The 142,476-nt window shown below is 47.4% G+C and overlaps 1 protein-coding gene and 1 pseudogene across 1 annotated transcript; both read left to right on the forward strand.

The window, feature by feature from the left end:
• Positions 1 to 27,126: 27,126 nt before the first annotated feature.
• On the forward strand, positions 27,127 to 84,267 carry LOC132321022 (hydrocephalus-inducing protein homolog). Its single transcript, XM_059834629.1, has 27 exons — positions 27,127 to 27,246; positions 28,407 to 28,532; positions 30,435 to 30,554; positions 33,511 to 33,645; positions 40,557 to 40,756; positions 43,394 to 43,518; positions 46,986 to 47,187; positions 48,985 to 49,168; positions 50,584 to 50,683; positions 51,865 to 51,983; positions 54,016 to 54,239; positions 58,139 to 58,206; positions 60,203 to 60,438; positions 61,281 to 61,381; positions 62,648 to 62,783; positions 63,262 to 63,426; positions 64,929 to 65,081; positions 70,354 to 70,592; positions 74,004 to 74,259; positions 76,237 to 76,380; positions 77,796 to 77,939; positions 78,792 to 79,105; positions 79,390 to 79,582; positions 81,530 to 81,658; positions 82,194 to 82,403; positions 83,276 to 83,413; positions 84,202 to 84,267. The coding sequence occupies exons 1-27, from the start codon at positions 27,127 to 27,129 to the stop codon at positions 84,265 to 84,267; spliced, it is 4,347 nt and encodes a 1,448-aa protein (XP_059690612.1).
• Positions 84,268 to 114,231: 29,964 nt separating this feature from the next.
• LOC132321023 (ATPase family AAA domain-containing protein 2-like) lies at positions 114,232 to 135,484 on the forward strand (annotated as a pseudogene).
• Positions 135,485 to 142,476: the final 6,992 nt, after the last annotated feature.

A 142,476-nucleotide genomic window follows, 5' to 3' on the forward strand; every position in this document is an offset into this window, starting at 1 on the left:
TCCACACTGTTAGTGCTGGAGGAACAGACAGGCACCTCTTGCTCCCGCTTGCATTTAAAAGAGCGTGTAGGTTGTTACAAACTTCTCCCTCAGGCTGCTTTGTGCTAAGGCTCTTTGCTGGAACAGCCATTCTGTGAACAGATCTCTAGTTTGCATTTGACATGCCAATTTAAATTGTCCATCGGTTCTATATCTAATGACAAAATACAGATTTTCTTTGGTCTCTAGACCCCGACATCATCATTTTCAAAATCATAACTCTGTTTTATCTGGAAAGGACAGATCAGGACTGCATGCTTCATTCTGATACGAGCAGTGGACCAGTTAATTGCCCTCTTCAGAAAGATCCAAACAAGCAATCAGGGATCTTCCCTACAGGCAGGGAGATGAGGCAAGTTCTTTGGACAGGTTTCAAATACCCAAATTCCAACAGGAGCAGACAATACTAAGAGATTTCCTTATCAGCAGAATTAATCTGCATCGTTCAAGTCCCTTCTTGGAGCAGCAAGGGCTTCTGCCATTCCAAAGTGCAAAGGCCCTGATTGCTAACCCACAAGGTAGGAAAAGGCTCTGCTCCTCCCTCCCAACAACACCGGATGAAGAAGTGCTCTCCAAAGTTGCGCTTTAGTCCCTGCAGAAAATCCCTCTCCCCGGTTTAGCAACTCAGGTTCCTAAGGTGCAAGGAAAACACATCTCTGCCCCATGAAGTTGTCCGCTAACTGGTTTGGTTTAGTCAGTAACTGATAAAGCAAGAAAGAAACAGAAAAAGTATTTTTAAAACTTCAGCTTCTCCCTTAACATCTCTTTGCAATTATGATTCTGTGTCTGTAGAAATAAATGAAATTCTTAAGGAGCCAAGCATTATAATTTGAACTATACGATGCTACCAATTGTATTTTCTTTATAATCCAGACAATGCAACAGGGGAGCAAAGCCGGGATAACTTGGAATCAGTTCAAAAATCTTTTGGAGTTTACGGTGATGAGTTTACAGTGAAACACTGACTTTATTACCATGTTTAACAAACACTTGTATAACCAGGGCTCCGAAATGATGTTGTTATGCAGTCATGTCAAGGTCTAAATAACATAGCTGAAACAACTGCCTAAGTCCTACGTGAGATGTGGTAAGCTATTCTCCTCTGTCTCCAACAGGCACTAGAACCTGCAGACTACCTGTCCAGCCGATCACGTACAAACTCATACACCCAGAGCCAGCTGACCCACTACTAAAGGACAAGGCACTGGGAAGGAGATTCTAGTACAACGACAGAGCAGTACAAGGAAACCTACGCCAGAAATCCCACTCACGTGTAGTCTGTAGCCTTCAGAAGAGGAATTACATTCCCAGCTACACACCCTTCCCAAAACCAACTCAGAGCAAAGCCAATGTCCCTCCCACCTATGCACTAAGCCAACTTTTTCACCTCAACACCTGCCTTAGAAAAACAAAGAGAACACAGAAGTCTGCAGTAAGGAAGCAAAGGAGTGTCTTTTTTATCCAGGAATGTGAAGAAACTGCCCAAGTGCACAAGTGTGGAAAGCAACAGTCTCCATAGAAGAGAGGAAGCTGCTGCAATTGCGTGCGTGAGGCAGCACAGACACCTTTTCCCTCACTGCTTGAGTTCTCACACCCCTTGCACTGACAGGTCCGTAGGATGAAAACATTGGCAACACACCTTCACAGAATACATCAACTGCCAGACTCGGCGTGGCTCAAGTGTCAATACAAGCACAAGGGAGAGAAACATTTGAATATACACTGTAATTCTACAATTAAAAAAACAACTCTATAAATAAAGGGAATTATATACTTGGCAATGAGGTATAAAGCATAGGGGAAACCCACAAGACCAAGGGCTGTTGCTTAGCACATACATCACACCTGGCAGAGCCCACAAATAAGGGGTCTTGCTGCATATAGTGCAATGGCACCAAAAGATCCAGGACCAATATGCTACTTGTCAGAAAAATTCACTACCAACTTCAGTAGCGCTAAGGAGGTATGCTACACATCTTGGATTTCTCCTCCTCCACAGACATTTGCAGGGAATAATGTGCAGAGCATAGCCCATGCTTGTAACTCACAAACTCACGATGTGGCTCTGTCTCCTCCCTCAACGGTGGACCAAATTTTACTTGACCAACTACAGAGGAGAAATGAAAACAAGAATCTAAGTTGGACTGTAATTATGTTACCAAAAATCGTAACCAAGAAAACTCTCCAAACCAAATGATAGTTTAGAAAGCCGACATTGGTTTATTGCAGCGCTGGGTGCATGGGGGATCCTTCCTCCTAGCATGCACACCCAGTTGAAATCATGACAGGTATTTAAACAGTTAACAAAGTTAGTTAAGCCTACTGGTCCCACCCTTTAGCTAACTATTGGTTAGGATCTTTCTTACTTCATCTTAAAGATACAGTTCTCTTTTAATTCACTACGCATGCCCAGAGAGTAGGGGGCTTATTTGGGTTGGGGGCTTTTCTAGCTAGGAGGTGTGGTTTTTAACATTATAATGAGGTAGGTTAGCCTTAGGGCACCCATTTGGGGCATTTCACTGACTTGGCTGTTTGGCCAAGTCTCAAGTTTGCATATCGGCCATTATCAGGAGACCCAGAGGCTATATCAGGTGCTAGGTCTACTTTTGTCTCCAGGTAGACAACATTAACATAACCCAATAGAGCTAATCGCCACACCCAGCCTGTTTCCGGGAAAACTAATGCATATTTCAGTTTGTGCAATGCAGTATCATCTTAACTCATCTGCACAAAGTTTGCACAACTAAAGCTCCAAGTACTGCTCTGATTTAATTCAAGCAAAAGAATGACGACAGTTTGGGGGATGGAGTCTGCTTTTAATGGCCAGCGATCAACCACCTCCTTTACTGATTTCTAAAGGACTGTTTCAGTTCAAAAGCAAAAACCACAACAAGAGACTAATTTAAGGCAGAAAAATCTTCCTCTGCCATTCTGCTACCTAGCACAATCTGGCATCACTCCGAATATCCCTGCTGCAGTGGCATATGAAGCGATACCAACCAGCTCTCAGAAGAGCTCAGGTTGCGTCCTGTTCAGTTAAGGTGAAGCAATAGTGACATTTGCTGAAGTGCTGACAAAAGGGGCATTCAAATGTTTTACACTAATGTTTCTTTTGCATAGTCATCTAGAAACTATATCCGTAAGTGAAACAGCATAAGTTTTTCTTTTCCTGAATATCACTAAAACTGTTTCTATATACGTCAGCTATGCAGAATACGAGTTGAAATAAGTGAATATCAATGGTTATTTTAAGAATAGTTAATGTTGTCATATGCTTACAGTTTATTTCAGAGCATGTCTTTTCTTCTCTCCCATTTCTACTTCTCAAATGAATCCTATAAGGCACTACAAGAGGCTAGAAGTGAACAATAAAATACTTCAATACCAAAATATATTCACTTTAAAGCCAGTATTGTGTACCTAGTTTTTAGCAGGTTTCTTTAGCATAATAGCAACAAAGACAGACAGAAATCAAGCGGAAGCTAAAAATAAAGACTGCATGTACATTTTTGTACATGAAAGTTAGAATTATTTGGAGACATTTTATCTGTAGAGTGTCTTTAACTTCAAGACAAGGGTTTTTAAAACACTGGATTTGAGCAAGTAAAGACAATGCTGGCCAGCATTTATCTTTGCTCAGATAACATTTCCTTTTTGGCCTCTCAGTTTAACGGTATTGATAGTTGGAAAGTCTTCACTAACATACAGTTAAGTATGAAGACAGGATGCAGTAACAGAATATCTGTTTTCTCTTGTTTATGCAACACTTCAGTCCTGCACCGCTTATCATCTTACATAAGCGTGCTGTTTCTTCCCAGCTGTTAAAGCAGAAAGTCAGAAACTTTGTCTTTGACAAAACCGTAGGTGAAATCAAGTTTCAGAGTATTCCAAGAGAGAAAATAGAATCTGCAAGAAACACATACCAAACCGCTTGACAAAAACAACTACAGGATCGTTCTCTCCTTCTCATAAGAAAGCAAATGAGGAACAAAAGAAAAAGTTCTACAGAGGTAGAACATGATTTTTACGAATGCTTGTTTTGCAGATGAATGGAAACATAATTCCACAAAGAAACAGAAAGCAGAATGCACGACAGAACTCGGGACTGGAGAAGCAGTCCACACATACTGCTGCAAAATTGTTGAAGGACAACCGCAAACAAAATTTTAAAGTGTTTTCATCTCTCTCTCTTTGAGCGTTTCTCCCCCAAATATAATGAGTTTTGCTAAGGGCCTGTACATGTGACAGAGCAGCACAACCAAAAGTAAAAGCAACCCTTGATCCTGTTCCCAGATCACAAAACATCCTGTGGCTCAAGAAATCATAAGCATTTAGTTTTGTCGGCAAACGAAAACTTAATCTGATTCTGTGATTAAAACGTATTCCCACCTCAGGATCATCGTCATCAAAATCACGGTAAGTGGAATGCTCAGAATTATTCATTTTATCCAAAAGTTCAATAGCAAGACTTGGATTTAATGGCTGGGTAACAAAAAGGATGCTGAAAGACAGAAGGAAAAACACAGATTAAAATTCCAACCACTCATATTAAGCATATTTTAATTTTAGAACTTTAAAAAAATCCCATACATAAATTTATACCTGTAGTAACTTTTCAGCTGTCGGTCTTTTTTTAGGATTTTTTCCTAAGTACCATTTTCACAGAATGATGGAAACTATTGGACCTGTAAAAGGAAGTGGTAAACATGAGAATCAATTGCCCAGTGAACTACATGATCATTATCTACTGAAACAGAAAAGTACTTGCCATTTCATTTTGTCCTTTAATTCAGGAGGCTGGAAGTTCTTTTCCATCATTAGCAAAAGCGCTTTAAAATAACCAACAGTATTTCTGTGGTTTACATGGCAGTACATACCTGACATGAATGTTGAATACATTGTTTAGTTGGCAGGAAGAAGTCCATCCGTTTAAGAGATGCTTACCAGGACAACATGGTGCATTTATGCACCAAAAGGAGTTGTCACAATTTCTATCACGTTCATCCAGAACACTTACAACCCAATACCCTTGCAGTACCCCCAAACACCACAAGCACCCATGTAGCCACTACTCCAGATGGATGATTTGGGGAGCTGTACTTACACACTGCGCTTTAACCCCTTGCTATCCTCACTGGATGTAGGTCAAACATTGGATGGAGACTGAAGCTCAGCAAGCTCTATAGCAGTTATTCCAGCTGCCCACAGATCACAGAGGTGGTTATAGCCACCTTTTCTTCCTACTGCAGCAACTTCTGGCGCCATCCTAAAGGGTAAAAGACATTTGTAGATAAAATTCTCGCCACAAATCAAACATTCTTCTGTACGCAGCAGTTTACTACTCTTTTTCCTAAACCTCTCAACCTGTACGCTCACAGCATATACACTTACACAGGTGGATATATACACATGCCTGCACGTGTGCGCGCGCACGTGTGTAAAAAGTTACGTAATGTATACATGAAGTTCTCCTTAATCACTTTCTAGTAACTAACAGGCAGCTTCCAAAACAGCTATTTAGCAGGAAGTGGATGAAACCAATCTGCCTCAGGCTGTTCTGCAGGCACACAACAAACTACCACTCCACAACCAAAGAGCCTAAGGGGTAATTATTCAGCTACAGTAAAACCCAAATAATATCCAAATTCACACACTGCCCCAGAAAGTGATCAACTGACTTTGAAGAGAAGAATTCTAACCAAAAAGAAGTCACAAAATGTCAGCTATCTCGTATCCTGAAGGCACGAGACCTGCAGACTCATTGTCACCTCCGCACAGAGCACTCCTTGTTCGTGAAGTCTGCCTCGCTGTCATGGCAGAAGACCTCATTTAATTTAACAAAGTACCTTCACATCCTCAGGTGGCAAAAATTAACAGACATAACTGACACATAATTAGGAATACCTACAGAAAATGATTCACTAGGCATTGTCACATGTTTTCAACGGCCAATATGACCACTACAGCTTTTCCATGCTGGCCCTTCTGGTATTTATTTCAGTGCTCTGGAAGGCACTACGCACATGGTAGCTACCGAAAAGCTTTACTCAGCGCTACCAGATGGTTTCTAGTTAAACTCAGCAGCAGAAAGACAAACAGGGGGGAGAGGCCACGGTCCTGAGTGCAAAGGGAGCAGAGAACAACCCAAAAGCTATCGGGGGCAATCCTGGAAGCAGCGACAGCCGTCTGGCAGACAAACACCGCGACCTCTGCATCGGGGTCCCGCAGATCAGCCCGCCACCCAAACCGCTTCATGAGCGCTATGCCAACGGCTCTTCCCATCGCCTGCACGGGGGAAGAACAGTCACAGGCAGTAAAAAGAGCAGAATTAACAAAACTACAGATCACAGCCTTGACTGCACAGTCCTTATAAATACCTGGGGAGAGAAAGAGTCCCTCTTTATCCCGAGGAGAACCACTCAAAGACTAGAAGAGGTACAACAGGGCACAGCGAGTGAGCAAGGGGCAGGACAAAGTGACCGTCACTCCGCTGGAGTGCGGGAGGCTGAAGTTCAAGTCCTGCCCAAGGTACAACTAAAGTTGTCATCATTTTAGAATTATAGATCACGCACAAAATATTTCTGAGAGCTGTAAACTACTTTACCTAAGAGAAAACCTGTGAATGCACAACTGCAACTCACCATTTGAATGCTTTTATGGCATCTAGAAAGCTCGGACTACCTTCAGAGTATGACAGGTGCAACGCACAACAGAAATTTAAGCGAACGTTCATGCTGGCAGGCTCATGTGTCCCACCTTCCCAAGGTACTAGCTTTAGGAGGGAAAAAAAAATCATCTAGTTAAACTACTGTTCTCTTCAAGTAAGAGAAATCTACATAAATTGCAGCTACATGGGGTTTCTTTGTTCATCTTTTTATTTTCCTCACAGGAGAAAGGTATTATAGATGGGAAGAGTGCTGCATGGAAAGGGCCCCTCTCTCCCAAGGACCAAGGTCCACCCCCCAGCACACATTTCAGGGCTGCACCGCCCTCCTGGGGAACAAGTTCTCCCCAGGGCCCAACCAGAGCCCCCCCAAGCTGCAAGTCTGGTTTTGCCCCTTCTTTTACACAGGCTGCCACAACCCAGAGGAGTCCGGCTCCACTGGCCTTGCAACGGCCCTTAAGTAGCTGGAAACTACTCTCAGGTCACTCCTGGGACTCCACAAGCCCAGACACCTCAACCTCTTACCTTTACTTATCCTCAGCAAAAGGCATTGATTTGGAAAATACTCAGGGCAACAGTGCCCAGAAATTAACAACAGCCCTTGTATTTCCACTTGTTCAAAGTAAATGCAGGTTAAGGGGGTTTTTTTGAGAAAATACTGAAAAAGCTTCAATCAGTTTGTTAGTCTGAAACATACAACACAATTGAAATTACAAACTACACATCTCCCTTCACCTTTGCTAAATTCTTTTAAAACACAGAAACTTTAGCATACCTGCGAAGGAAGTATTCTGGCAACCGCTCCACTACAACAACAAGAAACTCTCAAACTGAAGCTAAGCTGCCCATTCGCAACAGGCTTCTCCCCGCTGCTTTTGGAAGGGACTCTGAAGGAAGCCTTGCTTTCAGTCCGGCAGTCCCGATCGCTCTTTCTCTCTGGTACCACACACCTCTCTTCAGCTTCCGCCTGACATTCCTCAGACACAGCCTCTCTCGCTTGGTCTGCTTTCTGTCTTTCACTTGCAATATTTGTCTCTTCGTCAGAGAAGAAGAGACAAAAGAGACAAAAGATCTCTTGTCTCTTCAGAGGCGATGGGCTTTCTTGAGAAACATCGCCTTTTTTCCCCTCACACCCAGGAAGGTTTCTCCAGATAGAGAGAACATCCAGCCAATGCTTTGGCTCCTCAGTGACAAGGCTTTTACTCTCCTGCAGCATTTTCCCTGGAAGAAAAAGCAGGTTCAGGTTAAGTAGCTCAGTCTCGGCATTTGATTCTCCTACGGACGGAGAACAGCTGTAACAGGGACTGTGTTCAGATCTCATCCACGTGTGAATCCAGGAACCACAGCAGCAGCAGACATCACAGGCACAGCAGAGCTCTCAGCACCCACCCACCCACCCCACCAGCAGAGACCCCGGCACCCCTCTGATTACCAGCTCTGCAGAACCAAGATTGAATCGTGCAGGGGCTGAATTCTGCACAAGAACGCAGCAGCTCTAGAAAACCGGACCACCCCCGAGAGTCATTCCCAGGGACGGAGGACCAGCCCACCATGCCATCCTCCCCAGAAAGCACTTGGTCCAGGATTGGAGCTGTGGGACACTTTCCAGGCTTGAAAGACAGACATGAACATGAACCACTTTGATTCAGCTCAGAATAAAAGCCACAAGTTTACAAAGGAAACATCTCCTTGCTGGTCATCAACCTGCCCTCAATCCTGCAAAGTCTCCGACACACGCCTGAACTTACACCCGTGGGTAGTCCTCTTGACCCAGCGACAGCATGACAGGGACGAGGAATACACAGGCCAATTCACTTAAAAACTTTGAAGCTGGTCAAGGAGGGAGAGCAGGGGCAAGGTATTTCTACTTCTTGTTTAGAATCATGGTTAAATTTGATCCTCAAAGCTGAAGGCCGTCTGTGATCTCCCAAATACAATCCCAGCAGCACGCAAGTATCAATCCGTCTTACCTGAAATTCTTATTCCAACACCAACAGAGGATGTGACCTGAGCAGCTGAGGTTTACAAGAAGTCTGTGCGCTCAACAGTGAAGTGACACAGGATATACGTCTGGATCCACGTCGCCTGAAAGAAAATGACTCGCCGCCAAAAGGCACAGAAGGGGTCCAGAACTGGACTTCAGTTTCAGGGGGGAGTGGGGTTTTTTTTGGGGGTGGTGGTGTTACACAAAGACGTACCTGTCCAGTGCCAGTGCCAGCAGAACACAAGCTGGCGAGATCTCTGTTTCAAACGTTTTTGAAGCCGTTTTCAGCACTAAACAAGCATCGCAAACACACGTCGGTGAAGGATCCACAGTCGTCAGTAACTAAACGAAGTAAATCAGACACGAATTTCATTCATGGGACGTGAACTGGGGCTTCTGGCCCCCGCGCACCCACCCCGCGAGCAAACCCGAGGGGTGGCCCGAGGGAAGGAGGCAGGGCCCCCCTTCTCTCCAGCACCTCCAGCCGGGGCTTCTTCCGCAGCCGCTCCCCAGCCCCGCGTCTGCTCCGCCCGCCCCCCCCGCCCCGCTCCGTGCCGGAGAAGACCTTTCCCCGACGCCGTCCACCCGGGGAAGAAGCGGAGCCGAACCCCCGCGGGAAGGCGTTCCGGGCGAGCGCTGCCCGCAGCCCCGCAGCCCCTCAGGCCCGCTCGCCCCGGGCAGGGCGGAGGGCAGCGCAGCCCTCGGCTCAGCGCGGGGGGCGAGGGGACGCGGCCCGGCCGAGCGGCAGATGTCCCTGCCCGCGGCAGGGGCGGCCCGGACGGCCCTGAGGGGTCCCTTCCGACCCAGGCCCGGGCCCGGGCCAGGCCCGTGGGGCCCCGCGCGGGCGGCGGCACAGCCCACGCCGCGGCCGCGCCGGGGAGCGAAGCGAACGAGGCCGCGTTCCCCGCCGCTCCGCTCCGCTCCGGGCCGGGCCGGGCGCCGGCCCCCCCTCACCTCCGCCGAGCCGCGCCCGCCCCGCCCGCGCCAGGGAGGGCTCCGGCAGCGCCCCGCCGCCCTCAGCGCGGGCCGGGGGGCCCGGCGGGACCGGCCCTCCGCGGCGGGGCCCCTCCTCGGGGGCGGCTCTCCCGCGGCGAGCCCGCCCCGGGAGCGGGCCGGCGGGGCAGGGCGCCGGCCCCCGCCGCCGCCTCGTCGGGGCCGGCGGGAGTCGCTCGGGAGCGCCCGGCCTGCGGGAGGGCAGTCTGCGGACCCCCCCGCGAGGGGTTCCGCGGCCCGGGGGGAAGCGCCGGGAGGGCAGCCGGCAGCCGGCAGCTCCCCCCCGCCGCCCCCCCGGGTCTGCAGCGCCGGGGGCCGAGCGCGGAGCGCAGACGGGGCGAGCGGGCGCCCGCGCTGCCGCCTCCCGCGGGGCCCTGCCGGGGTTTCCCCGGGGACGACCGGCGGCTCGAGAGGCGAAGGAGCAGCCGCCCGTACAGCGGGAGGGAAAGCACCGTCCCTGGGGCCAGACCCAGCCCTGCCGCGGCGGCAGAGCTTGGCGAGGGGCGAATCCGGTCCCTTGGCCGGGAGGGGAGTGGGGCGGGAAGGTGCGCGCTGGGTCACCCCTCCTCCCCTGTCTTTAATGCACAGCTTTAGCTCCCTTCCCCGTACCCAGCTCCGCCGGAGCTTCACCAGAGGTTTCTTCTTTGCAGGAAGAACCCGCAGCACAAGCTAGAACACAAGCGCCGTGCACCTCCAGGTAAGCCAAGTTGTTTAACACAGCTCAAAGGTGGTGGGGGAGGGAAGCCAACCCCAACCCAGCAATGGATCGAAAAAAAAGGGAATGAAATGCTTTCAGCTACTGTAAGTGAAGAGCACTGTATTTGCAGCTTGCTGCGTATTACGCTTCGCTCTCACGAATTAAAGATGGTATAGTGTGGTATTACCGGATCTCTGTATTCTGCTTCCCCCCCTTCAGAGCTGGAGTCTCACAGTGAAAACAGGGAATATATTCAGGAGTTACTGAAGTGTTTCTCAGCATTTCCAATGGACACTTTGCCTTTTTTGGTGCTTTTTCTTGATGATTGGAGTTGGAGACTTTTTCCGCTTGAAATCCCAATGCAATAAACAATTGAGAGCGGAGCAGAGCCGTCATGGCAATTTAATGATAATGGGTTTTACTGCAAACAATCGGGATTATGACATTTTTAAGGAGAAATTGCACCCCGGCTGTTACTGAAATTCGTAACCAAGAAAACTCTCCAAACCAAATGATAGTTTAGAAAGCCGACACTGGTTTATTGCAGCGCCGGGTGCATGGGGGATTTCTCCCACACCGGGTTAAAATCATGACAGGTATTTAAAACAGTTGACAAAGTTAGTTATGCTTACTGGCTCTACCCCTTAATTAACTCTTGGTTAATACCTTTCTTAACTTCATCTTATAGTTCTCTTTTAATTCACCACGCATGCTCAGAGAGTAGGGGTCTTAACTGGGTTGGGGGCTTTTCTAGCTAGGAGGTGTGTTCTTTAGCATTATCATGAGGTTATAGTGAGACAGGTTAACTCTAGGGCACTATTTTGGCATTCCATTCTATTTTTCTAAGATTCGTCCTTGCGTTAATCATTATTGCTAGTCAGTAGAGAGTTAGTGAAGACATTCTTTATCTCTAATATGTCTAAGAGCCAGGTGCATTTGTTATGAAGTATCTTCTTTACGTTCTTCTAACTCTTCTTACTTGTTCTTAACACTTGTTTTTGACCTTGTTTTTCAAGATGTTCTGTAACATTTCCCCCCTTTGAAACGTACGGATATATTTTATAATGTCCGGAAGTCTGAATCCTTCTTACTTGGATTTCAGCAACTAAACAGAAGGTGATTAACCTTGTCACACATTCTCAAATCTATCCCGTCCTCTTACAACCTGGAAAAAGAAATAGAATATAAAATATTCCAACTCTAACCTGATTATGCACGCAATAATACTATTAATACCATAATACTATCAATATTATTAATAATAATTTCTAAGAGCCTTACTGAAGCAATTGTGTGGAGAAATCAGTTATCTTATGCATAGTCGATACCAAATCTTCTCAGTGGTTTAGATAGTAGTTCAGTCTGAAGTTCTGGTATTATCATTATATCAGTTCAGCGATGCCGTTAGGGTCATTAATTGCTCGTATGTGATCACGGTTTAGGCTTGGCAACTTTGTTTTTTTTCTTAATTCTTTGGTATCAGTCCCCCCTTTTGAAGTAGTTAGATTTTTACTACTTCCATATGTTTCTTTCAGTGGTTCTTTTAGTACAGCCTATGCAGATTCCTAGAATAATCACAATCACAACCACATGAATTACTCCCTCCAACAATGTAGCTCACCATCCTTTTAGAGACCACCCACCTAATTCTTGGAGAATTTTGATAAACCAATTATTTTCCACTGCCTCTTTTATCGCTCTATTGTCTTTTCCTACTTTTCTCATTTTGTCTAATTGTTCTTGCAGGTTTTCAGTGATATTTGGGATGTGGATACAGCAGTGCTCTTTGTCTAACATACGATATCCACACACTCCTTGTTCTTTGACTAATAGCAAGTCTAAGGCCAGCCTATTTTGTAATGTCATTTTAGTGTTAGCTTGGATTTGTTTGTTGATCATTTGGAATCCTTTCTGAGTGGTTCTTGCTAAGGCTTCCACCTGCCAAGTCAGATTTTCTATTAACATTCGATTTTCTAAAGCCCTGGTAATGGGAAACTTTGGAGTGCCCACTCAAATTGTACTGCTGCAGAAGGCTCCGTCCAAGTATCGGGGTCCTTTTCTGTCTCGGTATCTCTTTTAATTCGTCCCCAATATTGAGCTTTGATTGGATTCTTTTTCCATATAGGACATAAGGTCAGTAATCCTAAAATTACTTGTCTAGTTATTGTACTAAGTCGTAGTCAGGTAGTCCAATAGCCATCTGATGTGACCCAGGTCGTGTAGCCTGGGGTTGGAACGTCTTGTTTACAATCATTAGTTGAAAAATTTTGTTTTTTACAACGTTCTATCATTGTCAAGGTAGAATTTAGGATTGATATTTCACTATAATTTAGAACATTGGGGCACATCCAATTGGTTCGGCTAACATAAGTAGCCTTCGTTCCCCAATTAAAGCACCAGTCCACATTCCCTTTATGTTTCCAATGTCCTTCCAAAGGTCTAGTCCAAATTTTTGAGTTCTGTTCTAAGGTTAGTACATTCTGGAGCGGAGGTTACGTTAGGTACTGTATTATTAGTGGCACAGAGTTTCAGTAATCCTGCGGCCTGTCCGCCAGAGGCTGCCAATGCTATTTGCAGAAAATGGCCATCTAAGGGGTGTGATCCCTTGGGACGTTGTTTTTCCGAGCCTCTCCCAAATACTGTTCTGTTGTCCCCTGATCTCCAAAAAGTAGCATCTTGTAACACATCGCTTCCTCTCTGTCTACATTTCTTGTCTTTGTCTAAATAATAAGAGACACTGGCCTGCTTAAAGGCTCCTGTGATGTTGTCATATTCCTCTAGTAAAGATAAATTTACCGGTATAGTGCCCCATGGGATGGGCTGACTGGCCAAGTGAGGGATTGGGATGCATGCTGTAACACTGGTAAGATTATGCATTTTACCAAACCCTTGTATCAAAGTTAGCGTTAGGTTTTCATCCAAATCTGTATTGACCTCTCCATCTGTATTGACTCCCGCACTTCCTGACATCGTTGCAAGAGATATAATCCAGAACTTCATGATTCCTGCGTTAATTGTAAACGTAAAGGTCTCTCTTGTTTGACAGACTACTGTGGTGACGCGACTGGCTTGATCCTGCTGTGCTGTGTCCACGGAGCGACTCCCTCAAGCTTGACAGCAGTATGGGTGGTGAGTAAAACTTGAAGAGGTCCTTTCCACTTCTCTTTCAACGGCTCATCTGACCATGTCCTCAGATACACCCCGTCCCCTGGTTGGTAGTGATGCACAGGCACGTCCAAAGATAGTGGCGTGCTCACAGTGATGCACCTGTGGAGAGAGGACAGAACCTTTCCCAGAGAGATAACATATTCTTTTAGGTAATGTCTTCCTGCAATTTCAGGATTAACTCCTGTTTCAGTCATCTGATAAGGTTTACCGTATGTGATCTCAAAAGGACTAACCTTTTCTTTGGTTCTAGGCTGGATGCGTATCCGTAGCAAAGCTAAGGGGAAAGCATCCAGCCATTTCATCTGAGCCTCCTGGCAAATATTACTTCTCTGTCTTTTTAGGTTTTGATTCATTCTTTCTACTTTTCCACTTGCCTGAGGTCTCCATGGGGTATGGAGAGCCCGTTTTACCCCTAATGCTTTAGTCAAACTTTGAACAGCTTCTGCTATGAAGTGTGGGCCCCTATCTGAAGATAGTCCTATGGGTACCCGAAATCTTGGTATTCTTTCCTTCAGTAGCACTTTTGCTACTTCTTTTGCCTTGTTGGTGCAACAAGGGAAAGCTTCTGGCCAACCTGAGAAAGTGTCTAACATTACTAAAAGATACCGGTACCCATTTTGCCGCGGTAATTTGGAAAAACCTATTTGCCAATAGTCTCCTGGACTGTTTCCTTTCTTTGTCACTCTTGGTAAAGGTCTTCAGGGTAGGTGAGGATTATTCTTCAGGCATAACTCACATTTCTTCACTATGCTCTTAATTATTCCAGTCATTCGAACACTTAGCACTTGTGGTTTTAGTGCTTCCACCATGGTTTCTATTCCCCAGTGAGTTTCTTGGTGTTGTCTATTGGGTATTTCACGCACGATTTCTTGTGTAACTATTACTTGGTGCGAAGGGTTCACCCACCATCCTTCTTGATTTTTGTTTGCTTTCAGTAGGTTAGCCAATTGATTGTCTTCTGGTGTATATTGCGGACTCTTAGGTCCCAACCTCTGAACCTTTTCTGGCCAAACTAGCAATATTTGACCTTCAGCTGCTTCTCTCGCAGCTCTGTCTGCCTTGCGGTCCCCTACATGCGTTGGGCTATTTCCAGTTTGATGTGCCTTGCAATGCATAATTGCCACTAATCGGGGTAGATGAATTGCTTGTAATAGTTGTTGGCTCCTTGGCCTGTATTTGACTGGGGATCCCTGCGATGTTAGAAGTCCCCTTTCTTTCCAAATGGCTCCGTGAGCATGCACCACTCCGAAGGCAAATTTTGAATCTGTCCATATATTAACAGTTTTACCTTTTGACAGTTCTAATGCTCTCAGTAAGGCTATGAGTTCTGCTTTCTGGGCTGGAGTGTTAGATGGCAGAGCTTTGGCCTCAATGACTTCCTTACCACTTATTACTGCATAACCTGATTTTCGTGTTCCATTCCGCATAAAGCTGCTACCATCTACGAACGGGTCCCAGTCCGCATTTTCTATTGGTAGGTCTTTCAGGTCTGGTCTGCTGGACTACGTCTGTTCTACCGTTTGCAGACAGTCGTGTGCTAATTCTTCTCCACCAGCATCAGTAGTTAGGAAGGTCGCTGGATTCAGGATCGTGGTTACTTTCAGTTCCACATCGTCTTGTTCCAGAAGAATGGCTTGATATTTCAGCATCCAGCTTGGTGACAACCAGTGTCCTCCTTTTTGTTCCAGCACTGCTGTAACTGCATGGGGTACCAATACAGTTAATTTTTGCCCGAGCGTCAATTTTCAGGCCTCTTGGATCAGTAATACTGTAGCCGCCACTGCTCGGAGACATGCTGGCCATCCTTTGCTAACATTGTCTAGTTGTTTTGAAAAATCTCCCACGGATCTTCTCCATGATCCCAGCTTCTGGGCCAATACCCCTGAGGCAATATGCAGTCTTTCATGCACAGATAATTCAAATGGTTTTTCCAAATTCGGAAGGCCTAGGGCTGGAGCATTCATTAAGGCCTGTTTCAATTTTGTGAATGCTTCTCTGCACTCCTGAGTCCAGACAAGGAGATTTCCTCTCCTCGTACAGCTTCCTATAGGGGTTTGGGAGTGAGTCCAAAATTTATTATCCACAGGCGACACCATGCGTCCATTCCGGGAAATGCTCTGAGCTCTTGTTTCGATGTAGGTTTGGGGATCTGGCAAACAGCCTCTTTTCTTTCAATTCCAAGACTACGCTGGCCCAGGGAAATTGTGTACCCCAAATATATTACCTCCTGTTGGGAGTTCTGTGCCTTTTTCCGGGATACTTTGTACCCTGCCAACCCTAAAAAGTTTAGGAGATCTATGGTAATTTGTATGGAATCTTCCTTGTTACTTGCTGCTAGCAGTGTGTCATCTCCATCTTGCAGTAAGGTGATCTTTTTATGCATCTTTTGCCAGTCTCCTAATTCTTTGGCTAATTGATTTCCAAGGATCGTAGGACTATTCTTAAATCCTTGTGGTAATACTGTCCAGCACAAGTGAGTTTTTCTACCAGTCTTAGGGCTTTCCTACTCAAAAGCGAACGGTTCCTGACTCTCAGATGCTAACGGAAGGGGTGTTGTATTCTGACTGACATTCTGTTAGTAATCCAAAATTTACAAATTGTTCTATTAATGGTTCTAAGCCTTTTCTTGCTTCTAATTTAATTGGATACTGTTTTTGTCTTACCGGTCTGGCGCCTGGTTTCAACTGAACGATTACTGGTTCTGCCGCTCGGGATCGTCCTGGTGTTCCTGAAGGCCATACTAGAGGGGTTACAGCATTTTCAACTTCTTCTGGTATTTCCTGTAACTCGGCTTCCTTCTGTAACATAAAAAGTTGAGGGTCCAAAGCTTTATTTTCAGGAATATGGATTTGGATTTTTCCTTTTGAAAAAGTAATTTGTGCATTCAATTTAGTTAATATGTCTCGTCCTAATAGCGGCACAGGGCAATTAGGAATATAAAGAAATTGATGGGTTAACACCCTTTTGCCAATTCCAAACTTCAAAGGCCGGAAAAATGGCCTATTTTCTTTCCGCCCTGTGGCACCAATAATTGATGTGCTTTGGTTACTCAAATTAGCCTTGCCTGTATTCAATACTGAGTAAGTGGCCCCCATATCTACTAAAAATTTTACTTTTTCATTCCTCAACTTTACTATAACCAGGGGTTCTGTTGGGGAGGGTTTCTGAATCTTCCCCCGGTCTCCCTCAGTCTGACTCTAATGTCATCATGTTAACAGCCTGACTTGGCATTTCCTTCAGGCCTTGTCCTCTTAACTGTGGACGCTCCCTTTTCCAGTGTCCTTTCTGCTTACAGAAAGCACACGGATCTTTCTCCAAGGATATTCCGGCCCTTTGTGCTTTACAGGGAAATCTTCTCCCCTTCTTAAATCTGTTATCACGTATTTAAGAATTATCATTGAAATCCACATTCATCACGCAATCTTTACAAACTTCACTCGCAGCAACAAAAAGAATTCCCCACGCCAAAATCAAACCCACAATTACAACAACAGAAATCCACATTCATCCCACTCTCTAACATTGTCCAGTCCATGCTTTGCCCATTACCTCTCCCAATTGCTATCCTTATCTCAAATTCCTCCTCCTGTTGCTCTTCTTCCCATTTCTCTTTATATTTCTTGCATCGCCTGCCGATGCTACATGCTGAACAACAACGCTTAGGTGTTTTCTTATTTTCTGCCTCTAGCGCCAATACAGCACTTTCACCTTCCATCAAGCCACGCTCCCTACGTATATCATAATTATCCCGCAACGCAAAGAACAAATTCACATATGGTATCTCATGCCATTTTCCTTCGCATCTACAGAACAGCATTAATTGCAACACAGTATTGTAGCTTATACTTCCATTCTTAGGCCATTTCTCCTGATCATCCAGAGTATACAAGGGCCACCAATGAGTGCAATATTCTGCCAGCTTTTTCCGAGCAAGGGATCACCCCCCAACTTGCTCCAGTGGTTTAGTATACACCCTAGAGGAGAGCGCTTAAGAATTCCCCCTTCAGTAGACTGTCCATCTCCCACTGTATAAAATTACCACGTACGTGTGCCCAAGCCAAACCAAAATCCAGACTCCGGGCGTCCCCGTAGTAGTGTACGGATTACACAGTCACGCACTGCCAATACCAATAGCTCAACAACGCGTACTTAATTCAGATATGACTTCCTTGCAGGCAACCAATATCAATACCAATCCAATATCAATACCAATCCCAATACTAATGCCAATACCAATGATGTCGTTAGTCTCCCAGAGAGCTGTCGCAGAAACTCACCCGACCAGGGAATCGGAGGGCCTCCCCGAAAATACTCCGGTGCGTGCTGGAAAATCGTAGCGAAGAAAACTCTCCAAACCAAATGATAGTTTAGAAAGCCGACATTGGTTTATTGCAGTGCCTAACATGCACACCGGGTTAAAATCATGACAGGTATTTAAAACAGTTAACAAAGTTAGTTACGCCTACTGGTGCTACCCCTAAATTAACTATTGGTTAGTACCTTTCTTACTTCATCTTAAAGATACAGTTCTCTTTTAATTCAATACGCATGCTGAGAGTAGGGGGCTTATTTGGGTTGGGGGTGTTTTCTAGCTAGGAGGTGTGGTTTTCACATTACAATGAGATTATAATGAGGCAGGTTAACTTTAGGGCACTATTTTGGCAGTCCATTCTATTTTTCTAAGATTCGTCCTTGCATTAATCATTATTGCTAGTTAGTGGAGAGTTAGTGGAGACAGTTTTTATCTTTAATATGTCTAAGTGCCAGGTGCATTTGTTATGAAGTATCTTCTTTCCATTCTTTCCCTTCTTTTCCACTTGTTTGTGACCTTGTGTTTTGAGATGTTCTGTAACACTGTGGCCAGTACCTTGCTGCCTGAACTTCATCCAGAGCCTGCCCATCTTCTTGTGCATTGTCTCCAGGCAATCCCAGCCTCAGTTACTGCCCTGCTAACCTCTATGTCAGACATTCCCCTTGAAATGGGATTACCTTCTTGAGGCTTGTCAATTTTCTTCTGCATTTACAGAAAGAGAGCTGGCTGGATTAAATGGTTTCATAGTATTAAGGAAAAGGAAAACCTAGGAAGCATTACACTTGTTGGGGCCAAGGACTTTGTTTTAAAAAGCAGTGGGGAAAAAACCATTTACTCTTTTTGGGTTTCATGGCTGTACTGCTAATGTCAGGGTCTCCAAAATGTAGGCATTTGAAATCTTGTCTTGATTCAGAGCAGGAGTAGAGAAACAGTTCAGGGTTTGGAAGTGAGATGTAAACTAAGCAAAAAGTGAGGAAACAAAACAGATTCCCAGCATGGGAATAAAAAGGGAGAAAGGAAACCCAGGGCTGTGCCTTGAGGTCTGTGCTAGCAGAAGGATCAATGTTCTCTCCTGCAATGGGGGATTGCATTGCTCAGAGGAAGTCAGGGGGAAACATGGCTGAAAGGGGCCAACTTTATTGTCCTTCTTTTTTCAGAAGAAAACAAGTATGAACGCTGCTTGGACAAAGAGGATTATGGGCTGCCTGTTTGGGACTTCATGATTGGCACTTCATGAGGTTGCGGTTAGGTAAGTGATCTCACTGCAGTTATTCAGGAGGAAAAGTTTTGATAGCATCTAAAATGAATGAGTGTTGTAGTCGTATTCCTTTCTTTAACCGAGTGCTGGAGTTTTTCCTTTATGGGTTGAAGTGGGGGTAGTGGATGCTCCCATCTGCATCCCTGTGGTGGTGTAAGCTGTCTGCGCCAGCACTTCCCTGCTCTCCCTGGATCCTCATTGCAGCTCTGGTCGTTGCCTTTGCTGTGGCTCTGTCCTCTGCAAGACACCAGATGTGTCCAGTTATTCTGTGGGTTTGGCCTGGTGAGTGCAGCACTGGTGACAGGAAAGCTATGTTTCTGATGTGCCTGTTTCAACCCCCACCCAGGGGCTCTGGTGTTGGTGTTCAGAAGCTAGACAGTGCCTGTGCTGTCAGGTCTCATCTCAGAGCCTGCAGCAGGGCTTTTGGGGATGCTGGCTGATAGTGCTCTGTGTCCCTCTAGCACTGCAGCAAAGGAGAGGTTACTAATGCAACATGGCTGCCTGTTGCCCTTGGCTGTATGCTCATTTGTTTCTGCAGGAGGGTAAGAGCTATGTAAACAACGCTTCTCAGGGGATGGGGGGAAGGATTTGGAGCCCTGTAGAGCAGCTCCCTGCATGGCTTAACTGTTACCTGTGCCTCTAAGGAGACCAGGGCCAAGAGCCTGCTTTGGTCAGACCCTGCTAGGGTGGAGAAGGGTGGCTTGTCTGAAGTGCTGAGGTGGGTGGCTTGCTTCTGCGCTGGGCTGTGTGCAAGTGTGATCCTCCCCTCTCTGTTTCCTTGGGACTAGCTGCAGTCTGTGCTGCTTGAAACGTGTCCTTTGAGCCAGAAACACAGGCAGCCAACTGAGAGCCACGTGTGAATCGGGAATGGTGGCTCCAAGCTGAACCTAATGGTGAGAGTTGGATATTGTGAAGGAAAACAGAGGCGAACTCCTGGGGAAGAGAGGGTGTTGGCAAGGGAAGAGGGGCTTGTTGGTCCCTGTGGGTTTGTATGGACAGCCCCAGGAATGGAGAAGGAGCAGCGATGTAAACCCTGTAGCTCCTCTGAGTTCATGGTCCTGAGCTACCGTGGTGGTGTGAATTTCAGCTTCTGGGCTCTCTTTTTGAAAGCGTGGGTCTCCCCTGGGGAATATGGCTGATGCTTCATTTTGTGGCTAGCTTGCAAGTGTTCTTGGAACTGATAAGCCCTGTCCTGAGGAAGAAGCCTGGAAGAGACGTGGTCTTCCCTGTCTCAGCTACACCTGTGCATCTGGCAGCAAGCTCTGTGAGAGGGATGGTCTGTCTTACGACTTTCCACCTGCAAGCATGGTGAAGCCCAGGACTGGGTCAGAAAGCGGTGGCTGCAGTCTTCTACATCCTGCAGGGCATCCTGAACCGTGTGTGTAGGTTTGCAAAGTACGTACACCCATGTTGATTTTAATTTCAGGTCTGTTGCTGTTTAAAAATGGCAGCTTGGCAGGGCTGCCTGGTGTCTGTATCCATCAAGAGCCATGGTTATGGTGAAGAAGCTACTGGACAAGCTGGCTGTGGCCTCCCCCTGCTCAGCTGCCAGCACTCTGGCTGGTAGCGTACACCTGCAGCGACACCTCCCCACTGTGCTCTCTGGGAATGCAGTGTATTCCTACCCCTCAAAGTCCCCGTTAGCTCGAAAAAGTAATAATCTGCAGTGTTCACCTTCTGTGCCATCAGAAATGAAGCAGCTTTGGCAGAACGTGTGTGTTTTGCAAAACGCCGGAGTGCACTGAGGGCTTTGTGTGCAAAAGCCGAGAGAATCCAAGAAAGCTGCTTTTTGCAGAGAGCAGCGGTCCCCTTCAGCTTGCTCACCAGGGTCTCCGTGGCTCCCCTTTCATGGGGCTGCATCAGCTATTCTGTGCTGCCTGCCAGGATTTCGTCTGGGTGTTTAAGGCCCTGGCAAAGGGAGTTGACCTCCCTCGGGGCTGGGAGCAGGTTTTGCAAGGGTTACCCAGGCTCTCCCTGTAGTGATGGGTGCTGCAGGGAGGCTGAAGAGCCTGGCTGAGCCCAGGGATAGAGCTGGGGCCCTCTGGGTGCTGCGCTTCTGTAGCCTGGGTGGCTGAAATTAGCTCCTGCAGAGTGTCTTGGTGTGGTCTTCCCAAGTGGTGACCTCTTCAGGGCTGTCATTTAGAATTTCCACAGAGAAACCCTTTGGACTCTTCCATGAGTGTCTCCAATCGCTGCTCTGTTTCAGGGTGACCCACACAGGGATGTGGCCGTGCTGAAGCTGGGAGGAGGGTGTGTTGGAGGCAATTCCCGCACATGCTTGCCGTGGCCATTGCAGGCTGTCCCTGCGCGGCTGTCCCTGCTCTGGGATAAGGCCCTGCTAGCCGGGCCTCTGCAGTGCCCGTGCCCCCAGAGATGAGGGAAGCGCAGCTGGTCTCTGTGGTGCTGGGGCAGAGGCTCCCTGCCGAAGCCGTGTGAGCTCGTGAAGCCTTTGGCAGGCCTGGGCTCTCTCCGTGCTCTCTGGCTGTCCCCTCCAGCCAGCCGGCAGTCGCAGGGGGACCGCAGGCGGCCACGGCTTCTCAGCGGGACCGACCGGCGCTGAGCGCCCCGGGCCCCTCCGCCTCCGTGTCCGCCCTCCTGTCCCGAAGGCGGCGCCTCCCTCCCCTGCCGGCGTCCGGCCGTTGGCCGTTGCCATGGTGGTGTTGGGCCCGCCCGGAGTCCCGGTTGCCTCGGGAAGGAGGGCAACAGCCCGTCTGGCAGCGGGGACCGGGGGTGTGAGTGTGCCCCGTGTGCCCCGCGGGGGGGAGAGGTGGGGGACGCTGGTGACCCCCCCGTGTTGGGGTGGTGGTGGCTGTGTCCCCTCCCCGGAGGAAAGCGGGAGGGCGGTGCCGGCGCGCCCAGGGTGCTTTTTTGGGGAGGCTTTAGGGGTGAGGTTGCCTGTGGAGCAGAGTGGGGCTCTGGTGCTGGGTGAGGTGCCCCCGGAGGCTGCAGCACTTCCTCTGTGTAGGGACGGGGAGTTGGGGCCCCTTCTTCCCCCCAGAGCTGGACGGGGAGCGAGCTTTGCTCCCTGAAGGAGAAAATTCCCAAACGTCTTCCTTTTTTCCCCATGGGATGCCGATGTGACTGCACCCGGGCTGTGGGTTAAATGTGGAGGGGGATGGAGGCTGCCTGCCTCGCCGCTGCTGGTCTTGCCCCCCTCGTCTCGCACGTGGGCTTTCGGATGTTTTGGCCTTAAATCTTTGTGTGGCCCAGTCTGTAAATGAGGGACGAGACGATTTATTCTCGCTCTGTCTATAAGATACCGTGAAGGCTTGTGATGCAAAACGCAACAAATGGCCTAGCTCGAAGCGACTGCACAGGCAACTCACCCTAACCATCCTTTCCTTGCCTTCTAAATCCATAGGTGATTTCCTGAGAAGCAATTCCTGCCTACGTCGAGGGAAAATCCAAAGGCTAGACTACTCCAGGAGGGTGCAGCTTGCTCCTAACAGGTTGTGCAGCCTTGCCCCCTGACCGAAGGGTGGGAAATAACTCGGTGAAGCCAAAGTCTGCTCTGTAGCACCTCGGGGTTACAGCCAGTGCTGTAGTGTTACAGTAGTAATCCAGTCAATAGGGAATATTTGCTGTTCTGGCAGCCAGTAACATGTGCTGGATAATTGGGTATGAGGCTGGAGCCAGCCAAGGTGAGGTTGCCAAGTGGTACTCCTGCCTCCGCTTACCTGTCTGCAGTTTAGCATCTTTGAATTCAATTAATGTTGATGTTTTTCCAGAGCTTGAAACTCCTTTGAGATCTGGGCATGAATACGCATAAATATTTCACTCGGAAGGTTTTGAAAATTGAGATTAAAAGAGCTTGGCTTGGCTTGAGGTTCACAGGAGCTTGTCAGAGAACTCGGCTGATGCCTGACCTCTCAGGGTCCTGGCTGGTGAAGGCAGCTGGTCAGGATGTGAACATCATCAGCTCTGACCCTGCCTATGGCCGCTTGCTCCTGACCTGAGGACCCATTCGTAGTCCTTTGGTTTCTGCTTTTCCACTCCAAAGTTGCTGGCTGCATGGAAGTGAATACTTAAGGCAGGAGCCACAGTTGTAAGTTATAGCATGTGGAGCTGTGGAATCTCCAGCAGACCCTTGGAGGGGAGCTTGGTCCACCTCACTGTCAGCTGAGAGTTGAAGTTTATTAAAAGAAAGAACAGGAAGGTATAACACTAGGCTCCTATTAACTATCTCGGCTGTGGTAGAGCTTTTGTAATAAATTGCAGGATGACAGTACCGCAGTGATAAAATACAGAGGGAGTGGACTACAGAGGTGACGGGTGAGGCTTCCTGGGTAGCAAGACTTGATTTAGAAAGCACTCAGCCACTTAGCAGTGGGCTGGAGGGACAAGACCTTAGTCCTGGAAATTGTGCTTCTCCTTTCCTGGCTTCCTTGAGATGCTGTTTCTATGGTAATGATAGCTAAGCAGGGGATTTCTAGTCCCGAAATGTGATCTTGCTACTTAAGCCTGAACAGGGCAAGAAGATTTAGCTGAACAAAATTGTTCCATAGCATCCTGATTCTCACTCTGAACAGATCTCCTGTCTGACTCTTCCAGCAAAGTGTAATAGGAAGGCAAATTAACCAATTAGTCCAGAGAGAGATGGTTTATCTTTGCAGAAGGAAGAAGAAAGAGGATTTATTGTGTATACGGAAGCAAGACTGACCCACTAGTCTCTGCTGCTACAAGAAAAGCTGGGTATGGTGTGTTGTAGTGCAGAGTATCTGCAGAGTATCCCCAGCCTTTAAGTTTGGAGGGCGATGGGTTGGTATCGGACCAGCTCAGAGGTTGGTACAGCTGCTTCAGCACAAGTGATGTGGGGTCCCTTGAAGTAAGAGCACTGGCACGTGGCGTAGTGCCAGCCACAGGATCTGTATAGACATGAAGCTGTGCGTTTAGGTGAAACTTCCCGTTTTTTTTCTTAACGTCCATCAAGAAATTGGCTATTTATTCTTAATTTCCTGTCTTTTTCAGCACAGCGTCATCAGAGAGCAGTTTAGTTTTATTGTGATGAGGGAAGCTGTTGGACACATGCACAAAGGGATCTGGATGCTTAAGGGCCATAGCAAAGTGCTCACCTTAACTTTTTCCTGAGTGCAGCTTTTGCCAAGCTCACGGGCCCTGAAGGGCCCCGCTGTGCCTGTATTTGTGCTGCTGAGCCTTCTGAATTTTCCAGGTCCTGGCACGACTGAGCTTGTGTGAAGCCCTACCTTGTGCCTACCGATACTTTGGCCTTATGACCCTAGCCCCTATCATGAGCCAGGTGGTGTTCAGAGATTAATATTGCTGCTCTAGAGAGACGAGGTGAAGGTGCTTCTTTGTACCCCTAATGTAGGTCATGGCCAAAAATAGCTGGGAGCAGAGCGGTCCTGTGCAGACCCTTCTTTTCTGCCTAGCCTGAAGCAGGGAGTCTGTGGTAGGTGTGAGCTCACATCATGAAACTAGTCTTTTTCCTTCACTTTGAAGATGATCCTGGTCTCTGCTATTTTTTTCCTCTGCAGACTGCTTATGCACTGCATGTTAACTAGTCGTTAGCTAAAGGACTTTGTGATCCAGGGGGCAGAGCCCCCCAGCCGAGGCTTTTCTTTAGCTCTCAAGCATCCTAGCGGCTAGCTTGCAGGTCAGGCTTTTTCTTGCTTGATTTCTCCAGGCAGCAGTGCTAGGAGTGTGGCAGTGACCTTGTCTGCGCTGACAAGCAGCACCAAGGAATGGCTTTGTCCCCCTCTGTCTATCCGGGAGGGCAGGAAGGTTTGGGCTGGAAAAACAGACAGTGAGTTTGATAGCGGGAGCACAGCCAAGCGTGGGAGCAGGGTTGTTGGGGCTGATGAGAGCAGGTCGAGGTACCAGCATCGGGTTTGGCATTGGGGTGCTGAGGTGCTTGCAAGCCTTGTACGGGTTTCGTGTCACTTCTACCATGCAGCTCCCTGAAGGTACTTTGTGGCCAGCAGTTTCTGTTTGTCAAGGCATTTCAGTGGCATTGTAAACCACCAGAGACGAGACCAAGTGGACCAGTTATGCCACTGAGAAAGTTCAAGGCAGAAAGCATAGTTTCCACTCCAGCCTAGAGCTGAAGAAATCCCAAAGCCGCAAGTGCTTGAATATGCATCTGTTCCCTTGGTGTGGAACTGGTTAAGGTGGTAAACCTCCAGTCTTTAGTGGGTTAGTGGACCTTTCCTATCATGCTGCTTGCAGGATGAGATGCTGCTGTTTTGAGAAGCTTCGCACAGCACCCTGAAAACTGCCCAGTGCAGTATCTCGCCACGTTAGAGCAGGGGGAGCTGAGCAGCAGAGAAACGAGCAGACTTTAGCTAATGTCAAGCTCTGAACTCTCTGCTTCCTTGAGGTCCTGGTAAACTCCTCCTGCTCTGCCTGGCAAGGCTGTAACAGTTGAGGAGAGGGGACGGCGGGCAGCCCAATTCCCAAGTCCTGTCAGTTGCCTTGGGGGTTCCACTGGGTTCTCGGAAGCCGCCAGCACTGTATCAGTTATTGCTGCGCCGGTGGGAGCACGGTCACACCAATGGCTCCCTGGCCAGCTCCTGTCCCTCCAGGCTGTCCACAGCCACCAAGTAGCCCATGGTGATTCAGGAAGCAAGAGTGGGCGCTGCGCAAAGTGAATCCTCCAGGAGAAGTGTGAATTCCCTGTCCTAAGGGAGTGTGTGGCCAGCGGGCAGGAAGGAGGCAGTTTTGTTGTCAGGAGGGCCAACAGCAGGGATGCAGCAGCTGTGTGATACTCAGTAGGATTTAATTATATACCTGGTCTACGAGCAAGTCTGAGGAGGTAGAAGGTTTTTTAATGGGTTCTAAAATTGTTGTGCAACTTGCAGGGATGGTAGAGACTTGTAGCTTAGCTGTAGATACTAGGGTAAAGGGAGCCTTGGGGAGGAGGCTGAAGCTTGGATGTCCTTGGGGATGTTCAGCTTGGCGCCCTGCTCTGATACATCTTGGTTTCCTGAGACATGTCAGGAATTTCTACCCCAGCCCTGGGCATATTTCTTCATTGCTTTTCTAGGTGGTCTTAGCTGTTGTGTCCTGGCACCTGTTAACCCATGCTACTTGTAGGATAAGGATGCTGGAGAAGAACTGCCATTAGGATAAAGTCTTCAGTGGCCCAGCTGTCACAGATTTGCATTTATATTTGAGCTAACTGCTCATGTTCCTTTAATGGTTTCATGCTTTTATTTCTGCTGTTACAGCCTCTAATGCCTGTAGGGAGCCTTAAGTTTGGGTGTTAATAAGTGAAAATGAGGGCCCTCGTTCTCCATGGAGAAATGCTCTTGGGCACTGTGGTAATTTCATGCCTGGAAGGAGTCGTATTTGCTGGATAATTTTTGTAACTTAAACCAACCAAATTAGCCTTGAGAAACTATAGTTCTTAATCAGAGTATTGACTCTGTGCTCCATTAGTTGGAAGCATCACCAGGCTCCTTGCACAAAGGGTGGACATTGGGTTTGCAAAGTTGGCAAGTGGTCTGATTTTATTAATGCTGGGGGCAGCAGCGATCCCTGGGTTTAAGGTTGTTCATAGTACTCTGAGCACTTAGTAGGGTCAGGCACACAGTCACATCATGTCAGCTGCCCTGGCAACATGAAGCAGCTAAGTGACATTTACCTTCCTTCTGTTCCCACCGGAAAACTTGTGAAGAGGAATAAAGGAGAGTTTGGATACTACTAGAGATTGGGTTAATAATTCCAGTAAATGGGATTCCAAAAGTAATGGAAGCGGGGGAAGGTGAGAAGTGCCAGCAGGCCCTGGTGTGTGTTTGTGGCTCGTGGGACTGCACCCACAGCAAAAGGCTGTTTTGGCTCAGGGAATGTTTGTTCTGGGGTTTTACTGCTATGAATCTTGACTGTGCCACTTAAATACGGTCTAATCAGGGAACAGGGTGGGGAGGCCTTATGTTTTCCACTTCGGAAGGATGCCGCAGCCTGGAGACGTGGGTGTGTCCTCTGGGTCTGCCATGAAAGGGATTCTAGAGTTTCAAAGTTCCATTGTTGCTCCTTCCAGGTGAGCTGAGAGATGGCCACTGGCAAGATCCACCTGTCCATGGGGTCCTCCAAAATGGCTGATGGATTCCAGAGCAAAGTGGTAGCACCTCGTTTTCCAAAGCTAGTCAGAGAGACAGAGGAGTCTGTAACTGTAAGTACCTGCTGTGGCCGGGCAGGACCTGTGTTAGGGCTGGAAACTCGCCCTGTGTCCCTCCTTCGCCTTCCCCTCCTGTTGTCTAGCAGCACTGTGAAGCTGGACACCACCTCCCCATCACTTTGCTGCCCGGCTTCTGCCGGAGGTGGCTGTCCTGGTGCAGTGGGGAATGGAGTGTGTGCTGCTTCGGGGAAGGTCCAGAGTCTTGCCTGGATGCCAAGTTAAATGAATGTCCTGGGCATTGCACTGGCATAGCTGAAGCGTGAGTGTGTGCTTCGTTCCATCCTCTTTGTGTGAACAGTAATATCTTCTGTCATGTAGGCATACTTGCCAGTGCTGCTCTGACCGTACCTGCCCTCCAGGCAGCCGGGCATGTGGTGGGCTGCTCGAGCTCTGCCTGAAGACTTAAGAGATGTGGCTGGTCCCAGACAGAACAGGTTGCAAAACAGTTATTGTATCTCATGTCCGGTGTGGAGCACAGACCCAGCCCTGCAAACAGCAGTGAAGTCAGGGCGATTCCTCCTTCCCATCCACAAAAGTCCCCTTTGCTGACTGGAGCTCACTTGACTGGAGATGACCTAGTGCTCAGGCTCTGTCGAGGAGATATCTCCGTGTACTTCTGCAGAGGGGTCTGTGAGGCCAGAACAGAGAGAAAACAAGTGCTAATTAAGAAGAAATAACTAAAACTTGGACCCATTCCTCTCCACATCAGTCTTGGCACAACGCTGCTTTTCTGCTTTCCTCTGACTCACCCAGCCAGTAACATCTCCACACACGTGTTGGTTGTGAGCATTGTGCAAGGATGGAGTTTGGGGATTTCTGATAACTCCTCCCCACTCTCTTCAAAGGCTCAATCTGGCTCAATCCAGCAAAACTAAAGAGAAAACAAATGCCCGAAGAGCAGAAATCCCCAAACATGTCACATCAAATCATGAAGGAGAAGCTAATGGTGGGGCAGAGCCACTTGGTTAGAGCGTGTGTATTCCGCTCTATATCATTAATTTACTGATGTTAAATATTTCAGCAGGTAACTTAGGGGACTTCCAGGACTATCCTAGTGGCTGTGATCACAAATTATTCATCAGTGGCACTTGACCAAGAAAAGCCTTTCTGAACAAAGGCATTTGTGTAACTCTTGCTGGTGTTTTGCATTTCAGCTGACTCCCTCGGCCTTCCTGAAGGAGATGTCTCTCACCACGGAGCGGAGGCTGGCCAGCACTCGGGAGATGAGGCGGCCCCAGATTGTCCAGCTTCTAGACATGAGTGAAACCTCCCATCAAAAGGTAGCCTTTTCCTGCCCTTTTCCGTGCTGTTCGTGACATTTGAAGAGGGTGCGTGCTTGTGACAGGCCTGCCTCCAGCTTATCTGAATACCTCAGTGACTAGGTCCTGTTGTCCTTTCAAACTCCCGAGTGACTAGCGATAGGAGAAGAAGAAATGGCCTCAAGTTGTGCCAGGGGAGGTTTAGACTGGATGTTAGGAAAAATGTCTTTCCGGAGAGAGCAGTGAAGCATTGGAACAGACTGCCCAGGGAGGTGGTGGAGTCACCATCTCTGGAGGTGTTCAAGGAACGTGTGGTCGTGGCACTGCGGGACATGGTTTAGTGGGCATGGTGGGGTTGGGTTGGTGGTTGGACTTGATAATCTTACAGGTCTTTTCCAACCTTAGTGATTCTGTGAACTGCTGGTGGTGGTGGAGTTCCTTCTGCTGGGGGAAAAGTAAAACATTTTTCCCTGGTGAGACATTGAAGTCCTGATATGCTTAGTAGCCAATACGAATAACCTCTGCTGAACTTGGTGGGTTTTGCTGGAATTTAGCTACCAGTGCTAAAGCCCGATACTGGGGGAAGGCTGGGGCAGGACACCAGGGTGCGAGCTTGCCATTTTCCATCCTCCTGCTGAAATAGCCACATCTCGCTTCGGTACAGTTGCTGGCAAATGCTTGGGGTCATAGGACTCCCTCAACGGTGGCAGCATTGGCCTTTGAAAGCTGAGGGCCTATGGTAATTATTCAAGATTTAACAAAACCAATTGCATTAATGCTTTGGGTTGGAACAATGTGTGGGACCCTTGCAGGGTGTTAGAATTTGCAGGCTGCCAGATATACAGGGGAATCACGCTGGGCAGAGGGGACGTGGAGATGCTTTATCTGGATGAATTTTTACTTTCAAGCTGCTTTTCTTACCGGACTGCTCAGTACAACACGCAGTCCAAATGGATAGATTACTCAGGTAGGCTGTTGAGTGGGAAATTGCCAGCCAGAGACCTGTAACGAATTGGTTAAGGATTGCCCTAGACAGCACGGGAGGTTGGGAATGCGTCAGACGAGTGCACAACTAACTGGCAGTGTGCCACAGCCACACATGGAGGCCTGCCCATGACTTTCGAGGGGGCACAGTGCATCTGGAAGAGAGGAGACAAAGCAGGGAGGAATTTCCTCAAAGTAATGTCTCTGCTCTGTAAGCATTTGCTGTTTGTGTATGTTTTCAGCCATGCTTCTGCAGTGGTATTAATTAAGAGCAATAATAGAATACAATAAAGCATCCCTTTTAAAGCTCATGGCAAAAGGAGATATCAAGTCCAGTCTTACTCAAGTTGCCCAGTAATGCTGAGAAAAGAGCTAAACTTTATCACCATCCAATGTTCACCTCACATGTCTTTTCCTAACTACTGTTACTTTCTTGTTGGCCTTACCTCCTCTGGTACTGTTCTCTTCTTACTGATTTCTAGGCTCTATATCAAAAAATGATATCTGGGGATGTGTGGGACTTGGTCTCTCTGTCTCAGAGTAAAGATCATCCCAAAATGGTTTCCCACGGAGTCTCCCATAAATTCTTGGGTTTCGCTTGCTCCATGAGCGCTCATGGCTCTTTCAGTAAGTGCTCGGGAGCTGTGCGACCCCATTAGCACAGGGCTCTGCTGAAGGTAGGCACTGCCTTGCATTTTGGAGAAGGAAGCCTGGAGAAATGCCTCCCAAAAGAGCTTCTTAGCTTGAGCCCACTCAGCGTGGTCCAGAAACTTTTGCTGAGCTCAGAACACAGGTGGGTGAGCTCCTGTTTCCCTAGTGTGAGCTGGGCAGATGTACTCACCAAGAGACTGTACTTCACTGGAGATCAATATAGGAATCTCATTCATGAATCTTTTTCCCAGCAGCTGAACCTCTCACTGCTCTCTCTTGCATCCCCAGTTCTCCTCAGTTGACCTGGAACAGAGCTTGTTTCAGCCTTTTCCGTCAGAGGTGGTGTTTCAGAGCTACGTCCCCTGCGAGGTCTATGAAGCGCCACTGATTCTGAGGAACACCGACAAGGTAAGTGCTGGGACGTGGAGTTTTAACGCTGTGCTGGAAGAGGAGAGCAGTGTAGTTCACGTGGTATACAGCATAGCAAGGTATCTGCCGCAGCACAGCATGTCAGAATAAAAAGCCTCACCACCTTTATTTTGCAAGATGGTGGAAATCTTCCCATGCTGGGGCTTCTCCCCCTGATTTTGGCCATGCGTTGGTGGTATCTAGCCCAAAGGAGCTTTTCTAGTCGTTTTGAGATTTCCCAAGGAAGTTGAGAAGGGAAAAGTTGAAAAACGTCAGCAATTTTGTTCCACTGTAAAGAGGAGAATTGAGACCTTCTGAATTTCAGCAGGGGAAACATTTGCTTGAGTGAGGCATGTGCCAAGAGTAAGCTGGTGGGAAAAGAGAGGAGCGAGGAAAGGAGCTGAGTTAGAAGGTGCTCTGGGAGAGAACTTTGTACAGGCAAGGGTTTCTCTTGACACTTAACAGTAAGTGTGCTGGCAGCAGAGAAGGGTCAGAAAAAGAAAGGTGTAAAGACAGTCTTCTGTACTGAAGAGTAAGACATATCCATGAGAGGAGTGCAGCAGGATGGGAAGGTGGAAGTGTGCACAAGAGCGGGTGAATTAACCCCCTCTCCAAATCTACCTGTTGGGGGAAACAAACAGGTGGCCAAAAAACGCTGTCGGGGCATATGGCAGGTGGAGGAACAGCAAGAGAAGTGAAAGTATATTCGGAGATGACAGGTTTTGACAGGGCCACGGTTGAAAAGAAGCCCCTTTGGCAAGGAAGGATGGAGGCGTGGTCCCTCAGTTATTCCTGGAGAGTACTGCGCCATTCCTGGTCTGGCGTTCAGCTCGGGGATATTGGAAAGATGCAGTGTAGATGCCCATGCCCCAGGGATACCATTTGTGTGGTCCACAGTGATTCTGGGCACTCTTTGCTGTAGGTGTCCTTTCCTGATTAAAGTGTGCCTCAGTTTCTCTTTCCCTATGGCTCTGCTTCATTCCCACTAAGTCTTTTGGCTTCAGCTGCTCCGTTATCCATGTGGCACTTCAAAATGTTTGTCTTTGCCAAGTACCAGCCAACAGGCAAACAGTTAATTTGCTCTATTCCTGCTTCCTCAAGTGGAAAAGAAGATCTGCATCAACATTTCTGCCATTCCCAGTAAAAAAACATAAACTTGTACAGCTGCACCTTGGGATTTGTATGCCCTGTAAAGAGGATGCAATGTGTGAACTGTTGATTTTTTTCCCAAATGAATTAGTTTTGAAGGTAGTAAGACCTCAACCATTGGACAGCGCTGGTGTGAAAGTAAGATCGGCTCTAAGGAAAATCCTTGGCATATTTAAGTACACAAAGTTAGAGATGATAGTCCCAAGAGAGGTTATTCTATTTTAATTTTGTTGGCTTTTGATAATGTCCTAGAGAAAAGCAACATGGTGCTCTGTCTCAGTTTTCCCACCAGTTTCCCAGATTCCTCTGAATCATCCTGACTTATACTGCATGGTAGCCTGGTGCTGTCTGCTCCATAAAAATCCAGCTGACAGCAAAGTGTATTCCAGAGAGAGGCTCTGTAATCATTCAAATACAGAAGCGCTTTGCTATATACTTCCTGCTTGTACCTGTGTGTTGTAGAGTTGCTTTTCTGTCTTCAGTCTGCTCCTCACCACCCTCACATCTTCTGGGTGGCTTTTGCTGAAGGTCTTAACTCATCTGCCAAGGGACTTGGTGACCAAAATGGTTGTCTGCAGTGTGAAATCGTCTCTGGGAACTCCCTGCCCCAGGGGATTGCTGGGAGCAAAGGGCGTTTGGAGAGTTCAGGACTGCCTCGGCCGTGGGTTATCAGGCTCGGGTGGGTGGTGCAGAATGAATCTCCACTTTTGCCAAGCCTCGTGTGGGTTCGTTGTTTCTCAGTGAAGCTGCCTGTCAGTCAAAATCACCTGTTTTAGACTTTGTGAGATGAGATTTGGTGCTCAGGGGTTGATATCCGTGTGCTAGAAAATGCCTATGTGCTGTCTCTGTGTTTGTGGCATCCCAGAGGGCAGAAACTTGCAGCAGGGTGCCTGCAGGGACTCCCGGGTGTGGGGAGGAATGCCCAGAAATCTGCCTTGCCTGCACTGGCAGCTGCCTGGCTACAATCAGCAGGCAGTGAGAGCCTCTGAAGAGCTGAGATTGGCTTTTAGTAATGAAACCACAGTGTGAGTCAGTGCTGGTCATGTATCTCAGGGCAGAAAATGCCTTTGAAGCCCATAATTGATAGGCACAGCCTGGGGGGGTCATCTGTCTTGCCATTATTGTGGTAAGTTGACTGCTCTGATCTTCTGCATCAGCCTTTCCTTGTAGAGTATCATGCTTCTTCCTTGCTTCTCTACAGCCCCCTTTAAATTCTCTTAGCCATCTCCTTGTTTCTGGGGTTGTCCCTTTGTTTTCCTATGTTCCTCCTTTTGTTCTTCAGCTTGCTTTTATTCCCAGTAAGGCCACAATGTCTGTGGTCTCCTTCTCTTGTTGGTCTGCCTGCCTGACTCTGTAGCATCGCAGCTTAACTGCCCCGCTCAAACCCGGTATGTTAGAAGTGAATTTCTTCCTTGCCCCAGTATAACACATCCTGTTTTGCCTTCAGATAATACATTCCCCCTTTAGAGGTGTGATGGCATGGATGTGCGCAGGCAGAAGCAAGCAGGTTCTATGGGCTTGTTGAATATGTGGATGACTTGATTCTGGTATCGTATCGCCATGCTGCTGGTGTCTTATGTGCTTGGCACTTCCTTCACAGCAGGGCATTCCCTACTGCCTCTGGCCTGGAGCTATTTTGCCCCAGCAGAAGGGATTCAGGTCCACCCTTGTGTATTATGTGCATGTACCTGGAGAGCTAAAAGTGCTTTGGAAAGGTGGTTGAGGAAGGATGTCACCAGGGCATGGCTAGGTCTCTTCTCCTCGTGTTTCCACAACTGGCAGTCATAGTTTCACGTCTTTCCTGCAGGTTCCTCGGCTGGTGAAGGTCGTCTTGGAGAGCTCACCTTATTTCAAGTTGATCGGCCCCAAGGTTGTGTACCGTAAGGTAGCACCTGGCCTGTGTTCCACTTTCCGCATCCTTTTCACCCCTGAGGAGAACAAGGTGAGACTGGAGGAGCCAAGAGGTTGGTGCCTTGAGGGGAAGCTGCACCTGCAGGGCTGGATTGATAAGAGGGCATCTGGTGTGGGTATTGTGGAACTGTCCTGGTTTTGGTGGGGTTGCACTGGATCTGGAACTGGGGGAAACTCTTTTCCCATGGTGAAGATTATGCTCTCATAGGCTGGAGGCTCTTGTGTGTTTCAGGCTGTTTTTATCCTTCAGCGCTGGCACATTTAATGTAATGTCTATTGGCTTCAGGGCTAACAGAGTCTACTGTCTGTGGTGGGGCAGCCTCTCAAGGTGTCGGTTTCTAGTATCTGTCCGTTGCTGCATAATTATGGGTTTGCTCCACTAATTACAGATACAAAGGTCTGTTTAAAAGTGACCTGTTATTTGGAGGACCCGAAGTGAGCCTGATCAGAGTGAGGACCACCACCTTTGAAAACTGCAGTCACCTTAGTGTGTATCATGTTGGACACAGTAGTGACACAGCTGAACATTGTGTCTAAAGTAATTGGTTTTTTTGCATGCCGGTTGTAGTCCACCCCCTGCTGTGAGGTCTGCTCCAGGCTGCAGTTGGTCACATCTTGGCATTGCATGGTGCTGCTAGGCGCTGCACAGGGACTCGCAGGCTGTGCTTTCCCTCCCTGGCCTTTCTTGAGCGTTCGTGGGGGAAGGTGCACGTGGAACAGTAGGAAGGTGGCAGGGAGGGGTGTTGATAAGATATTTAGCCATCTCAATCGCAGGGGTTTAATTCTTATGGAAAATCCTAGAGGCATGAGTAGATGCAGAGAGCTTTCCTCTTTCCCACCTGGCAGCCACTTCCCTGCCTGGCTCTGGACTGGAGCAAAGATGATGCTTTTTCATCCCCTGTGTTTCCAAGCCTTGCAGCCGTGCTGTCCCTGAGGATACTTGCCTGCCTGTGATCCAGCTGCGAGTCTAGGGGAGAGGGAGTGCTGTGCCCGTGGCAGAGCCAGGCTGGTGCAGAGCCACTGAGCTCTAGATGTCCTTAACTCAGCGGGTGGTTGATGTGCTGCAGATGACAGTGAGACATCTGCCTGGCAGAGCACATCTAGGAATAAAGGGGCAGATACAGTCTGCAGGCAGCCACCTTACCCCAGAGCCTGTGGGCAGTAATACTGGTGTGGCTGTGTCTTCATGCGTGTTATTGTGGTTGCTCTGTCCACTGGCACCTATTCCGTGCCACACATGCATTTGCTTGGAGATTTGAACATCAGTGCCATGGCCCTGTCAAGTCTGATTCTCAGTGCAGTGATGCGAAGGGTCAGTGCTGTTACCGGGAGGCTTGTTAATACAGAGGATTTAGTCCATGGCATGGAAGGGAGGAAGCATTGCAGGCAAATAAAGACAGGCAGGCTGACTCCTTCCGCCAGCACCCTGCCAGCCCTTAGCACTGTTTTTCGCGTGACTTTGTTGGAGAGGCCAGGTTAGGGGATAGCTCTGAGCCAGCTGGTGTTTCTGCACCGGGCCAGAGGTGCAAGATCTCTTTGGGCATAGCTGTTTTCTCATCTTCCATTTGCAGCTTAGATTTAGTTTAACACTTTGTCCTGTCCTCAAAGAGTATGGATATAGAAAACTAAAGAGGAAGTGCCCTGTGGTGCCTGGCTCCCTATGCTTGTGAAATAATCTGTTCCTTTGGAGGGACTGAGAAATTATTTAACATCATTAATATTTAGGGTAAAAGTTATGTTGGCCTCGGGCAGTTCTCCATGCTACCCAAGTGACACGAGAGCTTAATGTCACTGAGGTAGGCTTTGCAAAGTACACTGGTGCCTTAAAATGTGATTTATTAGTATAAATTAGTGTTCATTTTTGGGGTGGAAGAGGTAAACGGGCGCCCACGAAGGGCGGCAAAGTGCTGCTCTTCAAGTTTCAAGAGGCAGCAGAGCAACACGTGAACATCACCACAAGTAGAAGTAGGGTGAGATAACCCCCAAGAGCACTGATGTCCAATACTTTGTCCCTTGTCTTGCCCTTGAACTGGCGAGTGTCTGGAGTAGGGAGCTCTGCCAGCGAGAGGTCCTCCTCACAGCTTCGGCGACACTATGGCAGGGTTCTGAACTGGGTTTTGTGCCCCTTGCAGGGGTTGTGCAGGGCATTGGGAGAGGGGTGCGTGCTGCTTGGTGAGGAGCACGTGGGGGTTCATACAGCCGAATCAGAATTTTGTACAAATCAAACATTTTGTCTCGTCCTTGGTGGAGCGTGAGTCAGCGAAGTACCCGAGTGCTGTAGCTCAGCTAGAAATGCATGAGTAGCGCGGTCAGGAGGTGCACAGCACCTTGAAAACCCCTTAGCTAAGAGGCAGGCTCTGGGAAATGGTTCTGTAAAGTCACCTGCATTGGGCTTGCAGTTGCTTGCATGCAGAATATCTGTGGTTTAGCTGTGGAAGGCTTATGAGTGCTGCCTTGGCACAACCTCTGCCTCTCTGCTGCTCCATGATCCACTGGGATTGTGGACAACCCAGTGAATCGGGATGCAGGTACAAACCCCTCTGTCAAGGTTGGCGAGTCTTCCTGGTGTGGAGCTGATTTCTATAATTCTCTTCCTTGGAATCTGTTCTTCCCCAGGGTACGTCTGACTTCAGTGAAGTCAGTCATGCTTCAAGGGAGTAAAATTGCGGCTAAGCCCTAACTAAAAGGACCATGGGAGTTGTTAGTGGCTTAAATGCCATGTGCCATGCAGGCCTTTCTTGAAAAATGAGCAGTTTCCTATTGTCTCGCAGTCATTTGGGAATGTGCCACATGATTGGACTGTCAGAAAGTGAAGAAATAGCTGACATGTCTTTTTGTTTATTGGCACTTGTGTTACAAATATGAAATGCTAATTCTTCTGTTGGGCAACATATGCAATTAGTTGTTCTTGCTGCTTCTGATTGACGCATTTCTGTTTTATGGCTCCGGTTGTACAGCGGGGGTGTTCTCGTGCCACCTGTGTTCCCGGGTCTCCTTGTGCGATGGTCTGACAGTCTCTGCCTAACTGGGAACCATCGTGGAACTGACTGGCAAATAAACAACAGCCAGAAATACTGACATTTGTGTGTCCTTTAGGCTCATCAATAGAGTATCTTAAAGGAAGAAGGAAGGAAGAAGACTATAAAACCACAGCACAGCCTATTCTGTTTTGCCCTCCTGCTCTTTTCACTGTAGCAATACAATATTTTCAGGCAATCCAAGTTCAGTCTGTGAGGTTTGCAAAATTCATTACCGATGCTCAGTGGAGGCTGAATTAATGCTCCTTGATTAATATGAAATAGGACAGGACGATGAGTTATTGCATTACTGAAATGAACTCCTTTAAAACTCAGTCCAGCCCTGTTAGATGTTTTGTAGCACAGGGAAGCTATTCCAAGTATACTTTTAAGAAGACTCCGGGGAGGAGGAAAGGGGCAGAAGATCAAGGCAAATGGCCCTGCGCAAAATGAACCTGGAGCGAAGGGACTGATTTCAAAGCATCCTGTGACTTGGTAGCTGAGGGAGGCAGGAGGAGGGGTACCCCTTCTCGTCTGAAGCCATCTTCATCCTCCAGCCTCCCTCCTCTCTTTTAACAGCCCTTATTTTCCAGTCTTGATGGTATCATGGTTTCAGCAGGGAGCTTGCCCTATTTGACTTATTATGCTACCTCGTGCTACAAGGATCTCTTCTTTGCAGTTGCCTGCTGCAAGGAACCCAGTGAAGTGTTTAGGATCGGTTCTGCAGTAAAACTGACATCCGAGTTTGCTGGCATACTGGGCAGTTAAGGCTGATATCCCTGTGACAGTAATGAATGTTAGCCTGAGTTTGCAAAGAGCTTGAAGTGACACCTTTGATACAAGCAGTTGCTTTAATTTCAGCGGCTGCTAATTCAAATGCCATCGGTGATGCTTTGCAGGCCAGAGCTTGTAACTTACTGCCTATCAAAGGGGAGTAAGAGAAGAGGAACCATCGTACAATGAACTGTATTTTCCCTGAAATTGAGAGCGGAGCTGTATGAAGCATGAAGTCGTATTTTCATGAAAATCTATAGCCTGAAGCTGCCTCTAAACACAACGGTCTTTAAAGCATAGAAGTGATGCAACCCCTCCCTCACGCAGGCATGTTTACTTAGAGACCTGGTTTTAAACAGCCTGCTAAGGGTTTGCAGTTGCAAAGTCAAACAAGATTTTAAACTGGCTTTGACTGTACCCCTAGACTGTGAGTAAGTGCATAGCAGAGTTGGTAAGACAGGGCAGTGCTGCAGTGGAGAATTGCAGCCTTGATCTTCCAGGGGAGGGCGATTCAGCTTTCAAAAGCTTACGGAACCATGGATTCACAGCAGTGTGAGCAGCCAGCTTCTGCCTAGCACCCCTCTTTCCTTGGTTCCCCCCAGCCCCGTTTGGCCTGACGCTGCATTCAACTTTGCTGCGAGGTCCCACTTTGGGGTCCTAGAGTGCGGTTGAAGGGTCAGCACGTGCTGAAGTGCTTTGAGTCAAGCTTTGTACAGAATGCACCGTCCCAGGGCGTCCCTGGAGAAGGGGCTCAGCACACAACATGCGTGTACGTGAATGGCAAGAGGCAGCTTTCTCTTTCAAAGGTCGCGGTTGTCTCTGCGAGGCCAAATCCTTGTTGCTTTAGCCTTGTCTTTGCAGACCTGGAGAAGTCCCTTCCCCAGGCACTGCTGTGCAGGCAGTCCCAGTGCCCCTCACTGGCAGTGGAGCTGGGAAGGCTGCCTGTGCTTGCTTTTGTGGGGGATTGATTCCTTGGGCTCTTATTTACATTGCTGCTGACCTGCTCCTTAGCAATGACAATGACTTGAAAATTATTTCCTTTTACTTCCCTCAAATGCCTCCAATTGTTGAAGTTTTCTTTTTTCTTTATCCCCCTGCTGATCTGAACTCCTTGGGTCCTCCTCTGTCTACCTGGCATCTGGAAGGGAGAGATAAGTCAATATGGCATGCCAAGACTTAATAAGGCACGCAGATTTCAATTGGATTTACAATGCCTTTGTTACAGTAGTGTGGCCAAAATAACAAAAAAAAAGTAAATAGGATTCTTTATTTGCTAATGCAGTTTCTGAGGATCTAAGCAGTCCAGGATGTGAAGTACCCAGCTAATAGGTGCTTTAAATTCACATGGGCTGCCCATAGCTTTTATTTTAGAGGGCTTAGGCTGCAAGGTTGAGTACAAAATTGCTAATTCAGAAGGACTTGCTGAGGATGAAACGCATTCCTGAAATGTGATCTTCCAGTCTGTAGGTCGTTTGCTGCAGTTCCTTTCCTGATATTTTACCTTCCAAATATGAGAAGCAAAAGCCCTTCTGCAATATCCAGTGTGAATATTTGAGATACCCAGAATAAAAGATCCTTCTTTATTCTTTTTCCACCTTGGATGTGACCGCGTCTGTTGCTGCAACCTTAAACCCCAGCCGAGCAGGCGGTTGGTAGGTGCTGGGTGTTAGCTGTTGTGCTGAAGCTGTAGCTCTGTGTCTGTGCCTCATCTGGCTGCTGTAGGTCCCTTGCAGGCTTGGAGAAGATGGGTATGGGAGCAGGAAATCCCAAGTGCAGAGGAATCCGAATCTTGTCTGGTTGAGAGGGTTTGCTGCTGCGTGCAAATTTTAAATTGTCTGCTTGCTGCTTCAACAATTATAAAAATACCAAATGAGATAAAAGCACTGAGGGGAAAAAAGATCAGGACAGCAAGTGAGTGATAAGAGGCAGAGCTTTTATCAACTGGTCACTAAGAGCTGCTGGAGGTAATGGCTCCTGGCCCTACGAAACAGTTTTACCACTGCTTTCAGCGGGGGGCAAGGTGATACTTCCAGCCCAGCTATGCCACACTGTAGATCTGGAGATCGATCTGCTCAACCCTACAGCAGAATGATTTTGGTGATTGGATTCACCTCCCTACTGCTAAATGCCGGACAGCTTGGAGGGCGGGGGGGAGGCGCTGTCTGGGTCTTTTCTGAGCAAGCCAATGGCTGGGAATAGCAGAGCTGAGTTTGCTCTGGTGGGGATGTCTGACCTTCCTCAGGTAGGCATGCTAGCAAGGCAGCAAGTCGCTTACTCTGGAGACTGTACAAAAGAGAGGTGATGAAGACATCAGCCATGCAGCGGAGAGGAAGCAAAGCTGTTTGCTGCCTCCACTGAGGCTAGGAGGAGATGTAAAGGGAAATTGAGATTAGGCACAGGAAGAGCTCTCTTTAAGCTTAGGGCAGAGCTGGAACAGGCTGCTGAGGGCAGGGGTGGAGTTGTTAGTGCTTTCAAGTACTTGTCAAACATCTCTTGAGTAGTTTGGGTACAGAGCTGAGCCAGTTCTGGGGTGGGGAGATGGATCAGATAACCTTTTAAGGGTGTGTGTCCCCAGCTTTGTCTCCATAATGCTAAGGGAAGGGGTGGGAAATACACCTGTACCCTACACTCAGCTGATATAAACCAATTCTCGTGTCCAGCTTGTTAAGTATTTCACCAGACTGACTCTTGATCGTGCATGTGGCAAAGTCCTTCTGAAAATGTACCTGAGCATCTCCTGCCAAGCTTCAAGCAGGTTAGTGCATTGCTGGGATTGGAGTTGGCCCTGTGGCACAAGTGGGTTCTTAGTGGTGCCTTTAATAGTCCGCAGTGGCGATCAAGGCAGGTTCTTGTTACCGCTGTAATCCCTTATGTGAAATGACTCTATTTTGGTGCCTCAGAATCCAAGTGTCAGATGATTTTGTCTGGTTCTGCCAGCTTGCTGGGAAAGCAGGTGACTCAAGGGGGTTGTTCCTTCTTTGCGAGTTAGCAGCCCTGTTCAAGTCCTGCTCCTGGACTGAAAGGTCATTAAGGCAAAAAGGACTATTACATTATTGAATGCTCCTGTTAGAGTCCTAGAAAACAGCAGCTTTCCTTCTGCCGTGGGGATGGTACTAAACGCACTGTGCTGAGATTGTTTCTTTCCCTGCAGGATTATTTCCACCAGCTCACCTGCATCACGGAAAGGGAAAAGTTCATTGTGCCGATCCGAGCTATAGGTGCCCGAGCCATCCTGGACTTCCCTGACCAGCTGAACTTCGGTGTCTGTCCAGTCAAGTACAGCACCCAGAAAACACTGCTGGTTCGCAACATTGGGAACCGGGAGGCCCGCTACTGCATGAGCACTCAGAGGTAAAGGAACTCAACATCTTGCTTGTGCAAAACACTGTTGCGTGATAATAGATTGGGTAAGCAGTAACAAAAAAGAACCAGAGCATCTGAGCTGCTGTATTGCAGCCACAGCTGGAAACGGGCAGAACTTGTGGGTCTGGCAGTTGCTTACAGAGTTTTAAGCATGATACAACCTTCGATAAAACTCGGCAAGCTGCGGGGAAGTTTCATACTGCAGTGGTGTCTCCAGCACAGCATCTCACAAGACCAGTTCTGTTAGCTTGAAAGAACAAGTAAAGGAAGGCAACCTGACCGCCCTTGGGCTGTATGGGATAGTGCATGGCAGATGACAGTTCTAGGAGCTCAGTTTGTGTAGACCAAATGCAGTGTTAGGAAATGAGCTGGTGGAAGAGACATTTAAGAGTTTATCAGCAGCTGTGTCTCTATTGGCAAGTAATTCTGAGCAATTGGAGATGAGTAGATGAAAGCTGAGGGTACTGAGGCCCTGACAGTAACACCGTGTGACCCAGGAACTTTGTTTTCCGGTAGGTTTGGTCTGGTCCCTGGGAGCAAATAATCTTATGTAGAATGAGCTCTTAAGTGGAGACGAGCAGACACGAGCTTCAAGACCGCACTACAGCCCCCAAGCAGAATGCTACTGAGGGCACAGGCAAAAGATACAGCAACTATGTGGTGCAGGGGTTGGGGGCATTTTCTCCTAGAGCTTTATCTCCTAGGTTTCCTGGAGAGTGCTAGAATGTTAGTAGCTAGCTTGCAACCTGCTGATGGTAAGTACCTTCTGAAACGGTTGCATACCACTGTCAGCCAGATACACCCGTTCTCTGGGAGGCCGCAAGCACAGGGTATTCCGGTGGTCCCCTATCAAATGCCTGATGTGAATGGTGTTGCAGTCAGCCTGTGCTGTTCCTTTTGGTCTCAGAAGGCAGTCACCCGTTTTGCGGTTTGCTGAATTGGAGAGGGTAATGCGTTTTTGACACTGCATCTGCAAGGAAACCAGTTCAGTTGGTTGATAATGAGCTGAGAGTTGTTTGCTCCCAGAGGTCTTGGTGTAGGAGCTGAGGTCAAGAATGCAGCAAAGACCCCCTGTCTGACTTGGTGCACCTGAGTAGCCTCAATTTCTTCCCCACGAAAGCAGGGCTCGAAAGAAGACTTCTTACTTTTGTCCTGTGAAACGTGAGGGTCCAAGAGGAGCTTCCACCAAAGCCTGGCAAAGCTATTTAAGCAGGCTTCCAGGATGCTATTTCAGCAGGCTGCTGCTTATCGCTGTGGAGAATACATAGGCAGGAACTTGCAAATCGGTGTACAGTTTTCCTCGGGGATGTCCAGATCTAGTTGTCACCACCAAACTAAACACCCAGTAAAGTCAGGCATGTTTTTGCAGTGTCCTTGCCAACTGCTCTATTGAGTGCAATTTCATCAGCTGTCACTACTTAGGTGAGCAAAGTTCAGCTGGCGCATGGCTCCAGTTGTTCTCATTATTTTGGTGTGCGCATTGCGTTCTCTAATCATGGTAAAACTCTCCAGAACGTGGTTTTAAGGTGACAAATTGACCACCAGCAAAGCACTAAACCCAGTAACTTTTATTTTCTAAGTGGGGCTGTACAAGAGCCATGAAGCGCAGCTGCCGTTGTGCAGAAGCATGTTTTACCTGACTTAGCCCTAAGCATTAAAGCATCGAGTTTTGTTTCTATCAGCCAAGAGCTGTTTACCTGGTGACAAATCATAACTGCTCACATTAAATCCAAAGTACGCCAACACATTTTCGTAATTATTTCCAAGACATTGCACAGACTTTGTCTGGTGGGCCAGGCAAACAGTTACCGAGCTTGGAGTACAACCCGGAGTCCCAGATTGCATTGCTTGTGAACAGAGAGAAAACCTCCTGTTAAACTCGCCTTGATATGCTCCTGTTAATGGCGCTTCATTTAGCTAGGGATTTAATCATTCAGGCTGTAAATGGGATACTCCTTTTGTGTCTTGTTTCCATGCTGTGGTATCACTCCAGTCTGCATTTGCATTCAGATTTTTCCTGTTGTTCTTTACTTCTTAGAGCAGCTTTCATTGAAATGCCGATAAAACTTGCCCTTTCTTAGGCTAAACCAGGATGCTTTCAAGGTAAAAAAAAAGGATTCTGCAAATTGAACCATAACTAGTCCCAGGTCTTCAAAAAGACTTTTATTCTCTGTCTGATTTCTAGGCTGTGATCTCATTGAAACAGGTATTGCCTTGACATTTGCATCTCTTGAGGTGAGGTTTCTAGGTGGCAGGAAAAGACAGATTCCTGAGGAAATCAGCATCAGGTTGTGCATGCGAGTAGCTGTTACCATTTCTGTGCTCTTCCCAAGCCGTTCTCTGATCGTATTGCTAGCAGTTGGACTCCTGAGGCTGGAGAGAATCGGATGCAGAGCATGGGGGAGATGAGGTCATTTTATGCCATGGGATCTTCTGAGGGCTGGATCTCTGCAGAAGCGGGAGTCAGTCGCTCTGTTTCTGATCCTGTATGTTGTGTTTGTCTTCTGCTGGCTGTGGTTTGTTTGCTCCTTGCTTGCGCAAGTGAGCTGAAGGGAACTAGACTGCCAAAGGAATACAGTCCCCAAATCTCCTGCAATAGTCCTGATAGCTGTCTTTGCCTTGCAGCCCTTTCTCTGTCGATCCGTCCGTCGGGACTCTTGGGATTGGTGACGCCATGCAAGTGACAGTGGATTTTCACCCGCTGAAGACCGGGCACCATTCCAGGTCCTTGGTAGTTCACTACGACACAGGTAAGTGCTGGGCGCTGTGTGGTGCACGCTCTCTGCGTCCTTCAAAGCAGAGCCCTTTCTAAGCAGAATAATGTTAAGTTTGCTTTGTGGGCAACTTCTAAAACATTTTCTTCCAAAAGCTCTGCATGTTTCAGTGCTTAGAAGTGAGCAGATAAGGGGCAGAGGCTGAGCCTGTCCTTGTTCTGCATGTCCTGTGCGCTGGTTCCTCCCTGGGGGACCCTGGTGTCAGCATGGTGTTCTGCACCCAGCACCTTCTCGTGACAGTCTTCTGCCATCATTCCCCGTGGTCCCAGCCACCTCAATTCCCTCTCCAGGTGTACCTGCCCTGCCCCAGCTTTACCTCGGATAAAAGTGAAGAATAGTTGGTGTTGAGGGGGTTGTTAAAGTAGATCCCCTCAAATGGGAATGAGATTTTGGAATGCTGTTTTTCTGGGAGTTGCTGAGTGGAGGAAGGAGAAACCTTGACTCTCCGTTGCAGCGTGCGTATGCACGCATGAAGTTTTAGTCCATGACAACGCTATGTTTGAAGCGTAACGTGGGGAACACATGTCTCTGTCAGACTCTCTCCAGTGCCTGCTGTCTCTTACACACCTCTGTCCCATGTACTGCTTCTCCATCGTCTTGCCACAGACCTTTTTTTCCATGTTGCCCTCTACCCATCTACAGCCCATGCTTCACAACATCAGGACTAAAGTAGCCAGGACTTGAGGGCTCTTGGGATTTGGCAGGAAGTGCTCAGTGCTTCCCGAGATAGGTGTAAAATGTATGCTAGGGAACGAGAAGCCAAGATCAGGTCACAGAAATACCGTCAGCTTTGTAAGTCACTTTAAGAGTAAGTGGGGAAAACTCAAGAAGAAGGTGTGACATGTTAAAATGCTTCTGTTGGCCTTGGTTCAGCAGAGGTTATCTCGTGATGCTGAACGAGACACTTTCTCTGTTGCATGTATGCATTTGGTGTGTGTTTTCTCTTGCTTGAAAGAGAGGTTTGTTTTGTCCCTATTCCTGACTGTTGGTCCTGGGAAGCATGATGTCCTAATCCAGGTGATAGTGTGATGCTTTAGCCCAGCAGTGAACATTTTAGTTGTCTCGAGTTTGTAGGAGTTATAAAAATGCTCCCGTATCTTCCAAATGCTCTTTGTGGCTTTATGAGTTGTCAAAGCTTTGTTCAATATTTGTCAGTTAATGACATATTCCCAGAGAATGGTTTATGCTCACTCTGAGAAGCTCATGGGATGGGTAACACTTTCTTGAAAGAACTACTGAAATTTTGGGTAGAGAAGCACAAAAAAGTGCCTCATTTGTATGCATCTAGAGAATCTATAGGGTAAAATTCCAAGGGCTAGATCTTGCTTTGACTCTTGTTCTTACTGCAAAAGAGTACTGGAAAAGTACTACTGTTTCCCTGGAAAAGTACTAGTACTTTTGTGTAATTTCTGACTAATAAGATTATTTCAGGCCCTCAGGTTCCTGTTCTGTGACAAATCATGACAAGTCTTTCCTTATTCACATTTCCCGGGCCATTCGTGCTTTTACAAACCTCTCCCATCTATCTCCCATATGGATTCCTCAACCGAAAAATCTGTTCAGTCTTCATATAGAAGCTGCTCCATACTTTTAATTGTACTTTCTGCCCTTCTCTATTAATTTCAAATGCTTCAGCTAGTTCTTTGAGATCAGAACTATACCCAATACTTCAAGACCCACGTGGCCATGGGTTTAGACAGTGAGGTGACAGTTTTTATGGTGTTTATTTTGTAGTAGTTTGTCTTGATGGTTGTGGAGGATTAGCTTGTGTTTCCATAAACCTGAGTTGTGCATGCTCGAACCACTGTGCCTGTCTCCCATTTCTTGGATCCTGGGTCATCTGCTTGCCAATGTATGCTGAGGATTCAGCGCAGGGGAAATGTAATGCTTATAAAGCATGGCCATCTCTGTAACTCTTCTGAAGTTCAGTTATTTTTATATGCTAAATTGTCCATTATGGGAGGCAGATTGTCCAGTCCTTGGAAACATTGCTGGTGTTCTCCCAACGTAACTCAGCTCTGGCCACAAATCCCTGCCACTCCAGACTCCCTTAAGAGCCAAGAAATTGAGGATTGTACAGTCATGAAGGCTGAATTCTCCATGTGCAGACATGAATGACTGACCATAGAGATCTACTGTTTTAAGGGCGAGTCTTGCCTCATTCCCCAACCCGGCTCCCAGAACGAATGTGATTCTGCTGCATTGCCTGGCTTAGGATTTGAGGAGTCCGTCCAGCTCTCCCCTTGTGTTGTTGCATGGCAGCCTTTTAAAGGCAGGTCCGTCCACTGGCTGCCTTGCTGTAAGCCCTGCAGTGAGGAGAAGGCTCTGCCTTTGCAGAGGGATGCTTTCCAGGCCATGGCTGGGCTGCTGCACTTGTCATTTGGGGCTGGCTCTGAGGCTTTAAGCACCACTCCCTAGAAATGCCATTTCTGGAGAGCATGTCTGACGTTTGCTGTTTGCATCTCACCTGGGAAACACTCACCCACAACAGGAAGAGTGGGCTTGGTAGTGATGTTTGAGCTTGGTTGACTCCCAGGAGTTCCTTGGTTGGGAAGAATGAAGGTTTGAAAGCTCTGGGAATGAGGGAGCCTTTGGTGGGAGTCTGTTCTGGAGGGTGAAATGCTGGCAGGTACCCCAGCAAGACTCTAGCCATTAATCAGTTGATGTGCACAGGCAAGGCTCTCTGCTCTTCAGCTTGGTCTGAGGTGGAAAGCAAAGATGCCCTCACTCTGGTCGTTGAATAGCTTGGGAATATGCAGCATAGACTTGCACCCTCAGGCATAAGCAACAGGATCCAGGCTGAAGAAATGGTCTTGCAGGACTGTAATGGGTGGGCTGGTGTGGGCCGTGCCCCACCAGTCTCATTTTGACATATCTTCACAAACCCACAGCAAGTGATGGCACTGCTTCTACAACACAGTGAAGTTCTCTTCTGCGTGCCATCCTGCGGTGGCCTGTCACTTCACTTGTTCCTCTGAACCTCCCTTTTCTGCCCACGTGCCCCCAGGCATCTTTGCTTGCCAGCAACAAGGGATCCTCAGGAGAGACCCACCACTGGTGGTGTGCCTGCAGGAGACCCTGGTCAAGCTATGACTGTGGTGGGACTCCTCAGAGTCACCTGAATGACTTTGATGCAGAATTCCCTGTGACCTGAGTGGGATGGCAACCCAAAGGGCACCTGGGCACATCTGAAAAATCTCACTGTAAATGCTGTCACCTTGGGGATAAACCTCTACAAACACACCCCGAAATAAGGTGCTTAAGATGGTGTCCGGGACATCCTTGTGCTGCAGCTATCAGGATGAGATAAATATGCTGCTCCGTGGAACTGCTAATACAGCTAAAAGCTGTAACGCTTTCTTCTGTTACCTGTGGTTTGCTCTGTTCCTGGTACTTCCATCAGCAAGTGAGGTGAGCAAAGACTGCCCTTTGCTTTGTTGCAGGTGAAGATGTTCACACGAGCCTTTATGGAGCAGCTGGAGATGTCAACATCAGGCTAGACAGGAACTCCTTGGCAGTTGAGAAGACTTACCTCTCGCTGTCAAACCAGAGGTCCGTGGTCATCCACAATCGGAGTGAAATCATAGCCCACTTCCAGTGGAAGTCTTTTGCTACACAGGAAGAGGAGGATCAGCGGAAGCTGAGGTTCGTTTGAAAGATTCATTTCCATAAGATACGCTGCCCAAGGGTAAAACTGACGTGTGGCCTCAGGGGGGTGTTGGTGTTTTGAATGGTTTAGGACAAGTAAACCATCCCCAGCATCAGGGTGCGTGTTACTGAGCTTCAGGGTACTGGAGCTCAGCACTTCCCATTCCAGTTCCACCCATATTCCAGCTGAGGATGATGTTTTGGGGAGGAAAGGTTGGTTGCAATGACTGGATAGCAAATTGGTGGTTTGTGGGAGCACAAACCACTGAGGTCCAGAGATCCCTGCGCTACAGAGGGTCCATGAGGAAAGCGTCAGCACTCGTTACCTGGGACGTAATGTAGCTGCAGGTAACATAACTTTAACGATAGTCACTGCAGTTTCTTCCCCTCCAGCTTTGATAAGATGGCAGGCTCCTTTTCCAGCAATGTGCAGGGTAGGGTGAAAGTTGAGGCCACCCTGCTGTAGGGTGTTAATTGCCTCACGCTGCCCTGGTTTCCAGCACCAGGAGGTATTTGTGCCCTTCCTTCGAGGCTGGGGAGAGTTTGGAGATGGAGGGTTCTGCAGGGAAGGTAGGGCAGCACAGGACCTGGAAGTGCATTTGGGCTTCAGCCACCCGTGTCTTCATGGTGGCGAGAGATGGGGCAGGTTCTTGAAAGGGTGTCTTTGCTCAAGCTTTGAAATTCCCATTTCAGGCAGCAGAGAAACACTTGCAGCCCGGGGGGGGGTGAATTGGAAATGACACTTCAAAGCTTGGGTGATTTAGGGAATCCTTGTGTGACTTTTCAGACTTGGATGGATGTAGGTATATAGGAGTTAGTCTGAACCCGTAGCTGATCAGGAAACTGCCTTAAAGTGGATCACTTTCTAAGGGCCTCTGAGCAAATAAAGTGCAACGTAATTAGGTCAGAAATGCCTTGAAGGCCAAAACTAGTTTTCCACTGTTCTCTCTTTCTAATGACACAGTGTGTGCCTTCTATGCAAGCTCAGTGTGTTGAAAGGAAACCTCCTGACCTTCTCTTAGTACTTCCCTGGCCCATTCCTTTACCGTCTCTTCCCAGCTGCCTGTCTCAGCCTGGACCCTGAGTGATCCTCTTTCCCCTCAGAAGCAACCAGGTTTTCCCCCAGTAGACTGATATTTTTTTTTCTTTTTTTCCAATTACATTTGATCTCATGCCAGTTTGTGTCTTAGAGTCTGAGCAGGAGGTTTTGTTCTTCCTTACTTGGAAGTCTTAGGGATGGTCATAGCTCTAAGGCCACTGTCCTGCTGTCAGAGAAGCAGGGATCCCCTGGTGGAAGGCAGTATAGGGAACTGGGAGCAGGCATTGTTTGCTTATCCCCGCAGGTCCAAAAAGGAAGGAGAAAGAGTGGTGCTCGTAACCTGCAGCTGAACCCCAGCTGCTTCTCCCCTTGCCAGTGAAGCCCTGCAGTGGGTGCTCCTTGATCTTTATCTGCCTCCCCCGAGCAGCTCTATGGTGGGAAAAGGCAGTTGAGGTTGGTGGATTCTCCATCAGTTGTGGCAGTAGCTTTGAGCCGGGAGGCTCTCTTGAGGGCTGCTAGCTTTCCAAAACCTCTTCTTAACTTGTGAGTGTGGAGTAAAGCTACCTGCCACACCAGGGAGCAACAAGTGATCATCTGTTCCATTTGGGACCCCATGGCTCGGGGTCAGCCCCTTGCTGAGCTGCTGCTGCTGTTCCTCCCCGAGTGCGTTGCTGCCCCTGCACTTACCCGGCAGTCTCTGCAAATATGTTGCTTATTGAATTATCTGTTTGGTTTGTCTCTCCCCGTGGCCGCAGGCTGTGTCGCAGGCTGCAGAGGCAGGAAGAGGACAAGACAGATTGCTTCCTCAAGGAGTGCACGGTAGACCCCATTCTCCGAGAACGCCTTTCCCTTCTCTCCCGCACCTTCCGGAACCAGAGGGCAAAGGTGCAAGGAGACTCCATGCTTTTCTCCGATGATATCTTCACCATTGAGCCGATGGTAAGCTGTAGCTGAGAACCTCCGCTCCTCCTCCTCCTGCTCCTCCCTGAATGAGGTCACTTGGCAGATCCCTGCATCAGCTGCCTTGATGTGCCAAGAGAAAACGTCAGGTTTCTAGCGAGGCTGGGAGAGCTTGTTACAAAAACCACTTCTGAACTGCGGGCTCCTGACAGGCAGCGAGAGCCTGCCTAAAGCTGAGCTACTGCAAGGGCTATAAATAAGTGTTCTTAGAGTGCTCAGAGGTATTGATTATTATATGTAAGGGCACACCTGACGCATACTGTATGGGGAGTAACAAAGGGTATTAGAGCACTGTCAGTTCACATATTGACCTGAAGAATGAAATGGTCCTCTGTGGAAAGGAGGCCAAATTCAGCCCAAGTTTAGTCATGCAAACACGAATCCCTTTGTATAACCTGGACTTACACCATGTCTGAATCTCCCTTCCAATGGCATCTGTGAGCCTGGACACAAGACTGGCAGGTTTTTTTTGAGTTGTATGGCACATAGGTACAGAAAAATCTTTGCTTTTCTGTTTCTGCAAGCAAAATCCCATGTCTTTCAATCAACCAGAGCTCTGATTCTGAGTATTTGCATGGTCTGAGACGAAGAATGCCTGCTGTCTGAGCAGTGCAAAATCCCTTCTCATCTTGAAGTGAACCCTAGAATAAGCCCAACCTCTTCTTTTTTTAAAATAGGTGAAATGAATTTTTTTTTTTTAACCAAGGAAGGGGATCGTGTTCTCTTCTTGGTTACTCCTTTAGCCCATCGAAGGCTGAGAGCCAGCAATGTCAGCATAACTGCAGTTTCACACCACTGTAGCTGACAGCAGCATGGTGTGACCAAGAGACTGTGTCAGAGCAGTAGGAGTATTGTAGAGTGGGAGCTGATGAGCTGAGCATGAAGGGCACCGTGCGATGCATTAGAGTTGATTTTGGAGTGTGTCCCAGGGCTCCTGCTTCGTTACAGTTGGAGTATGACTCCAGAACTAGCTCAGCCCCGCCTTGAGCTCCTGAAGTGCATTAAGGTGAGGTCCCGAAGTCTGGCTGCCCACAGTACTGCGTGCTGGTACTCCATGTAATGATGTACAGACATGAAGTGTAGCCAGGTCCCTTTTCCTTAGACTGGCTGGTACCTCTGAAGAAATCCTGCTGGATTCGCTGGAATTTGGTTGCCAGTTGGGTTTCTTCGTTGTAGCCCTAATTTAACAAAATGCCTCTCCCGGGTGCCAGTAAAGGTAAGGGACTTGGACAGTTTTTTGCAGCTGCTTCCAGACTCTTTTATAAATTTTGTTGGCAAGTGTTACTTGCTCCTTGCTCTTCACTGATGCTCTAAATATAGGCTACAGGGCTGTGGTTGAAAACAAGTCATGTAACGTTTAAAGATAAATGGTTTGCTGTCTGCTTCTGTTTTAGGAGGGAGATGTCTGGCCAAATTCTTCGGCTGAAATCAAGGTGATCTTTAAACCCCGAGAAGCCAGAGTGTATCAACAAGTGGTCTACTGTGAAATCTCAGGTACAGCTCCTTTCTCCTGCTTCTGTTACCCATGGTGAAGGCGAGGCACAAATAGTCTTCCAGCCCCCTCGGTTCTCGTGTAGTTGCTGGGAAGGGTGAGTGGTCAGCAGGTCAGGGCTGGCACATGCCCGCTGTCCCTGCGGTTTCCAGGTGATCTCCTGTCCAAGGCCAGCCCTCGGGATGTCTGGCTACAAGCTTGGATCACTGATCCCAGAACAACCAAGGCAGTGAAGGGATAAGCTTTCATGCCATGGATTTGCCAGCATTTGCTCTGCTGCGAGGTGCCTGGAAAGGCTAAAGAATGACACAGCAGAACAGCTTTCGCAGAGAGCACTAAGCCCCTATAGACCGTATACTTCCAAGATGAATCTTTATTACACGGATGCATCACCAGACACCTGAGGCAGCAGGAGCTGAGTTACAAATGTGCTCCCAGACCCTGGATCACCTCCCGCTCCCCAGATGCTGCCAGACCTCAGGTGACTGAGCCCTGCTGAGCGTGGGGTGTCTGCGAAAAGACCACTTCTGGCCAGCCCATGCTTCTCTCCCTGCGTGGGAATTGTCACCTCATGGCTCGGAGTCTATGGTGCATACGGGTAGCGTTGCACAGGCCTTGCTGTACTCAGCAGGGTGAACGTCCTCCCTGGGAATCGGAATCCGAGCAGTCCGCTGGACAAGCTTTATGCCCATCCTGTCTTACGGAAGTGCTGTCAAGTCTTCTTCTGGGAGCGGTTACTGTTGATGTGCGTATGGCCGTTAGCAGGGAGCTTCGCCTTGCTTGGGCTCGTAATTCTCGGCTCCTGTGCTGTTGTCTCTGATTGCATCAGTATAGATGGCAGATTTTTATCTTCAGTTCTGTTTTGTGAGCTTTGTGCCTTCACTGAATGGATTTCAAAGCTCATCTAAGTGTGTGGGAAGAAATTCAGAGATTGTGTTTTAAACTCAGCATCCCGTATTGTGTTTTAAACTCAGCATCCCGTTTTCAGGGTGCAAACTGATGACTAAATTAGAAACCAGCCCAAGGGTGTATGTCCTGAGGGAGGAGAAGGGTCCCATATCTTCTCCTGGAGCATCTAGAGCTGGTCCCATCCATCGTGGAGTCAGGGACTAGCATTGAGGCAGGCTGGAAAATCCAGGGCAACAGAGGGAATTACTGTACTGAAACGGAAATCTCTCCCCAGGCCGAGAGACCAGGCTGCCCCTGCGCATCAAAGGTGAAGGCATAGGGCCCCGGCTCCGCTTCAGCTTTGACCAGCTGGACATCGGGAAGGTTTTCATTGGATCAGCCCACAGCTATGAGGTGAGCAGGAGGGGTTCGCAGGGTTTGGGCTGGATCCTCATGGCTCCCGGGGCAACACTGAGCCTCGTGGACCTGCGGGATTCCTGGCAACTCAGGCAGTTGTGAGCAGGGAATATTTGACATACTAGTCAAGTTTGGGGGGTTTCACAGAATCTGGATACTTTTGATGGGGTCTGAAAGTTGTATATTTTCGTGAAGCCTTAGTCCCTGCTTTTTGGCAATCTCCATTTGAGATCAGCTGGGAGGCTTCATGCAAAAAAAACCCCCTTGACACATGAAAGCAGCACTGGGTCAAAAAGATAAGTATTCAGAGGCTTTTGTTTCAGCCCTAGATGCAAAGCACCTTTGTACTCTGGCTCTTAAAAAGCAGCTGGAACAAATTTACTGTGTTTGAACTCAAGTCCTTTGCAAAGAGTTTTCAGTTAAGCGCATCCTACCGATTCCTGGGAGTCGGAGGAAAGCCATCCAGCCTCCTGGCTCAGAGCTGTCCCTAGGAAAGAAATTGGGAGTGCTTCCCCTCGCTGATGAGCCCCTCACCACGCTTTGGGCTTGGTGCACCTCTGGCTCTATGAAGAGCAAAGCATTTCTGGAAATGAAGCAAAGGAACTTTCTATATATTTGCCTCCCCCCAATGGTGTCAAGTCTTCTGCAAAAAAAAAGATAGAGCAAGTGAAAGAGGTAGAAGATGAGGCAATACATCATGCCAGACGCTTTCAAAACCTTGACTGTGGCAGGGAAGGACACATTAAGGTGTTTTCTTAGGGAAAGATTGTGCGCTGTGTGCATTTTTAATGCTGATACTTTATTGATTCTCTCTCTATCAATTCATGATTTTCATTACTCGAGAGTATGTGATTAAGTAGATGAAGCTGTTAATGCTTTCCTAAGCAGCTAGACTGGACGTAAACCTCAGCTCAGCGTAGGATCCCTAAATGCAATTTGTAACTAAGGTGTAAAACACACAAGAGGCGAGAGTAGTGTTCAAGTTACCATTGTGGAGTTTGAATACATGCATATTTTCAGCAGCAGCTGCAAAGTTGAAAAACAAAGGATGCTTCTGTGCTTCTGTCTCAGTTTTTCTGACAGGTTTTGCAAGGACAAAAATTAGGGAAAAGAAATTCAAAGCAGATAGCTCAGTCCACGGAAATGGCAGGATTTCACCCTGCAGCAATCAGAAACTTTAGAGCTTTGCTTTGGGTAGGTTTGTTGGTGACTGACAGCGTGCCGGTACTCACAGGCAGATGTGGGCATTTCTCGCCCAACATGAAAAGAGCTGAATCTCAACAAACGCTGCAGGATTGTGTCACTTGTTTGAGGCAGTAGATCTCTCGAGCATTCAACAAAATATGGCTTGGTTCTAAATTTGCAGTTTATTCCAATAATGGTAAAATCTTAGATGGTGGCTGTGAATATTTAGGAAAGAGAAATTCTTCGGAATAGATGGAGCTGCTATGCACCTCACGCTCATTCTTTCCTGACATGTCTGTTGGAGCAAAGACTAAGAAAGTATCACCTTAAAGAAAAAAGAAGAGAAACCTAACTTCTATACTGTAGCAGAGTTGGGGAGTGCTTCTGAAGTTGGTTATAGTGCTGGCCTGAGGGGTCTTCTACATGCAATGAAATGCAATGGAAGCTGACCATGTTCTGCCCTTGGCAGGACCAGGCTCATCAGGAGCAGAAGCAGTTGTGTGATGATCCACTAGCAACTGCCCTTCGTTGCTCTTAGGGACGGGTCTGAATCAACTCGCTGATGCTGAGCAGGTCCTCTGCACTGCAAGTCAGAGTGGACTGCTCTGTATCAGTAGAATAAGCCCAGCGTGACTCCGTTTAGATGAAGTTATCACTGCTTTGCATGTAAAAACCCAAAGGCAGAACTTGTCCTGTTGCATATTCTTTGGCTTCTGCCAAGCAGCAGCACACGGCATCTTCTGTCTTTTTACAGATGTTACTTGTTTAATGGGAAAACAAGTCAGCCTTCTGTAAGAAAGGAAGATTCCTTATGTATTTCCATTTCGCTTTCTTGCTGCTGCAGGCGGTCCTGTTTAACAAAGGAGCCATCGATGCTTTCTTCCAGTTGGTCCCTCCAGCTACAGCTCTGGGCTCCTGCTTCACCTTTCTCCCCCAGGAGGGCACCATTTTGCCGGACGGGCTCCAGGTCATCCGGATCTCCTTCAGTTCCACCATCCTGGGGCAGTTCACAGAAGAATTCAAGTTCAGTGTGAATGGATCCCCTGAGCCTGTGACCTTGACTATCAGGTGAGGAGGGTTATAGGAGCTTGGTGGGCACATCTGTAGCTCTCTCTGGGTAATCAGCTCCCCCCTACCTCATTTTATGATGGAGCAGAGAAAAAAGGGGTTGTCTAAGGTCTTTGTCTTGGCTCAGATCCTAGCATCCCCCCACTAAGAGCCAAGGCTTTTTCATCTTGACTCCAGTTTGAACCTTGCAATTGCAGCAGCCAAGAAAGTGTAAGTGTCCGCGAGAGGAACTCATAGAATGGTTTGGGTTGGAAGGGACCTTTAGAGGTCATCTAGTCCAACGCCCCTGCAGTGAGCAGGGACATCTTCAAGTAGACCAGGTTGTTCAGAGCCCCATCCAGCCTGACCTTGACTGTTTCCAGGGATGGGGCATCTACCACCTCTCTGGGTCAACCTGTGCCAGTGCCTCACCACCCTCATTGTAAAATATTTCTTCCTTCTACCTCGTCTAAATCCGCCCTCTTTCAGTTTAAAGCCATTATCCCTTGTCCTATCGCTACAGGCCCTGCTAAAAAGTCTGTCCCCATCTTTCTTATAAGCCCCCTTTAAGTATTGAAAGGCCGCAAGGAGGTCTCCCTGGAGCCTTCTCTTCTCCAGCCTGAACAACCCCAACTCTCTCGGCCTTTCTTCATGGGAGAGGTGTTCCATCGCTCTGATAGTTTTCGTGTCCCTCCTCTGGACCTGCCTTAACAGGTCCGTGTCTTTCCTGTGCTGAGGACTCCAGAGCTGGACGCAGTACTGCAGGTGGGGTCTCACCAGAGCGGAGTAGAGGGGCAGAATCACCTCCCTTGAGTTGCTGGCCACCTATGACCATGTCTCCTCTGCTCTCAATACGCAATTTAACATTCAAAGTCTTGGGTTCCTCTGGGAAGCAGCTTTGCCTTCATGGTTGAGCCAGGGTGGCTCTGTGACTTTCTAGACACTGTTTTCCCAGAATTTGGCAGCAGCAGGTTCCTTTTGTGACCCTTTGACATCTCTGTGTGAGGACCGTGGGGCTTTAAGTGACTACCCATGCTGGAAAAAAGTTTGACTGGAGGCCGTATGGGAAAGGTGTGGAGATGCCTGCTGCCCTGTCCCGGTACCCAGGAGCTGAAGTGACTCCTTCCTACAGGTAGCTCATTCCCCCTTGGGCCATGGCAGACAGTGTGATGGTATCAGCTTTGGGCAGTAGATGGTCTGGGATGTCCCACTGAACACCCAGCAAGGCCAAGAGGGCTTTGGAGAGGGGCCAGCCTGGGTGATTCTGCAGCCAGAAGCAGCGTTTTTAAAATCCTCTGTTAACATTCCATACAAATTGGGTAACAGCAGCCTCAACATCTTCTCTCAGGCTAATGCGTTGGGACAAGCTGTCCTCCCGGCTCTTGTGCAGTGAGTGCTATGGTACCTCCTTTCTGCAGCCAGAAACGTGCTGATGCGGGAGACGGGAAGCTCTGCAGCAAGTACTGTCACAAGGACTTGGGCATCATCCCCTGGGCTGGTGCCATTGCAAAAGATAATCCTCGCCGAGCAAGAGGGGAGAAGGGGGAAAAAAAAAAGCTGATGAAAGTAGAGGCAAAGCTCATTTCTCAGGACCACAGCAGCATGTGAACTTGTCCCAGCAAGTCTTAACCATGAGCTGCTGGGATCATATGGTGTAGGCAGGGAAGCTGGTGCTGGGTGCTCTGGAGCTTTGGGGCTGGCTGAAGTGGTCCTTTTTTCCCCACTGGTGCCCTGGCTGCCAGTGCCCAGCATGTCCTCCCCTTCTCTGTGGCCACTCTGCCCTGTTCTGCCAGCACAGCCCTGAGCTCGGTGCAGACCTTATGTCTCAGTGAAAGAGGATTGCTGGTCCTTTTTCATTTATTTCTTCCCCATCCTTGTATTCCTCCTTTCTAGGTGGTGGCTCCTATGCAGCCCATCTGAGGGTACCCCAGCATGCCCACCTGCTCCGGTACAGCTGTCCCTCAGCAGTAATTCCCATTGCAGTCCACTCTGCTCTGAGATGTCATCTGCCTCCTTGATTTCTGCCTCGCCTTAGTTTCAAGGATCCCTATCCAGTCCTTATCTCTCATTCTCCAGCCCCACAGCTCAAGCTGTTTGTTTTCAAAGGCCTTTGAGATGTCCACCCACCAGGTCAAGCTGAGCCTCCCTCGTCAGGAAGTTTTAAGCACTGGATTTAGTCCTCCATGGAGAAAAACTCCCAGCTCTTTTGAATGGAGGCGAGCTGGCTGGTGGGAGGCTGGGCTGCAAAGGAAGGAAGGAAGGAATGGGGATGAGTGTTGAAGTGGTTCCTCTCCCACCTTGTGTTATCTTTCGTGCTCTGCAAGGACCCTGATCTCCCTTCACAAGTGCATTATCTAATGCTACTGTAAAATGCAGTAGTTGCCAAAACCACTGCCTTTTCCCCCGTTTTTTCGCGAGCTGTGCTGTTATCAGCTGTGGTGCATGGAGCTCTGGGTTGGCTCCTTGCTCGAGCCTTCTGGGCAGTCATTCAGGTTTAACTTACCTGAGCACAAATATGGCGCACTCAGCAGAAATGGCAGTCATTTCTCCGCTTGCCTGGCAAGGCTCATCCTTGGCAGTTTCCCAGTGTGATCCCCAGTCATGGTTGGTTTGGAGGTAGTTTTCCATCGTCTTGTGGCAAGTGCTGTGACGGAAAGCATACCTGCTCCCTTTGCTCCATCCAAAGCAAGGTGTTAGGGCTTGGGCGGTTAGGTCTGATTATGTGAGGTCCTTGGAGAGGGAACTTCATCATCATCATCATCAGGGATTTGCTCCCTGAAGTAGTCTCAGGAACTGCTTCAGCTCCAAGAATCGAGAATTAGTATTGGACTGAAACTCCTGAAAGTCAGTTTTTGAGTGCTTTTTAACTATGCAATCAGAAGATGCCCAAACCATAGGTGATTTTTCTTGGGAAGGAACCCAACCTTACAAGGTCCTGAATGCTTGTTTCTTTGGTGTTTAGAAAGGGATGCTGGAAATGGGACACCACGGATGAACGCAGGTCCCTCCTGCGGGATGCTGGGGTCTGTTCATGTGCCGAACAGAGCCAGTGGCAGTCCTGTGACTAAAACTAGAAGGCAGCATTCACTGTGGTCCTTGATTTTTAACTAAGAGGCAGAGCTGGCATTGATTGTCATCAACCGTGAAATAAATTAATGGCTGTTGTGCAGCTCCAAGTGCTGATTTCAGGGGATTTTGGTGAGTTTTGGAGTTTGGAGCCTGGCTGCTGAATTTAAGGACAGGTGAGGAGGTGTGGTGGGTTCAGGACACCCGTGTTCGGTGGTTGGAGACGTGTGTTGCTCTTGGATGTGTCAGCTGGTGCACTGGTGACAAGCTGATCCTTTTCCCCAAGATTCAGCTGTCCGCTGTGTAGAACTGTTGCTGCTTTTGTTGTGGCCAGTGGGTATCTGGGAGCTCCCCTGGCTTCATGCCTCCAAATCCTGCATGCCTAATGATTGCATGGATCAAGATGATCTGAGGACAAGATGTTCATATACTCCATGGCAACACCAGTTCCAGCAAAGAAATACCAAAGCAGAGAAGCTGCAGCTGGCAAAGCTAGTACAATGGGTCCACTTTTGTGTGGAGACCTCTGTGTCATCATGTTACATATGGGGAAACTGAGGCACGGAGCCATCATTTGTTCAGGGTCCTTCATCAGGCCAGCAGCAACTTGGGGGCATACCCTGGCTGACATGGTGCCCTAAGGCACATCAGCAGCTATCAGCTGCTGACCACTTTGCTTTGGCTGTCTCCTGTCCACATGGATGCCGTGCTGAGCAGAAAGGCGACAGGTTGATTTGAAGCCCGCTGTGGTTCTGAGACCAGCTTTTATCCCTCCGAGCAGTAACGAAAGCCCAACACTTTGCATTTCTCTTTAATCAAACCAATGCCTCCTCTGCCTGTCTTTGTCCTCACAGGGGCTGTGTCATCGGACCGACTTTTCATTTCAACGTACCTTCCCTCCGCTTCGGTGACGTCTCCTTTGGTGAGTGTTCCCTGGGCTTGGAGCATAGGTTGAGAGGTCTGTGCATTACCAAAACAGAGCACCTGAACGGAAGAGCACCTGTCACTTGTGTTCCTCCGTAGCAGCCTTCGAGGTGTTAAAACCAGGGCTGCTGGTTGCTTAGGCAGTGTTGTGCCATCATGAGGTCAGATAGGACCAAAGGAACAGAAAGTCAGTATTTTCTGGTGTCCCTCATAGTCTGTTCAGCCCCAACCTCCCAATGCTTGGCAGCAGAATGGCTGTGAAAGTCCTTGTCCCAGAAGGGCCCAGGAGATGGGACTGCAGGAGAAGGGAGTTGAAGCCACATGCTAGCCTGTAGATGCTCTGGGTCAGTGTGCGTGTTGCAAGGCAAGGACACCATTTTCCCACCTGACCTTCAGTGTGAGATGTTAATTAGTGCTGTAAGGGCACCTCATTCTCACCTCCCAGGTAATATGCCCAAGCAATAGCTCGGCATTGGGCACTGATGTCCTCCGAGACCTGGGCTCCTTCTCCTTCCCTGCCAAAAGCCCAGGTCTGCTGATGGGGCCGGTGGCTGAGCATCCAGAGTATCTCCATTAAAGTGCAGATTCTCATTCTCCACCTCCGTCTCACAAAAGGCTTTTTACTGAGATGTTCTAAAGTTGAATTGTGAAATCAATTGTGATTGAAGGGCCATTATGATTCTGCACCCAGGATGCCTCTGTGCTTTCATGCTGTTCGTGGACTTTCTAAGAAAACTCATTACCTTTCCTGAGCTGCTTCCTTCCCTCCCTACATCACCACCCTGCCACTTCTTTATTTCCTTTTGAATAAATAAAACCAGAAACGCACCAGGCAGAAACATGGTTATGTAATAGGAGCTTCATCCTACTTAATCTGATTTCATTAATAAGGCCTTTTGAGCTGAAGGCAGCTACTGTATTTTTGCTTCTTGTAGCTCTGCTGCTGACTGTTGTCTGCATCTGGAGACTTCGGTCTCCTTTGGGATTGTGAAGTCTGTGTTTGTCCTTTCTGTGCGCCTCCTGCCTCCCTGCTGGAGTAGTTGCTGGAGGTGGGCAGTGGTCACTGTCAATGGGCATGGATGAACTACCTGCTGTGTCTGCAGCTGGTTTTCCTTCCCATCTGTATTCAAGTAATGCTTGGTAAGCAGGCCATGGGAGATGTCTCCTTCGCACAGAGCTGGCCATCCAAGGCAGATGTCCACTCCAGAGCAGGTTGTGGGCTGATGTCCTGTCTCTGCAGCACAACCCCACCAGATGTGGCTGTATCGCTGCTTTTCCATTATGGAAAGCAAGTATCAAAGGTAAAGTGATGTAAACCCTTGCGGCAGTAACCAAAGCCAGTGTGCAGCATGGATGTGATGTCCCCATTTGTTAGGTAAGGTGAGACACGGTTCCTGCTGATTTCTAAGCAAGCATCAGGCTTGCCTCCTGTGAAGTGGGCTGCAGGTTGTCACGAGCTGAGTCTGATTGCCCCAAAACAGGAGATGCCTTGAGGATGCTGCCTAGAGAAACTGCATTAGAGTGCTTTGTGTCGTGCTGTAGTAGCCAATTGCCTCCATCCTTTCTTTTACTGGAGCTTCTCCTCGATGACAATACACTGCTTTTATATATTGAAAACTGTGGGAGTGTTCGTGGAGTTAACAGGGAATGTTACGGACTGAATTTTCAGAAAAAATGGTCTGTCTGAATGTACGCTCATAAGTGAGAAATAGTTGATGCTGGTTTTGGGGCATGTGAGAGCGCTCCTCAGGTAAAGAGAGACAAAATTCTGGTGTTCGGCATCGCTAAGAGTGGGCATTGCCAAGGAAGCAATCTCTGTGATCAGCATAAAAGAGAGCTTAAGTGACGATGAATTCCTTGCTTAGCTTCTCAACTAGCTGTGATTCAGATTGAAAAGAGCTAAACTCCAGGCACAGTTTTATCATAACAGGATATTCACACCAGGAATCGGGGGGATAATTGGGGCGTAAATTCATATTTGTGTCATTTCCTAGGCTTTCCTCGCACCTTGTCGTGTCGCCTCACTAACACCTCCTTGGTGCCCATGACCTTCACCCTTCGCATTCCTGGGGACGGCTCGGGAGAGCCCAGTGTTACCAGTTTTGTTGCTATGTCGGACAACACTCACTCATCCTGGAGAAGGGTAGCCCAAGGTCTTGTGAAGCCAACTGAATTTACCATCACGCCGTGCAGAGGGACCATCCGCTCCCAGGGGGTCGTGGATATCCAGGTATGGGAAGAGTCCGGCCATACGTGCTTCAGCAGGTGGAGCTGAAGCTTCACTGATGTATGAGAGGGCTTTAGCGCTGCCAGCATAACGCGAGTAAGATATATGCATTACTGTTAGGCTTTTGTTGGCTGGGTTACTCTGGGACGTTTCAGAAGGAGCACCATTTTGTTTCTAAAATCCTAAGCGGAAGGTCTTGTACTGTATAGTCAGGTACAGAAGCCACTCCTGTGTTGTTCAGAGCTGTTTAGAGCAAACTCTTGGATTTAAAGTGGGCAGAGGAAGGATGAGGACGGAAGGTGGCTGTTAAAAAGAGAGATGTCATTGTATAAAGCAGTTTGCCTTTCTTCCCAGTCTAATTTCTCCTGTCCTGTTGAGCAGGAGGAGCTGTATTCACTGCAGCGATCTCCAAGGGGGACTGAAAAAGCTCTGGCAGCTGTGAACTGCACAGCATCTGCTGGGCCATGTTTTGCTCTCAGCTTGCCCCTCCCTGTAAAGCTGAACTCATTCCGTTCAAGTCAACAGATTTCCTCTGGATTTATGCTATTCTAGTCAAGATTACAAACTGGTCCCTTAATTTTAATGCAGTGGTGAGTAGAGCATTAGTCTAGTTGTGCTTTAATTTAGCTTGCATATACCCTGATAACTGCACGGTGTATTTAGTAAAGCAGATCTTGTCAGAAGACTTTTATTACTCACAGAGCCTGTGCTCTGTACATGGACCAACAGAAGAATTAGGGCAAAATCCTCCCTTTCCTTACTGTGGAAGGAGAACCGGAGGACACCACACATGGGTGATGGCTTTTGGGAGCAATGAAGTATTTGATGGTCTTCTCTTCCACCAGGTCACCCTGTGTTCCAACACCGTGAAGAGATACGAGCTGGCACTGGTGGTGGATGTGGACGGTGTTGGCAAGGAGGTGTTGGCATTGCCTCTCACAGCCAGGTATCACCACTTCCCTTGCAGCTCATCGTCTCTCCTCATGCACCCCCCACCAGCACACTGCCTTGCACGCGGTTTTCTGGCTCCATCTCCAAATGAGAAGCATTGCTTAATGAGCTAGTTCTACCCAGCTAGCTAGGAGAAGAGCAGTGCTTTGAAAGCAGCCCACATTGAGAAGCACCTGTGCTCACCGGACAGGCCTGGGGCTGAGCCTTTTTCTAAAGGGAACAGTAATTATATTCATGTTTGGCCTGGCTTTTGGTGCTTGAGGTGTAAGAAATTTCCAAAGGGCTGCCTCTCCTTCTTCCTGCAAGTGGTGCACTTGTGCTGGGTTGTGACCAAAATGCAACATTTGTTTGGGACACAGCGATCAGCCTGCTGAAAGCTGGTGTCTGGTTCAGTTAACGAAGGCATGTGCAAATGGGGAAGGGGCTTGTGTCAGGACTGGTGAGGGAAAGTAGAGGCAAGATCTTAGGACGGGGAAAATAGTCCTTGATGTGGAAGGTGAGCTCAGGTTTCTCTGCTTTCCTCTGGTTCTTCTGAGACGTAATGTTCTCAGATGTAAGCCAAAAGCTGTTCTTGCTGCAGCCAGATGCGATGCTGTCGTGCTGCAGTGGGTGTCAGTTTAATTGCAAGAGGCAGAGTCGTCCAGTCAGTGCCTGGGCTGCAATTCCATAAAAGAAGTGCAAATGGGAGCAGACAGTGTATGGACCCGTGAGGGTCAAGGAGCAAGGTGGCTACAGAAGTGGGGAAGGGGTGACCAGCCACTGCGTGAGGCAGGTGGTGGCTTGTGCCCTCTGTTGCTGGGGTAAACGGCTGAGTTTTCAGGCAGGGCAAGAGAGGTATGGGAGAGGAGGGAGTAATTTTTACTGAGATTCTGGGGTCTTGTGTTCCCTGAGGCTTGGTGAGCCCTGGTCATGGGTGGGAAGGCTCCCCTGGAGCTCATGCCTTGCTGGGAGCGTCAGGAGGGTGCAAGGTGTCTTTGGAAGCCTCCTGGGGCAAAGGTGCCCATCAGACAGCTCTGGGACAGGGCACAGTGCTCTGCCTGGGCACTTGGCGGCCTCTACAATGCTGAGACTCAGGGTTTGCTCCTCCTTTACAAGAGGTTGTTGTATAAAAAGAAATTAAAGGCAATTTATTGCTGTAGGGGTATTAAACATCCATTTGGCAGTGACACGTGTTATGCTCCATTTCATGCTATTTGGGGAGTAAACAAATTCTACATTCTCTCAGTATCTCCAATTCCCTTTTGGTCATCTCTTTGCCTAGATGCGTCGTTCCTCGGCTGCGAGTGCTCAACCCGGTCGTGACATTTGGACGGTGCTTTCTAAAGTACCCGTATCGGCAGATGCTGACCCTTGAGAACGACAGCAATCTCCCAGGCTGCTATGCAGTTCTTCCTCAGGTTTGGCATCGCATCCACCTCCTTTCCTCAAATGTTGTCAAGGGGTATATTAGGAAAAAAGGAGTTTTGGAGAAAACCTTGCTGGTTTATAGTCAAACCTAAAGGTTTGCTGAGAACAGGAACCTACCTGAATAGAAACTTTAGAAAGCAGTTAAATAGGAACCTGCCTGAATCTAAACTTTAGGAAGCAGTTCATAGTGTAGTCTTTGGGGTGCTTTCATGTAGGAGAACTTAGAAGGTCATGAAAGGCTGCTGCAAGGAGGCTGCCAGCACAGGAGCAGGTGTTTGTGCATGCAGCAGCTCTCGGACCCCCTCAGCATGCTAAGCCCATCCTAGTCTTGCATCTGTTTTTGTGCCTTTCTGCTTTCTCCAAGGGATTTTTAAAAATGTGTGTGAATTGTCATTGTGGTAGATGTCAAGGAGTTCAGAGTGACCTTTGAGGAAGCTTTAAAGTTGGTTTTGATTCTGTGCCTTATAGGAACACAAGAAGGATGCTCCTGTGTGGTACTCCAGCCCCACGCCATGCGGGATTATCCAGCCTCGCAGCTTGGTGGAGGTCCCGGTTACACTGGAAGCCCAGGTGACAGGAGAGCAGGACACAGTGGCTCGTGTCGCGGTGTTTGGGAGCGAAGGATCCCTGCTGGTGAGTGCTAGGGGAGATGTGTGCCTTTGTGCGACTCATCTTGGCGGGGCATAAAGTGTGCAGGTATTCTTCCTGGGAAAACATGAACTTGTAATATATGGCTGGCGTGGACAAGGAAAGAAGGGATCCGTGGAATGAGCAATGGCTCATGCCCAGAGAAGAGGAAAGATGGTATTCTCTTAGGCGGTAATCTAAGTGTCTGACACAGCATTTCGTTATGGATATGTGAGATGGGATAACAAGTCCATTCTAAAATGCAGCACGATCCCTGCCTCTCCTACTCTGCTGTATTATTAGATGAGCAGCAACCGCTGCTTCATTAGGACTTTTGCTCAGGAGCGCACAGGGACCTCCCTGAATCCTGCTAAAGCAAGCACGTAAGAAAACATGCTGAAGTGATGTTTCGTGCAAAGCTGGATTTCAGCTTTTCTGAAGTCAGGCCCATCATGTTTGAGAAATATCCATCAAATCTCTTTGCCAAAAGTCCCAGCCAAAGACACGTGAGTCTCCACACCATTTGCATACACAACAGCAGCAGCGACAACAAAATGTAGTCAAGAGAACATTGTATGTAGTGTCCTGGCTTCATCTAGCTGAAATCTAGATGAAATTTAGTTACACTTTAAATTAAAATGGTACTAACTTTTGAAGCAGCTGTTTTAAAATGTCTTGTCATCTGTCTGAGCATGAAGGAGGATGTCAGAGGATTGCTGGGAACCTTAAGCTTTCTGTAACAGAAAGGAAGGCTGACATTTTGAAAGTAGTTGAGGGATTTAAACTTCCATTAAAAGGAATGGAAATGATGCTGCTAAATCCCCTGGATGCCACTGAACCTCTCAACCCAGGCCCTTGTGGGTGTGCAATGTAAAGCAGCCAACTGGAAGGCCAGGCAACGCAGGCTTTGCAGGGAAATGTGAAGTTTGACAAAACAGTTGCTCATAAATATAAGGCATGCTTCCCTTCAAAAGAAGGGTTTCCCCCCACTAGAATTTATGTCTGTTATTCATATAATACCAGGATTACAACACAAGCACAAATCAGAGGCAACTAACTCGCGTGATCTGTATTCTGAAGAGCCTGCTTTGCTTCTGACTTGTGCTGGTTGTCACAGGTGTCGCTTTGGGAGTGTTAACGAAGTGAGTCTCCAAGTGGGGCTGTGCAGCAGCAGAAGTCAGGGAGGGTGGTTTGGGGCAAGACTGAGCAGGAAAAGGGGTGGGAGCAGGCACAGGGTACAGGAAAGAGAGCTAACAGTGTGGAGGAGGTGTGAAAAAGCAAGTGTGGGAAACCGCATTTCTTTACCCCCTGATACCGGGAGCTTGTGGCTTTCAGATGGGATTGCTCCAGATCCCACACGTGCTCCAGGCCTTCTGTTTCAGTCTTACCACACTGAAAACTTCAAACCACCCTAATTATCCCTCAGTCTAGGAGTACCCTTAGAGCTGTCTAATCTTTTTGAACTTTCCCTGTTCTTTTTGATCTTTCCTACCTGCTTCCTGGAGCAGAAAATCCATTTAGTGAGCGTCGGAGAAGGACCAGTTGTCTCCGTGCACCCGAGTAAAATAAATTTTGGCAGTATCCAAGTTTTACAAGATGCTTCCCAAACTCTCCGCCTCTGCAATCAGACTGTCATCCCTGCATCCTTCTGGGCAGACATGGTAAGTATCTGTGGGGCTCTTTTCCAGCAAAATTGACTGGTCCATAGCAGCCTGTGGTCCATAGCAGCCTGTGACTTGACCTTTCTATGCAACATTTCCATATCGCTTCCCGAGGGAGAAAGGGAGATATTCCATCACAACGTGGCAAGAGGAGCCTGGCTCTGGGGGCGGTTTTCTCTGGGGAACCCCTCAGTAAAATAGAGAGTTTGCATAGATGTTTGAGCAGAAATGAGTCTGGATCACTTTTAGAAGTTGTCCCTTTGTTTTGTGGAAGTTATTTAGCTCGGAGAGTCATGCTTTTGGAGCTCTAGGCGATGAAGGGAACCCTGTGGCCCTTTGCTGCTGAAAGGGCATGGGTTGCCCTGTGGTTTCCCTGTTCCGTCTGCATCTGCTTTTCCTCAACCTCCTGCTAACGGTAGAGACTAGGGTGTGAGGTCTGTCCTCCAACTGCTTGTGGTGAGGCGAGTTTCACACTTACGGGGGGTCACCCCAGCTGGGTTGTTGCACAAAAATATGCTTGTAAGGGTGGTGTAGTGACGGAGTCTGTGGAGTCCGTAGCGTTGCAGAGCATCTCTGGAGACTATGCAGAGATGCAGATGCAGAAGAAGGTTATTTAATTCATGGAGGCTGTGTAGTGTGAGAAGCTGCATAGCAGGAGGAGAGCTTGGCTGCTTCCCTGGCAGGGGGAGCAGGGCTGATGCAGCCGGGAAGGGCTCGGGTGCTGAGGCTGGGTGGGATGTGCTCCCCACTGGAGGGGGGATTGAGGCAGGAAAACAGGGTTTGGAAGGGTTTTGTGCTTCTCTGTGCTAGGTGGGTTGAAGTTCTGGGGCTGGTTAACCCAGGCTGAATTTCCCTCTTGCTGCTTTTGCAGCTTGTTCGCTCCAGTTTCTGTGCCCAGGAGCATAAACGTAACCTCAAAGTGGGGGATTCCCAGGGCAGCTTTCTTTGGCTCCACAAAGAAAATCTGCTTTCCGTGTCTGCAGAGAGCAAGCCACCTCGGATGGGTGGTGCTGGTGTATAAATGATGGGTTTTGCATGCTTGTACCCACGACTGACCTGCAGAGCTCTGTTTAGGTACTGCCATTGGGGTGTGATGCCTTCCCTCCCTCCCCTGGGCAGCTTGCAGTGCACCCAGGGGGCTTGCAGGGGTCTATCTGCCTCTCCATTGCCTCAGTGCCCTAACTTATGGGACTGGGCAAGAAATCCCATCCTGCTTCCCTGCGATCTCTGCAAATATTGTGCTAATCAATAACTCGAACAGTAATATGAGGTGGTTCAGGGATGGTTTCTTTCCCTGCAGTAAAGATGGCCTCTGCTGTTCCATAGCCCCTCTGCTGACTCCCCAGCATGGAGTTACCCCATGGTGAGCATCTCAGCTTCTCAGGATAGCTGCTGCTATCCTGGAGGTGTTCAAGGAGGCAGGTGCTGGGAACCTGCTGGATCAGCCGTTTCAGCAAGAGGTCTTCAGACTCTTCAAGACGGTGACGCTGAGCCTGCTTGATGGGAGCAGCCCTGCGGCAGGCGAGATGTGCTCGAGCTACTCCCTTGCCCTCAGCAGCTGCCTGCTTTGGTGCTGTTTTGTTGCCTCGGTTGAAGTTTTGCCCTTTGCTGCTGCCTTAGGCTACCTGGCAGTTTATTGGTGGGAAGAAGAGGGGGCTGAATAATTTTGGAGATAAAATTTGAGATGCAGTCGGGTGTCAGGGTGACCTGCACATGTAGATCTGAGAGCAGAACTGGCTCCGGCCGTCCCTTAGCCTAGCTGGTGGGTGACCTGGGCATCCTTCATTCACTTGCGCCCCTGAACCCAAGTCTTGTGTTCTCAAAGATGCCAAAGCTGCTGCTTTGATTTCCTGCTTGGAGATTGCCGCAGGACAGTGAGCTGGGATTTCCCTGTTTCCCGTTTGATGGCTAATCTCAAAACCCTGGCTCTTTGCAGTTAGGTTTCTGGATCATGGTCCTCACTTGAAAGAAAGAGCTCTTGATTGATATTTTCAGAGCAGCATTGGATCAGCAACATTACAGCACGCTGACTGACAGCTCAACAAACGGAATGAGATTAGATTAAGGGGCAGCAACAGGGCAAATAAAAGGCTGGTGTCTTGTTCAAAACAGAAAAGGAAAATGCTGTAATGCAGATGGCCATGGTGGTATCCTTAACCACCACATGCAAATTGCTGTTCCTGTCAAGTCGAGCTTTCTTCTTGCTTTATGGGAGAAAAGAGCATTATCTGAGCAAGCAGAGATGTTTTTTGTGGAAAACTTCACTTCGGGATAGCAACTTCAGGAATTACGTGGAGTACTCCTCATCGTGCACAGGCTTCCCCGTGCCCCTCTTGTGTCTGTCGGATGAGTTGCGGGGAGCAGCACTGAGCATCTCTGCCACCAGAAGGAAGGAAATAAAAAAAACCCTCCAAAGCTGTGCATTGAGATGAGGCTTTTTGGGTTTGTAGTGGAGTGTAGGGACTTCATACCCTCGTCCTCTGTTGGCTTATCCCTGCTTGCCAGGGTAGCTGCAGGGCTGTGACCCCTGGGGCCAGCGTGTCATCCCGTGCTCACCCACTGAATCCTGTGTCTTTCTGACGTACCTTTCCTTGTCAGATTGCTTTCCCAGCTGCCAGGCAGCCCTGTTAGAGCATCCTGTGGATCCCGCAAGGGGAGGATTTGCCTTTTTCATGGTAAAAAAGACTGGAGGAATAGGTCAACATGAAGGAGCTGCTGCAGCTTAGCTGGCGGCTGATGCAACCTGCTGAAAAAAGCAGCTGTTTCTCCTCCTTGCTGCCGCTGTCATCTTCTTTTCCTGTTTCCCTAAGTGTCTGATTTTTGCTGTATTGACAAGTGCAAAAGAGTTGTATTGATTAATGGAAGTGTTTGCTTTCCCTGCAGAAAGGCAGAGAGAAAAAAAGCAGCTTTCTTTGATCATTTCCTACTTGTTTGTTGTCACTCTGTCTCCTCAGGCATCTTTTATTTGTCTACCAAGAATGACATGTCTCAGCATCACAGAAGGCAGCTGCGTATCACACCTGTGTGATCAGGAAGGAAAAGAGAAGGCATAGGGTGCAATTTTTGTTCATCAACGGCAGCTTTCTTCTGCCTGCATAACCACCGTGCTGGGTCTGCTATGTGCTACCGCAGGGAGGCAAACGGTGTTTTCCTGGTGCCTTGTAATGAGGGAGGAGAGAGAGAACCTTTCTTGGGACTTCCCCTTCTAGTGACGGTGCTCTGTTTCCTAATTTTGGGCTCCTGTCTCCTTTGACGGGATCCTTGACCTCCCTAATCCAGAGCCCTGTGCTCCTGATGGAGCTCACTGCTGCCTGGTCTCCAGCAGCGGTCATCCAGCCAGATGTGTTATCGTCTTCAGGAGAGTGCCTGGGGAGCAGATCCCCTTCCACCTTCCCAGGGGTGAGTTGCCGTCAGATTCAACTGGAGCAGACGCTGCAGAAGAAACCAAGTTTTGTTTATTTAAAAAAAAAAAAAAAAAGAAGCTGCACCTGTTTATCTTCTCACTGGGATTCCCTGGAGAAAATCAAGTGATTTTCAGGCAGCATATAAAGAGTTTTGGTCAAAGTTGGTGTAAGCAAGGAGAGAACATGCAGTTCCCATTCCCATATTTGCTTCTCTCCTCATTTAGTGCAGGTTTTGTTTCATTTCCTGATTTCATTGCATATTATCTCAAGCTTTTTGATGACATTCCCTTTATTAAAGAAATGGTCATACGGAGAGACAGCAAACCAAGGAGATAAACTTAAAACCAGTACCTATAAAGGGATGCTTCTTTAGTGATTCTGTTTCTTGTTCTGGCTGATGGGCGATTTGGTTGTTATCTGAGCGAATTGTGCAGGCTGCGGGGAGGGAAGGCTTTGAAGAGCCGGGAACTGAGTTTCTTAGTTTTGCCAGTGCCTGGAATAATTTTGATGCCTTTGGCATGCTCCATCCTGGGATGCAGGCATGCAGACTTGACCTGCAGTCAGCCTAAGGAGTTTTCATAGCTGGGGCACCTACCCACGCTGCCGGGACCCTGAATGCTCAGCAAGTTATTGCTTCCCTGGCCTCCCGCTAGTCTTACCTTCGTTAGCAGAGGTCGTTTTGGGGGGGTTATTTAAAATGCTTTCCGTGACTTTGAAGTGCTGCTTGGTTTGCTGGTGCTCTTCTCCCTTGGGCTGTCTGGTGTCCTGTTAGAGCTCAGTGCCACCAGCCTGACAGATGGAAACTCAAGCTGACTTCACCTGGATCAGGCACTGGGATCATGTCAGGCCTCCAAGCTCATCCTTGCTTTTCATTAAAAAAAAGAAGAAAAAAACCTTTTCTCTTACAATACTGCGGTGTTTTGGGTGAGTAGTGCCTGTTGTCCCAAACACAGCACTGAACTGTGGGGTGCGGGTGCCACTAACACTGTGATGGATGCTTTGAAGCCGTACATCTACATCCCAGTGCATTTCATGCTGGCCGGGGAACACTGCATGCGTTTCTCTTTGTCCGCTGCAAGCTTGCTCCCTGCGACTCTACTTTTAAATGGACCGGGGGTCCAGCCCCCTTATTGCCCCATCTGTAGCGCAAGGTGCATGAGAAACCAGAGGAAGAGAATGCTTGGGAAGCCCTAGCCATGCCCACAGGGCATGTCTTGCCCTTTCTTTCTGCTTATTTCTTTACTGCCCTGCTGTGAACACTTGTAGCTGAATGTTTCAAAGCCAAGGACAGTGGGACACCTCGCTGCAGCGGATGATCAGTGGGGACCGAGTGCTTCAGTCCTTCAGGGGCTGTTGAGAAGCACTGCCTAACTCTTGGGAAAGAAGACTTTGGTGTTGGGGTTTTGATCAACCAGTTTTGCAGAGTTATTCTTCAGGCTCTCAGCAGTATCCCCCAGGCACGTGGCTGCCACGGTGGGATTTGAGCAGTCCTGGCTTCCTCTGGCCTTGAGCCTTCATGCAAACCCGGCCACCGTTGTTGGGAAGGCAGGAGAGATAAAGTAGCTTCCCTTGGTGCGCACTCCAAAAGAGAGACCAAAAGAGGAGGGGGAATAACCTTCTCCTGAGGATGAGCATCTCTTGGGTTGGGCAAAATGGGGTTAATGAAGTGAGTCTGTTAAAGGAGGGTAAACTACAGGTTGTATAAGCTCCTGCATAGTTGCTGTTTGCAGACACCGTAGCTTAGATTTAGGGAAATGAAGCCTTTCTGTTTTTTACCCTCATATCTTTAGTCCTTCCTTTTCCTGCACCCCACAAGAGACCAGTGTCCATGGTTTCCATGCTAAGGTAGTGTTTGGCTTGTCTTACAGGCTGGCAAACGCTCGCGCTGGAGGATTGAACCCAGTAAAGGAGTGATCCCCCCTGAGACCGAGGTGTCTGTGACCATCATCGCAAACTTGGATGACGCAGAGGAATTCAAGGATGAGGTGAACCTGGTCATAGAGAACAGCCGTTCCTATGTCATTCCCGTCCGGGCTGTCGGCATCGGCACCACCATTGTCACCGACAAACCCTTTGGTCCGGAGCTCAACTTGGGACGCCACTTCAGGTAGGCTATCTCTTGGCTCCCGCTTCTGCCGTGGGCTCAGCAAGGAGGAGTTTTGCTGTAGTCCTTCAGGCTAGTTCTCCTTCCGTGCTCAAGGTCCTGGCTCCGTTTCACTGAAGCCACAGGAATTCCTTTAGAAGCATTTTATGGCCATTTGAAAGATGTTAGATACCCTCAAAAGCCATCAAAATGGACACCAGTTGCTAAATTGTCACTGAATTGCCCTTACTTATAATACCTTTATTTCCTCACTTCATCAAATAAAGATATGGAGGAAGAACAGTAGGTCCCCAAAGCCTCCGGCTGGAAAACACTACATTACGAGTATAAACATACTTCCCTTTGCAATAACATGGCTTGCTTTTTCACTCACTATGGAGTATCATAGCTTCCGCTCCAAGCATAAACAAGTGAGCCAGCCAGCAAATATTAGCTTTTGCTTTTCTAAGTGCTCCTTCAGTGTGGTATCGCTTCTCTCATATTCATCTGTGAACTCCCACAACGCAGTGTCAGGGCAAACACAGCATGATGGGGAGGAGGGCTGAGAATCAACATCTGCCCAAGCCCTGTTCTTTGGCTGCTTACTACAATACCTATGCAGAACAGGCAGTACAAGTTCAGATTGGCAACAGATGAAAATTATTCAAGGAGTGTGTGAATGTGGCATTGTGGGACGTGGCTTGATGGGCATGGTGCTGTGTGGTGTGGGTGGGTTGTTTTTGGTGGTTTTGGGGTTTTTTTGGGTGTGGGTGTTTTTTGGTTGGGGTTTTTTTTTTTTATTTTGGTAATGGTTGGACTTGATGATCTTACAGGTCTTTTCCAACCTTAGTGATTCTGTGATTCTGTGATCATCTTGCAACAGCGGAAAACCATGGAGGTAGCTTGTTAGCAACTCCTCGAGTAAAGTAATGGTGCTGCTTTATTTCCCCTCTGCCCGGGAGTCCTGGAGGAGCAGCAGAATTTGTCTTTGCCCTGTATCATGCCTCAGTTCACTCGTTTCCCCGGCTCCCCTGCCAGGCTGCTCTTTGTTAGACGTAGTTGCTCTTTCCTGGTTTCTCCTGCCTGCTTTCCTCCCTGTCTCCTCCATCAACACCACAGCAGCAGCCCGGGGCATGGGCAAGTGAGGGTGGCTGCAGGCCGAGCTCTGAAAGGGAGAGGAGGAGAGGTCTGCTGAGGTTGGGCGGGATAAATTGAGAGTATTCATTGAAAGAGCTTGGCTTGGAAGAGGGGATTTGTTGATGCTACCGTGTGGGTCTGAAACCAGGCACGTCCTTCTAAACAGGGGAGGAAAATAAGCCTTTGCAAAGTGCTGCTTGCCTTGTGTTGGAGACCTTTTGGGGCAAGAGGCATCATCTTCTTGAGGTGCCTGTTCCTTTCTCTGGCTGCAAAGAGGGTCCACAGTGCTCCGGTACCTACATTTTTGGTTAGAAAGAGCAGGTTAATCCTACCTTAAGCATTTAGGATAGATTTTTAGGGACTTAAATATGCATCCCCAAGCCATCCACATCAGCAGGGACGTTGCAGGGAGGTTGGTGCTTGCCCAGCGTGTCCTGTGCTCTGTGCAGCCACGGATTGGCTACACAACACAGGGGACAATGTTGGGGTGGTTCATGTCATCGTGCTCTGCCCCCCTTCACCCGCAGGCTCTGGTTGGAGTTGTTGCCGTTGGTGTCGGCTGCAGAACTGCCACTGAGTGAGCTGAGGTAACATCTCCGATGAGTTGGGCTTTCCCAGAGCCACAAATTCTGCATCTCCCCAGAGCTGCTCCAAGCTTTCATCCGTTGCTCTCCACAACACACACCATTTCATACTAAACTTGTAGACCTCGGTTTTTTTCTTTAACAGTCTGTTTCACAGACTTGTTTGTTCTATAGTATATGCTTGCGTGTTTGTATTTAGCTGCTTATGGCAGACATGCATTTTGTGAGCCACATGTTCTGTACCTTTCAAAAAGACACTAACTGTTCCAGGAACTCTTCATTTCCTGGTCATGCTCAGATTTATAGAGGGTAAAATAATTACTCCAGGCTAGCCTGCGGTTAGTGTTTCTTTACCTGAAGGAATCAATTCCCATTGAATATACATTTGGCTTTCTGTCTAGCTCTAGTTCTTCATCTGTGGTTGTCGCTCCATTCCCTCAGCAGCTAGAGCTGGTCTTGCTGCCGTGTTCGTATTGGGAAAACTTCTGTTGATCCTATGTTCTCAGAGTGCATTTATCTCCCTAAAACACGAAACCAGCTGCACTGTTGAGGCAAAGGGCGATATGTTGGGGGCGAATGGGGTTGGCTGCTCCGTAAGGGATGGGGGGATGAGGGGGATCCCACCAGTGAGGCAAGTGGTGCCCAGGTCACCACATGAGTCTGTATACCCTGCAGCCTCCCCAGTAGCATCTTTGGAGGAAGCCACCTGAGGCAGCAGCTCCCAAGGTGAGGGTGAACTGGCAGTGAAGCTGTTCCTCCCTCCACTTGCAGCCAGGCCAGGCCAGCTCAGTGTCTGCTGCAGTGAGACCTGCAGGAAGCATGTTGGAAAAATACTCAGATTATCAAGCCTCAAAGGCTGTTGATGCTCTGTCTGCAGCAACTAAGATGATGTTTGTATTGGGTCTGGCTGAGATGGAGTTAGTTTTCCCCACAGCAGTCCTGATAGTGCTGTGCTTTGTATTGGTAGCTGGAAGGGTGCTGATAGGGCACCAGTGTTTTGGGTACTGCTGAGCAGTGCTCGCACAGCACCAGGGCTGTCTCTGCAACATTCCCCCCTCACCGCTGGGCTGGGGGTGGGCGAGATTGTGGGAGGGGACATAGCCAGGACAGCTGACCCAAACTGCCCAAAGGGGTATTCCATACCATATGACGTCTGCTCAGCAATAAAAGCTAAGAGAAGAAGGAGGAAGGGGGGGCATTCGTTATCACGACGTTTCTGTTCCGGAGCAACCGCTAAGCGTACTGAAGCCCTGCTTCTTGGGAAGTGGCTGGACGTCGCCTGCTGATGGGGAGCAGAGAATAGATCTTTTCTTTTCCTTTGCTTCTGTGCACGCCCTTTGCTTTTGCCATATTAAACTGCCTTTCTCGTGACCCACGAGGTTTTTTCCATCTTATTTTCTTCCCCCTGTCCTGCTGAGGAGGGGAGTGATCGAGCGGCTTGGTGGGCACCTGGCATCCAGCCGGGGTCAACCCACCACAATGTTCTTCCTGAAGCATTTCCTTACTGTGCACAACCAGACCAGCTGCTGGATGGTGATAAACTTTGGGGCAACCAAAGTCTGGCTCTTGCTGTAGCTTTGAGCTAGGTCAGCCTTTTTGGAGGTGGCTTTATTGCTGAGTGTGCAGTCGGATAATGCCTTCAGGGTGCTGAAGCTGGGTGATCGCTGGGAAATAGCAGCTCCCGTGACATTTTCCATCCCTGCTTCTCTTCTAGCCTGGATCCCTGCTGTTACCACTTCAAGATGACCAATAAAGGACGACGCACCCAATACCTGTATTGGACAACAGAAGGTTTCAGCCCGTTTCACCAGCATCGTCGTCTCCCAGCCATCAGTAACACGAAGGGCAAAGATTCCTCCCAGAGCCCCAAACCTGCCTGCCCCGTGTTTAAACTTCGACCACTGAGGATGGAGCTGATGCCGGGCAAGACTATGGAGATGATGCTGGAAGGCTTCTCCAGCACTCCCCAGGTGAGGTTCCCCATGAGGGCTGAGCCTTTCCCATCAGATCACGTCCCCTGGGACTTCTTTTGCATCCCCTTGACATTTGCCTGTGAAAATGAGCAAGAGCTTTCCAGAAACTGTTTTAACGCCACAAGTTACCATGGCAGCACCAGTTGCTTTTCTTGCTGGCCACCATCAGTTGCTAAGGCTTTTTTTTCGTGTTTCTATAGCTACCATAAACCCAACTTGCTGACATCGAAATGGGGGCTGAAGGAAGTGTTGCTACTTCAGGGGCCAAGGGCCGGTTACAAGGTGTTGTGTGCCGAGGCAGAAAGGAAGGGCAGGGAAAATAAGTTACAGTTAGACTAGGAGCACAGGCAGAAAGTAGATTCAAAAATGCAAGGTGATCTATCTGGGGGAAGCAGCAAGTAAAACAAACCACCTGTGAAGGGAGGGAGTGTCTGGGAGCAGCATCATTTTTCCTCTGTAGACAAACGTAAGCAAAGGGCTCGTCTAGCCGTGAGTCCTGGAGGAGAAAACCAAACACGGTGTGTCAGCTCTAATGATCATTCCCCATGTGGGAGCCTGTTCCCAGGGATCATTATAACAGACAGCTTGACTTTTGTCAATATTTCCATAACAGCTCACCCCAGTCTCTCAGCCATCCCCGGTGTCCCAAGGGCAGCCAGGTCTTGCAGCAGCCTTGGACGGCAGCTGAGGTGGGGGGGGATTTCAGCAGGGTCACTGGGTGTTCCTCCTGGACCCTTCTTTCCAGGGGAAATCCAACTCTGCAGAGAAACTGCCAGCTAACCCTGGTGTGCATTCCCTGGCTCCAGGACCAGTGGGCACAGAAGTTTAAGCAAATGTGGACTAAATCTGCATTAAGCTCCTGCTGACAGCAGTGCTTTGAAAGGTGTTTTAAAGGGTTGCCTCAGTGGCAGCTTGAGGAAGACTTGATTACTCACTCAACTGACTGTGCTGGGATTGTCCCTGTGCAGTTCTGAGCCCAAAGGTTTTGCTGAAGAGGGACAAAGGTACCAGAAAGAAAAGACAGTGATCAGGGCACTGGTGAGGGTGTCTTGCCTGGAAAGGCCAAAGGGGATCTGTGAGCTCAGCTGTGGCTGCCTGGCTCGTGCAGTCAAAGCCAGACCCTGGGAGTGGGCTTTCCACCTTACTTGGGTCTTGGGAACTTAATTCTCTTCAGGTTGGTCAGAAGCCCAACTGCCTGCACTGCACATGCAACACAGATGATTTTGGAGGCTGTAGGCTCCAACGAGGAGTTGGGTTGTGGTGTTGTACCAGAGGGAAGAATGAGAAACGACGGGAGGAGTTTGGGAAAGTGAAACCATGAGAAATCAGGAAAAAGTCTTGAACTTTTGAAGCATCCAGCTTCAGCAGAGGGTTTTTGTTTGATGTGCAAGACATCTCTTTCCTGGGGAGATTTCTTTTCAAAGGAGCTCTAGGAGGGCACAGTACATCCTAGGAATGAGTGATCCCCTCTTTACCTGAAAGCAGGCTGGCTAGTTGGGTTTTTCCCATGGATCCTTTCCACTAAGCTTCCAAGGGAGGGTTTGCTGGCATTGGCCCTTCTACCACTTGTTTCCCTTAATATAGTGATATATATTTTTAATCAGTTCCTACAGCTTTCTGTAAGCATTATGCTTAGCAATGGGGCACATCTAAACAAGCATCATTTGGGGCAGGGATTATTACGATTGTAGACAGCACGTGACTCAAGTGCCTTTTGTGGATGTGGGGGTGTAGCGGTATGGACATTTGAGTGCAGAATAAATAGGGTGCAGCATAGAAAGAGAGGGGGCTGTTGAGGAGACGAGTGACTGTAACTTTATGGCAATAATAGCTGTTGATGGCCAAGACCCCATGGCACAGTTTTTATCCGGGCTATCAAAATCCTGTATGTCCAGTCGGGTGGCTAGCAAATGTGGAGTGTTTTCTGGACGCCCTGCTAGCACCCGCTGGGTGACGTGTGACTCTTGCATGCAGGTAGTGAAGGAGCGGCTGCTGTGTCACGCCATGGTGGGGAGCAAGGCAGGGAAGGCACAGATCATGCAAGTGGACGTCACCTGTGAGTTCGTTGCTCCCATTCTGCAAATATCCTCCAGAGAAATCGCTTTCCAGGTGGAGAAGGTAAGTCTTTGGATTGCATGCTGGCATTGAATAGCTTGGCTGATGACTGAGAGCCCGTGGGATGTGTGTGCTTGTGTTCAAAGGGGGAAGTTAAATATCTTCTCCGAGTCCTCAGGGCTTTGGCTATTGATTTGAGCAGGACCAAGCTTTTGCCATTAACACCGAGATCATTATTTTGCTCCTCTGGGCTTGGGGACAGTCTCACCAGCCGTATTAGGCCTTTCTTGATGTGGAGACAGAATTGAGCTGCTGAGCCAAGGGCACAGGGTGAGACGTGTGGGACCCACAAGAACAGCATGGGCTCTGCTCAGCCCCCTCGTGTGCTGGGGCTGCAGGTGGGAGAGCAGAGAGCTGCAGCTGAGTGATGCTAACCCCCCCCACACACCCCTCCTGAGGTGCTTTGTAAAGTAAGTAAGTGAGGAGGTTTTTAGGGATGGGACTGGTTTTTAACTTCACCGAAGTAAAACTGAGATTCCAGCTGCTCTGCCGAGGGGGATCGTGGCCACTTCTAGAGAGACACCAGTTTCTGTACTCAGTATAAAGGGAGGTTTTTGAGGATCCTCCTTCAAGGCACGGTGAAGTCTGAACACTGATCCTGTAGGGGAGCTGAGAAAAACTGAGAGAGCTGTCAGCTCCTCAGGCTGATGAGGGAAAACTGTCATCTCTTGTCTCTCTTTGTCTTCTCTGCTCTTGGTATGCTCTTTGCATTTCCCCAAGCCTCACTTTCTTCAAAGGACCCGCAGATGTCCTTCAGCTGCAGTGATGGTAATACCAACACAAAGCAGGAGCCCTCTAGTCTCTGGATCCTGACTCCTGCATCATCTTTCCCTCTCCCGCGAGGTGTCTGAAAAAGAGAAGATACTTCATTATTTAGTTTCTGTGTTTTCAGGCCTCTCCTCCGGTTCCCAGGCTTCCGGAGAAGCACAAAATCCTGTGAGCAGGCAGCTCAGATTTAATTAGAAGCTTTTCAGCTCTGCCTGATGTCTGCCTGTGGTCTGCTTGATGCCACACGCTCTGATTTATCGAGTACTACGAAGCTGCAGCTGTTTGATGTCAATAAACCCAGAAGTAGTTTCCCAAACCCTGTCTAGTTTGTATAAACCACGCAGAGACAAAAGCTGTGGGTTCACTTTCTCTTTTGATCTTGTTCAAGCAGCTGCCTCCTCTCGGAGTCCTATCCCCCCATCTGTACGTGAGACTGTTTCCCTGTCCCCTGGGGGATGCTGTAGTTTCTAAAGATGAAAAGCATCTGATGTACTTCAAGGAAACCTTTCTAGAAGGGTAGAAGTGAATAAAAATAGTAAATAGAGATGTATGCTCTTTTGGGGTTGAAAACCTTGAAATGCATCAGAAAAGGGAAGGAGGTCCGTGGCCGCTTCAGGTTGTTTTTTTTTCCTTGTTTCCTGTTTCTGTAGCAACCCAGTGATGTCCTTACTCTTCAGCACAAGCCTCTTTCATTAAAAAACAACTCCTCCTTGCCACTCAGCGTTGTCCTGGCCTTGGAGCAACCCTTCTTGATCTGCGATGCAGACCGGCAGCCCCTGCCTGCAGATGTTCAGGTGAGCAGCCGTGGACCTTCGTGCTGGTGGGGTTTGAAGAGGGAGGAGTGTGGTGGTGCGTTTCTGTTGGGAGGTCCTCTGGTAGAGAGGTTTATTCTTTAGAATCAGCAGTAGACTGGCCTGAACTAAATTAGATTTGAAACGAGTTGCTGAAGGAAATGAAATATCATCTGAATTGGGGAAATATGTCCTGACTCTAAGCCATGAGGAGAGGGGAGCGTGCAAATAGGTCTGGGCACGCCATGTAGTAAAGGTGTCTCCTGGAATCCATCCTAGCTCTCCAGCAGCCATCCTTGGATAACCTCAAGAGCAGCTTGCTCCCTTCAAGGGCAGCCCTGCTTTCAGGAAGGCTGAGGATGCTCCTCCAGCCGCTCCCTGGCACCTGCCCCGTTGTTGGTGGAAGGTGTTGGGTATGGACTCTGCTAAACGTGTTGTGGTAGGCATGGCCACCGTTTCTGTGCCGTGCCAGTGACTAGCACCTGCAAGGGTGAGGCTGCAATGCTGTTGCGCTTGTGCTATGAGGATAAAGGAGTTCCTCTAGAGTCGGGGCAAAAGGCCCTGGCTTGCCGTAGTGCTGGTTTGGTTATGTATTTAGCATATAGCTTCTGTGGGTCCAGAATTCAGGACAATCTTTCTTTCCGTCTTGTACTGATGCAGAGCCTAGAGGCATGAGCCTGAGATAGTCTCAGAGCAGAGTGTTGCGGTGGTTGCGGGCAGGTGCACACTGTAAAGAAAAGGAAGGATGAACTGAGAAGGCCACGTTGGGGTCACATGTTGAATATTTACATTTTCGTGCCATCAGAACTTGGGACTTCATCACACTGGTGGTTAATACTCTTCATCTCCTTGCAGCCCATGAAGCTGGAGACAGGAGAGGAACTTCATCTCTCCATCAGATTTAACCCTGCTTATGAAGAGGGTTTGAATATCTGGGTAGCAGAGAAGGCTCTGAAGATACGCTTTCTCGAGCACCCTCAGGAGGAGCAGGTCACCGTTCGGGGAGAGGTCTACTTCCCAAATCTCCATATCCAGACCAGGGCCTTGGACTTCGGCTGTATCTTGAATGACACTGAAGCTGTCCGCTATGTCAAGATGACTAACTGCAGCCCACTTCCTGTCCGGTACCACTGGTCATTCCTGATGGACAGCCACGTGAACCAGATGAGGTATGTGTGCCTCTACCCTCTCCTTGAAGCTCTTCTTCCCGGTGTCCTGTTTGTACTTTGCAAAGACCAAGCTGTTTGCCTGGCATCTGACAAATTGCTTTCAACTTTCCCTTGTGGAAAGAACACCTACCAGGCGTGGTCAGGCTAGATGCGCAGGGAATAGGTGATCTCCAGCAGTTTGATGCTGGGAAAGAGGCCACATTCTCTAGCCAAGCTGGGACTGCTCGTGCAGGCTCCCCTCCCTCCCACTGCAGGTCTGTGACCAAAGTTATGTTCTTTTGCAGGTTCAGCCCTCCAGCACCTAAATTTTTCATCAAAGCCCAACCACCAAAGAAGGAGGGAGGCCGGTCGGAGCGCTCAGCATCTGCAGAGAGCAGCTCCAGGGACGGGGGTGCGGCGGAGCCAGCCGAAGCCCTGGTAGCAGCGGGGGATCCTGCCCAAGAGCCAGCAGTTGCAGATGACTCCCTGGAAGCAAAGGTAGATTTTCTTCTACGCCTACGACTTGCGTTGACTCCCCCAGCTTGCCACTGAAAAGCCGTGCTCGTGCCAGCCTCCCTTTTTGCTGCCCTGCTGCCACATGCCCTGAGCGCGGGCTGGGCAGCAGGGCCAGCGGCTGGACACGGGGCTTCTGGGGAGGGAGAAATAGGACAGTTTTGCTTGGAGAAGGCCACTCAGATTCTCCTGACTTATGTTGGGTATGGGATTTTTTTGTTTTTGTTTGCTTTGGGGGTTTTTTGTTTACAACGTCAAAGGAGGCTTTTATCTGCATCATGGTGTAAAGGCTTCCAGTTTCCTTCCTGTCTCAAGCTGTGCCAAGTACTGATCTGCATGTAGCACCTTCTCAAGCCCAGCTGGAGCCACCCGCTTTCACGCTTCTGGCTTTCCCCAAGAGCTGGTGTTGCAGTGGCAGCCACAGAGATTACTTTTTATAAAAGAAGGCTTTGCAGACAAAGTCGCCTTTGATGTGCTGATCTTCCTGGTGAACCTCACTCCTTTGGAGCTTGACCTTGGTACTAGTGGGAGCTGGCACGTTGTTGTGCATCGTGTGGGACAGAGGCTGCTCCAAGGGCAATAAAAAAGGATGTAAGAGAGACCGAGAGGCTCTGAAAGTGCCAGTGTTGACATTAAGTTCAAGGAGGGGACCTGCACGTGCTTACATCCAAATATCAGCAGTTTTTATGTTGTAACTCTGCACATTTTTTCTGAATCAGGAGAAATGATACCCTGTAGACGTAAAGAATAGCGTGGCTGAATGTTTTTGGATAGAAGCATGAAATCATCTTTATTTCCTGCTTTGTTGACATGTATGCATGGGAAGTAAACCAGGGAAATACAAGTGGACGTGGCTAAGTAGGATCCAAAATCGCTTCAAAGGATTCTTCTGGATTCAAAGGATGCTTCTAGATTGCAGTTTCGTCTTTTGCTTGTGTCACTCTGTCAAGGCAATCGCCGTATAACCTCCCTGGGGAGGTGGGAGCCCACAGGCCTAGGAAAGATGTGGGTTAGCATCTTTGGGAATATACGCTTGGCAAAGCTTTGCTAAGTTTGAAAACGTGGAGACAACAGAAAGAGCATCGAGATGAGAGAAAACTCTTCCCTCCCCAGTGCTTTATCTACTGGGGAGATGTAGCCTCTGCTTAGGTCTAAGGATGTCCTGTAAATATTCTTGCAGATTCTGCTGAAGTGACGGCCACAGCACAAAGCACTTCTTGACATGAGTGAGCAAGGGGGTGTTCTTAAACTTCAAGAGCAGTCGCAAAGCCCTCTTTTATAAATAGGGGTCAGAAGTCCAGGGATGAGGTTCCTCTTGAGACATGGTGCCTTTGAGGTTAAATACCAGCTCTGGGCTGCTGCAAGACAGAAAAGCATCTCAGCTGCCTTCTTCAGGAAGGCACTGTTGGAGAAGAATGACCGAGCAGAGATCCTTAGCTCTCCAGCACTGATGAGTGCATGAGATGAAACCTAAGCACCATCTGAAACGGGATAGTTGTGCTGAGCACTTTCCAAGTCCTTATTTTCCTTTTTTTAATACATCTCGCTTGCAGCTGTGTTCGTCTTTTTGTCACAGAAAACCTAACCTGTCAAGGCATGGGGTTCTCGGTGTGTTCCTCGGGCAGGAGTGAGCAAAGCCGGGCTGGCACGAGGGCGCAAAGTACCCTTGAGGTCTCTGCCAGCACTCAGTGCTGGGCGCACGCAGCTTCCTCGTGCAAGCTTGCGTGTAGGAAGTGCAGATGGAGCCCGTGTCTCATCTGTGGGTGGGCTTGGACCCACGCTCAACTGATGGCATGGGCATACCCCTGCTTGATTTGTGCCCAGGTCCCATCTCAGCTGTTCCTGGCTTGGTGAGGTGGTGGAGCCTGCAGCAGAGTGGTCTCACCCACACCAGGCAGCTGCTTTCTGCAGCTCATGGTGGTTGTTTTCCAGTTGCCCACTGCTGTGGAGCTGGCAGGTGCTGCAGAGATGGAGGGTGCTGCGGAGACTCGGAGCCGGGTGAAGATCGAGGAGTTGATGCCGTTCACGGAGGCAGAGCCCCTCACCCTGGGAGTGGAGGAGGTAAGTGGGAATCTGACTTGCTTATGTAGCCCCCGCTCCCACTGGTGGCCCTCGGCGCTGCTCACAGAGTAGCATCACACCCCTCCCAGCACATCGGACAGCACTGCTGAAGCAACCGGTCATTGGAGAGGCCGTGCGGGACATGTCGTAGGGTTGGCCAAGGACGTTACCTGTGTGGCACCTGTGGAGGGGATTATTCATCCTGCTGTTTCTAATCAAGTGGTCGATAGGAAATTTTTGCAGTAGATTTTGCTGTAGCACCTTGAGAGAGCAGCGTGCAAATCAGAGAGAGAGAGGAGACCTCCCAAGTTGCTTTGATGTACTGTATTAATGAATGTATTAGTGAGTATGGGAGATTTTTCCCATGGTTTCTCCACTGGAAAGTGTCATGGATGCAGGATGAGATTAGGATGATTTTGCCTGTGTTTGAGGAACAGGCCCCTCCAGTCATGTCTGTCCTTTGCTTCAAGCCATGGCTGCTCTTCTGCATCAATTTGGATGCTCAACATCTTGATCTCTCCTCCCCTCCCTCCAGGTTTTTGACATCCTGCCGCTGTACGGTGTGCTGCAGCCGGGCGAGAGCCAGCGAGTCACATTCACCTTCTTTGGCCACGCAAACATCGTCGCCAGCGTCACGGCGCTGTGCAAGGTGGAGGGAGGCCCGACCTATGAGATCGCGCTGAGTGGGGAGGCTTCGCTCATCGACTACCTCCTAGACACCACGGAGATCGACTGCGGGCTGAAGGTACCGCGCAATTCTCTTGGCAAAGGTCTTTGAAACCATCACCGGCGGGTTGCTGCTGACCTTGGTCTAGGGGTCTCTCCCCTTCCCAGCTACTTTGTCAGCTGTACAACCTTTGAGTGATACATCCTGCATCCACCTTTTAATGGCCATCTCCACCCCCCCCCAAAGCTGGGAATTGCTCCTCTTCAGGGTTCCTAACGCTGCCTCCTGGGGCAGGCAGGATCCCAGCAGTGATCTCCAGAGGGACATGCCTTGAGACATCCATCCACTGATCCGCTCCTAAAGCCTGAGGTGCAAGGCGATGCTCTTTTTCAGTGTTCTTGATTAATCAACAGAATAAACCAGGGAGGAAGTTAACTTGGGCTTCCTGTCACTGAAGCTGGAGAGAATGTCCCAGAATAATCCCCACTTTACTTCTTTTTGGTTAAAAAGCCCACAGATATTTCCAGCTGTTGGCCCTGCATGTGTTGCACCGTCTGTCTCCCTTTTTACTGGTATTTTGTTTGCAAGTACTTGTATGCAGGTGCCTTATCCTCTGAAATGCCTCGATGCCTCCTTCTTTTTCAGGTAGCTGTTTCATGACATGTTAAAGTGCAGAGGGCTTGTATCCCCTCGTTTCTTTGTTACTACTCTTTATATGGTTGTTACTGCACCTCCGCGTGCTGCCGTAAATATCTGTTCCTGTGTCGGGCTAAGAGGTACCCTGCGGCTGTGGGTTCCCCGGGTTAACCCGGGAGAGTCAAGTGCCATATGACCTCTGCGGTCCCTGCTGCTGTGTTGTGTTCATTTCCTTTCAAGCCAATGAAAGAGGAAGGAGATTCCTAGCATCAGGCCTGTGTTTGTAACTTCCTGCTCCTCTGTCCTCTCTTCAGCTGTTTAACAAAGTCACCAAAGCAGAGGTCACCCTGCAGAACAGCGGCAAGGTGGGCTTCACCTATGCGGTGCTCAGCCCCAGTGCGGCCACTGCCAACAGCCCTCTGCCCGGCGTGCCCCTGGTCGTGCCCAGCACGGTGAGTACAGAGGTAGCACAAGTGATTAACCCTGGCCCTTTGTCAGGCTGCCTAGGAGAGGTTTGTAGATGCCCTTTTCCTGTTCTGCTCAGACCTGCGCAGTTGTTGCCGTAAGCAGCGTTGTCGGCCCTGGCAGCTTGACAGGGCTCGCTTTTGCTGCAGCTGTGTTGTGTGCTGGATAAGGGCTCGGGGAACCAAGTGGCAGGATCTGTCCCGCTCAGTAGCTTGTCCCTGCAGCGTGGAGGGGAGCGGGGAGCTGAGGGTCCAGCCCCGTGTGCAGAGGGCGAGCCGAGGAAAGCTGCTGCTGTGTCCTGTCACCCCGAGCCGTGTTGCCATCTGCTTGAGTTTGCTCTCGACCTGGCTGGTGTGAGCCCAGCCCAGGGATCGGACAGTCCTTCTGGAAGCCCAGAGAGGAGGTGACCTTCCTGGCACCACCTTTTCCTGAGATCTCATCCTAGTCTAAGCTCCTGCGTTTCCAGAGATGTGTGTTTGCAGGTCATTGTGAGTCCAGATAGGCTCGTGCACCCCCGGTGTAACCGCAGAGGCAGGAGATGTTTGGCTGGGGTCGTTAATAAGGGGTGAGGTCTGGGAACTACTGATGTGCTGTGAAAGGAGCTGCTGGGTCTGCTGAGAGCGCAGGCACTTCACTCATCTTCCACAGCGACTGGTAAAAGAGGTTTTATTTATTCGGTCTGGCTCTTGCTAGTGGAGGGTAAACACCGTTAGCAGAAGAGCTGTGCTCATGCTGAGCGCAGGGCAGTCTGTGCTGTGGGAATGCATCCCTACAGGTCCCTCTGAAGGACATAGTGCATCCTGGTGTAGGAGACTTGAGCTTTTGGATAGAAGAGAGCTAGAAGGCGATGTTGTCTGCTGCTTTCTTATCTTTGAGAACCTGCCTTCCCTTCTCAGCTTGTCTATCGTCTGAGCCATCCCTCCACCAAACCCTCTTTGGTTTACATTCCCTCCCTCTTCTCCTGTGCCCTGCAGGGTTACATTGGACCTGGCAAGGAGCAAGTGCTGAAGGTCTACTACCTGCCAGGAGTGCCGGGAGTCTTCTTCAGGACTTTCCAGGTCCAAGTGGGTCACCTGGAGCCAAAAGAAATCTCCCTCAAAGGAGAGGGGATCTTTCCCAGGACCTACTTGGACCTGCCCAAGAACACCAAAGGTAAGCACTGCCTTTCTGCTCCCCAGGAAGGTCCCCGGCTTTTTCCCCCATGTCATATGCCCATAGGGCAGCTCCCACCCATCTCCACCAAGCCTGGAGGTTTCAGGGCTGTCAGACCAACACTCAACCCTCTGGTTGCTTCCTGAGTGTCTAGCAGACGAGCCCATGTGGGCTTTGCCCCGGGAACCATCCTGCAGATCTTGCCAGCGTATCTGTTGGTGGCCTGCAAAGATGATGCCTAGACAGAAAAGCTTGGGAAAGCTGTAATGTGGGCTGGCAGGGATTTTGGCAGGGTTGGCTTTGCATCGCATTGCAGGGGATGAGATGCTCCTCTGTGGGGAGGAAGATGGGTGGGAGTGAACATCAGGATTCAGAGAGGAGTAGCAGCATCCATTTTGCATAGATTGCTCGAGGAGTTTGTTTCTGGGAGAGGCCAGCATCGGGGGAGTGGGACTTTCCAGCTTAAGTGGGCATGGTGCTGCACCCACACTTCTCTTTGTGGATGTTTTCTTCCTTCAGGAAACAAACAGTATGAGAGGATCCTCAGAGGCAAAAGCAAAGATGGAACAAGACAGCCAGAGGGACGAAGCAGTGGTTCTGGAGGAGGCTGCGGCCATGGAGCCACCCATGGACGACTCGGGCACCGTGGTGAGAACGGCTGCTGCCCCGTTTGTCACATGCCACCCTCCCGCCGTGTCACTTGGGCCCCTTGCGCCCTGCAGCAGGCTTCCCGGTGCCCTGCTGGCACTTGGGACCTCCCTGCCCGCATCTGGCCATGATCATGCATCGGCTCAGCGTTGTCCCGGGGGCTGCCCACCTCTGGTAGTTGTCCCTCCTGTAGATGCACCAGCTTCCGGACTACCCCAGGGAGAGATCCTGAAGACCATGCTCATGTGATTGAATTTATGGTACTCTGTGAATGGAGATGCAGGTCACTGCTGGGGTGTTTGTGGCTCACACGCCAAGCCCTGCCAGGTTTACAGAGCTTCATAGCAGCAGCCTGACTGCGCCCTGGGACTGTGCTGTCAGTGTTCGTCTCCAAGAGGCACCACCTTTGTCGTGGTTCCCTTTTGGAGAGAGCTTTTGTCCAAGCTGCTTTGGCAGTGGCTGGGGGTAGGCAAATACTTGGAGCGCTGAAAGGTTCCCAGCTTGTCTGTCTGGTCTGGCCAGATCAGCTTTTATAACAGTGACCGGACAGGCAAAGATGCTGGAGTTCATTTCCCTCCAGATAAGGTCCTGGCTAAGAGAGCAGGAGGTGTCACAGAGACTGAGCAGAGAGACAGGAGGACCCCATCACCCCTCTCAACAAAGCAGGGTGGGATCCTCTTTCATAGACAAGCCTCTCCCTTGGGAAGGACCTTTGCTAACCAGCCACCGTCTTTGCTTTCCTCAGTTCGACACCCAGCTGCAGATGTAAATGGAGCAGGTGCTGATAGAGGAACATGCCCTGGAGCAGCAGCAGAAAGCTCTCGCCTCCGGTCCCTCTGAGGACACTGCCTTTGACTGGCGTGCTCGTCGGAGGCTTCTCAGGTTAGTGGGGACTCCCATACCCTATGTCCAGGCACCCCAAGGGTAACACCCGGCAGCACACCCCTGCTCCTGAGAGCTCGTTGTGCCTGCAGAGCTGGGAATAGCTGGGGACTCAGCTCCCCACCGATGATGGGTTCTGTTCTTGGAGCTGAGGGGGTCCAGTGCCGACCGTCAAGCCCATCCAGACAGCACAGACAGCATCCCTGCTGACCAGCTCTGAAAGAGGCAACTCAAAGCTGGCGTCTTTGTTCCAACTAACAGATCCCACTAAGCAAAAAGAGCAGGGAACGGCACAGGTTGACAAACCCTTGACAAGCCCTACATCAGGTGGCTTGGGTGCTGGTGGGACTGCAGGGCTTACCTAGGTAACTTGTCCTTCCTTTTCTCCTTCATGAGGAGGGATGGGCACCGTAGGCTCCAGTTCAGGAGGAAGAGGCTCTGCAAAACAGATTGTTTAGGCGTTTTCGTGAGTGGGGTTGCTCTGGCAAAGGACCTTCCCATGAATCTCGTAGGTGTTGATTACTGCATTTACCGGTGCTCCTCTGGGGACAGATCTGGTTGCAGAGCAGTATAAACTGATTTTTTTTAAGGTCCCATTGGTAGCTGATAAAACCTAGGGCCTAGACTCCCCGAGACTTACCAAAGACTTATTACCAGGTGGTGAGGCTTGGGTTTTACTGGCTAGAGTTGAGTTTTTACAGCAGTGAATACAGAAATATCCGTTTTATTTGCATCTTCCATCCACTTGGAAACGTAGCCAGACTGTGGTTTAAGGGCTCTCCTTATTCTCCCTTTCAGAGCTGACCTGCCCGAGTATGTCCTGGACTTTGGCTACATCATTCTCGGGAACATCCACACACACATCGTGAAGATCACCAACACCGGGCAGTTCCCTGTGTCCTTTCACACCGACGGGTGTGTGCTGTGTGACACAGGTAACCAGTGCTGGGGAGACTTCACATGGGCTTGAAGGAGCTGTCTCTGACAGATTAACTTAAGCCACTGGACATGGGGAGTTTTTCTGAGTGCTTGTTTGTATAGCTTTGTCCTCCTTAGTACCCCCTGCTTGGTGCCCTGGAGCCTGAGTTCTCCTGGCCAGCAGTGCCCAGAGACCTGGCCTGCCTGTGGCTGCCCTAACACGTGATTGCAGGGGCTGGATGTGCTGATCACCGTGGTCACCTCTCGGCATCTTCTGCTCTTGGCTACCGTGAGCATCATCTGAGTTTTTGTGCACGCAGTGGGTTTGCGTTGCAAACAGATGGCCGCGTGGTAGTTTGGAAGTGCTTTGGTTTGGAGTTCATAATGTCACAGCACTTCTGTTCAGCCTTTATTGAGAAACCAGCCTGTGAGGTCCTGTGGTGTATCAAAATAGGCTTCCAAAACAGGCCTTGAGGTAAGGCTGCAGTGCCATCAAACGGTGACTGGCTGTGTCTGAGGGATGGTCAGGTGTCTCCTCTAAGTTGTTTTCCAGGGAGCACCACAGCCCATGGGAATCGTAGTTGGAAGTTCTCCTTTGGAGAGGTCTGCGCATCCTTCCCTGGGATGCCTGATAAGGAATTACCGGTGCTTCTCAGCTAGTATGTTTCCTTTTGACTGTGCGGACCTTGGATTCTGGCTGTGAAAAGCCTTTCTCCTTGAGCGGTGACAAGGGAGAAAGAGTGGCAGGCTTCTCTGGAGAGGCAAAGAGCTGCCGCCTTCTTCACAGAGCTGCCAGCCAGGACACCCGTATGGCCTTAACGTGCTTGCGACACATTTCCTGTCGCTTGAGTGTCTCAGCTGCTTTATTTTCATCTGTTCAAGGTTTCAGCGTGGACCTGGACCGTGTGAAGCACCTGCCCTGCTGCAAGACCAAGACATTCGAAGTGCACTTCGACCCACCAAGTGCCAACCTGCCACTGGGAGCAGTGGATGTGGTCCTGCCCATCAAGGTACCTCATGGTCCCTCACCTCCCTGTGCCCGCACCACCTTTTGGGGCAGGCAGCAGGTTGGGGACAGCAGTAGATGTCACTTGGGCTCTCAGCTGCATGCTCTGTCCTTCACTAGGCAGCAAGAGTTTCATGTCTGCCTCCCTGCCAACGTGACTGTGCCATCCTTCTGCCTCTCCAGGGACAGAACTGGAGTTCTCCGCTGTACAGTGTGGGCAGTGCCAGGAAGAAACCGTCCAGCTCCACAACCAGCTCCAGGTCCCCTGTAAATGGCTCATCACCATGAATGAGCCTGTTAAGAAGGTAAAGCACAGACAATGTGTTGCGCCTAACTTCTTGGTTGGGTTTTCTTTACCTCTCTTGCCTTTTCTGCCCCTGTGGCTGCCTGAGCACTTGGGCTACAGCTCGTGTGAGGAAGCTTTAGAGAGTACAGAGCAAATCTGGTTCGCCTGGACCTGTTCACTAGCTGATGCTTCACTTCTCTGCCATCTTCCCCTATTCCTCCTCCAAGGACAGTGCCTCCCCATCTGCCTGCCCTGCCTATGTGTCTTCCCTCCAGTTCTAGACCACTGGTGGCCATGACCAGTTTGGATGTGGATGCTCTCAGCACCGTGACAGTATCTGAGAGCACTGCAGGACCCGACGGTCTGTCCTCGCAGACCAAGGAGACCTCCCACAATTGTTTTTTGTGCTCAGGTGGACAAACCTTTGCCAGCGAGGGTGCATCAGAAGCTGCTGCAGGAGTTGAAGGCCAAGCTCTGTGTTTTCAAGGTGCTGCCCTCGGCTGGAGCCCTGGCTCCAGGACAGTGCTGCAACGTGCGAGTCAGGCTTTCACCCCCAGAAGAGGTGAGATCGGCAGGTGTCACCCCCAGGAGGTGTGGCAGGGCAGTGTGGTAACTAGAACCCAGCACAGGGAGGAGATGAAGTCTGCCTGCACATGGAGCTTTCAGCAAGCCCTGTACCCACGGTGCCTCAGTTTCCCCTGCAGCACACTCTTCTGAGAGGGCCTTTGAAATGCCAATGGGGGGAGCTGGCACAGAGAGCATCAGGGCACTGCGGTGTGGCTCCCTCTCGGCGCATGTGGGGAAATCTGCCTGTTTCCCCTCGTCTTCCCCCTTGCATGGGCGTGTTTGCAGGCTGTAACCATCTTGTCTCTGGCTTTAACCAGACCCAAGCACTGAGCAGAGAGGAAGACCCTTATCGTTAACCACTGAGAGCTCATCTGCCTCCTTCATGTAGCTGACGTTTCCCTGATGCAGCAGTGCCAGGACTGTGTCTGGGCAACACAACCCTGAAGAAGGAGGTGAAGCAGCCCCTGAGTCCTGTGGGAGCTGAGTCCACCCATGAGGCCCTTTCCTAGGAGCATTGCGCTCCCTCATGACTAGGTGGAAACATGTCGTAGTCCATTTTAGATCCATCTGATCCCCAAATATGCAGTTCCACTTCACAGTAGGATTCATCCCAATTACTCAGAGCCAGCATGCAGGTGCCGTAGCCCCTGCTGTAAGTTACTATCTGTTTTCCATTCACCTTAGAGGTACTGGTAACATCCCTGACCTTGGGGCAAGGGTTGAATTTGAGGCCCTGTCACCTGGGACTTCATGCAGCAGCTCTCTGCACTTCTCTCTTTCCAGAAGTCCTACAGAAGTGAGCTGAAGATTAACGTTTGCCAGAGCAGCCAGCCCCTCCAGCTGCAGGTCTTGGGGCAGGGGCTGGAGCCACCGCTGGAGTTGAGCCTGGCAGCGCTCGAGCTGGGAGCGGTGCTGCCGTACAGCCGTGGGGCGGAGGGGACGGTAGTGGTGAAGAACCCATGTGAGTTCACCATCGAGTTTTACTCGCTGGAGTTCGACCAGCAGTACTTGCTGAGGAGCAGGTGAGAGGGCAGGTCTGGTCCCCATGTGCATGCTCCTGTAGCTCCACAGTGCTCCAGCGTTCCCAGGCTTGTGCTGGAGAGACGGAGGCAGTCCCCAGGGCAAAGCCTGGTGGCATTTCAGGGTTAGCCAGCTCGGCTGTCAGGCTGTGGAGGGGCTTGGATAGTCCGTGTTGTTGGGAGGAAGGAATGAGGGAGAAGATGGGTTGGCTGGGGAGTCTGTTCATGGGATGGAGGTCAAGAAACACATCCCATACATGGTTTCTTTTCCCTATACACACAGATCCTGCGGATGCTCAAGGACTACGTTTACCACAACACCGGCTGCCTCCGCACACCCCAGGTGAGAAGCTACCCCCAGAGGTGCTGGAGTACTATCAGGACCAGAAAAGACTGCAGGATGAGCAGGCAAAGCGCAAGACTGGGGAACCAGCAGGCCAGGACAACAGTGAGGGTTTGGCATTGGCTGTCCTGAGTGTGGACACAGCAGGGGAGTCCAGCCCACCTCCCCTGAGCTCTCCGTGACCTCATTCTCCATGGAAAGCCCATGCTTTTAGCAGCCACCGGTTCCCCAGCTTGGTGGAGGAATTCCCAGGTGAAAGTCTGTGGTTTGGAATGCGCATCCTCTACCAGCCCTGAGTGCAGTCTAAGCAAGCTCATATCTGCCTACTATGGACTGGGGAAAAAATCAGGTTATCCCCTTGTGTCCCTCATCCACAAAGAGTAGGACTGGATGAGTTCTTCAGCCAGTAGACCCAGGTCTAATATCACTAGCTGTTTTGCATTTGCTCCTTCCCAGCAACAAAAGCACAAGCTCAAATTTCTCCTGAGGGCAGAGACAGCCTGGGCAGGGAAACTCTGCCTTGGGAGTTTCCCTTCCTGGGAAGTTTTCTGTCTTTTGCATGTGGCCGTGCAAAGTGGCGAATGGCGAAGAGCAGATTGCCTGGCCATGTTCACCCTCTTCTTCCCTCCCCATGTCCTTCCTCCTCAGCAGACTTTGAAGATGTCCAGTCTCTGTCAGATCAAGGAGGAAAGCACTCTGCTGGGATTGTTCACACCATCTCATCCCATAGCTCAGTCGTTCCCTCCTCCATTTTTGATGAAAGCCAGTCCAGCAAGGTGGACTCTAAAGTTGAATGTGGAGGGGAGGAGGAGGAAGGCGCTGAGAAAAGACACGGGACAGGTAATAACACGAAGCCCTTCACCTATTTTATGTCTGTTGTGGCAACAGGGCCTCAGTGGAGGACTTCAGTGTCACCTCCATCACTTCACTGCAGCCTGGTGCCATCTTCGCTCCTGTGGGCCCTGAATGCACTCTTGCATATGAAGTCTGTAGGATCCTGAGAAGAGTTTGGGACAGGGACAAGGGAGAGGCCAGGGAGGTTTTACCCAGCTGGCTGGGCTAGCATCCCTTTTTCTCCCAGCAGTTCCCAGTCTCTTGCTCACCATTCCTCGCTGGCTTCGCTATCCTATAACAGCCACGAGCTCCATAGCCCCCCAGCAATGCTGTGCCATGGGCATCTCGATGCACTTGTATCTTGTCTGCTGGTTGCAGAGCAGTCCAGTTGCTCCTCCTTATCTCCCTTCTGTTGGATACACTTGTAACACCAAGCTGCCCCCCAAGGACCTCACCTCTCAGACTTGTGACATAGAGAAAACATTAAAGTACGGTTTCATACGCCTGGCTAGGGCTGTTCCAAGTTGCATTCAGTTGCAAGGCTAGCACGACCGTCGGTTGGATCTGTGCTTGGAAGCAAGGAGATGGAAAGCGAGCTCCTTAGCTGTTAAACCTTCAGATATTCTCCGAGTAAGGGAGAGGGCAGCAAAGTAGCTAGAGAAAACTTCCCAGAAGGGAAACTTGCTGAGAATGGTTATGTGCCACCTGAGAACTCCAAATCTGTATCTTGTCACCTGGTGTAGTCTGCAGCAGCTCTCAAATACTCACCATTTCTTACCTCTCTCTGCGGGTTTTCTGCAGGTGCAGGCGGCAGCGTGGATTTTGGGATGCTTAAGGTCCTGGATGATGCAAAGCAAGTGCTGGCTCTGAAGAACAAAGGGAAGTAGGAGATTGCGTGCAGGCGGGTCCAGCTGCCTGGTCCACGAATGCATGGTGCCACCACCTGCCCAGGCCTGCAGTCTCCTTCTGTCCATGGTTAGAACCTGTTCCCATGCTGGCTACCTCACGGTTCAAGTAAATAGAAAACTGGGGCTCTCTAATCTCAAATATTTTAATAGAGAATCCAGCCACGCACCAGCAGTTGTTCACAGCTCAGCAGGAACCAGAAGGAGAGACCCTGAAATGTAAGCCCCTCACTGCAGAGATTTATTGCCTGTTTTGAGGGTCAGCTCATTTCTCTTTATGAGACTCTTTAAAGGAGGGAAGGAAAAACTTTGGTGTCAGTTAGCTTACAGCACTGCTGATTGTCTGCTCTCTGTGTCAAGATCTGGGATTCCCCAAGCAGAGCTGTACTCTTTCCCTTGTATTATTTTTTATGGTCCTATGCAAAGTCCCAGCTGTGCTGGTGGCACCGGTATTTTTAACTGCAGAGGTCTGTTCCTTCCTTTTCACCTCAGTTTCAAGCTGGAAACCACAGATACCAACATATGCGACTTGGCATCCCGCTTCACTCTCCAGCCGCAGAAGGGTGTGCTGACTGCCTCGTGCAGGTCCGGCTGCTCTTCCACCCCAAGATGGAAATGAACATTGAGGACAAACCCATCCTGCAGTGCCAGGTGAGCTGCCCTGCCAGGCGGTGTTAGCACACCGTGTCTTGGGAGTGTAAGCAGGACCTGTGTCTTCGGGAAGGAAGGCTTTAGTTGGGGAATCCTCTCTCATCCATATGCAATCAAGTCTTTCAGAAACCACTTGTGATGCTTCCTAAACAGAGCTGAAGCTCTGGCTCTGGAGGAGGCGTTTAAGCAGGGAGGGTGAGCTGATGGGGACTTGGGGTGGCATCAGGGGACAGAGACAGAGGCTGTCCTCTGCTGTATTTACCAACCCCTCCTCCGGTTGCAGGTGATTGAGCCCAGTGTCTGTGAAGAAGGCGAGACCATTGCCATCATCCCAGTAAGGGTGTCAGCGAAAGCCCTGTTCAGCAAGTCCAGCACTTACCCTGCCTCGCTCATCAACTTCAGTGCCATGATGAACGGCAAGAGGAAAACCTGCACCTTCTATTGCAAGCTGAGTCCTAAAGCCCTGGGTTAAAGGACAAGTTCTGTTTTGGTTTTGTGATCCCCTGCGGAGGAATAAAGGCGAGCTTAACATCAAGCGACCAGGAGATTCCACAGAAATCCTTTATTGATTGCAGCCAAAAGTGATAAAATACCCCTTACTACCTTTATAGTTATAAAATTCCCAAAGGAGGGGTAAAAGGAAAAAGAAGGAAGAGTAAGAATAGACAAGAAAAAGCGAGAAATAGAAAAGAAAGAGATATCACCACCCTTGGTTCCAGCGATGTCTTCTCCTGCCTAGTGTCTGGTTCGTGGTTCCTGGATGGTGGAGTGCCATCACCCAGTCTGTCCTGGTGTCTTTTGTAGTCTCTTTCTTCCTGGGATCCTCCCTTCAGGCGGAGTCTTGACACACAGGCGCACTATGTACTTGGAGTACTTGGAACATTCTCGAACATTCTCGAGACGACACAGCCCTGCCTCCGCAAAGCTCGCCACTTCCCTTTTTCCCACTGACTTGCAAAACCGGTTTGTTTAAGGCATATCTAATAGGCCACACATCCTGTTTGTTACACCACCCCGTGACTTTAACAGACGTTTTGTCAAATCTCGAGCCTCAATTTCTTCCTCTAGGGTGGTGATCCTCAGTATGGGACAGATGGAGAAAAGAGAGAAGAGATGGAAGACATCATACAAGTACACGAGACATCACACTATAGCTACCCCTATCAGTAAAAATGTAAATCTGACTACCAATGTTAGCCCAATTTGTACTAGCCGTCTTCCCCACCCTGTGAGTCCCAGAGGTTTTAGCACAGATATAACCCATGACCCAGGGGTGAGTCCATTAAACCAATCTTTAGGTTGTTGTGATTGGAATAGGTCGGCAGTCTGGTTGGCGATTGCCTTCATTTTGGCACGGGCTTCTTCAGTAGAGGTAGTAGCACTGTGAATGGTGATACAACATTTGCAATCGGTCAGGTTTAACATTCCACAAACACCCTGTTCTTTTAACAATAACATATCCAATGCTAATCTATTTTGTACCGTCATTTTAGACACTTGTTGGACTTCTTGTAAATTCAGTTCTCCAAAAGCACACCCGGTCCAATGACTCAACACATGCAACTGCCAAGCCACATTTTCCAAAACAAATTGATGTCTCTGTGTTGCGTTAAAGGACTGAGCAATTTGGCAGAAAATAAACCCCCTTGCGTTCCAGCTTGTCCTCAGATATCAGAGGGGCTGGGGGCGGCTGGGCTTACATTCTGAGTGATGCCCAATTTCCTGTATTACAAGTCCAATCGTGTTCAATACATACAGTGGCGCGTTAAAAGGAATGCAGTTTCAAAATTTGTCTGTCGGAGCCCCAGGACTTTCACTGATTCGTTTATCAGAGCCCCAGCAAAAGGACTTGCAGTGAGCAGATGCACAGAAATCGAAATCAGTTATTTTATTGAAAGCAACAGAACCAGAATCGAGATGGCTGTTGATAGATTCACTGACTACAGTAGTGCTACTAATTAAGGTTAATATTGCTAGCAAACTTGATAGTAATACAAGAACCTGGGGATAACTTTCACCCAGAGGATTATCCAAATTCCACATTATCCACCCCGTGACTATAGTCACTCAGATCAAAATCCAAATCACACTTGCATAAAATCGCTTTTGGGGATATCCCTCACATTAGACGACTTTTCCTCACTCCAGGGCTCACCTTCAATTCTGTACAGCCAGAGATCATGGGCACCTGATGAGTTAACACCCGGGTGAACATAGATCTGACACAAGCCAGTATCGTACAGAAAACAGTGACTACAGTAACTACAATAATCACAGATTGCAATAAAGAAGTGACATGCAGAAACGAACTTCACAACTCACACAGAGTTATAAAGCAGGCATGTTTATTGCGGCGCTGGGTGCAAGGGGATTTCTCCTCCTAACATGCACACCGGGTTAAAATCATGACAGGTATTTAAAGCAGTTAACAAAGTTAGTTATGCCTCCTGGTGCTACCCCTTAATTAACTCTTGGTTAATACTTTTCTTAGTTCATCTTAAAGTTACAGTTCTCTTTTAATTCAACACGCATGCTCAGAGAGTAGGGGGCTAAATTGGGTTGGGGCTTCTCTAGCTGGGAGGTGTGTTTTTTAGTATTAAAATGAGATTATAATGAGACAAGTTAACTGTAGGGAACTATTTTGGCAGTCTTTTCTATTTTTCTACTATTCATCCTTGTGCTAATCATTACTGCTAGTTAGCAGAGAGTCAGTGAAGACAATCTTTATCTCTAATATGTCTAAGTACCGGGTGCAATTGTTACAAAGTATTTTCTCTACATTTTTCTTTCTTACTTTTAACCCTTGTTTCTCACGATGCCCTGTAACATTGTGTCGTGGTTTAAGCCCATCTGGCAACTAAGCACCACACAGCCGCTCGCTCACTCCCCCCAGGTGGGATGGGGAAGAGAATCGGAAGAGTAAAAGTGAGAAAGCTCGTGGGTTGAGATAAAGACAGTTTAATAGGTAGAGCAAAAGCCGCACACGCAAGCAAAGCAAAACAAGGAATTCATTCACCACTTCCCATCGGCAGGCAGGTGTTCAGCCATCTCCAGGAAAGCAGGGCTCCATCACGCGTAACGGTTACTTGGGAAGACAAACGCCATTACTCCAAATGTCCCCCCCCTTCCTTCTTCTTCCCCCAGCTTTATATGCTGAGCATGATGTCATATGGTATGGAATATCCCTTTGGTCAGTTGGGGTCAGCTGTCCCGGCTGTGTCCCCTCCCAACTTCTTGTGCACCCCCAGCCTACTCGCTGGTGGTGAGAAGCAGAAAAAGCCTTGACTCTGTGTAAGCACTGCTCAGCAGTAACTAAAACATCCCTGCTTTATCAACACTGTTTCCAGCACAAATCCAAAACACAGCCCCATACTAGCTGCTATGAAGAAAGTTAACTCTACCCCAGCCAAAACCAGCACACATTGTAAAGTTCCCCCAGGATCTAGTAAAAATCCTCCAGGATACTATCTTTTTGAATGTGAGGTGTTGTGGTTGAAGTTCTTATTTTTAATTAGCTTAAGCAGGAATGTGTTCATTACTTGTAAAACATGCTCTGGAAGCTAGGCAGTATGCAGAGCTGAAAAGTAAACCCTCATCAGAGAATGTTCTGAGGGCCCCACAAGCTGTACCATGCACTTTTCAGAGTACTAGAAGTTGGGAAACTATTTGTCAAAATCGATGAAATACTGCCCTCTTCGTATTAAATTTGGTCTAGAGGTAGCTGCACTTGCAAGGAAAGAAAAGAGATCTGAAGAAAGAATAAAGGGACAAAAGATGCGGCTTGGCAACTGGGTGAACCTTCTACAGCGGTTGTTCATTGGGGAACCTTCATAATTTCTGAGTGGCAAATACAGTGACCCCCATCAAAGCGAGAGATATGGGTAGCCTGAATAAGAGCAACACGCAATGTACCGGTGTATTTTAGGATAATAGCGTAATGAAAAGAAAGGTGCCATGAAATGCAAGCAGCAGATGGATGCCTGAAAGTAAGCAGGCGGTGGTTCTTGGTGTAATTAAGCAATGGAACTTCTTGCTGCTCAGTTTTGTGGATACTAAGCTTTTGAAACCTTCAAAACCAAGGAATCCAAGCCCCCAAAAGAAAAGCACATTGGAGAGCTTTCACACACAAAGACACATTCAGGAAGTCTCTGAGCTGCAAACTGCTGGGTGAGCGTGCTGCAAAAGTACCACCATTTGCTTGCCTCTGTCTTATGCCCTTTCCTAGGTATTCTCCCCTGGCAGCTCTCACTGACTCACTTCTAGTACCTTCAGTGCTCACCTTAGTGAAGTATTCCTCCATTAATGGCAAAACTGACTTGCACACTCGCCACTAGGTAAGGCATTTTGCAGACCTACATGCAGAAGAGGGTTCAAAAATAAGATGAGTAAGATGCGCTCATACAGAAATTTGTACACGCTGAACCATTTGTCTGATTAGTTTGACTGTTTTTATGATAACTTCCTCACGCAGAGTTGCACACAACATTGTTCCAGCTGTAAGTCACCACACACTCTGAAAATCTGATTGCTTTTCAGACCTTTAACGAGAAAGATGGGCACAGCAGGATCTGAACCTTCATTGAGCATCTGCACAGCTGAGGGTCCAGGACATCGCTTTACCCTTTCACAAGATGAGGCCTAATCCTTCTCGCACGTCCTGCAACTTCTGCTGCAGAGATGAAAAGTGCTCTTGTTCATCCCTTCCTTTTTTTGACCCTTTGAGACTCCCGTGGAGAGAACTGAGGAAGTCATCCTTATGCTCCCATCCTGGTAAAACCCACAACTCCATTCAGCTTTCACACGTCTCAAACAAAATGGAAATCACCATCTAAGGAAACTGCTGCTTTCTCTCCACCATGGTGGACTGACGTGGATGCCACTTCCATTTTGACACAGTTTTACAAGTGAAAGAGTTCTTTAAAATGCTGTAATTCCTTCAAATGCATTGTAAAATACTTCTGGTATAGAACATTTTTAAATACGTTCAGTGTATGAACAACACAAATCTTTTTGTACTGAAATATTTTATTTGTATTTCTTTAATTAATGTTGAATTGTAAAAATACTTTTACATAACAAAATTTAAAAATGTACAAATTGTGTCACATTTTAATACCTGTCAATTGCAGTGCGTTTTTGTGCAGAATGCATAAAACAAGATGATCTAGTATTAATGTACACAGTTCTTAATTGTATGCTATAAATTTAAGTGTATGCAAAACTCTTCACACTAGAAGGAAAAAAAAAAATAAAGGAAGATTTTTTGGCAAGTAACATTGCGAGTTACATGCTGCATTCTGTCCTTAGGTAGGTACCCTGTTGCAAGTGAAAGCAGAATCTACATCCCAGAATTTTTAGAGTAGACTTGGTATAAAAGCTTACTTGCAAAGGAGCCAACTTCAGTGGCATGGTTTGGATCACTTACAGTGATCATTTATTAATATGACCTACAAGAAAGAAATACTACCTTGCACTTAGCTACATTTCTTCATGAAGTGGGCACTTAAGAAGGTCTTCTATGGCATGTTAGAATGACTAGTTCCAAAAGCATGAACAAGATGTTTTGTGGCCAGATGTTGTCAGGCTAAACCAAAACATCAAGCAGTTTGGTTTGCTTTTGTACCGTGGCGTGAGCTGCTATGCTTATAGACTACACTGGAATATTGAGACGTTACATTATGGAACGTATATGTAGATGACATGTGGCTGCCTAAAATGTTCCACAAAATATTCCAGCACTAGCTGCTAGGGGAGATGGGAAGAAGAAAGTGTCCGTGTTTCCCAAGGCCATTCCTGAAATACATGCCATGCAATTTAAGTGGCTGTCTTATTCTTTAAGGACGTCAGCTTTGCGATTTTTCATTTGGGAACATCTGCACTTTTGAAGTTCTGACCACTATTGGATATCATAGGAAACTCAGAGGCCAAAATTCACCCTCACCAGAGTTTCATGGGGCCCAGATGAGTTGCTGGCACGTATAGTGCCCTGTGGCAGCTCCCCTGAAACCAGGGAGGAACAGTATTAAAAACCAGTACTTGGTCTCTCGGCATTTCATCGGACGCCATGTTGAGAACAGAATTGCACTGGCTCAGGGCAGGGTCGACAACGAATATAGATCTGGATGCTCTGGGTTGTGGCCACTCAGGTCTTGAAGGCTGATTTGCAGGCTCAGGGATCCAACCTCGTCTCTGGGCAACCCACTCCAGTGCTTCATGATCCTCACAGGGATTTTGGTTTTGATCCCTGACCTCCAGCCTGAACCTCTCTAGTTTCAGGAGGTGCCACCATCTCTCACCCTCCCACCAGGCAGTGCTGGGAAGAGCCTGTCCCCATCCCATTGATACCTTCCCCATAGGCACCGGGGTGTGCTGTGAGGTGCCCCGATGCCTCCTCTGCTCCATGCTGAACCAGCCCCAGCCCCACAGACCCTCCTTGCCTCCCCTGAGCCCCTCTGCTCTGTCAACGTGTCTCCGGGACCCCACGTGGGACGTAGTGCCCGCATGAGGCCTGGTGGGTGCTGAGCAAAGGGGATCACCCTTGTGCCCTCCAGCTAGGGCAGAAAGAGAGCAGAAAACCCTGATGTCACCGAGTCCCCGAGCGATGGGTTCTGTTGTCAGCGACGGATGGGCTGTGTCACCTAGCGATGGTGACCAGGCGACCCTCGCTGCTCCTATGAGGGCACTGAGTCCCACTGAGCTGGCTCATGCCCACACTCCAGCTGAGCAGCTTGTGAGGCTGGAGTGCTGAGCGAGGCCTTGGAGCTGGTGTCCTGACTGGGGAGCTGTTGCTCGCAGCTCTCTGTGCCTGACCCCAGAGCTGTCAGCAGATTATCCCCGGCCCTGCCAGCTTTAGGCAGCTGGGGCACCCAGGAGGCGCGCTCGAAGCAGCAGCGGTGAGCTGGGTGGGGAAACCTCACCCTGGGGAGCTGGGAGGGTTTCCTTCTTGAGGGACCTGGGCATTTCTTCCACCCCTCGCCGGGCCACCCAATGACCGTGGCCTCTCTTCCTTTTCCAGCACAACACCCGCTGCTGCAGCGCCAAAGGGAGGGAGCAGTTCATCACCCCCGGCTCCCCCCGCCCACCGCAGTGAGTGGAGAGCATGGCCATGGAGGTAGGCGACCGCTGTCCAGTATGCCTGGACAGCTGGGATGATGCTGCCTACGTGATGCCGTGCCTCCACCAGTTCTGTTACGGGTGCATCCTGCGGTGGGCTCAGAGCAAGCCCGAGTGCCCCCTCTGCAAGAGGAGAGTGCAGTCCATCGTGCACTCGGTGCGGGCAGATGATGACTTCGAAGAGGTCATCATCACACCATCTGGGTCGGCATCACCATCAGTTAGCACCCGCCAGGCAGGAGGAGCGCCCAGGCAGCCAGCCACCCAGAGCCCCCCGCGCCCTGTCACACCCCAGCCGCGGGCGGTGGAGTCGGGGCCCAGGCCTCCAGTGGGCGGCCTCCAGCCCGACACCTGGGCCTCCCTCTTCGACGAGCACCCAGCTCTCCTCCAGCGCTTTCTGCCCTGGCTGCAACAGCAGCTGGGGCTGATCTTTGCGGAGGAGCCCTCAACGGCAGCTGTGCTGGAGGACCTCACCCTCTCCGCCGTGGGCTTCTTTGGGCTGGACGAAGGGGTCCTGGTCCGGCTGCTGCAGGCCAGCCTCCACGAGCGCGCGGTGACGTTCGTGCACCAGCTGATCAACGTCGCCGTGCAGCGCTGCAGCAGGGAGGCCCACCGCCTGCTGGGCCTCGAGGACGGCCATGCCGTCGAGGAGCGGGAGGGCAGCCCTGCGGCTGCCCCTCGGCCTGCTGCCTCCCGAAGGGGGTCTCCTGCCCCTGGCCCAGGCCCCTCCGGCAGCCCTGCGGGAGCCGGCGAAGAGGAGCGCCCCGGCACCTCAAGCGCTGCTCTTCGTGGGGGTCCCAGCAGCCCCCCCGACGCCCCCGTTCCCACCCACGGGGAGCAGGAAGAGCCGCAGGAGGATGCGGGTGAGGCTGGGGCAGGTCCCTCCACTCCCAGCCGGGGCAGGGACCGCTCCCCTGGAGGGCCTCGGCGAGCCCCGAAGAGGAGGGCCGGCAGCTCCCCGGACTCTTGCCAGCCACCCAAGAGGCCACCCCACCGGCCCAACTAGGACCAGGCCCCAGGAGCTGCCGAAACCAGGGCCGGGCCAGCAGCTGGGGCGCGAGCCGGCCTGCAAGTCCATCAGACGGCCCCAGATCTATCAATCCAAATAAACTGCCCGCAGGCAAGTGCGGCCCAGCTCCAGGCCTGCATCTCTGCAGCTGGTCCCCGGACAGATGTTTCCAGCCGGGGGGTCTCCAGGGCCAGCCCGTGCCCCATCGCTCATCACCCCAGGCCCGTCCTCCTCCTCACCGCACCCTCTGCCCCACGTCGCGGGGCTCCGCTCTCCTACCAGCCTGCGCTGCCTGGGGCAGCCTCCCTACGGCGGCACCCAAATCCTCCTCCTGCGCCGAGTCACCAATGGTGCTGCTCTCTGCATCAACCTGGGGTCGCACCCTGCCAAGGCATCAGCCCCAAGAACTGCAGCACGGGGAAGCGCAAAGCCCTGCACCTGGGGAGGGACAACCCCCGGCACCAGCACCTGCGGCAGGCTGCCTGGCTGGAAAGCAGAAACAGCCCTGGAGGTCCTGGGGGGCACCTACTTTTTTGGAAGTAAAAAGATTTACTTCAAGCTCAAGCTCTGAACACCCAGAGATGCTTAAGAATCTCAGTTTTCATTACGAGGAAATGTTTTTGATCCTTGTGACTGCAGAGGAAAAGCTGAAAAGAAACAAAGAGGAGCAAAGCAGAGAGAGTAAGTAAACAAAACTCCGGGTTTCCCCACTTTCTGACTGTATAGCACCAAAAAACCCCGACAAACCAAAGCCAGGGAGTTTGGTGACCAATTTTCTTGAATTCAATTGCAATTTTGCAAATTTTGCAACTTGCAATTTGCAAATTTTCCAAATTTCAGAGCAGAGGTTATGTAGCACCTGTTCAAAACACGAAGGCTATTAAAAGGCTATTAAAAGGCTAGCTCTATCCTGAAAATTTTTTTTTCCCACAGTAGACATTTGGGCAGCCTGATGGATCACTATTCAAAGTCTGCATGAGAGATCCTTGGTCTTGTACGCACTTCTAGGCTCGTTGTAATACTAACTACATGGGCAATTACCTAAAGGCTATGTACCTCAGGTATCTCAGGGACATCTCAGATACCTCAGAGAAGTAGGACATGAACTTGACGTCGGGGCCAACACACACAGGGCTGTTTACATTTCCCTGGGACTGCAGAACATTTCTGGAGAGTCTTACCTGCTCTTTTACCCACACAACTTTACCTATGCTTTATGGTATATACAAGACCCTGCCTGCGGCAAAAAAATCCACAAGTTAGTATAGTCACGGAATGTTGTTAAAAATGTAAGCAAGCTTGATGAACATACCAAAAGTCCAGCTTGTCAGTAAAATATTTCTAAACTGCAGAGTGGAGGCCACATCATTTAGAAAAGGCTCCCAGACTGCTCAAGTGTTCCTGAATCCTAGATTGTCACACAAGGTGTTTCAAGTATTTGTAGTAATCACGGCTGAAACTTCAAAAAGGAGACCGGTCGATGTTATGCACGTCAGATTGTAGGGATCTTGTGTGATCTTCACAAGTCCTCCTCGATGACCGTTTCAAAAGATGGCAATTACTGGTTGCCTGAAATACGCTAACAAAGTTAATAACACCCACGCTAGAAAGGTTTTTTTCCAAATCTTAGTACGTGCTTGTGCATGATGTTGTTTGAGACTTCAGGGTGCTGTTCTAAATACTGAAAAGATGATAAATAATGCAAAGTTATGAATCACCATGTATTGCAAATGCCAGAAAATCCTGAGGTGAAACCTGGCTATCTAAGGTACACAGTGTATTGCCTGAAACGTGTGCATGTTCATCAGACTGCTCAAACCTGTGGAGGATTAGATGATGGTCTCAAATTCCATGGGACCACAAAAACAATGCAGGCAGCGAAGAAGAGCATGTTGGGCGCATCTTACAGATGCACAATACTTAGCATACATCCATAATACACATACGATACCATACGAATTAACTGTTTGTTTCCAACTTTTTGGGGATTTGCCAGGGTACAAAAAACAATCTAGACAAAATTATGACTCCAAGTTTTAAAAAAAAAAAGTGTCAAATTGCTTCCTGAATTTGTTTTGTTTCATTTGGGTTTTGGATCCTTTTTACATTTCTAAACTTCCAACTTGTTTTTAATTGCCAGTGTCTTTTTCATTCTACTGTCACCCTGGCCACATTCTTTACTCTGGATGAACTCCTCTGTCCTGAGAAACTGCACAATCTTTTTCACTCTTTACTGCCTTTTTCTTTTTTATATTGTTCTGGGCCTTTGTATTCTGGTGAACTCCAATATGGTATTTTTAAAAGTTCTCAAATTAAATGGTGGAATTGTAATTAGCTTATTAACTCCCAGTCTCTGTCTTAAAACTCATTAGTAATTATAGTAATGTCTTTTATACCTCTGAAATAGCTAATCTATTATTTCCCTCCACCCACCCCCCCACCACCCACCCCCCCAGGAAATAATATGGGCTATGCACGTGGCTTTTGACAGTTGCTGGAGGACTGGTGTTGCTGCTTGTGTCTCTGAAGACCTTTTTCCCATCTTTCTGGGAAGATCTGATCTACTTCTTGAGGCGCAAGAGCTTAAAAGCAAGAGCAAAGAAGTGGGCAAGCAGTGGAATTCTCTCCATAATTGACCTGTTCATGCAGAGAGTGGGAAAGATTCCCCACAAGCTGTTCCTCATCTCCGAAGGGAAGGTGAACACCTACCAGGATGTGGACAGGAGGATCAGCAGGGTAGCGCAGGTCTTCCTACACTCTGGGAATCTGAAAAAAGGCGACACAGTGGCCCTGCTGATGGGTAATGGACCTGACCTCATCTACGTCTGCTTCGGGCTGGCCAAGCTGGGCTGTGTGGTGGCTTTTCTCAGCTTCAGCATCCACCCTAGATCTCTCCTGCACTGCGTTAACACACGTGCAGCAAAAGCAGCGGTGATAGGAGAAGGTAAGTTCTGTACTGTGTTTGACTTACTACTGACTTTCTACTGCTTCATGCTTTTGCTCAAAAACAGGAAATCAGAGCCATGCCAAGCTGCAAGCACTTCCTAGAGACATACACATATGCCGGATAAAAAAGATGGAAAGCGATAGTCTTGTTTAAATTTCAAATGCATAAGCACCAAAAATATGTGGAATTAATTAGTGTAATAAAGGACTCAGATCCAAAACTCTCCAATGTACCAGCAGAAACAATCATGCATCAGCAAGAGAACAGCCTGGGCAGATGCTTCAGCATCATCTCATTGCCGTTTCTATTTATTGGCTTAGGTAGCTACAACTCCACTGACTACAGGGAGACTCAGATTCCCTTTGTTAGTGGTGATTTCCTTCAGCTCAATATTTTCACATACAAATTTATGGTTACTTCAGAACTCCTTTAAAGTGGTGGTCCCAAGGTAGCGCTGCTTGGAGCAAAGAGTACAGCATGTTGAGCTGCAATTTTGGCCCTCTTACTGGCGTATTAGGTAATACTGGGCAATTTATTCAACCTTTCTACTCCTCTTTTCCCATCTTTCATACAGGTTGGCAATTCACTCTCCATACAGTCAGCAAACACACTGCGTTCTAAGGTGCCACGTCCGATTCCCTTTCAGTCAGATGCTTGAAGACAGCTGCAAAGCTGAGGAACTACAGAACAGGAGACCTGGGACATCCAGGAGACAGAAAGGAGGCTTCAGCTGTATGTGTGGGCATGCAGTCACCAGTGAAACACTACGGGTGTGGAGCTTCAGGAGAGCATCTGCTTGGATAAAATGAGTATGTTCAGATTACCCACGCAACCTTCCTATGAGTGATGCACAGGGGCAGAAAGGATCTAACCGAACACAGGACACTAATCAAAATACAAAATCAAAAAGTTGGTAAGAAAATATCTGTTTACTTATCATTCAGATGCTGGAAAAAGCACTGGTTATACACTTAGCTAAATTATAATGTCCTCATGTCTTTTATAGGTAATTTCTCAGTACTTACACAGAACAACGTCCACTGTATGTAGCTGAAGTCAGATTAGATTCATTCCTTTCTTTGCTTGCCTTACACTTCTCTGAAGCTGTCTTCTGTGCCTCTCTGCCTCAATCAGATAAACTTCTTAACCTATTCCTATTAACGAGACAGTAGGGTGAGCTTCAAAACGGAACTTTTGATGCCTGCTGGTTAGATTGCTTTTAGCAAGGGTAGTATGTTGTGTAACTGAAAAAGCTGGCAGATGACTTGGAAAACAGAATCTTCACTTGAATTCTTAGTGAATGTTTGGGCTCACTGTGTTTGGAAAGCCTTCCTGTTTGTCATTAGTCCTGTGGTTGCCTAAATACTGGAAGACAGTTAATTGTGCATTTCGATGCTGTTGACTACTGTCTTAGTCTTTTGTGTTTTACTTCAAGCTCAGGCTCTGAACACCCAGAGATGCTTAAGAATCTCAGTTTTCATTACGAGGAAATGTTTTTGATCCTTGTGACTGCCGAGGAAAAGCTGAAAAGAAACAAAGAGGAGCAAAGCAGAGAGAGTAAGTAAACAAAACTCCGGGTTTCCCCACTTTCTGACCCTATAGCACCAAAAAACCCCGACAAACCAAAGCCAGGGAGTTTGGTGACCAATTTTCTTGAATTCAATTGCAATTTTGCAAATTTTGCAACTTGCAATTTGCAAATTTTCCAAATTTCAGAGCAGAGGTTATGTAGCACCTGTTCAAAACACGAAGGCTATTAAAAGGCTATTAAAAGGCTAGCTCTATCCTGAAATTTTTTTTTTCCCACAGTGGACATTTGGGCAGCCTGATGGATCACTATTCAAAGTCTGCATGAGAGATCCTTATTCTTGTACGCACTTCTAGGCTCGTTGTAATACTAACTACATGGGCAATTACCTAAAGGCTATGTACCTCAGGTATCTCAGGGACATCTCAGGTACCTCAGAGAAGTAGGACATGAACTTGACGTCGGGGCCAACACACACAGGGCTGTTTACATTTCCCTGGGACTGCAGAACATTTCTGGAGAGTCTTACCTGCTCTTTAACTGACTGAATGCTTCATGTGTTCTTTCTCTCTCCAGGACTTCCCCTGCCTCCCTGCCTTCAGGGAAAGTACACCAGAGTCTACCGACTCATTGGAACAAGTAAGTTTATTTCTGACCACGCAGAGATACAAATCTGGATACACGTGCAGCAAAATGCCCCTTTGTGAAACCTGGTGAAAAGAACGCAAAGGAGAAGTAACACAGTCACATTGCAAGCACTTACCTCTTACTTTGACAGAGGGCCTTGGCAAAAAAACCCCAAACCAAACCATGCCAAAACTTCACCGTTAGTCGATACTGTAAGAAGAATACAAAGGCTTTGCTGAGACTGCCAATTAAGCATGCACTGGGTAAGATGGGGAACAACTGAGTTGTATGCATTTACAGCTAAATCCCAAGTTATTCATCAGTGTATGAATAATTATTTTCTCCAGCGTGCCTTGAGTTTGTCTAGATTTAAGAAAATGCTTCGCTGTCCTGAGCAGCTCCTTCTTATGGAGTGTGTTATAAATTCCTGGGCACGTAGCCTTTGTGAATGTTTTGGAGAATCCTGAAGTCCAGTAATCAGAAGCAAGCGAGGTGGTACCGCCAGGATACTGCAGCCAAAAGCAGGTATCAAGCTTGTCATTCCAGGCATAGGGGAGGTCATGGCAGTATGGCTTCTGGACTGCAGCTGACTGTATGCCTGTAGTCTCACTCAGAGAGACGCATACTCTTTCTTAGGAGTCACTCTTTCCTAATATTCCCTCCTTTTCTTCTCCATCTATATATCCTACGTTTTTCCTTTCATCTCCTCTCTTTAGCTTGTATTTAATGTTTCTGCCCCATAGACAGTACCTCGCTCAAACAATTCTGAAACAAGGAATTGGTGGGCCTTCCCATGCACATTCAAGTGTGAAAAGGGCGAACCTAAATTAATCCTGAAACAACTCTGAAGACCAAAACTCTTTCATGTAGCCTGCTTTAGTCTTTTGTCTGTTTTAGAACAGGGAGTTTTACTTACTACAATTAAATCCACAAGATAAATAGAGGGAGATTAAGCCATGATTTTTTTTTTCCGCTGTCGAATAGATGGGTTAGTTCTGCTGTACGCAGGTTCACTGTACGCAGCAGTAGTGTCTATCATTCCAATGCAGCTTATCGGGTCTGTAGTTGTTCTTATTTTAATAATAAGCATATAAATTCTTTAACTTGGCAGATTGATTGGGATCAACAGAGAAAGACTTTCTTTTTCATCTCTTGGAAAATAATGTTGCTGTCTGGCTGATGAGCACTAGCTCTCCTTTCCAGCATCTTCACACTACGCCAGACAAATTAGACAAGGTGCCAGATCACCCCGTTCCATCTCACCGTAAAGTTTTCAGTAACACAAGAAACACTGCTTAATGTATCTTCACATCGGGAAGTACAGGTGAGGATGTGTGCTAACAAAGTACAACTGCAGCTCTCTGAAAATTTAGCTGGTATAAATTTAGCAACAAAACAGGCGCACAAAAAGACAGAACTTGAATTTTTAAGCCAAGATAGGGAGAAATTCATTTAGTTAAAAGCATAGTACACTTTAAACCATTTTTGTCTTGGCATAACAAGGGCGTAATTCCAGTTAGTGACCTTTCACATAGCTATTCCATGGCTGAACTTTATTTCTTAAACATAAGGCCAATAAAGTCAGTCTCTAACAGCTGCTCAGATTCCATAGTGACAGAATTTCACAGGTCTATACTAAAAAGAAATATGGGCAGTACAAGTGCTTGGGCCTTGGGAGAAAAGTGTTCCTCTGAGACTGACCTGAATAATGAAGCTTCACCTTACTTCCCTGGGAAGCAAAGGGGAATCCTTCCTCTTGTCAAGCCAATCAACTTTGTAAAAGTTTTTCCTATTGCAAATAGCAGCCGAGCAGCACAGCGGCTCTTCAGAAGCTTTCCCATTCTCGCTTTGTGGCGAGGGAACACTGTGTGCGCGGTCGGTCTGCACTCGCCTGTGAAGGGTATGGACTTTCTCCCACAGACACAGCAGATGAGAGGATTTAATAGCCTTACAGGCAGAAAGACTAAAGAAGCTGAGAGACTAAGGAGATGTACTCATGAGGTAAAGACTAAAGGACGGGACAGACAAAGACTCAGAAGAAAAGACAATTCTCCCTCTACCTTCCAAACATAATTCGGTTTGCAGCAAAATTATTAATGCAAGCAGTACATTTATAATTATTTGCTTTTCTCCCATTGACAGGTTTCCCAAAAGCCGCTATCATCACTCATCTAAGAGCTCTATCTGCCTGCTTAGCATTTACTCAGTGTGGTGCAGTTTCTCAGCATATTCTGAAGCTCACTCTTCCCTTGTACCACATGAGTGCTTCTCGGCATCAGTGGATGCACTGAATTAGGCAATCTTTGCCTTCTAGTGAATTTTCATTAACTTGAGAATGCTGTAACATTCTGTTGTTTGGCAAGTATCTCCGTTTGGTGAGTAACTCAAATATTATGTCTACCAATAGACTTGTGTCATTTTCTCATTTTTATCACCTTCTACGGTCTGCAAACAATATCTAAGATACATGCCTAGTTTTTGAAGCTTAGAACAGATGCCAATCGTTACATAGATCCACCATAACATGACTTGAGGTCTGCGTATTGCTCATACCACTGCGTATGTTCTGCAGGTTTAACTTAGAATCATATTTGTATCCTGTACCAAAAGTCTAAAAGGGCATTCACATAGGCATCTCGGCAGTCAGGCTTGATTTTTAGTGTCAGAAGGTACAAATGCATTGCGGAAGCTTTAACTAACCTTCAGAAGAAGGTCAACTAAATCTGTGTTGGAGCTTTTTGAGTCACATATTTGAGTAACACCTACAGAATTGGATTCTTTATATTAAAGGGAAGGAAAGGAAGAACGACGGAGCCTCCCCTTTTGATTCTGATAAGGGGGGTTATTTGTAGAGAGCTAGCAACCAGGTGTTTTTTCAGGTATGTCCTCCTGTCCTGTCCTTAGAGTCTTGCCCAGATGCTGGTTTTTGGTATGCTAAGTATACACCTGGACTGTTTTAAAAGCCATTTCAGTGCTTTGTTTCTTAGGGAACAGCATGGGCAGGCATGCTGGGCTACAGCAACTGATCCCAAGACTGCTGCTGCCTAACCAAAACACAAAAGGGATAGGAAAAGGCACCTTAAAAGTGCAAGGAATACACCCCTCGTGTACTCCCCACAGGATGACCTTCTGCAACAGGTCAGGAGAGTATCATCTGCACAGAGCAGGAAAGGGCCCCACATTACATCTTCTGAAAGTTTGAGCAGACTGTTTTGTGCTGTTAGGGGATGCTGAGAGGCATTCGGCAGTTTTGCCTCTCCCTAAATACTGACAAATTGCCTGAAAGGCACAAATTTGACTGCGAACAAGATGGGAACCTAACGGAGAAAGCACACAGAGAGAGTATACATTTAGAGAGAAGTGTAATTTTTAGATAGTTTAAAGAATTGAGGAAAGCTATTTTTTCACTAATAGGTTACTGTACTAAGTAAATGTATCTTCAAATGCAGTTAGCATAGGTTATCTACGGTGCCTCAGGACAGCAGTGCCCTCTTCTCGGAAAAACCTTTGGAACAGACTTGTCTTTATGGTTCCATTAGATGGAGAAAATCTATATGGAGCTCTAGGGTCTATATATGTGGAAGCGACTAAACCTGTTTGCATTTATGTGTTCTCTGACTAAAGCTTTTTTTAGCTAGCTTACTACCAAAGATACTATCAGTACTAACTGATGAACATCTACACATGTGTAAATTCTTATTAAAGCAGATAAAAACAATCTTAGAAAAAACCCTCAAAATTACAAAAAAACATATCGTTACTTTAAAAAACATCTTAGGGGAGGATAATAGGATGAATGCTGAACTCACAATTTTCTGAGTGGACAGATAATTCAGTCCCTTCTGAAAAAACCAGATGTGTCTTGAGAAAGAGTTCATCCTAATCAAGAGTGACAAACAAAAATATGAAATTCTCATGCAAAATTGGATTTAAGATCAAATCAATCTTGAAAATTTTTCAGCAGTCCATATGTAGGCTCTTTCTAATATAACTTGCAACCATGGTTGACTGATTTTGTGAAAACCAGACAGGCTGAGAGTTGTTCTTCTCAACCTCCCTGACTTGACTCTAGAAGAAGAGCAGGGGCCCAGGGACAATGATGCATAGAACCAGTGTACTCCGAGGCTCTGAGATAGTAGGTTTTTCACTTGACTTTTGCTAGCTTTATTTCTTGTTTGCAGAAGGATATTAGGAAGAGGTTTCTAAGAGCATGCAGGGAGTGATTTCAGTTTTGCATTATTTGTGCTCTGGTTTGGTTTGAGGTTTTTAGGGGTTTTTTGGTTTTGTTTTTTTTTTTTTTTTCCAAAACTCGTCTTTCCTTGTAGAAAAATCTGACTTTATTAAAATAACATCAAGGGATCATTTAAACAGAAAATCTCAGCAATCTGTATTCATAACACACATTTAAAATATTTAGTACCTGTCTTTATTGAACTTTTAATCTTATCATTACAACTTTTTAAATAATTACCAAGACACATTCATGCTAGCTATTCAGTTTGAAGCAATCCCACCTGGTAATGACTGAACATTATTACCATCTGGCAGCTATTCGGTGCCTGTGTGAAATGACTTGGTGGTCTAAGCGTGGATCCTGTCCTAAGTGCTGCCAAAAGAGAGAAGGAGCTGGCAAACTTATTAGCAGTCTCAGCTCAGAAGCCAAAGACTAAATGATCTGGGAGCTGTGGAAATGGAGTAGCAGTGTGAAGAGGAAATCAGGCATGTTACAGATCATATTACAGATCAAGACGGAAAAACAAGAACTGAAAAGTGGCCTGTTTCAGCAAGAGAAGTGAAAGAAAATGTTGGCTACATTGAAAACACCGTACAAGTAATAACAGTGCTTGAGAACAGTGTGTTTTGAGCTTTTCCCTTCATGTAAGCCACCTTTTAAATGAGATTATTTTATATACCACTTCTGCTCTCGTACACTGACTATCGTGTGTAGACCAACTTGTTCATGAATTGGCATTTGAGTCACTGCTGTACAGCAAATGCTTACACAGAAAAATAACACAGGAAGGCGTTTAGCGTATTTGTATTTAATGTCTTAAATGAAGTTTAACAGCTGGAAATGAGAGGAGAGCCAGTACCATAAAATCAGCCAGCTCTCTGCAGAGCATCGCCAAGTGTCCCATGAACTAGAGATTTTGTGATCAGCTGCACCAATGAAAGTTAAAGAAAATTCTTATTTTGAAACAGAAACTTCCAAGCTCGCATGTGGCTTTGATAGAGAAATGAGTAAGAAATAAATGCTGCATTTAGACTGAGATTTCACTGTACCTGTGAATCAGATCATTCTGTCTAACTGAAGACATTCCATAGTAAAATGGTATGATTCATTTTACTCAGTAATTGCATCCAATTTTCACTGACACAGGCTGAAATGGAACATTGCATTTTACTTGAATTACTTCTTTGTTAGGATGTTACGCAAATCACTGCAACTTTCAAGCATCAGAAAATGCATCTGGTGAATGAAGGATTTAATCCAGAAATTATAGCTGAACCTCTGTACTTCATGCATCAGCCTGCACATTCCGATATTCCTTGGACAAGAGAGCTATACAAGAATGTGGTTTCCGGTGAAATACGTTTATAAAGCATACGTGTGGATGTGGCATTGTGGCATGTAGCTTGATGGACATGGTGCTGTGTGGTGTTGGGTGGGTTGGTTTTTGGTGTGTTGTGGCTTGTTGTTGTTGTGTGGTGGTTGGCTTTTTTTTTTTTTTTTTTTTTTTTTCCAGGTTGGACTTGATGATCTTACAGGTCTTTTCCAACCGTAGTGATTCTGTGATTCTGTGAAACAAAACTACAATACAGAAAGTAAATGTCAAGTATACTCCTGCAATCATTTCAACAAAAGCCAGGATGCACTATTTGTTCTAAAAACACAAGATAATTTGTTCTAAAAACACAAGATAATCAAATTAGTCTTAATGTGATAGAATTTACCTCTTCATAAGACAGAGACACAATAGTTACATGCATTGTGTAAGCTGCGCTGCATCTGCTCATATTACTTCCAGTGCTCACACATGCAAATTTTTATTTTACACTTCTCACCGATTCAAATTATTTTTGCCTAAGCCACCAGTATCTTACCTTAGCTGAATATTTCACTCCTTTAGATCATCATACTGATTCTGCTTTGAGAACGCATAAATGAGTAGATGAATAATGTCATAGGCAATAATAAAATATAAAATGGGCAGTCAGAAACAGAAGCAAAATACTGCGCAAGCACTGCATGTAGACTTCAGTTCAATGTCTGTTAATTATATTATGTAATATTCAATTGCAATATTTTATGTGATGCTCAATTTCAGATTTTTATGGAAAATAAACATTCTATGTCAAAGTACAGTTGTAGTATTTAGTGGTCGTGATTTTTCACAACTTACACCACAACTAACACAGATTAAACTCTCCCCAAAAGTTCATCCCCGCTGACACATGACCTCTTCCTTTACTTGCTGATTGTCATATTCCTGAAATAGAGTTCTCATGAAAACAGGGCAGAAATGACTATAACTTCCAGCTTTTGCTGGAAGTGAACACCCAGAACCTGTTACAAGGTGAGGTGACCCCTGAGGCCTCTCCTGCCCACGCCCCTGGGGGGTCCCTCACCCTGGAGCCAGGCCTTGGGCTGACCCATGGCCTTGTGAGGAGTGGGGCCCGGCTGTTCCCCCCGCGCTGAGTTACCGGGGTGCCTCTGCCCGCCAGTGCTTCGCTGCTTTTTGTTTGTGCAGATTAGCCTTTAATCACGTCACCTAACATTCTAGGGAGTTCCCAGGCGTGCCTGTAGATTTTATAGGATGATAGAAAAGCCATAGTCATACCAGCTGTAGGAATACTATTGAGTGTGTTTGCAGGTAAGAGAACATCATTATTTCTTGGTCTAGGCTTTTTTTTTCTAGTTGTCTCAGTGATGAACGCTGAACGTATTGGTTTAAGTCTTTACATGCTCCTGTGTGTGAGTGTGCACAAAGCCCTGCCTTCTTCAAATAAACCTAGGGCTCTGTCAAATTGAAAAATAGTTGAAAGGCTTTCTGTTATGATTTCTTTCTTAAACCTTTGAGAGGAAAAATGTTAAGGGTGACTCTGACATATCCGACTGCCTCTTGTTAAGCTTTAGGTCTTGTTACATCCATCTGTGCTGGATCTGAGAAGCAGAAAATGTCTTCAGGGGTTTCATCTCAGATGCCCCAATTCAAAAGCCAGTTACGGGAGGCGTCTCATGAGGCCTTGCTCCACCAGCCCAGAGGACTGCTGGAAGGGAGGTGCTCCTTAAAACGAGCGATGAAGGAAAGGTGATGGAAATCCTCCTCGTGCAAAAGGTCTGTCTTATCATGAGAAGTTGTCAGGTGAACGGTGGGGATGACTTGTTCAAGGTTGACTGAGGAGAAGACCGTCAGACAGTTACAGGATTGCCCAGCTCTGTGGCTCAGGGCTGACCCCTCAGCAGCAGGTGGCCACAGCTCTCATTGCATGGCCCTGCATGGGCCTTACGCATGCATCACTGCCCTCCTGTAGTGACATTCTTCACGCTTCTGTCACCATCTCCATCAACTACTAATGGAAGTACCTCTTGGTAAAGTTAGTGTCAAGAAGTAGAAGAATCTGGTCGTTTTTCTGCCTTTTTCAGTGTGAGATGTAGTTTGGGGTATTCCTAATGAAACCTTGGGTTGTAAATTGAACAAGCCACCTCTCATGGTCATCACAGCTTTCCTCACATAGTAGAAGTGATAGTACTCATCCTCCTTGCAGAAATACCAATGTGAACAAGATCAATGGTAATAAAAGAAGTGTATCTTGAGTTCCCTTTGGCTTCCTGTGGATAAATGCCATCCTCCTGAAGGAAATCTTTTAATATCCCTCCAAATGAGGTCACAAATGGAACGGAAAGAGGAGAAAAACTCTCCTAACTAGATTTTAATCCCAGGACATGCAAGGTCAAGCTTGGCTGCTTCTCTGAACCAATGTTGAAATAAAAGGTGGGGGTTTTTTCATGAAACACTAAGTTTATCTGAAAGGTTTTGCCGCAATAATTTTTTCAAAGGCTATTAAGCTCAAGTTGTCCACAAGAAAGGTGTGGCGGAGAGGAGCTTTAGCTTTGAAAGCTGGTTGGCTGGGTTTTTTTTCTGAGGGCTACTTCTTGGTGCCGAAGTGGTTCAAGGCTTACCTGCCATGAGTTGCACCACTATCAAGTCATGAGACTTACAGAATAAACTTGCCTAAAGGAGGGAGAATTCCCTTCTTAGCTCAACATACATGGTTCAGATTAATATGTTCTTATTTCCTTCTTTCTTTCCCTAGGAATTTTCCTCTGGCAAAATTGAATGCTTCAGTGGACACTGTTTGAAATCAATGAGAAAAAACATGCCGCCCTGTTCAGACTCTAGCTTTGACAAAAGCATGGAAATATTAAGTGAAAATGTCAATTGAAGACACTTTACGAGGTATTGTATTTCTAGATGTCCAATCCCTGTTCAATTCATAGAATTAAAAGGAAAAGTGAAAGCATGCACAATGAGTCATGTCATGATAAATCTACAGCTAAAAATCTGCGGGGCAGTATGATTATGTTAATGTCAGTGTCAGTGTCTTAGAACGAGAATCACTCTTCTTAGTAAAAGTCTTCTGCTTGTATAAAAAACGTGCATCTTTTCCCAACTCTTTTGAGATCTCTCCTCCGCTTTGGTTACTGAGATGTTATTTGCACTATTGAGACTTCAAGATTAGCCGGTTAGGAAAGTTGCGTCCTTACCGAACTGTCTGCATATGGTACGCAGCAGACTTGGGACCTGAATCCTCAGTGTGGTCCACAGGCTTTTCTTTGCATGATGTGGAGCACTGGATTACAAACTTGGTCAGGTTCCCTAGTCTTGATGGGGAACAGTACAATACAAGACTTCTATACAATATTATAATACAATAATTCTTTTCTTCTTTCTCTCCTCTGTTCTCTTTCTTAATGTAGGCGGTTGGCAAAGCCAAAGTCAGACCAAAAAAACGGAAGAATATAAAGAAGGTAAGTAGTGGTAACTCCCTAGGATTCCTTTTTACTCTGGTTTCTGAGAAGGATTGTGTTTGGTCACTCCATCTATTTAACTTGGCCACAAAAACTGCTGAACTCATCAACCCAAAGCAGCTGAAGTTGTGAAAATAGATAGTGAAAAGATAGTGAATTTCCTACGAGTTTTACGAAAGAGGTAGGTGAGAATAGAAGGATATGCTATTAATTCCTGTCAGGCTTGGGGAGAACACAGCTTGAATTCCAGCCTGCTCTTAGGCACTAGTGCCTGAGAATCTGTTCCTTAGCTCAGGTTTCTTTGTGACACGGATTTTCTGGAGTCTGCAGGACACAAATTAATTGAAAATCGTTCTTGCAAATAGGAGGTAATATTTGAGTTAAAAAGTAATTCAGTCATGAGGCGCACAAACCCGCTGATGTGGGGAAGGTGTCACTGAAGTTCAGTGATTCACCTTGGAACTGAATCACTGTGCTGAGTACACAAGCAGGCTTGGTGCTGTGAGGCTGCTTGCTGGCAGCTGGGAAAATGCGTTATTTCCAGGCAGCGTATTTAAAGAAAAAATCAAGCCACTGCAGATTTTTTTACATTTTACTAGAGCAACGGTGAAATAAAGGGACTAACGTATTTTCTGTCTCAAAATATTTTATACATTAATGCATTGTAGTCACCAGAACACTGAAGACCGGAGCTGATGCAAAAGCTGCACAACAAGTCCATGAAGAAAACGGGGATTTGGAGGTCCGCTGAAGCTGCAGACTTCAACAAAGTCGTTACACCATTACAAATCAATCTGTTTTGTTCGACAAACTTATAACAAAGTAAGTGGGTTTTTTTCATGATCTTACAAAGCTACTAAAATGAGCCTTACTAGCAAGCCTTTCTGCTATGGCATAATATTGGCTAGGGACTTTCTCCTTCTTTTGACAACAGAAAAAGGTATTGTTATTCCTGGCAGCAAGAGCTAAATGTATTCAGTGGTCAGGCTGAGACTTCCCTACGTGCCCTTACGTATATGGTACATCCGTGTGACAACTGCTGGGCTGCAGGTGCCTTCCATAGTAGAGTTCCAACAGGGTGGTGCAGCTTGGAACTTCTGGGTTGTTACTGGCAACCTCTGCTAACATTCCGTGGTCGTTGATCAGGTAGGGTCTCCTCCTCGTCCTCTGCCTGCACTGGTATGTCCTGCTCGCAGGAGCAGGCAGTGCCCCTGTGCCGTAAGAAGAGCCGGCGGGGAAGACGGCCGGCCTGGCTGAACAAGGAGCTTATGCTGAGGCTCGGGGAAAAAAAGAGAACTTACCACCTCTGGAAAAAGGGGCAGGCAAGTGAAGAAGAATACAAGGACCTCGTTAGGTCATGCAGGGAGGGAATTAGGAAGGCGAAAGCCCAGCTAGAGCTCAACCTGGCCACGGTCGTGAGGGACAACAAAAAAAGCTTCTATAAATACATTAACAACAAAAAGGGGGCCAAGGAGGATCTCCATCCTCTACTGGATGCGGCGGGGAACATTGTCACGAAGGATGAGGAAAAGGCTGAGGTACTTAATGCCTTCTTCGCCTCAGTCTTTAACAGCCACACCAGGTATCCTCAGGGTATCCGTCTCCCTGAGCTGGATGACAGGGATGGAGAGCAAAATAGGCTCCCCATGATCCAGGAGGAAGCAGTTAACGACCTGCTATGCCACCTGGAGACTCATAAGTCTATGGGGCCTGATGGCATCCACCCAAGGGTGCTGAGGGAGCTGGCGGAGGAGCTTGCCAAGCCGCTCTCCATCATTTATCAACAGTCCTGGTCAACGGGGGAGGTCCCGGATGACTGGAGGCTTGCCAACGTGACGCCCATCTACAAGAAGGCTCGGAAGGAGGATCCGGGGAACTACAGGCCTGTCAGCCTGACCTCGGTGCCGGGGAAGGTTATGGAGAGGCTCATCTTGAGGGCGCTCACAGGACACGTGCAGAATACCCAAGGGATCAGGCCAAGCCAGCACGGGTTCATGAAAGGCAGGTCCTGCTTGACCAACCTGATCTCCTTCTATGACCAGGTGACCCGCCTAGTGGACGAGGGGAAGGCTGTTGATGTTGTCTACCTGGACTTCAGCAAAGCCTTTGACACTGTTCCCCACAGTATTCTCCTAGAGAAGCTGGCGGCCCGTGGTTTAGACAGGTACACTCTTCGCTGGGTAAAAAACTGGCTGGATGGCCGAGCCCAGAGAGTTGTAGTGAATGGGGTGAAATCCAGCTGGCGGCCGGTCACAAGCGGAGTCCCCCAGGGCTCAGTTTTGGGACCGGTCTTGTTTAATGTCTTCATTGATGATCTGGATGAGGGGATAGAGTGCTCCCTCAGCAAGTTTGCAGACGACACCAAGTTGGGAGGGAGTGTTGATCTGCTTGAGGGTAGGAAGGCTCTGCAGAGGGATCTGGACAGGCTGGATCGATGGGCTGAGACCAACCGGATGAAGTTCAATAAGGCCAAGTGCCGGGTTCTACACTTTGGCCACAACAACCCCAGGCAATGCTACAGGCTTGGGGATGAGTGGCTGGAAAGCTCCCCCGCAGAAAAGGACCTGGGGGTGTTGATCGACACCCGGCTGAATATGAGCCAGCAGTGTGCCCAGGTGGCCAAGAAGGCCAACGGCATCCTGGCTTGTATCAGAAATGGTGTGGCCAGCAGGAGCAGGAAGGTAATCATGCCTCTGTACTCGGCGCTGGTGAGGCCGCACCTCGAATACTGTGTTCAGTTTTGGGCCCCTCACTACAAGAAAGACATGGAGGTGCTGGAGCATGTCCAGAGAAGGGCGACGAAGCTGGTGAGGGGTCTGGAACACAAGTCTTATGAGGAGCGGCTGAGGGAACTGGGGTTGTTTAGCCTGGAGAAGAGGAGGCTGAGGGGAGACCTCATCGCTCTCTACAACTACCTGAAGGGGGGTTGCAGAGAGGTGGGTGTTGGTCTCTTCTCCCAAGTGACTAGTGACAGGACTAGAGGAAATGGCCTCAAGTTGCGCCAGGGGAGGTTCAGGCTAGATATTAGGAAAAAGTTCTTTACCGAGAGAGTAGTGAAACATTGGAATAGGCTGCCCAGGGAGGTGGTAGAGTCACCCTCCCTGGAGGTATTCAAGGAGCGTGTGGATGTGGCATTGTGGGATGTAGCTTGATGGACATGGTGCTGTGTGGTGTTGGGTGGGTTGGTTTTTGGTGTGTTGTGCCTTGTTGTTGTTGTGTGGTGGTTGGCTTGCGTGGGTTGTTTGTGTGATTTTTTGGTTTTTTTTTTTTTTTTTTTTTTTTTTCAGGTTGGACTTGATGATCTTACAGGTCTTTTCCAACCGTAGTGATTCTGTGATTCTGTGATTCTGTGAATTATTGTTAATACATTGATTTGTGTAAGGTGTGGGGCTTTGTACTTCGCAGCAAAACTGTTTAACCTGTTTTTTGGAAATAGGTGCTTGTGGCTGCTTAAGACTTCCAGGTCTGAGAGCATGTGCGGGAGGATGTATTTGGAAGGTGTTTCATGTGTAAAGAATTTGGGCACAGCCAATGTTGAAATTTGCCACTGGTGTCTCTGTTTTGGGATTGCCAGTTGCAGAGAGGTCTTCATACCAGAGCATCTTTTATGTACTTGCCCTCTAAATGAATTTTCTTAGCATCAGAACTGCCTTCACTTTTAATTAACTTTTCTTCCATGCTTATGAATGTTCTTATAATGCTTGGTTGAGTTAAGATACTGAGGAAAGTTGGATAAAGCCAAAGTGAAGTAGTCCCAGTGTTTCTGCCTGTCTGTCCATGGCTTAATTCTCTTTGTGAAGCCCAAATGGACATTGTTTTCAGAAAGGTTTGCCAAGTGTAACAGCAGTGGGATGTTTTTTCCAGCATGTATAGTCATGGAAAACCAGTACAAAACTTAGATTACAGTTAAGAGAAGAACAAGCAGCCTGTTGTCTGAGGAAGGCTGTGAACTGAAAATTACTTAATGCTATCATGCAGAACAACTTAAGTGCTATTATAAACTGCCATAATTTCTTTCTGTTGTCTTACTATGATCTTTAGAATTCTTATTTTTCTCTTGCTTAAATGGATTTTTTTTACTGTGCTCACCGAGAGGGAAAATAAACCTGAAAACAGTGTATTTTTGCAAATCTCAAATGCTTGTTCTTAAATCTATAAAAACCTTGAACATTTGATCTAATTTTTAAGTAGTGAGAGCTTGCATTCATGTATGTGCTGTGTTGACTGGTGTGGCTATTCGTAAGTGCTAAGAGTTGTTAAAGTAAACCCAGTTTAATGCCTGCAGTGACCTTTTTCCTTTATTTACTCACAGACATTAAATAGAAAACAATTTGAACACGTATTTAACTATTTAGGAAGTTTAAGCTCATTTGTAAGGTTTTCTGCATTCACTTGCCATTGTTATAAAAGCAAAAACCTTCTAGCTGCATCCTAAGTTAGAAAGAGCTTTTCTCTTTCTCCTTAATTCAAATCAGGTGTCTTCCACTAAACTTTCGGAAAGACGATTTGAAGGGAATTCACAAGGATCGAATGAAAATTGGAGCACGTCTGGCTGACGTTGATCCAATGCAAACAGATTGTTCAGTAAGTATTTTTAGTTCATTGTGTCAGTGAGATGTTTCCAGTGTTTATGAAAGCTTTCAATAACGTGCTGTCTACAGCTACCTTGGTTTACAGTTTTCTCTCAAGCAGTTTGAAAATTGCCCAGAGCATTTCCTTTGTGCTGACATACAATTTCTGATGGAACCTTATCAAGGTTGCAGCTTTCTTTAACATATAAAATGTGTTCTTTTGAATTTCTCTTTAGGTACGCTTTGATGGTGTGGGTGGTCTTTCTGATCACATTTCAGCTTTAAAAGAGATGGTCGTTTTTCCTTTGCTTTACCCAGAAGTCTTTGAGAGATTCAAAATTCAACCTCCAAGGTAACAGACATTGTTTCATAGAATCATAGAATGGTTTGGGTTGGAAGGGACCTTAAAGATCATCCAGTTCCAACCCTCTTCCATGGGCAGGGACACCTTCCACTAGAGCAGGTTGCTCAAAGCCCCATACAACCTGGCCTTGAACACTTCCAGGGTTGGGGCGTCCACAGCTTCTCTGGGCAACCTGTTCCAGTGCCTCACCACCCACATGGTGAAGAATTTCTTCCTTATAGCTGATCTCAATCCACCCTCTTTCAGTTTTAAAGCCATTACCCCTTGTCCTGTCACTACATGCCCTTGCAAAAAGTCCCTCTCCAGCTTTCCTGTAGGCCCCTTTCGGGTACTGGAAGGCTGCTCTAAGGTCTCCCCGGAGCCTTCACTTCTCCAGGCTGAACAATGCCAACTCTCTCAGCCTGTCTTCATAGGAGAGGTGCTCCAGCCCTCTGATCATCTTTGTGGCCCTCCTCTGGACTTGCGCCAACAGGTCCCTGTCCTTACGTGGGGGGCCCCAGAGCTGAACGCAGTACTCCAGGTGGGGTCTCATGAGAGTGAAGTAGAGGGGAAGAATCACCTCCCTCAACCTGCTGGTCCCCCATTTTCATGAGAATATTCAACTGAGGTATCAATATGTTTCCATGCTTCAAAATTTTCAGGAGTGTTGATGGGGTTTTTTAGCAGTAGTAAAAAGTAATTTCTTAAAAATGGATAGAATCCAGAATATATGTAGGTTCAAAGATGTACTGTGTGGGGAGAACATACTTTGAAAGTGTCTTGCCTTTAAAAGGCAGGGTTGGAGTGTTTTTGTTTTGAGTTCTACGTACAAGTCAACTTCATTAGTTTATAAGCAGGAAGAAGGAATTACCTACTGGTAGTCAACTGTAATTTGTTTCTTGGAAGTCCAGTTGTCTCTCCCACCGACTCTCTTTTTTTTCAAGTGCTCAAGTATCAAGTTTACAATTGATAGGACTTGCAACTAGAACCTTGCAGCGTTTGTTGTACTTAGTTATGAAATGAAATTATTAGAGATTTACTTGTTAGCTTTACATATTCTTGGTCAGCAAAACTCAATCATGGTATATTGAAATACGACTTTTAATCCTTTGCTTTCAGTAACTTTAAAAGTATTACAAGGAACAACAACAAAATCTGTGTTTTGCTTCTTTATTCATTTAAATTCTTTTTGAAACAGCAGTGTATTGGCTTTTCTAGCTGATGGCTATATTTATCTGATGGCTATATTTATCTGATGGCTATATTTATATATCCCAGCTTTAGACTTCCTCCTCATTTATAATCAGCAATGGGAGACCAAGTCCACTAACTTAAAGCTTTTTACGGGAGAATTAAATGCTTTACTATCAAATCTTGCCTTTTGTGAAAACAAGAATGAATGTGCCGTGTATCATTGAAGAATGAACTGGTGATTCATAAGTTAGCCCAGTCTTAGATTCTGTGCTGAAGTTTGTTCTTGTTTGGCTCCACTGTGCTGTAACCACCCCTGTTAGTTTGTCAGCAGTTTTGGAAGTGTTGTTCTGGGACACTACGATCATTTCTCAAGGTTCTGTACATCTGCATGATCCTCTTTATTCATGTTGTTTACTGCCTTGTTGAGTTGTGTGGGAACACAAAACTTCCATCTGGTTTGACTTTTCTCACGCTTCAGCTGTTACCGCTCTCTTACACGTCAAGTGTAAGCTAGAGAGAAGAGTTGTGTGTTGTAGGGATGAGGGTTGTAATAGGTACTTTGCCATGATGTTTTTTTCTTATGTGAATCTTTGGTATTTTTAATTGCAGAGGCTGTCTCTTCTATGGCCCTCCAGGGACTGGGAAGACACTGGTTGCTCGTGCACTTGCTAATGAATGTAGCCAAGGTGACAGGAGAATAGCCTTTTTTATGAGAAAAGGTGCCGACTGCCTCAGTAAATGGGCGGGGGAATCTGAACGACAGCTTCGTTTATTGTTTGATCAGGTAAGGTGGAAACGTGCCACGTGTTCTGTCCGAGTTGTAACTGTAGTTTTCTGTGGTCAATATTTTTAAGAACTCACTCTTTTTTGGGTTTTGTCAGTTCCTTCCACTGAAACGGGATTGTCAGTGTTTCTTTTTTCAGCGGGTTTTTTAGGGGCTTGAAATCTTGAGATGTATTGGGAAAGATTAATAAAACAAATGAGAGAACCTCACAAAGCAACACCCCCCCCCCCAAAAAAAAAAAACATCAAACAGCCACAAAAAAGGTTTCAAGAGGCAAGAGACGGTGGCTTTAGATCAGAGGGAAACAGATGCAGGCTGCAAGCATGGTCATTTAAATTCATAACAGAAGCTTGCTTCCAGAACCTGTAATTGAATTAAGTCCTGGCTCTGTTCTCGGTGGTTGCCAAATAGCTGTAAAAACTACTGGTATGATTTGTTTCCTGTCACCCAGTCTCAGTGGGTTGACATAGCTGCTGTCTTCTGTTACTCGTGCCACTTACTCCGTTAGCTCAATTAGTAGAGATCCCTGATGCTACTTGGAAAAATCTAGCTCCAGTGACTTTCCAACCATGACGTTTTTCTCTTTAAAATTGTGCTGGTTTACTTATGTCAGTATTCCTGTGTTTTCATTCTAGGCCTACCAGATGCGACCTTCAATTATTTTCTTTGATGAGATAGATGGTCTTGCTCCTGTGCGGTCCTGTGAACAAGACGAAATCCATAGGTAGTACATTTTTTGTACCTACATAGAAGCTGCCAAATCTTTGTGAAAAGAAGACCACAACCTATTTAACTTCATGTGACACATTCATTTGTCCTGAAAACTAGTAATTCAATGCTACTAAACTTCAGATGGTTTTTAAACAATAATTGAAAACAATTCACTAAGCTTGATAGCAGCACAAGACCTGTGTTACCTTGTCTGTTTTTTTATGTCTTAAAACGAGTCTTTCAGTAAGGAGCATCTCATCAATAAAAGCTTGTCCTTTTTGAGTGGTCATTGGAGAAGGTCATGTAAAACGTAACAAAATTTACTAAACCAGTGAATGAAAATTACATTTTTCTGTTAGCTCTATTGTATCAACACTTCTGGCACTTATGGATGGGTTAGACAGCAGAGGAGAGATTGTGGTAATTGGAGCCACCAACAGGCTGGATTCTATAGATCCTGCTTTACGAAGACCCGGACGGTTTGATCGAGAGTTCCTCTTCAGCCTGCCAAATAAAGAGGTCAGAACTTAAACTCAACCCTAATGCTAATGTGGCAAAGTCCCTCTTTGTAACAAAATCACATAACAGTGCAGTATCACGGAGCAGTTAAAGTCGAAATCAGTGTTGTACAACTTGGACAAAAGAAGGATGTCTGGAGAGAGCTGCGTTGTGCTGTGGAGGGCAGACCTGGTACTGAATATATATGACTAAGATGATTTCAACAAGTAGGTAGTTCTAGAATTAATTTTGGTTTCACTGTGACCAGCCAAGAAAAGGGGATGCTGCTAGTCACTGAAATGTTTAAGTAAGGATCAATGTCTGAATTAGCTATAAATTACTGCTATCTCATCTGGAAAATGAAAGAAATGGTGTGCACGCAAGAATTCCTTTCTGCTAACAACAACTTTTACCAAGGCTGGTGCTGGAGCAACTTAAGATTTTTCATTCCCAAAGTGGTTCATGTTTGCTTACTTATTTGATCCAATTAGGCACTTTCACCCTGAAGCACTCTTGCTCTCAGTTCTTGGTTTATGAATGGATAGTGGACGTACCTGTGTTGGACTGTTCCCAGGCTGGGTATCCTGGGCGTTACCTATAAGTATTTGGGGATCTGACATTCTTACTGGTACTCGCTAACAGCGACTTGGACAAAGATGTGAAGTACACTGCACAGGTGCAGGGCTTGGGAAGCTTCTAGTTCAATGGCAATAGCTAAGCAATGAAAAAATAGGTATATAGCAACAAAAACATATTGGGGGGACGATAGTGTGCAAAACTGGAACCCTGTTTTTGTGGTTTTTCTCTGGCTACCGCTGATATTGCTTTTTCTTTTAGTAGCACTTTTTGGAAAAAGGATAAAATGCTTATTGGAGTGAAGGCTAATAAAAGTGCACTGAGCAGCGTAGTTAACACACACATTTGCCTCCAGTTTCTATCTGCTTTCAGGAACAGGAGAGGAGGTGCCATGAAATGGATATAATACACGGTTCCCTACTGTGGAAGAATTCTAGAAATCTGCCATAATTGATCTGTGTACCAGGAAATACTTAAATGAAAGTCTTGCTAAGATCAGACACGAAAACAGGCAACATTTGACATTTTCTGGATCAATGACAGGAGTTTGAGTCATAATTATTGTTCTTTGTAGTAACTGTAGCAATTTGAAAGGTAGTGCTAGGACTGTCTTCCTTGAATGAACTGGCAGAAAACCAAATTTGATGAACTAATGAGCCTGTCAGCATGAGATTTTGCTGAATAGGAGAGAAAAAGTATTTTTATTAATGTGAGGTGGTTTTGTGTTTTGTTTTTTATTTTTAAGAGAAAACTTAGGACAAACCAAAATGCAACCATTTTGTTTCCAGGCTAGAAAAGATATTTTCAAGATTCACACACGAGACTGGACCCCTAAGCCACTGGACATGTTTCTTGAAGAGCTAGCTGAAAAATGTGTTGGTAAGTTTGAAAACAAAGTCAGTCACTGCACGTGACTGAGTCCTAAGGAATCTGAGCTTGTACCAGGCAGCACCCGAGCTCTTGTGCCTTGCTGCAGAGTGAGGCAGCTGACACGCCTTGGGAGCAAACAAAGTTAGATGCTTCTTTTCTTTTAATTTTCTTCTTGTCTCTCAGAACATTAAAGAGCTTTGGGGCATCTTCCTCAGGACTAAAGTTCTGATTAGGAGGCCACTTCATAAGCGCAGGGTATCAGGCTGTGAGCCACATAACAAAACTTCTCTGCAGTTCGGTAACGCTTTGGATTATCTCTTAGCCTGTTAATTTTTAGCTGCATACAAAGTCTTTCAGTGTTGCACTTTGGAAACCTTGGCCTTGACTTCTGTGTTGCCTGAGACTGACACAACATTTCATTCTTGTTTTGTTTATTAGGATACTGTGGTGCTGATATTAAATGCTTATGTGCTGAAGCTGCCCTCTGTGCTTTGCGCCGCCGCTATCCTCAAATATACAAAAGCAGTGAGAAACTGCAGTTAGATATTGCTTCTATTAAAATAACAGCGAAGGATTTTGTCATGGCTATGCAGAAGACTGTTCCAGCTTCACGGAGGGCTGTGGCTTCACCTGGGCGAGCACTATCACCTATTTCAAAACCACTGCTTGAAAACACACTAGCAAGAATTTTACAAGCCTTGCAGAGAGTATTTCCCCACACAGAGCTTGCTCTAAAGAAGGACCAACAGCAAGGTATAACAATAGTAGCCGCTTCTTTAAACTTCTGCCAAAGCAAAAACTTCCGATTTGTGCAATCAACATACAGAAACCTCTCAGCCATAATGACAGTAGGATTTTATAATATGCACATGCACGCCTTTATTTCAGGAATATCGTGCATAGTTTTTATTCTGGATTCTAAACTGAAGTGCTGGATGGGAGCTGTGAATGACTCGCAATACATAGGAGAGAACTATGCATTCTCTCCTAGAGCACCCTGTTTCTGACAGTAGCTAATATCGTGTTTATCATTCGTAGAGATGGATTTAAGGTTTAATGTGTGAGGCACCTCTTTCAAAATAAATGTTTAAATGGGGGGAGAGGGCATTTTTACATGAATGCTTCTAATTCCTGTGAAGAATGTCAGAACCACAATACAAGTATAAGTGGTTTAAGCTAAATATTGTTACAGCTATTGTGATTTTTAACCATCGTCTCTTAATTTGAATGTTTGTGGATCACATTGTACGCCTGCACATGAGATCAGAATGTTTCAGTAACGTATACTCTGGGGCTTGGCTTGCATAGCATATGTGAGCTCACACTCCTGACTGCATCAGCCCTGACCAAGTTGTCTGTCGGTTGGTGACAGCAAATAAATTGATAAACTCGCTGCACTCCTGATTAACGGAGATCCATGAATAGTTAGTTATTATCCTAATCCCTGGAGAATATCCTACCAGTATTACTCCCAGTAGAGCTGGTAGATTGTTTGCATTGGTAAAAGAGGCAGAAACCCACCAACAATATAAAAGCAGAGAGGCTAAGGGATTGGTAATTGCATCCTGTCTCCGTTGTTGGCCTTTCATGATCTCTTCCTTCGGGGATCTTTGAGGAACCTTATTTAGAAGATGTGTTGGTCTGTATATTCTGACTCACTAGTCCTAGACAAAGGGAAGGCTGTGGCCACCACGTCCACTTAATTTCCCCACATCCAGTGGGGGAACCTGCTCCAGAAGGAAGTGGCCTTGTTGGGTTCTTCAGGTGTCTAGGAACTATAGAAGTTCCTAATCATCTTTATTCTAAGGAAGAAACCTTCTGTTGTTTTCACCAACAGAGAGAGAATACCTTATGCAAATCATGTGATGTAGGACAGCTTTGTAGAGACTTGTGCAATCTCCTTAGATCTGTGGTAGGATAAACTCTTCAGAAAATAACATTCGGCATGTGCCCTCAAATGAAGAAATACAATATAAGGGGTCTCCAGCACTGATTTAGAAGCTGTATTAATGTGAGAGCGAGATATGGACTATTCAGGAAAGTTAACAAACCTCTCTTGTCTTTCAGACAGTTTAAATCATATTTTAAGAAATTATGCGATTGACAGTGATGAGGAATCACCATCAATCTTTGAAGATAAGCCAACTCCTAAAATGCCTGGTAGACAAAAGGAAAAATTCCTCAATTTTAGCAGGTACATATTTGTCCCTTTATGTTTGCATTATTAAGATGGCCGTGTCTGTAAACAGTTTTGGTGTGAGGGGTGGTAGCTGAAGAAGTAGAGGGGAGGGGTGTGGGGGGGTGATCAATATTTGCAAGAAGTAAGCGTGAAGATCCAGCTGGGTACTGAGGTTCTAATGGAGTACACTGCCATAACCCATCAAACTGAATGGCCCAGCCCTCTTTTCCTAAGTCAAAGTGGTCCACAGACTATTAGAATGTGTTGATTTAATCCATGGCATTCCTTGAAAGACTCAAGACCAAAGAAACGTGCTGCCTGTCCTTTTAGCTAAAAAAACCCTACAGATCCGTGTAGACATCTTTTGCCCTTCTAATTTCCAAGATTGTTAAACCAGCAGCGAATTATGTAGCAGAAACAGAACGGAGAAATGGTTTGTTAAAACACTGTGAGAAAAACTTAAACAATGTCTGCATTTTGTACCTTTAACCGACTAAGTTTATGTTAACTTTTTAACATTTTAATGTGGAAGTCATATAAGCTGACAGTTGAAAAAACAGATTATTGTCGTCACTGGTGGGTCAGTTATTTTTCTCACTTTCTATTGCTGCGCTGTCCAGAAAATCTTCTGACCTGCTGAGCTTGGTTAGGTCTCTAGATCTTTGACTTCAGCCAGCAAAGGTACAATAGTATTGTGGTGGAAAAAACCGAATGCTCTTCACAAATGTGTTTCATCCTAGTAAAGCAGTATTACTAGGAAATTAATAGACAATTCAAAGATGAAACATTAGAATGACTGAATAAAATAAATATACATCTTAATACATATTGAGTGTACTGCTGTAATTTAACCAGTCCATTTGTGTACTTCTTCAGATACAGCTAATATGTTTCAGTGCCCACGTTAATTTTTTTCTAGAAATGTTGTTCTACTCCTTCCTTCCCACTATCTCCAGTAACTATGGCCAAATTTCAGCTAAACTAGACAGATGTAGAGATCTCACAGCTACTTAAACTCAAGACCTACTGAAAATCAGTGTCTACGGGCAGTGAGGAGATCCAGATTGGCATGTGCTGAGAGATAGAGTAGTTATTCTCCCCCATATCGGGTTACTGATGAGTTGTCACATGTGTATTTGGCTGGACAGTCCCCCTGTATGATTTAAGAGCCGTTACTTAACCCAGCCAAAGGAACAGCAGACATGCTGGGGATTGGCAGGATTTCTTAAGGGAGGTATGGTACAAGTTTTTTAAAAAGAAAATGGGCTTTGACAGTGTTCCTGATCACAGACCAGCTTATTATTTGCTGGAACATGGAGAGAATTTACCGGAAAGGGAAAAAAAAAAGAAAGAAAGGTGTATAGGAAAAAACCTTATCATCTGTGTGCCTATTCATCACCTCATTTTTAAACTTCTTTTCTTCTTCATGTTCTAGAAATGCTTATTACCAGCCAACATCTTGCAGGCCACGGTTCTTACTAGTTGGAGAGCCAGGATACGGGCAAGCTTCTCATTTGGCACCTGCAGTAATACATGCCCTGGAAAAGTTTCCAGTCTATACACTAGACCTATCTGTTCTGTTTGTTAGCATCACATCATTGGAAGAAACATGTGCACAGGTACCTTTTTTTCTCTTTAATCTCATAGGATTCATGAACTGTATATAAACTAGTAAAGTAAGCAAAATTCATTGTTAATGGAGGTGGCCTGGTTTGAATGTGCTGTTAGGTTTACTTCTGTCTGAAAAGCCACTTTTCTGCTAGATCAAATGATACCAAATGAGGATGTTACATGTGGCCCTATCTTTCATTCCAAAGGAATGGAAAGTGAGGATGTTGCTAGCAGCTTGGGAAGCTGGGAGGTGCTGCTAATAAACCCCTCTTTATAGCAAGAAGTCCTCCCCATCTCGGTAGGATCCAGAAAGTTGTTTTCATTGCTGCTTAAGAATCTGTGCTCCCAGTAGATGGCTCTGCAGCAGCCTGACTGCCTGTCATGCACTTTTTGTAACCTTCATTTTCATTATATTTGTAAGGCAATCAAGCTTTTGGGGAAAAGAAGTGTTTCTTTTCTTATATATACATATACAGCTTGTACTGCTGCAGTATATGCAGTAAAAGCGTTAAAATTCATGGAACACTTACGTTTGTTTTTCTTATACTAGAAATTAAATATAAGCAGATTTAGTGCTGTTTTCCTTTTTACTTTTAGGCAGGAAATCCCTTTCATTGTTTGACATCACTGTATTAAAATATTTTCACCTTTAGTAGCAGCATTTGAGAGCTCTACAAGTAAGGATGGACATGTTACATGACTGGAGACTCATTTGTCACATAAGAGGAACAATTCCTTTTGTGTTATGTGATGGTTGCACCTGCGGTCATATAACTAGCATGTCTAGTCACTGCCCGGATATACCACGTGCACTTCCCATCTTGTGACAGGAACTCCCTGAATATTGATAATCTGAAAGGGTGCACGGAGAAATTTGTCATGTGAAAGGACTGTTGCCGCTTCCCTCATGTGGTAGATGCATGTCCTCTTCTGTGATCGAGGTACCATCTGTAGGCAATGGCTTGTGGTCTTCCGAAGCATGTAATCTGGTCTGATTGATAATGAGAGGCTGTGAGTGATTTAGCTATTCAGGCAGCTATTCAGACTGGTCACCTCTTATAAAATGTACGTGAAGTTATGAATTGTAACCAGGCTTCTTTCACAGTGTCAGCCCTCATCTTTTCACATAGGTCTTTGCTTGTTCAAACTGTGCTTCAGAGTGACTTGGATATGTGCGCACCCTGAATTGAAAATGGTGCAGTCAGAGTCGTGTAGTGATTTACCCAGGCTAATACATCTTGCTCAAGGGTTAGTCTTGTTTTTTCAGGCACACCACCACAGCAGCTGAGTTGTAAGGCTCTTTAGGCATTACCTTACACCTAAGTAGTTTTGAAATCAGGCAGAGATTCAGGTCAGTTTCTGTCTGTGTAGCAATGTCCATATTTGAGTAAAGTGAAAATTTTGCCTTATTGTTAAGGAGTTGTTCTTTTGTTGGATTGTTTTGATGTTTTGGCTGCATGTGCTCCTATTTCATAAGATAGTTTGACTGACACGTAGTTATTTATTAGCCTGTTCTACATGGTTTAGTTTTCTTATCCAAGCTTTCATTTTACCAGTTGATGCGAGAAGCACAAAGAACAGCACCAAGTATCATTTATATTCCACATATCCATTTGTGGTGGGAGGCTGCTGGAGCTACATTGAGAGCTACTTTTACAACACTACTGCAGAACATTCCAGCATTTGCTCCAGTTTTGCTGCTTGCAACATCTGATGTGTGTCATGCAGATCTCCCAGAAGAGGTACTTGTGTTGATACTTTTCTTACTTTTTTTAGTCAGTTTTTTGTTAATTTATAAATCCTTTAAACATTGGAGTACTGTGCACTCTTAAGCAAATTCATACTGTTATTACTCAGGCACCCTAACCAGGTCTCTTAAAATTTGCTTAGACAAAACAATGCTTGAAAGCATTTGCCTAAAGTGTTTTCTGAGTAAAGAGCTTGACTTTGACCCAACTTTTTCCCCCTTCTCACACACTCATGCTCATTAGACAGACATAAACATTTACTTCAGACAATAATTCCAGTGACTTCAAGATTGTTAGGTATGTACTTAGTCAAGAATATACGGTGCTTGAAATGTACATGGGAAAAAGATACTTTTACTGAAAAGTGAAAGATAGTTTTACAGAGAAAGTACGATGGTCACACTCTTAATGATGGAATGTAATTTCAAATTTAAATTCTTTATTAAAAATCTCAATTTCTTTCTTCATATCGGTGAAAGCTTTACAAATCAGAAAGCTAAGTTCCAACTTCTGTTTAAGTAACTTGGAAATCTATTTTTAGTTGTATTTCTTAACAAAATTCAGTCAGAGTATGTGCTTAGCTTTCTAGGTATCTGAGAGTGTGCATTAAAGGAAGGTGTTCAAAATGTGAATATGCTGCTCTGATTATTTTGTCTCATTTACTGGGGGGGAGAGAGGGGGTTGCCTAGATGTGTTTATCATCAAATGCTTTGAAAGGGCTTAACTTTCTACAGAAATTCTTCTACGGTTAATAAATTCTTTCTAAAATAAGTATTGAAATTCCTTCCATACTTTCTGGTAGTAGAGATTGAAAAATGGAGTAAAACTTGGAAGTGTGCAGCTTTAGACACCTCATTTAAATTAATTTAAAAAAAAACCACAGCACCTTACCAAAAAAGCCCACACTTGTCTTCTGAATCCTGCCTGTTCCTTCTATAGCTGCCATAAAGATTCAAACTAAAGGACAGCAAGGCAGGTAAATACATAATAAGCAGTCTAGGAGGTGCTGAATGTCAGCACTTTATCAGTGTGTCATAGGGTCCCTTCATTGAGCTTTAACTCTAGAAGTGTTCCTTAGAGAAGATACTTTAATTTGCCATGCTAACCTATGAAAATCCAGCCTTTTAAGGCCAAGAAGATACCTTTTCACAGTTTGTCTTATCAAGGTGATTATTCGGTTTAATTTGGAAAGGCACTCATCTTTTTGGAACAGAACATGAATGTGTGTGACCTTACATCTGAAATATCTTTTCTCCTCATGCTTTAGATAAAAGAATTGTTTATTAATGATGATGAAGTGTTCAAAATCCAGTTGCCTAATGAGGAAGAAAGAAGAACATTTTTTGAGGACTTAATTGTAAATCAAACTGCTAAACCTCCTGCATCAAAAACTAAGACAGGTGAGGATATTCTACATAGAAAACTTTGCTAACTGTAAGTTAACAGCTCTACAGCATTTGCTTTGGTGGTAATTTTCTATCAATAATTTTTCATAGGCTTGTATTTGAGTACCGTAAATTGACTAAAAGTTTCTGATTCTTTTAAGCTTGGCAGACATTGGAAGTACTGCCTGTAGCACCACCGCCTAAGCCTCCACAGCTGACAGAGGAAGAAATAAGACAGCTGGAGGAGCAGGAGGAGGATATATTGCGTGAACTGAGGATTTTCTTAAGGGATGTGACTCGTAGACTTGCCGGTGACAGACGTTTCAGAGCATTTACAAAGCCTGTCGACCCAGAGGAGGTAAATTAGTGTTGATCTGTAATACCATTTTATCTGCGTGTATTCATAATTTCTGCGTGTTTATATTTCTCAGAGTTCGTGTGCTCTTTATAGGAAGGTTTGTCTTTGTTTTTAGGACCGTACTATTCTGATTTTTCAAGAAGCAGGAAGTTTGCTTTTACTTTTGCTGACTCCTTGAGGCCCTCAAATGTCTGTTATTTGAGTTTCACTGAAAGCCCCGGGTTCCTTCTGCAATGCCTTCAGAACTTTAGAATATTTCAGTTGGAAGGGACCTATAACGATCATCTAGACCGACTGCCAGTTAGACCGACTGCCAGTTAGACCGACTGCCAACACAGTTCACTCATGAAAAGGCTTTGACATGTAGGCATGTTACAGCACTGAAAAGCAGAGAGATCTCTTTCTTTATAATTATAAACAGTATCTATAGGACTGTTTTAATAAAGCCTAAAGCTCTTTAATTGACTGTCAGTAGTTTCTGTGAGAACAGGAGTAAGAACAGCAGTTTTTAAAATAAATTCTAAGATTCTATTCTCTGTTTCGTCTGGGGCTCCTCCGTATAAGATCAACCATAAGGGCTGTGTGGTTTCTTCTTCCTCCCATATGCTTTCTTTTTTTTTTCTCATGTAATGTATTGAATAAGTCTAAGCCAGGGGCATATACTTCGAAGTCAGCTGTCGTTTTAATAGAGCTTTGCATTTCAGCAAAGTCCTGTTCCCCTAAACATCCACTGACTTGTCTTTCCCTTTACTTCTAGTTTCTGAGATGTAAATAACCTAAACAAACCTAGATGTCCTCATCTCTACTAGTCATTAGGCTCCTTTTATGGTCTGAGTAAAGAAATCGGCACCTCTCGGTCCAGTTATCTCATGCAAAAGTAGATGCCTAGGACAGATACTTCAAAGGTGCATTCCTGCACCTTTTTCTTCCCGCCAACAACAAAGAGAATCTCGGGTGACTCTACTGAGAAAGCTTTCTTTGCTGTGATTTGCTGAAGCAAAGTGAAATGAATCCCACTCTGGGTGTCTGCTCCCTTCTCTGCCCCACACGTGCTTCTGACCTCCCTGCTTCTTGTTTTTCCCTCTTCTGGTCTGTCTCTTCAAAGCCAGTTGAAATAGCCCTTCTATTTTCAAGCAACTAACTGGTTAATTTCCATATCTTTGGATGTGTCATAAATATTTGGGGTTTTGAAGAAGTCCTTTATTTTACGTTATTAAAATAATTAATGTTGGTAGATACTGTGTTAAATCTCTGAACACGCATATTTCATTTGTAGGTACCTGATTATGACGCAGTCATTAAACAGCCCATGGACCTTTCGGCAGTTCTCTCGAAGATTGACTTGCACCAGTACCTAACTGCAGGAGATTTTCTAAAAGACATCGATCTAATCTGCAGCAATGCTTTACAGTACAACCCAGATAAAGACCCTGGAGGTAAGAATGTGTTTTGATCCCTAATTTGGAAAAATTAAAAATGTATAAATTGATAAACGTCGTCTGTGGACAGTAGACTTGGGATTAGATCATTTTAAACATCCACAGAGAGCATTTCTTGCCAGGTTGTAAATGTTGGAGCATTAAACTACTTGGACAAGAAATTGTGATAGAAGTGTTGATCAGTAACTAGTGCTTTTGCTTTAATGATTAACTTTTATGTTGTTATGCTGAAAATATTCACTGAGATAACCCTTCAGAACCTATCTATGAAAAGAGCAAAATCTTTCGATAAGTAATCAAAAGAAAGGATTTCATCGGCTGGTAGAAAAGACTCAGTTCTGACTGTAAAATTTCAGATCGTCTCATTAGGCACAGAGCTTGTGCTTTGAGAGATACTGCATATGCCATCGTGAGAGAGGAAATGGATGAAGATTTTGAACAGCGCTGTGAAGAAATTCAAGAATCTCGCAAGAAAAGAGGTATGGTTTTTGACGCTAATGATTTCAAGACTTGTCTCGGTATTTGTAACCAACAATGCAAGACACAATTCTTTGCTATCTGTTCTTTATTCCAAGGTTGTAGCTCTTCAAAGTATGCTCCACCTTACTACCGTGTAATGCCAAAGCAGAACTATGTTCCTGGCTGTGAGAAAACAGACCCAAAGTGTAACGAAAAGATGAAGATGCCAGCAGCGCCTGTAGATTCCAGTACACCGTGCTCTGAAGGCAAGTTGCATTTTATTCAGACTTTCTTGGAGAAGGTGCTAAAGTCACTGATACCTTCTCTGGTTTTGTGACATAACAGGTTTCTGTGATGCCTGGTTCTTCGTGCCGGAGGCGTTCAGTGTTTTTAATTTGTTTCAAAACGTGAGATAAATCCAGAGGTCATTCATTCGATAGAGTTATGAAGTTCAAGTACAGTGGATGGTTTACATTGTAAGACACTGGACTTGATGACCCAACTGATGTTTAACGGCTCCTAAATTGCTCTCTCTTGAAGTCAAAAATGTTGTACATGGCAGTTTCTGAATACTCAACTAGCTTTTAGTTACGAGAAACAGTATTTTTCCCTTCCCTGCCCTCAAATGCTAAAATCTATGCCACCTCTTAGTGTGATTTCCAGCTGAAGGGGGAAAGGGCAGAAAAATAGGGGAGCAATAATAATAGATATGTAAAGGAAAGACAATTATTTCCTCACTTTTCCTGTGAAAAGGACATGAAAGAACAAAGGGACTTGGGTCTCTCGGCTAAAACGCATGACATGGTGTGAACTTTCCTGGTCTCCATAACAGGACTAGGAATTTTGCCATTGACTTCACCCATACACTTTGTGCAGTACTCCATCGATACAAAGAACGGTGGGTTTTTCTGGAAGGCAAAAATGCTAAGTTTGTTTTAAACAAGGTTAACAGAAAGTGTGTGAGGTGTAAGTCTTCACAGGCAAATTTTTCTCCAGCAAATATTCCCTTAAAATTGTCTCTTTAACTCTGCCCAACATGTGTTTAGCTTCTGAAGTTTACAGCTTTATAACCGATTTGAAGAAGGGCTCATCTCCAAATGCTTTTCTGTTCATCTATATTAGTTCACGTAGTAAGACAGTAAGCAACTTCACCTAATAACTTTGCTTTCTGGTCATACTTCCTATCTAAAGTAAGAATTTTCTGCTCATAAAATCTTGAAGCTGATGGTTTTGTGAGTGAAATTCTGTAGCTGGCTTTTTAAAATCTAATAGCAAATTGACCTCATTAACTTGCAACTCTTTCTCTAGACATATGTAGGGAGACAGACAATGTTACCTGAGCTCCTTTGATAATTTTCCTTGTAAGTCAAGTAAGATGAGGATGCTGGATTTTGAAGGAAGAACTGTTTTGGTAAGGTTTTGGCTTACTTTTGCTGATATCTTTTTGTAGAGATGTCAAAAAGGAAACGCAGAAAGAACAAAGCGTCTTCAAGTATCGCAGCAAAGAGGAGGAAATTTTAGTTCAATAAAGAGAATAAAGTTCCAGAAGACCAAAATGAAGTAGAGAGTGCGGAAGAGTCTCCAGAAGAACATGTTTCTAACATGGATTGCACGGAAGTTGAGTCCACACAGGATTCTTCTATGGAAGAAAATGGAAGTGTACTTCAAGAACGACAGAAAAATGGGCATGAAAATAAATGTGGGTCAGAAAACGAAAGAGAGAGGGTTCTCCTTGTGGCTAAATCTGCTTCTGAAAAGAAGAGTGTCATGCTTTCTGAACATTCAGACCTAAGAGAGGACAGTGAAATGCCAGATTGCCAAATAGCAGCAAGTTCTGAAGACGGAGATTCAAATGGTAAGTGAAAGGTCAAACAGGTCCTTTAGCTCCTTTTTCTTCCTGAGGAGGATTACACTATTTATTAGGAGGGGGGAGGGAGGGGGGGGGGGGCGGGGAGAAGGGGAGGGGAGGGGAGAGGAAATATTTCCAGTCGGAAGGGACCTACAATGATCATCTAGTCCAACTGCCCAACCAGTCGAGGGCTGACCCAAAGTTAAAGTATGTTGAGGGCACTGTCCAAATGCCTTTTCTGTGGGCACTGACAGGCAGGGGGCATCGACTACTGCTCTAAGAAGGACTGTTCCAGTGTTTGACCACCCAGGAAATGGTGGGCATAGCCCCAGGAAAAGGGGGAGAAAGCAGCACGGGTGGGGATAGCAATGCCACCTGCACTGTGAGAAACACCAAGACTTTTTTGGCAATTTTCAAGCCTTTATTTTCTTTTACTGCCTGATAATTAGACTTAGAGGGCTGGCAGCCCTTGAGGGCCGGCACATGCCCCAGCTGCTGGCCCACCCCGGTTTCGGCAGTGCCTGGGGCATTCTTCTAGTGCTGCCGGCGGGGTGGCCTCTTCTTGGCTGGAGAGGAAGCCTCGGGGCTGCTGGCCCTCCTCTTCGGGGGTCGCCGTGGCCCCCCAGGGGAGTGGTCCCTGCCCCGGCTGGGAGTAGATGGATGTGCCATGGCCTCCTCGGGATCCTCCGCGGGCTCTTCTTGCTCCCCAGGAATAGGAACGGGGGCAGAGGGAGGGCTGCCAGGACCCCCACGAAGGGCAGCTGCTGAGGTGCTGGGGAGGTCGTCCACGTTGGTTCCCTCGGAGCTGCTGGAGGGGGCCGGGACAGGTGTGGGAGACCCTCCTCGGGAGGCAGCGGGGCTGGGGGCAGCCACGGGGCTGCCCTCCCGCTCCCCGGCAGCATGGCCATCCTCCAGACCCAGCAGACGGTGGGCTTCCCCACTGCACCATCGCACAGCAACATTAATAAGTTGGTGCACAAATGTTGCCGCACGGCTTTGGAGGGAGGCCCCCAGCAGCTGGACCAGTAGGTCTTCATGTAGCCCAAAGAGGACCAGGAGGGGCATGACGAGGTCCTCCACGATGGCCGCCAGCGAACGCCGGTTCCCAAAGATCCGTCCCAGCTCCTGACGCACCCAGGTCAGAAGGGGCTGGAGGAGAGCTGGGTGGACCCGGAAAAGGGATGCCCAGGTGTTGGGCTGGAGGCCACCCAGAGAAGCCCTGGACACCATCCCCACAGGCTGTGGTTGTGTCGCTGCAGGGCTGTGGGCAGCTGGATGGCCAGGAACTCCTCCTGCCTGGTGGCTGACGACGGATGAAGCCACAGGTGGGACAACATGCTCCTCAAAGTTGTCGTCTGCCCGCACCGAGTGCACGATGGAGAGGATCCTCCTCTTGCAGAGGGGGCACTCGGGCTTGCTCTCAGCCCACCGCAGGATGCACCCGTAACAGAATTGGTGGAGGCATGGCATCACGTAAGCGGCATTGTCCCAGCTGTCCAGGCATATTGGACAGCAGTTCTCCAGCTCCGTGGCCATGCTCTCTATGTGCTGCGGTGGGCTGGGGGGAGCTGGCGATGTCAAGAGGCTCCCTCGCACCGGTGCTGCAGCAGCGGGTGTCACACTAGAAAAGGAAGAGAGGCCATGGTCATTGGGTGGCCTGGCGAGGGGTGGAAGAAATGCCCAGGTCCCTCAAGAAGGAAACCCTCCCAGCTCCCCAGGGTGAGGTGTCCCCGCACAGCTCACCTCTGCTGCTGTGAGGGTGCCTCCTGGGTGCCCCGGCTGCCTGAAGCTGGCAGGGCCGGGAAAATCCTTTGACGGCTCTGGGGTTGGACACGGAGAGCTGCAACAAACAACTCCCTGAGCACGACCCCAGCACCAAAGGTCTCGCTTAACACTCCAAACCTCGCGAACTCGCTCAGCTGGAGTGCTGGCACGAGCTGGCTGGGTGCGACTCGGCGCCCAGATATAAGCAGTGGGGGACGCCTGGTCACAATCCATCGCTTGGGAATATCACAGTCCGTCACTAGGTGACATCACAGTCTGTCTCTCGGGGACGTCTCAGTCCATCCCTTGGTGACAACAGAACCCATCGGTTGAATCGGGGATTCAGTGACATCAGAACCCATATCTTGTTGATGACACTGTCCCAACGGGCCATCCTCGCCCAAGGCGCTCACCCTGGCAGCGCTGCAGCCCCAGTACACACATCTGGGGTTACCGCAACACCAGTGCCCACTCCGTCCCCACACCTCTTATCTTGTGCTCGGCATCGGTGTTTCACGCCAGTTACCAAGGTCTCAGCCATGTCTTCCCAGAGCCCTGTCAGGTCGCTCTGGCCATGGCAGATGTCTCCAGGCACATACGACAAGAGGGTTCATTGGGTAACACCCCGTGCCTCCCTGGGAGGCTGCGGGACAAAGTCCCACAGGCTCTTCCCACACCCCAGCATGCTGGCCAGCCCTCGGGGCTCCCCTGCTTCCTCCCACAGGGATCAAGGGCAGCACTTGGCTCGCTCTCACAGTTTTTCTCCTGTCTTTCTCCCCTAGCCAGAAGGCACAAGGGTGATGCCCTCTGCTCAGCACCCATCAGGCCTCATGCTGGTGCTATGTCCCATGTGGGGTCCTGGACAGGAGGGAGGCCGACATAGCAGAGGGGCTCAGGGGAGGCAAGGAGGGTCTGTGGGGCTGGGGCTGGTTCAGCATGGACCAGAGAAGGTGTTGGGGCACCTCACAGCACACGCTGGTGCCTATGGGGAAGGTATCAAGGGGATGGGGACAGGCTCTTCCCAGCACTGCCTGGTGGGAGGGTGAGGGACGGTGGCATTGCCTGAAACTAGAGAGGTTCAGGCTGGAGGTAAGGGATCAAAACCAAAATCCCTGTGAGGATCATGAAGCACTGGAGTGGGATGCCCAGAGATGAGGTAGGATCCCTGAGCCTGGAGGTCTTCAAGACCTGAGTGGCCACAACCCAGAGCACGGCGGTCACAAGCCCGTGAAGGGGGGCTCGCCAAAGTCCCAGAAGAGAAAGCACTGCCTGTAGGAAATACAGCAAAGGTTTCCAAAGGTGCAACAGCTTCCAGAAGCTGCAGTGTCAGAAGCCACTTTCTGGTTTCCTTCGATTCAGCAGCTTTCACAAACATTGATTAAAAATAGAATAGAATAGAACAGAACAGAACAGAACAGAATAGTTCCAGCTGGAAGGGACCTGCAACTATCACCTAGTCAGACTGCCTGACCACGCCAGGGCTGACCAGAAGTTAAAGCATTAAGGGCATTGTCCAAATGCCTCTGAAACAGTGACAGGCATGGGGCATCGACCACCTCCCTAGAAAGCCTGTTCCATTGTTTGACCACCCTCTTGGTAAAGGAATGCTTCCTAACATCAAGTCTGAACCTCCCCTGATGCAGCTTTGAACCCTCCCCACGCATCCTGTCGCTCCCTCTCCACTTCCCCTCCTCAGGAAGCTGTAGAGAGCAATGAGGTCGCCCCTCAGCCTCCTTTTCTCCAAACTAGACAAACCCAGAGTCCTCAGCCGCTCCTCATAGCACATGCTTTCCAGCCCTTCCACCAGCTTTCTTGCCCTCCTCTGGATGCATTCAGGGACCTTAACATCCTTTTTCAACTGTGGGGCCCAGAACTGCACACAGTACTCAAAGTGAGGCCGCACCAACGCTAAATACAGCAGGATAAACCCCTCTTTTGACCGGCTGGTTATGCTGTGTTTAACGCACCCCAAGATGCGGGTTGCCCTCTTGGCGGCCAGGGCACACTGCTGACTCATACTGAGCTTCGTGTCAACCAGCACCCCCAGATCCCTTTCTGCAGGGCTGCTCTCCAGACACTCTGCTCCCCATCTATACTTGTGCCCGGCGTTCCTCCATACAAGGTGCAGATTGCCCAATGCTCCAATATATCCAGGTCCCTCTGCAAGGCCTCTTGTTGCTCGAGAGAGTCAACAGCACCTCCCAGTTTGGTATCATCAGCAAACTTGCTAATGGTGCGTTCAACTCCTGCCTCCAGACCATTGGTAAGAATATGGAACAGAACTGGCTCTCGGACTGAGCCCTGAGGAACACCACTGGTGACTGGCCACCAGCCAGATGTAGCCCCATTCACTACAACCCCTTGAACCCTGCCGTTCAGGGCCATTATTTGAACTTAGTATTTTAACAAGACCACAAAAGTTATCTGTCTCTCCCATCTTCTCCCATGTCCAGTTAAACAAGTGTCCTCTAACTCTCAAAGAAAGGACATAAAAGTAGCAAACTTCCAATAAAGGAAAGAACATATAACTAACGTGAAATAAACAAGGAATGGAGAAATATGACAGGGAATTAAGTAATACATCACAAATACAAATAAGCTTAAAAATGTTGACATAAAAAATGTTCTTTTTTCAATAGCTATTGCTTGAGCAAGGCACTCGAAATTTCTTGCCAATTATGTTTTATTCCTCTGTCTTAAATATACATGTATAGTTCTGATTTTTCACTGACCATTTTTGAATGTTTTACTTTTTTATATTATCTCTTTCATATTTTTCCCCTCCGTTACTCTGCTTCCTTCAATAATTTATTTAATTGATTCTTTTCGTTCAGTTTTCCTTCCTTCATTTCTTTTCATTCTCCTTCCTCTGGGTTCTGGATAATCTAGATCATCTGTGTTTCTAGTCTTTTTTTTTTTCCTCTGCATCCATTTGGTGATGAGTCAATGCCCTAGCTGGAGCAAAAGGAAATAGGCTATCCCAGGCATATTCTTACGGAAGTTGTCTAAGAGAAAGCATAGTTAACTACAGTTCTACATTTTTAAGCCTGTGCTTTGTAAGTCTTCAGTGTCAAATAGTGAAATCCTGCCTTTTAAAGGGTCCAATGATAAGTGCATTTTTATAAGTAGATGATTATAGTAAGGTAAGCAAATAAGATTGCCCATCTTAATCTTACGGGATTAAGATGCAAAAAGTTGCATGCCTGAGAATAGATAATCAGAATGTGACAGGAAAGTATTACTTAAATATATCTGATAGATTTGATGACTCTGTTGAATAGCTGCTGCCTTGTAAAGCTTTTCCATAAATGGACTTTAAATTGTTTCTCCTCCGGATTTTTTTCCTCTCTGGAAAGACTGAACTTATTTCTAGTTCTGGGTTGTTTGTTTCTGCTTAAAAAAGACACATTTCTCTAGTTCTCTGCAGCAGAAGGGCAACTTACTTTATATGTTTGCATTAGCCTATATCCCTTAAAGCATTAATGTCGTGATCTCTCTCCTTACGTCATTAGGAATGATGAAAAGAAATCACTGTAATACTACTGGCCTATGTTTTTCAGTCACAATAAAAAAGAGTTGTTGCATCCCTTCCCATCGCTGCCTGTCTTGCAAGTAGAGACGATGAATTGTGCTGGAGAGAACTGTCCTCTCCGTGGCTGGTGTGAACCAAGTGTGTTTTGGGGGGTTTTACTCTTCTCAGATACTGATGCTTCTTACAGGAAGAGCAAGCTTTCAACAACCCTTAAGAATACTCTAGTAAAGCTCTCTTCAACAAAGACTGAATTTACCTATTTGCAGTCTTACCGTAACTGTGCCAGCTCTTCTATTCCCAGGAAATACCGAATGCTGTACGCCTTGGTAGGCTGAAGTCGGTACACAAGATCCCTTCTTAGCAGGATTTGAAGTGGATTATGGAGTGGATACAGTGTGCGTTTTGATTACAATGAGCAGAAGTCACAGAAAGCCAAGCCGGTAATATTAGCTGTCCCAAAGCTGGGCGAGGCGGGGGGCACATTATCCTGCACCACAGGTAGCCATTGCATTTGTGCCGTATGGTGCCTAACACACCCTTCCCTGCTGGGGCCGACAGACCATGCTTTTTCCCTGTGTAATCTGTTCTAGTCCACTGTTCACGTCACGCAGAAAACTACCATCAGCTCTGGCATTAACACACACTCACGTCTGCAGTCTCAGTGGGGATACCGAAAAATCCAGACATGAAAACCAAACTCCACAAAGTCGTAGAAAATACCTAGAAAGGTGCAATTCTACATTGGCAGAAGAATGGAGTAGATGGCCTAATCTCTTTTTATATTTCCCCCCGTCATTACTCCTTGTTACCATTGTTACTTCTCTGCTCTTTGAAGGGAACTGAGTTACCTTCTCACTACCGTAAGTGGACCCTCTAGAACAAGAGTTCTACCATTGCAGGGGCTTAATAAAGGACTACCACCTCCAGATCTGTCGTCATAACCCTTTACAATCACAGTTAAAAATTATACCATAAATTATACCACAAATTAATAGCTGGAAATATGTGGCAATATGCAGTAGAAATACTTCTGTAGTCTACACTCAATTGGAAGTTCCCTCCTATGGAAATAGTTTTCACATTTTGAAACTGTTAAACGTGCCAATTTATAGCCCAGCTACAATACGAGACTGCACCCATCACCAGTGGTCACAGCTCAGCAGCGGAGCGTAGCACTGGCACGGGAAATGAAGGTGCTCAGCACCATCCTAGCTCATACCAGAACGCAGCCTTCCCAGTTGCCACTCTCAACTGCTTACAATAGTTCAGTCTCTCATATTTTGACTCTGTATTTCTTCAAAACTTTAGCTGACTGAGCCTCAAGAAAAACATCTTCTAGGATTCTGGAGGACAGAAAGACCAAGGTAATAAAGGGCTGTCTCTTAAAGATAAGTCAAACGATCAGCGTTTTTTACACCTAAATAGACATAAGACATGAAAAACTTATGTATATTTAATTTAATGTAACAAGTAACCTATTGCTACTGGAAAGTAGTGCTCAGAAAGACCCCCTCCTCCCCACACCCATACACTTAACTGTCTTGAGTAGAACTGAAGATGTGGGATTCTCCACCGTGTATGCATACTTCTCTACTGAAGTTTATATATTCAGGACAGTTATTCATAGTTTCTGAATTCAGTTACTGGAGACAGAATGCAGTAATGAAATCTCATCTGAACTGGCTGTGCACTTCCTATCTTGGGTGGTTT

The sequence above is a fragment of the Gavia stellata genome, unplaced genomic scaffold (assembly GCF_030936135.1).
Source record: "Gavia stellata isolate bGavSte3 unplaced genomic scaffold, bGavSte3.hap2 HAP2_SCAFFOLD_38, whole genome shotgun sequence".
Lineage (NCBI taxonomy): Eukaryota > Metazoa > Chordata > Aves > Gaviiformes > Gaviidae > Gavia > Gavia stellata.

Excerpts from the sequence above, each read along its gene's own strand:
- LOC132321022 (XM_059834629.1), top strand. The coding sequence starts at position 27,127 with ATGGCCACTGGCAAGATCCACCTGTCCATGGGGTCCTCCAAAATGGCT. Across the intron at positions 30,555-33,510 it reads TTCTGAGGAACACCGACAAG|GTTCCTCGGCTGGTGAAGGT; the intron begins GTAAGTGCTGGG and ends TCTTTCCTGCAG. Across the intron at positions 40,757-43,393 it reads TACTGCATGAGCACTCAGAG|CCCTTTCTCTGTCGATCCGT; the intron begins GTAAAGGAACTC and ends TTTGCCTTGCAG.